At 41.1% G+C, this 114,041-nt stretch overlaps 2 protein-coding genes and 1 pseudogene across 2 annotated transcripts; 2 read left to right on the top strand and 1 right to left on the bottom strand.

The window, feature by feature from the left end:
- The first annotated feature begins 3,950 nt into the window (after positions 1-3,950).
- Positions 3,951-6,617, top strand: LOC131483785 (eukaryotic initiation factor 4A-I-like; annotated as a pseudogene).
- Positions 6,618-19,552: 12,935 nt separating this feature from the next.
- NOPCHAP1 (NOP protein chaperone 1) lies at positions 19,553-28,058 on the top strand. The gene is made up of 4 exons (XM_058741548.1): positions 19,553-19,725; positions 21,568-21,654; positions 23,849-23,985; positions 25,949-28,058. The coding sequence occupies exons 1-4, from the start codon at positions 19,614-19,616 to the stop codon at positions 26,165-26,167; spliced, it is 555 nt and encodes a 184-aa protein (XP_058597531.1). The 5' UTR covers positions 19,553-19,613; the 3' UTR covers positions 26,168-28,058.
- Positions 28,059-34,574: 6,516 nt separating this feature from the next.
- ALDH1L2 (aldehyde dehydrogenase 1 family member L2) lies at positions 34,575-101,921 on the bottom strand. Its single transcript, XM_058741547.1, has 23 exons — positions 101,762-101,921; positions 88,830-88,974; positions 83,767-84,001; positions 80,535-80,700; positions 78,708-78,809; positions 78,408-78,497; positions 76,413-76,547; positions 75,154-75,279; positions 74,503-74,594; positions 73,078-73,225; positions 61,587-61,706; positions 60,862-60,989; positions 59,023-59,173; positions 56,401-56,471; positions 56,210-56,315; positions 48,705-48,792; positions 48,131-48,224; positions 46,191-46,290; positions 45,236-45,334; positions 42,093-42,258; positions 40,311-40,416; positions 37,419-37,618; positions 34,575-35,304 (listed from the first exon to the last, which is right to left on the bottom strand). Exons 1-23 carry the CDS (start codon positions 101,807-101,809, stop codon positions 35,249-35,251), a joined length of 2,772 nt encoding a protein of 923 aa, XP_058597530.1. The 5' UTR covers positions 101,810-101,921; the 3' UTR covers positions 34,575-35,248.
- Between the last annotated feature and the right edge of the window lie 12,120 nt (positions 101,922-114,041).

Genomic DNA, 114,041 nt, shown 5'->3' with positions numbered 1-114,041 from the left:
TGGTGGCACTCATTTTCTCAGAGCAAAGTTTCCAACTGTCAGTCACGCCCGTGATTTAGTAGCAGCTTTTCAGGTGCTAAGGGACAGCAGAGCATACGTTTATCCAGTTTTGTTTTGTTTTTTTCTGTTTTTCTCCGTTACAATCAAACTGAGTTTTGACCTTCACATTCAGGGTGAAGTATGCCTCCGTGTCAGGCTTGATCCTGTGCATTAATGCTTTTTATAAGGGTGTATGCAGGGTTCTTCACGCCCTGAACACCATTAGGGGTATGAAAGGATGATTGCTAAAGCATATGGGAAAACACAATGCTTTGTCTGTATTTCCAAGTGGCTTTTGTTCTTACTGTTCTCAATTACATATCACTAGGAGATAAATAGCTGCTCTTAAAAGTTTGCCAGAAGTCAAATTCCAACCAGATAAGTGTTCCTCCCCTGGGTCAAGTAGTCCTTCAGGACTTCTGCGCAAAGTTGGTGTCAGAGAAGCCACCCTCTCCCAGTTTTGAAAATTTTACCACCATTTTCTTCTGATTGATTCTGAGCTCATGGTTTCAACTGCCCTAAATTTCACTCGTTGGCCGTGGTGGGCAATCTTCTACTTAGGCAGTGCTCCACATTCTGTATGCCACAATGTAGTGTGTATTTTTTTAATGTTTTATGTATTTGTTCCAGAGAGAGAGAGAGAGAGCGGAGGAGGGGCAGAGTGAGAGAATCCTAAGCAGGCTTCACGCTGTCAGCACAGAGCCTGACTGGGGGCATGAACTCACAAACCTGAGAACATGACCTGAGTCGAAATCAAGAGTGGGATGCTTAACCAACTAAGCCACCCAAGTATCCCTATAGAGTGTTTGTTTTGTTTTGTTTTAGATATTTTAAGCTTTAAGTTGGCATCCAAATTGGTTACTTTCTTAAGTTTCTTATTTATTTTGAGAAAGAGAGAGTGGGGGAAGGGCAGAGAGAAACGGAGAGAGAGAGAGAGAGAGAGAGAGAGAGAGAGAAAGAGAGAGAATCACAAGCAGGCTCTGCACTGAGAGCACAGAGCTCCACTCGGGGCCCCATCTTAGGAACCATGAGATCATGACCTGAGCCAAAATCAAGAGTCAGATGTTTAACCGACTGAGCCACCCAGGTGCCCCTGAAATCCAAATTTAAATTAAATTTCAACTCTGAAAATAGCGCACGGTGAATTGGGTCCAGAGACACCCCCTTTTAAGAAATTGGGTCCTAATGTGTGTTGGCAACAGTGATGGTAATGCCATCTTCTTCTGCCTGACAGCTGGCAACTTAAAATGTGAAGCAAGTGGCTTAGAATTGAGGATCGGTATTAATCACGGTTGTGATGATTGCTAGAGGAAGGCCTGGGACTTACGAGACTGTGTAACCAAGGGACCTGTCTGCTCTAGCGGTAAAAAAGATCTCTTTGAGGAAGTGACATTTAAGCTGAGCCTTCAAGAATAAGGAAGAGTTAAGTCGGGCAACAAAGGGAAGGGGGTGGGGTGGGGAGTGCACTTGTTGCTATGGAAACTACAGGTTTGAAGGCTCTTGGGTAGGAACAGGCTTCACCTGTGGCTACAGGGAGGTGCCTGTGCTGAAGGAGAGGTGGGTAGAAGGTTTGGGGGCCACTCTGAAAACTTTAGACTTAATCCTAAAGACAAAAGGAAGCCACTAAAGAGTTGGAGAGGATCCATCGGGACACGACCCGGTTTGTATTTGTAAACGACCTTTCTGGCTGCAGTGTGGAGAATGAGTAAGAAGGGAGCTGCAGAGGGTGTGTGAAGACCAGTGTGCAGGCAATGGAGAGTAGAAGATGGGGGACCGAGAAAAGGTGAGAGAGAGGAAAGGACTCCTAGATGTCTGGTGTGAGCTTATTCCATTGCTGGAGAAGGGGGACTTGGAGGAGGAGGCCTCGAGCAGACAAGTTTGAGTTGCTTTAGATATGTTGGGTTCGACATCTCAGTGAGACATCCAAGTGATGATGCTGAGTACGTATTTGCAAAATAAATCTGGAACTCAAAGTAGAGATCCGGACTAAAGATGAAATCAAACCTAAAATTTAAAAAAAAATTTTTTTTTTATGTTTATTTATTATTGAGAGACAGAGAGAGACAAGAGCATGAGCATGGGAGGCGCAGAGAGAGGAGGAGACACAGAATTCAAATGAGGCTCCAGGCTCCGAGCTGTCAGCACAGAGCCGGACGCCCAGCTCAAACTCACAAACCCTGAGATTGTGACCTGAGCTGAAGTTAGACGCTTAACCGACTGAGCCACCCAGGTGCCCCCAAACCTAAAATTTTAGAGAGCAAGGAATATGATTTGTTTGTAAGAATTTTACCTCTAAACTTTAAAGAAAATGAGCAGAAGCATTAGTACCTAATACTGTGTGTAAGACACCCCACAGAGAATATTTTATGTAATCCTTACCACCCTAGTGGATGGTATTATAATCCTATTCTTCATATAAGGAAACTAAAGGTTAAATTCTTGCTCAAACCTACTTAAATTCCCAATTAAATAAGACCGATTGAATAAGAATCCCTGTGGGTAATTCTGATGATAACTGAGGTTTAGAAACTTCAAAGTGCAGACTACTTAAAAGTGGACATACAAACCGTATAAAACCCTCATTTTATTTATTTTTTTAAAATGTTTTTTATTTATTTTTGAGAGAGAGAGAGAGAGAGAGCAAGCAAGGGGCAGAGCAAGAGGGAGACACAGAATCTGAAGCAGGCTCCAGGCTCTGAGCTGTCAGCACAGAGCCCAGCATGAGGCTTGAACTCATGAACTGTGAGGTCACGACCTGAGCAGAAGTCCGATGCTTAACTGACTGAGCCACCCAGGCACCTCTGAAACACTCATTTTTAAAAAGCATTAGAAGAAACCGTGATTCCAAGAACATGCAGCCCATGCAGCAAATGTTTGTGCATACACGTCCCCGTTTCTTTCACCTGAGCCCCCCATTAGCAATGCTCTTCTGGGGAAACTATGGAATATTCATTTGTTTTTTTATGCAGTAAGTAGTTATGGTGGACCTACTACTGTGTACCAAATAACAATAGTCATTCATTTATTTACAAATATTTATTGAGCAGTTATGGCATTTATGCCATGTTGTTTCATGCTCTGGGAGTGTAATAGTGAACAAAATAAACAGATACCTGCCTTACAGAGTTTACATTCAAGTGGGGAAAGACAATAAACAAACATATATATATATATACATATATATATATATATATACACACACAGCTTTCTGTATACATGTATAAAGATACATAGATAGATATCCCACATAGTAATAACTACTAGGAATATAAATAAAATAGGTTAAAGAGTTGGAGAGTCTGGAGTGGAGGAGTATAGAGAGGAGGGAGATGGTTTTATATAAGGTGGTCCACGGAGTTCTTACTGGTTTGAGCAGAAAGGAGTGAGGGAACTCTCTGGAGGAAGTACAATAAGCACAAAGGTCCTGAGGCAGAAGTGTGTATGTTCTGTTCAAGAAACAGCAAGGAGTCCCGTGTGGCAGGAATGAGACTTAGCTGGAGGCCAGTCATGAGACTTGTGGGCCATCATCAGGTCTTGGGCTTTGACTCTGAGTGAGACAGGAGCCACCGAAAGGGTCTGGGCAGAGAAATAGCCCACTCTGACTTGTGGTTCAATGGGATGATTGTGGAGAGCTGAGTGAGGGGCAACGGTGGAAGCGGGAGGAGGACCAGTAAGGATGCTGTTTCAGTAATCCAGGTGAGAGGGATGATGGCTCAGACCAGGGTAGTCGTAGAGGAAGTGGTGAGAAAGTGCTGCATCATTTGAGCAGTAGATCATTTGGGAGTAGAGCTGACAGGCAGGATTTGCTAATGGATTGAATGAGGGGTAAGAGAGAAAGAGAAAGGTGGTTAAGGATGCGTCCAAAGCTTTTGGCTCAAGCAGTCGGAATACTGGAATTGCCATTTGCCAAAATGGCAGAGGATGGGAAGATCCAGGAGCTGGTATGAGATCATCTGTGAGGGTCTACTGTTCTAAGCGCCTGGTCTGTATGAACTCATTCAGTGCTCACCACAATGCTCTAAGGTAGGGCCTGTTGTGCCTGTTTTATAGATGAGGAGTCAAGGTATCGCTCTACAACGTACTTCAGATTCCACAGCTTAAATGGTGATAAAAATACTCCCGAGGGTACCACTTCATTGTCTTTCAGGGAAGACAGATGACTAAATAACCAGTGACAACAAAAGCTAGAGCTAATGGTAAGGCAAATCTGAGAAGGCTGTAGTTGTACAAAGCAGAAGCATCTTCCAAAGTTTGGGGATGAGGGAGACACGAGGGAGTGGGGAAGACTTGTAAGAGGAAATGATATTAAACTGAAATGTAAAGGACCAATAGCCATGCTAATAGAAGTTTTAGGAGGGGGGATAGGAAAAGAAGGAGAAAGTATTCCAGGTAAAGGTTATTCCCAGGAACTTTTACCAAAAAAAAAAAAAAAAAAAAAAAAAAAAAAAAAAAAAAAGCAGGGGGGTGGGGAGGAGAAGGGGATTTTGAGGAATTAAAAGAATTTCGGTATGATGTTTATATCTCTTTTGGAAATATAGTCATTGGTTGGTCCCTACTGAGAGTTTCTGCATAAACATGGTAATGTTTCAAGGGTTCCCTATTCCTGGTGTCTTTATAATGTACCTCTGAAGGAGCAGAGGTTTGCTGTCCTTGAATACTCATCAGGTTCCTGTGGTTCCTCAACTGTGCCCACGAGTTCCTGCCTCTGGGCTTTGGACTTCCTGTTCTCATTAACAAGGACACTCCAGTTTCCTGTACCCCTTCCTGGGTCCACACCCACTAGGTGGACTATAGGGTCTCTCTCCTTCCATGACACCCAATGAAAAGCATGATCAGAGAACGTAGAAGATAAGTTATGGACAGATACTATTTACTTATCTGACCATGTCCCTACTAAGGTTGTCAGCAGAGTCTTTATAAGTCAGGGTGACACAATGTTGTCAATCCTGAGTGGATACTCAATTCTTTTCCTCCTGAAATGCATGGATACATACATTTTAATTTACCATCCTTTACTTTTAGTGGTGCTGCTACTGGCTTTTTGATTTTCTGTTCTGGTTCCACTCCCAGCAGAATTATTAATTTACTTAAAAACTTTAATGATAGACTGCATTGTTCTAGCGTCTTTAAGCTGACTTTGTTGGGTTTTTGCTGGCAGACAGGCTTTGTGCAACACTGGGATGCTGATGGCTCAGCTATTTTTCAGGGACATCTGCTCATTGACTACTCTTCTGGGGATGATGATGTGGCTTGCTGATAATGTCTGGCTTAAGAACCAGGCAAAAGCCAAAATGTGTAACAATTCTCTTGAATGGATGCTCGTATATCCAAAGGAAGAGCATAGAAAACTGTTCATAGCCTAGTTTCTAAGGATCAAGTCTGTGAGTCAGGAATCCCAATCCAGAGACAATGACTGCGACGGGACGGAGCCTAAGGCATCTTCGAGAGTAACTAGAATGAAAATGTTGGCAGCTTTGATGACACGAGCCTCTCTGAGTCCCTTCTCTGTGACATCTACACCTCTGGTTTTGAGAGGCCTTTGGCCATCCAGCAGCAAGACATTCTTCCTTGTATCAAGGGTTATTACGTGATCGCTCCAGCCCAATCTGGGACTGGGAAAACAGTCGCTTTTGCCATGTGGATCCTGCAACAGATTGAATTGGATCTAAAGGCTCCAAAGGACTTGGTCCTGACACCCACTAGAGAATTGACTCAGCAGATACAGAAGGTAGTCATGGCATTTGGAGATTATGTGGGTACCTCCTGCCACACTTGCATTGGTGGGACCCATGTGACCCATGTGCATGCTGAGGTACAAAAGCTACATATGGAAGCTCCCCATATCATTGTGGGTACCCCTAATCATGGGTTTGATATGCTTAACTAGAGATCCCGTCTCCCAAATACATCAAGATGTGTGTACTGGACAAAGCTGATGAAATGTTAAGCTGTGGATTCAAGCGCCAGATCTATGACGTATTTCAAAAGCCCGATAACAACACCCAGAGGGGTTTGCTGTCAGCTGCAGTGCCTTCCGATGTGCTTGAGGTGACCAAGAAATTGATGAGGGACCCCATTCAGATTCTGGTCAAAAAGGAAAAGTTGACCCTGGAGGGTATCCACCAGTTCTACATCAATGTGGAATGAGAAGCGTGGATGCTAGACATTCTGTGTGACTTTGTATGAGACCCTGACCGTCACACAGGCAGTCATAATCAACGCCGGAAGGTTGGTTGGCCCGCTGAGAAGATGCATGCCCAACACTTCGCGGAGTCTGCCACGCATGGAGATGTGGACCAAAGGGAGTGAGATGTGATCATGACGGGGGTCCACTCTGGCTGTAGCAGAGTATTGATTACCACTGACCTGCTGGCCAGAGGCACTGATGTGCAGCAGGTCTCCTTAGTCATCGACCATGACCTTCCCACCAACAGGGAAAATTATATCTGCAGAATCAGCCCTGGTAGATGATTTGACCATAAGGATGTGGCTTTTAACATGGTGACAGAAGAAAACAAGAGGACTCTCTGAGACGTCGAGACCTTCTACAACACCTCCATTGAGGAGATGCCCCTCAGTGTTGCTGACCTCATCTGAGAGGGGTTGTCCTGCTATATCCCCCTAGCCGGGGTCCAGTCCTTGGGGGACTAAAGAGAAACAGGATGGGGGAGGGAAGGGAGCTAAGGGATGGATATCTGGTCTTTTCTTTTCTTTTCCTTCGAATGAATGTCACATTTTGAGGCCCCCCCCCAAAAAAACAAGAAACCTGTTCATAGTAGCTTTATCATAGTAGTCTAATAACTGGAAATAATCAAAAGTTCATCACTATGAGAATGGCAAAACTAACTTTGGTGTTTCATATAATAGAATACTACTGTGCAATAAAAAGAAACAAATCATGGACTCAGCAAAAGGGATGAATCTCACTGACTGAGAGAAAATGCCCTGACAGAAGAAACACACACTGTGCCTATTCATTCTCCATTGCTTTTATAACAAATTACCATCAACTTAGTGGTTAAACAAAACATTTGTTACCTTACAGTTCTGTACATTAGAAGTCCAATACGCGTTGAACTAAGCTTAAGGTGTCAACATTCCTTCTGGGGGCCCTAGAGGAGAATGCTTTTTGAGCTTCTAGAAGCCAACCACACTCCTTGGCTTGTGGTCCCCTTCCTCTGTCTCCAAAGACAGCAAAGTAGCATCTTTGACCCCCCCCCCCCTTCCATCCTCATAGCTCTTTGACTCTCTTCTCTGCCTCCATCTTCCACTTTTTTTTTTATTTAAAAAAAATTTTTTTTTACGTTTTATTTATTTTTGAGACAGGGAGAGACAGAGCATGAACGGGGGAGGGTCAGAGAGAGAGGGAGACACAGAATCTGAAACAGGATCCAGGTTCTGAGCAGTCAGCACAGAGCCCGATGCGGGGCTTGAACTCACAGACAGTGAGATCGTGACCTGAGCCCATGACAGATCCTTAACCAACTGAGCCACACAGGCGCCCCTCCCTCTTCCACTTTTAGGGACTCTTGTGAGCACCTTGTGCCCACTCAGATGATCCAGAATAATCTCCCTATTTTAAAGTCAGTAGATCAGTAACCTGAATTCCCTTTTGCCATGTAACCTAAGTATTCTGAATAACTCTGGGTATATTGAGGGTAACGGAAGTCAGATTTCCAGTGGCTCATGCGAAACTGACTTGGGGTGAGGTGGGGTAAACACTTGATCTGTAGCATTTGCCAATTGTTATATTATAAATGCTCGGATGGCTGCTTTCAACCTACAACCAGCTCACAGAATTGCAATTATTTAGTAAGCCGGTTCAAGCTGGTTCCAGCACACTGCTGCAAGTTTCTCATTCTTACTTTTTAAAAAAAGTTTATTTATTTTTGAGAGAGAGAGAGAGGAAGAGAGAGCATCTCAAGTGAGCTCCCCACTGTCAGTGCAGAGCCGGACTCAGAGCTCCATCTCAGGAACTGTGAGATCATGACCTGAGCTGAATTCAAGAATTGGATGCTTAACTGACTGAGGCACCCAGGCACCCCAAGTTTCTCATTCTTGAAGTTTTAAATACAGACAGATAAGGAAACAAACATTAATATATGAGGATATGAATGTGAATGTGTGTGTTTCCTTGCCCTCTACAATGAGAGAGCCTAAAGGTTAGGGCACATCAATAGCAATGAGTACACCTGCCATCCAGATCTCGCTCTCTAAATACCACTCCCAACAACAACAACAACATAAATAAATGAATAAGTAAATAGATACCATTCTCAACATAGTGTTCCTTGGAGAAAAGGCTAATACCAGGGCTGGGTCAGGAAAAATACAAAATGAGCCCAAAATAGCTGTACCAGAAATTAAGGAAGTGCTCAAAGAATGAAGGCAACGTATAAAAAGGAGAGGTTTGCAGATTGAAAGGGCTCCCTCTGGGACAACTTTAATATCAAAATAAATTATAAAGTAATGAATTAAAAACCCATTAAACAGAATAAAAATCCATGAGTCAAAACTGACATAAATAAATAAATGAATAGGAGAAGAGAAAGCTCTTTCTCAAGGTACAATACCAACTAAGACATAGAATATGAATGAAAGAGGGGCGCCTGAGCGGCTCAGTCGGTTAAGCGTCCGACTTCGGCTCAGATCATGATCTCATGGTTCCTGAGTTTGAGCCTAGCATCGGGCTCTGTGCTGACAGAGCTCCAAGCCTGGAGGCTGCTTCACATTCTGTGTCTCCCTCTCTCTGCCTCTCCCCCGCTCATGCTCTGTCTCTCCCTCTCAAAAGTAAATAAACATTAAAAAATTTTAAAAAAAGAATGTGAATGAAAGAATTAGAAAATCATCAATAGATGTAAAAATTAAGGAGTGAAAGTTTAATGAGACAGTTATGTTTTCATATCTCCCCACAAATACTAGTTAACTGAAAAGACATAACTAATAATTTTATAAAGTTAACATTGCCAGTAACATTACCAGTTAACATTACCAGATCAAAGTTAACATTACCAGTAATAAGACAAATCTACAATTACGTGCCTCCAGATATGATTCACTGAGAAAAGAACAAATATCACTTCTGTGGTGTATTTGCAAAAAACATACGATCTGAATGTAATCACGAAGAAACAGAAGGAACTGTCGCAGATTGGGTTGAGAAGACTGAATACAGTCCATGATCCTGTGTTAGGTCCTGGGCTGGAAGGAAAAATTGTAAAGGACATTATGGAGACGATTAAAATTTGAATACAAACAGTGGATTACATAATAGTCCTATATTCACGTCAAATTTTCTGATTTTGTTCATTACACTCTGGTTCCGTAAAAAAAAAAAAAAAAAAAAAAATGTTGTACTTAGGATTCATACACTGAAGTATGTAGGGATAAACAAAGTCTACAATTTGCTTTCTTTCGGATTATTTAGAAAAAGATTGTGTGGGTATGTGGTGTGGGGAGAGAGGAAAAAAAATACAATGAAGCAAAATGCAAAGGGAGCAAAATGTATCCATTTTTGAATCTGGGTTATCCTACTGGTGCAATTTGTCCATAAATCCAAAAGTATATCAAAAGAAAAAGTGACAGGGGAGCCTGGCTGGCTCAGTCAGTAGAGCATGCGACTCTTGATCTTGGGGTTGTGAGTTCGAGCCACACGTTGGGTGTAGAGATTTCCTAAAAATAAAATTGTTTTTTAAAAAAGTGACAGGGGCGCCTGGGTGGCTTGGTCGGTTAAGTGTCCAACTTCAGCTTAGGTCACGATCTCGAGGCTCGTTGGTTTGAGCGGTTTGAGCCCTGTGTTGGGCTCTGTGCTGACAGCTCGGAGCCTGCTTCGGATTCTGTGTATCCCTTTCTCTCTGCCCCTCTCCTCTGCTCACACTCTCTCTCTCTCAAAAATAAATAAACATTAAAAAAAAAAAAAAAAGAATACCCATTCAGCATTATTAGTCATTAGGGAAATGCAAATTAAAGCCATTAAGTGGGTGCGAAGTACCCACTTAGGTGACCAACTATCACTGATTACCAGGGATTGAGGGGTTTTGTGAGGCATGGGACTTGTAGTGCTAACACCTGAAAAGTCCCAGAAATCCTGGGGTGAGTTGTGTCTCCCTCTCTCTCTCTGCCCCTCCCCTGCTCACGCTCTCTCTCTCTCTCTCTCTCTCTCTCTCTCTCTCTCTCTCTCTCTCTCAAAAATAAACATTAAACAAAATTTTTAATAAATAAATAGTGACAAAAAATGGAGCTGGGCGAGTAGGGACATAGGAAGCTGCTTTAGCAGCATCCCGTCCATGCAGAGGAAAAAGCCATACAAAAATATGCTGGTTCTGCTTCACTTCTCTGTAGCCACCTCTCTTCCGATCCCTTCTGTATTCCCTGCTAAATAAATCAGGAACTTATAGCCAGTGTGTAGGTGGTCCATTTGGCAGCTTCAAAGTATTATGAACTTGAAAGCATTCATTTAAAAATAATAGAGACTTCTCTGTTCTGAATAGCAGTGTGGGGCCCTGTAACAGTTTGTAATCAGAATGTGTAAATGTGCAAAATGTTCTTAACATGATATAGGTAAAAGGGGTAGTGTAGGATGAGAAAAGGGGAACAGTACAAACTATGCACAATTTACCCATGTAAAAACAAAAGGTTTTCCTTCAAGTCCTCTCCCATGACTTCACTCTTGTTTGTATGTGTTCCCTCTTCTGATTATATCTATCAGGTTGCATGCCTATCGTTGTGTGAAATAGTATTATTAGAATGCTTCATTATTGACCTCATTATGTATAGATCTTTTAAATGCTTTTTTTAAATGTTTCTTTATTTTTGAGAGAGTGAAAGCTGGGGAGGGGGAGGAGGAGAGAGAGAGAGAGAGAGAGAGAGAGAGAGAGAGAGAGAGAGGGAGGGAGACAGAGGATCTGAAGCAGGCTCCGCACTGACAGCAGAGAGCCCGACAGGAAGCTCGAACCCACGAACCATGAAATCATGACCCGAGCCAAAGTCGGATGCTTAACTGAGAGCCACCCAGGAGCCCCTTAAGTACTTTTGAGGAGATGCCAGCAACCTAGTCCTAGACGCTCTGTTTTGCTGTAGCAAGATCCAGCTCTTCTTAGAACAAGATCCATGTTTCCAAGATACTAGAAACATGACCCAGGAGAAGAATTAAAAGAATCAAAGACTTAAAAGCATTTAGTTATGGGAATAATTAAAATTGACTAAAATGAAAAAATACCTTTCATCAAAAGCCAATGAATTCTATAAGATTAAATGGCTCCCTGCTCCACCTGTATGCACATTTTCACCCTTTGTTAAAATAATATGATATTACTTCTGATTCGTTGATATTTAGCAGAATTTAGCACAGGTCTTATTTATGCCATGCTGTGGATGGAGCTTTGAAGGAGAAACGATGCCTTGCACTGTATACAAAACTTGAACCCTTAAAAAAATAATTTAAAAATTCCAGGGGTGGCTCAGTTGGTTGAGCATCCAACTCTTGATTTTGGCTGAGGTCATGAACCCAGGGTCCTGGGATAGAGCCCTGCATCGAGCTCCGTGTCAAGAGTGGAACCTGCTTAAGATTTTCTCTCCCGCTGCCCCTCTTTCCCACTTGCATACTCTCTTTCTCTCTAAAATAAAATAAAAATAAAATTTTCAGCAGATGAGGCAGAGAATCAAGTTAACTCCAGTTTAAGGTGGCCACTCTTCAGAATACTAGTCTACTGGAAATAAATTTCTGCTCCCCTCTTACCCCCAACCCCCAAGGAAAAATTTTACCCTGCTAGAAAATAAAGCATTTCTTTTACACATTTAACTGTATCCATAGGATTAAAATAGATTAAGAAACTGAAATAAATTATGTGCAGTATAATTACACCATAATTTTCAGCATTAAGTGTTTATGTCTCTAGAGATAAAGTAGTTTTGATTCACCAAATTGGGTAATTAAGTTGACCAGATAATTGTTCTGAAGGGCCTGGGAGCCAGGTAATAGCAATTTGAAAAGTTACCAGAATAAATGATCAGTTTGATTAGTCTGCTAAAGATAAAATGTAAGCCTGAAAGGATAAAAATTACCTTTTAGAAAAACCTCAAGGGGCGCCTGGGTGGCTCGGTCGGTTGAGCTTCCAACCTTTGATTTCTGCTCAGGTCATGATCTCACAGTTCATGAGTTCGAGCCCCAGGTCAGGCTCTGGTACTGAGAGCACAGAGCCTACTTAGAATTCTCTGTCTCCCCCTCTCTCTGCTCCCTTCCCTGCTCTCTCTCTCTCCCTCTCTCAAAATAAATAAACATTAAAAAAAGAAAAAGAAAGAAGAACCTCAAGATAACATACCCCAACTGTTATTGACTGCAGTAGACATTGTGGGTGAACCCCTAATTTCCTCGGCCTCCTTTCCCTACCACAGAAGCTCTGTCATCTGGATGATATTCATACACCCACCCCAGCTAGAGGAGTGGCCCTGCTTGGCCTAAGCCAGTCAGGATAGTCCCATTCCCCTTGTTTCAGCCAGTCCGAAAGTGGGCCCATGACCCAAGTTGGTTAGTTTTATTTATTAACTTTTGGATGACAATCTTATTTCCAAATTTCTCGGGAAAGTTACATGGTAACACCCAATCAGCAATATGGTGCTTCTTGGAAGCTATCATCATCGGAGCTTGCTCAGTATAACAACTGCAACATATATGGAGGTCAACCACAGTTTCTTATATTTATATGCCTTCTAAGTATCTTAAAATTTAAAACAGTTTGGGGTGCCTGGGTGGCTCAGTTGGTTGAGTGTCTGACTCTTGATTTAGGCTCAGGCCGTGATCTCACAATCGGTGGATTGAGTCCCACGTTGGGCTCTGTGCTGACAGTGCAGAGCCTGCTTGGGATTCTCTCTCTCCCTCTCTCTGAGTCCCTCCCCTGCTCATGCTCACTCTGTCTCTTTTTCTCTCTAGATAGATAGATAGATAGATAGACAGATAGATAAAAAAAAAATTAAAAAATTAAAATAAATAAATAAATAAATAAATAAAACAGTTCACCTTCTTTTCATAACATTTCCCTGTTAAATAAAACAGACATTTATGCTGTAAGATTTCCCACACTCTAGATTCGGCTGATTGCTTCCTTGAGTTGTTTCACTTATCCTTCTATTTCCTGTACTTCCTGGAAAGAGATAGTTAGAACCAGGGGCTTGATACAGGAAAAGGTTTGTTTCTTTTTCTTTTCTCTTTTTTTCTTCCTTTCTCCACCTGCCCCCGCCCCCTTGTTTTGTTTGCAAGAAAACTTATTAGGTGGCACTGTGCACTTCTAATGCATTGAATCAAAGGAGCACAAAATCCAGTTGGCCGTGCTTTTAGAGATGTCAGAGTGGCTGGTAGAGCCATGTTTTGTCAGCTTTACCCAGTGGGCATCTCAGAGTTAGTTCCAGATTCCTTTCGATATGGTCCCAGTGGTCTTTGAAAGCTTCCTTGCTTTCTGGCACCACTGATGTCCCAGGTTTATACTCCCTGACCCAGATTTGACATCATTTGTACAAGAAGCTCTTTTCCTTTCAGTGAGGAAAGGATTTTAGCAGGCACACACTCGGGGTTGCTTGCTATGGTGCCTTGTCCTTGTGTCCAGACTTTCCAGGGAACCAAGCTCAGGAATGAGTGGTTTTTCAGAAAGAGTGAAAGAAATCATGAATTTATACAGATATTACCAGTTCAAATTTGAAATTACGGGAGGATTTTTTTAAAGTTTTTTTTTCAAGATTTTTTGTTTGTTTTTGAGAGAGAGAGGGACAGAGAGAGAGCACAAGCGAGAGAGAGGCTGAGAGAAAGGGAGACAGAGAATCCCAAGCACGCTCTGGGCTGCCAACGCAGAGCCTGAAGTGGGGCTCCAACCCATGAGTTGTGAGACCATGACTTGAGCTGAAACCAAGAGTCAGACGCTTAACCAACTGTGCCACCCAGGCACCTATGGAGGATTTTACTTTTATTTCTTTTCTCTTGAACAAAAAGTCTGAGCTGCAAATGATATTAATATAATTACTTATTTGCTTTATCCAAGAACATTCCTAGAGCAGTTTCATAATAACCATACTAACAGTGCTACTAGAAATTAAGATGATTGGATACATTTTAAAATTTCTATGTGGGTGTGTATTGTCACTGCCCTTAAGCTGTATCTTACTAATGATGCACTGTCCCAACACTGTGTTTTAAAGTCTCCTAAAATAGTTTCTTTCTGTATTGTTATGCCAGAAATTTGACATATAGTTAAATTCAGTTATTTCAGTTTGTTTTCGGTTGGGAGGGGGATTTTCTTTCCTTTTGTATTTATTTTTATTTTTAAGTAAGCAAGGTATTTACATGATTCCAAAGTCAAAACCATAAATTGTGTATGATCACAGAAGGCCATCTATATCATTTCTTATGTTGGGAATGCTTGAAATTTTCTTTGCAGACTATGATATGTCAATGTTGTGAAACTTCCATGTGACTTAGAAAAAGGTTGAGTGTTAGGAGGATTCGGTCCTCTCTTATTTTGATATTGGCTTTCTACTATGAACAATATTGTAATTAGCTAGTCATCTCCCCTTTCTCTTTCCTCCTTTATCCCAAATATCAGTCTAAAGTATTATCTTTTTTTTAAGTTTATTTATTTATTTTGAGAGAGACAGAGCACGTGTGCATGTGTGCATGCATACAAGTTGAGGAGGGACAGAGAGAGAGGGAGAGAGAGAATCCCAAGCAGGCTCCGTGCTGTCAGCACAGAGCCCAACATGGGCCTTGATCCCACAGTGAGATCATGACCTGAGCCAGAATCAAAAGTTGGACATTTTACCAACTGAACCATCCAGGCACACACCCCTAAAGTATTACCTTTTCATTCCCAGTTTGTAAAAAACAAGCTTTTCTCTTCATTTATTATCTCTGCTTTCTCCCCATTTTTGATATTTGTTTTATATCCATATTTTCAAGCCTATAAAAATACATAATATTCTTTTAACCTTATTATCATCGGTCGAGCTTGGATTATCCCCAATTCTACTGTAAAATGCTCACCACCAAAACTGAGGCTGAATTCCTCCTATCATTTTCTGAAGCTTATTCTCTAGGAGATTCCTCAAGAAGGCTCTGGGAGCAATATTTCCTGTTCTTATCATGTTCATAAGTGTCTGTGTCTTTAAAACTTTTATATTTGAAAGGCAGTTAAACTACATCCTTAGCTTAAATTTTCCTTCTTTGAGTATCTTAAATAAGTTATTCAATTGCATTCTGGCAAAAATCTTTCTGTCAAAATATCCAGTGCCAGTCTTATTTTCTTTCCTCATGACTTACTGGGTCTTTTTGCCAAAATACTCTGACAGTGTTTTTCTCATATTTAAAGTCCAAGAGTTTTACCAGAGTATGTTTTGGTAGGGACTATTCTGGGCTGATTTTTCTGGAAAAATGATACGGTCCTTTGATACGTATACTCAAATTTCTACACATTTTAGGACAATTTTCTTGAATTACTTTTAAAGTAAATTCTTTATTTCACAATAATTTTAATTTTATGGAAAATTCTGGAAGATAGCACAGAGAGTTTCATATGTCTATTACCGAGTTTCCATCTTTTGTTATTATTGTACATACCATGGTACATTTGTCAAAAACAAGAACCAGTATTGTGATAGTTGGTGTTTTTCATGGAATCTGTCCATTTCATCTAAATTAGAAAATTTATTGGCATAATTGTTTAAGATGTTTCCTTTATCCATTTGATGTCTGTAGAATCTGTGGTAATACCCCTTTTTCATTTCTGAGATTAATATTACTTGTCTTCTCCATTTATTTTCTGATTAGCTTGGATAGAGGGTTATTAACTTTATTGACTTTTGTAAATAATCAGCTTTTGGTTTTATTGGTTTTTTATATTGTGCTTATTTTTTTATTTTATTGATTTCCACACTTTATAATTTTCTTTATTCTGCTTGCTTTGGGTTTAATTTGTTCCTTTTTTTCTAGTTAATGTGGAAGCTTAGATAAATGAGACTTTATATCTTTTCAAACATCAGCACTTAATGCTATAAATTTCCCCCCTTGTACTGGTCCAGCTACACTGCATACGTTTTTTTTGAATGTTTATTTATTTTTGAGAGAGAGAGAGACTGAGCATGAGTGGGGAGGGCAGAGAAAGAGGGAGACACAGAGTCTGGAGCAGGCGCCAGGACGTGGGCTGGAACTCATGAACTGGATGGAGATCATGACCTGAACTGAAGTCGGATGCTTAACCGACTGAGCCACTCAGGTGTCCCTACACTGCATACATTTTGATATTTTCTGTGTTTATTTTAATTCAGCTCAAAATATTTTATAATTTCTTTTCTGTTTTTTATTTGACTCATGGGTTATTTAAAACTGAATTGTTTAATTTGCAAATATTTGGAGATTTTCCAGATATGTTTTGTTATTGTGATCTAGTTTGCTTTTGATAATCAAGATAAGATTTTTAGTTTTGTTGACATCAGAGAACAAACTTTGTATGATTTCAATCTTTATTTTTAAAATTTTTTAAAACATTTTATTTATTTTTTGTGAGACAGAGAGACAGAGCATGGCAGGGGAGTGGCAGAGAGAGAAGGAGATACAGAATCTGAAGCAGGCTCCAGGCTCCCAGCTGTCAGCACAGAGCCTGACGCAGGGCTTGAACCCATGAACTGGGAGATCATGACCTGAGCCGAATTAGGATGCTTAACTGACTGAGCCACCCAGGCACCCCTGTATGACTTCAATCTTTTAAATGTTTTGTGACTTGTTTTATGGTCTTGCATATGATCAATCTTATTGATTATTCTGTTGCCATTGAAACAATGTGTATTCTGCTGTTGCAAGGTCCAGTGTTCTGCATGTCAGTTAGGTTAAGCTGGATGATAGTTTTGCTCAAGACGTCTTTATACTTACTGGTTTTGTGTATACTTTATTCTACCAACTATTGAGAGAGGAAGGTCAAAATCTCCAACAATAATAATAATATTGTCTATTTCTCCTTTTAGTTCTATTAGATTTTCCTTCTTATACTTCAAAGCTCGGTTATAAGATGCATTCCCAATTATTGTGAATCATGATGAATTTATCCCCTCATCATTATGAAATGTCCCTCTTTATCCTTCGTGCATTAGTCTGCTCAGGTTGCTATGACAAAATACCACAATTAAACAAGAGAAATTACTTTTCTCACAGTTCTGAAGGCCGGAAAATCCAAGATCAAGGTTCTACCAGGGTTGGTAGCTGATGAGAGCTCTTCCCTTGGGTTGCATAAGGCTGCCTTCTTACCATGCGTTCACAATGTGTGTGTACATGTGGAGAGAGAAAGAGTAGTACTCTGGTGTTTCTTATAAGGGCACTAATCCTATTGGATCAGGGCCCCACACTTACAACCTCATCTAATCATGATTACTTCCTCACAGTCCCCATTTCCAAATATAGCTACACTGGGGGGTTAGGGCTTCAACCTAAGATTTGGGGAGGACACAAACATTCAGTCGACAGCACTTTGTCTTGAAATCCACTTTGTCTGATAGTAATGTGGCTACTCTGACTTGATTTTTGTTTCATATTTGCATGGTTTATCTTTTCCATCACTTGACCTTTAACCTATGTGTCTTTAGTTAAAGGGAATTTCTTGCTGACAGCATGCAGTAGGGTCTTGTTTAATCCAGTCCAACAATGTTTGCCTTTTAAATCTTAGACTAATTTACATCTAATCTAATTACTGAAATGGGTATAACTTAAGTTTATCATCTTCTTATTGGTTTTCTATTTGTCTCATCTGTTCTTTGCTCCTCTTTTCTTTTATCCTGTTTTGTTTTTTTGTTTTTTTGTTTTGGACTAATTGATTATATCTTACAGCTCAGTTTTTATCTCCACTATTGGCTGATTAGCTATTCTACTTTTCACTTTTTTTAGGAGTTGCTCTAGTCTTTACAATATAAATCTTTAACTTATCACTATCGATCTTTAAATTCTATTAAAGTACTTCACATAAAGTATAAGATCCTTAATTTTAATGTTTACTATTTATTTATTTATCATTATTATTATTATTTTTTTAAGTAAACTCTACCCCCAAGGTGGCTCTTGAACTCATGACTCTATGATCAAGAGTCACATGTTCTACCGACTGAGCCAGCCAGGTGCCCCTGAAATATGAGATCCTTACAACAGATTCACTACCTGCACTTTCTGTGCCATTCTTGTCATATGTATTTTAGTTCTACATTTGTTATAAACCCTATAATATTTTTTAAAAATCTAAACAATGATCTTTTAGAGCTATTAAAGGTGAAAAAAAATGTTTTACATTTATTGTCATATTTTACAAAATGGCTTTTCTGGTTAACAACATCATTTCTAGGAGGGAGACTAAATTCTGCCAGTGCATCTTCTACTCTATCTTGGCTAAATATGAATGTCTTCCATTTCTTTTTTTTTTTTTTTAATTTTTTTAATGTTTATTTATTCTTGAGAGAGAGAGAGACAGAGTGTGAGCTGGGGAAGAGACAGAGAAAGGGAGACACAGAATTCAAAGCAAGCTCCAGGCTCTGAGCTGCCAGCACAGAGCCCGACGCGGGGCTCGAACTCACAAGCAGTGAGATCACGACCTGAGTCAAAGTCTGATGCTTAACGGACTGAGCCACCCAGGCGCCCCTGAATGTCTTTATTTCTAAGCTATTGTTACAAAGAGCTCCATTAGTTTTATACAGCATTGTACCTATGGGCTGCTTCTGATCTCAGTCAACAATTCACAACAGAGATTTGAAGACATTTCTAAGGGCTAGAATACGGTTTTACGGAGGTGAACCATCAATCAATGAAACAATTCACAATTATTCATTTGTTTAACTTCTCTCCGTTCATTCACTAAACATGGATTAATCATTAACTATGTGCCTGACTCCAAGTGAGGCACTGGAAATATAAAGAAAGAAAAGTGCTGTCCTTCCCTGAATGATCTCCAGAGTAGATTTTAAATAGAAAGAGAGTGAAGTCAGCTTTTAAACTACATCAATCAGTGTTTTCAGTGCCTGCTGTCATTTCTCCCATAACTTTTTGTGCCCTACATTTTAGAATTTGGTTGTAATATAATGTTAAGTTGTTATTATGATAACAATAAGGGGGAGTTGCTCAACGAACAGTTTCAGCTTTGCAAGATGAAAAATTCTAGAGACCTTGTGCATAAACATGTAAATACAGGTAACACTTCTGAACTGTCCACTTAAAAATGGTTAAGATGCTAAATTTTATGTTGCCTATGTTTTTTTTTTAACCACAATATAAAAATAAAAGAACGAGAAGGACAGCCCCATGGTGCGCTGTTGTCCGGATCGTTTGACTAAAATCAACTTTTGCCAGCTGTTTTTCCAGTGATGGGACCTCAGAAGCCCCAACATTCCTTTTCCCACCACAGAAGTGGCCTCAGGGATCCGCCAGGTGTCGCCCTGGCCGCCGGCTGCCATAACCCCGCCCACTTCCTAGTTTCGTCCAATCGCGGCCTTGGCCCCGCCCCCTGCCCGAGCTTCTTTCCTGCATCCGGGTCTGGGTGGGCTGGCTCTCAAGTCTAGCGAGGGGCATGGAGGTACGCGAGGAGTCCCAGTCTGGAGCTTCTCCCTCTTCACCCCGGGACTGCTCGGGGATCTCGGTGTCTAAGGAACTGCTGACGGCGGGAAGCGGCGGCCGCGCAGGTGACGGGCGGGTGGCGTTGGCATGCAGTGCTCACGTGCGGCGGGGGGCGTGTGAGCCGGGGGGACAGGCTGACGGCCCCCTGCCCGAGCCCGGCACCCCCGAAGGGACGCCCAGGGGTGGCCACAGGGCTTCCGCGTGACCGCCACGGCACGGCTGGGGTTCGGAGGCCTCGGGGCGGCCACGCGGCCATGGGCCCAGAGAGGGTCTTAGGTTCTGCGGAGTAGTGGGCCCCCACCCTGCGGAGCGGCGCAGCAGGACACGTCCCCTAAGGGGGAGTGCTTGAGGAGGGCCTTAGGTTGGCTGTCCCGGGTCCCAGCAGCTGGCTGGTGGGGGGAGCAGGTGACTATTATGGATTAACCCCCGCACCCCCACCCCTCTGTGTTCTCAGAACCACCCCTTAGTGCCTTGCCTCTGTCTCGTAGAGGGACACTTGGTTCCAGGAAAGCTACATAGGATTGCAGACACCGTAGTGGAGTTTAAAAGCATGGATTCGAATCCCAACTCCACGCGTGATTAGCTGTGGAACTATAGGAAAGTTTACGTTCTGAACGCCCCAGTTTTCACATTTGGGAAATGGAGGTATTCTCAGTGGATATTAGCTTGAAGACATTCGGTGAGAACCCAGAGCATCCCAAAGTTATGATAAGAGCCAACGTTTAGGTAGTGCTTACTGTGACCCAGGAATTAATTAACTTGTTTAATCCTCACAAAAGCCTTGTGCAGAAGGTTCTGTTATCTCTATTTTATAAAGGTGAGAAACTGAGTCGCCGTGTATCATACAGATAAGTAACTTGCTGGAGATCTCTTGGCTGGAAAGTGGCAAAATTAGGATTTGAATGCAGTCAGTCTAGCTCCAGACTGATGGGATTCTTTATGCTAATCCCATTGTTAGACCTAAAGTAGTAATCAAAGAATATTTGTTAAGCTCTGCTTTGGGGGTGAACAGGAGTTTTGTACTTAAGTGAAGAGGTTTTCCAGTTGCTGGAAACAGGGGGATCAAAGCCTTGAGTTTTGAAAAACTCAGGCCCTGTCCTCTGACCTCTGATGGGCTGAAGAGTTGTTTGATTTGGCAAGTAGTCGTGAGGGGGCCGAAAAAGTGTATGGGGGTGGTGGGGGGACAACAAAAGGTTTTCAAAGGGCTCATTTGTCTAGGTTGGATATTTTTTTTTTTAATTTTCTTTTAATGTTTATTTACTTTTGAGAGAGAGAGAGACAGCGCGTGAGTTGGGGAGGGCCAGAGAGAGAGAGACAGAATCCGAAGGAGGCTCCAGGCTGTGAGCTGTCAGCCCAGAGCCCAACTCAGGGCTCAAACGCACGAACCAACCGAACCAACCGTGAGGTCATGACCTGAGCTGAAGTCAGATGTTTAACCGATTGAACCACTCAGGCGCCCCTAGGTTGGACATGTTTAATGAAGGTCCACTAACAAAGGCAGGTGTGCTTTATAAATAAAGGAATGCTCCAAGAGGTTAAATAATTTGCCCAATATAACCACTTCTGGCTCCACTTAACTATTATTGTGTCTGTACTGCTTCCTCTGTCCCTTTGTTGCAGAAACTCATTTGTCACTGATGGATTTCTGATCCACACAGGTGCAGGTTAGTTTGCACTTAATGCTTAGCATCGGTGACACATACAGATGTATGAGACAGGCCTAAGGAAGGGCAGCTGGGTGTTTGTAAAGAGGTAAAATGTTGCAATGGAACTTGGAGGGCCTCTTTTTCTAAAAATGTCTTGGAGAATGTGGAATGTTCAAGACTTGAGAGAGTGGTCATGACAAGTTCGCTGACGGGCTTCTATTTCCTTATGCTCTAGTAAATTCAGTGTTGGTGTGCTTTCAGGTATATGGGACAGGTTACTCATCAACCCCAAGCCTAATTGCAGAAAAACTTCCACTCTTCAAACAGTTCGGATAGAGAGGAGTCCCTGTAAGTATCTTTCCCTCTCTTTCTTTTACCCCTTTCTCTCTCCACAACTCTCTGTGATGTTAAATTTTGCCCATGTAAGCAGTAGAGGTCCACAGGGAACCCCAGCTATTGGACCCAAGCTCTTTGTCGTCGCCCTGGGACTGCTCAGGGGGTTTGGTGTCTAAACGAGTTGCTCACGGTGTATTCATTCCATCTGTAGAGTTCCATTTGAGTCTTTTTTATGTTTCTCATTTCTTTCCTTGTGATTAATTGTGGGGCTTTGTATGTATATGGCCTGATTTCACCCTCTGGCAGCCCTATTTTACAATTAAAGGCCATTTCTTTTTCCCCCTTTCTAAAAAAACAATTTTTTAAATGTTTATTTATTTTTGAGAGACACAGGGAGAGAGAGCATGAGCGGGGGAGGAGTAGAGAGAGAGAGAGGGAGACGCAGAATCCAAATCAGGCTCCAGGCTCTGAGCTGTCAGCACAGAGCCCACTGTGGGCTGTGAGATCATGACCTGAGCTGAAGGCGGACACTCAACCGACTGAGCCAGCCAGGCACTTCAATTCAAGGCCATTTCTTGACCTTTACCACCTTTTTCTTTTCATCTTCTGTACTCCAGACGTTTCAGTCATGTATTGTGTAGCTGTATCAGTGACTTAACAGGTTTTGAGAACTCATTATATGCACAGTTCTGTGCTGGGCTTCTTTTGAGAGCTAACGACATTAGACATACCTTGCTTATTGATTCCCCTGTACTTAGGATAATACAGTTATTACCCCTGTTTTACAGATGAGTAAATTGAGGTTTTGTTTATTTATTTATTTTGAGAGAGAGAGAATGCTCGCGTGCATGCGTGGGGAAGGGGCAAAGAGAGAGAGAGAGAGACAGAATATCCTAAGCAGGCTCCACGCAGTCGGCACAGAGGCTGTGAGATCATGACCTGAAATGAAATCAAGAGTTGAACATTTAACCAGTTGAGCCACCCAGGCACTCCTAAATTGAGGTATTGAATGGTTAAATTTAAATTTTTTGGGACACTTGTGGCTGCAGATGACTAAACTCCAACTCCTGATTGCCTTAAGCCAAAAAATCAGTTACGTTGACCAATTTGATTGTGGGACAGGGAGCAGTGATTTCAGGTACCTCTGCACCCAGGTGCTCGCTGTCATCCGGGGTCTCCTGCTCTAACTCTTAGCTCTGCTTCCCTAGGTGTTGGCTCACTCTAGAACAGGCCCTTCCTCACCATGGGGCAAGTTGCCCAGTTCATCAGCAGCTCAACCACTCATTTACTGACTCAGAAAGAAGGGCTCTCTTTCTCCACGGTTCAGGCTGAAGTTCCAGGGTGATCTCTTATGGGCCTGGCTAGATCACAGTGTCACCGTCTATGGTATTGCACCAAAGCATGGTGACCAATGTTGTGGAACATCTAGGCATGTATAGGGTAAGGCACAAGAGTGGCAAGGAATGACAGAGCTTAAAAGGAAGGTCAGGATTATGTTATCAGAAATAAGGGGAACATGTTGGGTAGGTGGAGACAACCACTACTTAGTTAACGTGCCGAAGGGAGTTCAGGTAGAAGGCGGAACTGGGACGCTGTGAATAACCTCATCAGCCTGAATGCAAAGCCTCAGAGCCTGGCTCGTTTAACTATTAAGTCATACTTTCTCCTTATGTAGTGACTATTGGTTGAATGCCAGCATTCTAGAAATGTGCAGTTCTGGGGATATATGAAAATGCTAATAAACATTGAGAAATATTCACTAACTTGTGTAGTCCTACTGCTTTAAGGATTCAGAAAAAGGTTAGAGGTTTTTAAAATGGAAGAAATTTGAGTTTTTTTTAAGTTATAACTGTTGTCGCTGTGATTACTTTAAAAATAGATTTTTTTTAAACATTTTATTTTTGAGAGACAGAGTGAGACAGAGCATGAGCAGGGGAGGGGCAGAGAGAGGGGGGAATCCCAGAATCCAATGCAGGCTCCAGGCTCCGAGCTGTCACCACAGAGCCTGATGCGGGGCTCGAACCCACAGACCGGGAGATCATAACTTGAGCTGAAGTCGGATGCCCAGCAGAGCCAACTGAGCCACCCAGGTGCCCCTGATTACTTTTCAAGTCAGAAGTGTTTTATAGGAAATTCTGGATTTTAAAATTTGAAGTGTGGCCAAAGACTAACATAAATATTGATACACTCTATTTTCTCTCCTTAGTGTTGGACCAAGTACAGACCTTTCTCCCACAGATGGCTCAGGCAAATGAAAAGCTAAGAAAAGAAATGGCAGCCGCACCCCCTGGGCATTTCAATATTGAAGATATTGATGGGAGTCTTGGAAAAGTTATACAAATGGTAGCTATGCTTTGTTTTCATTTCATCAAGTATGAAATTTACCGGTATGCCCCATCATCTACAAAAGAGAGGACTTTTCCATTTTAACTCCAAGTGTTATTTTCCTTCTTGCAAAGTCAGCTCATGCTTCCAGCACTGTGTGGGAACTCGGTCATTTTATGATTAGGGATCTTACAGACCAGTAAGCTTCCTTGGGTGGAGCTTAGAAATTTAGTAATAGAGAATCATAGGAGGGCTTTTAAGGTCAAATATTACATTTGTTATCTTGAAGCATTAATTTACTAAGTGTCCTAGTGGATTTTTTTTCCCATCCAAGGCCTGAAAGAAGTAATCACAGCCTGACTGATAGAAAATGCAAAAATGAATGTGTTTAATGCAATAACTGATTACCTAAGCCACATGCAAAATCCTCTCCATTTAGATTCACATCTTATTTCTGCCCCGGAGTTCCCTTTATAACACTTGTGTCTGGACAGAGCCGACACCGTTGTTGATGATAATATCCCATTCGGCAGCAGCTCTGCTCAGTGCTGCTTCCAGAATATTTCCCAGAGCCAGCCACTCTGTGTGACGGCTGCTGCTGCCACCCTCGGTCCACGGAATCGTGGTCTCCACCCTGGACTATTGCAGTGACTTCTCCACAGGCTCCCCTGCTTCTGCCCTTTCTTCCCTAGAATCTGTTCTTCACACTGTCTGTGGCTCACTTTCCCATCACATTTCTGATGAATTCAGAGTCCTTCCAGGGCCCGTGTGAGCGGCCTCCAGCTCTCCATCTGACTTCCCTCCCTCCTGGCCCCCTCTTGCCTGCGCTCCCGTTCATGCTCCTTGCTCCAGGCCTGTTCCCTCTGTGTAGAAGGCTCTTGCCCACACATCTGCAGCTTAACTCCCTCTACCTGTCATCAATTGTCCCCTCAACAAGAGGCTTTTCCCGATGGCCCATGAGTACCTTATCCTATCCTACTTTACTTTTGTTCACTTTCACTGCTCCACACTGTGCTTTACATGTAGGTGTTCATTGTCTTTCTTTCCCAACTAGACCAGAGGTCAGCAAATATTTTGTGTAAAGGACCAGCTAGTAAATACTTTTGCTTTGTGGACCGTACTGTCTCTTTGTGACTGCTCATTTCTGCCGCTTTAGCATGAAAGCAGCTGTAGACGATTATGTCACGAATAGGCAAATTTTATCAATGTTACTTACGGACACTGAAACTTGAATATCATATAATTTTTATGTTTTATGAAATATTATTTTTTAATTTTTTTTCCCTACCACTGGGGAAAAAAAAAACATTCTTAGCCCATGAGCTAAACAAAAACAGTTAGTGGGCTGGGTTTGGCCAACAGGCTATAACTTGCCAATCCCTGCTCAAAAACGTTAAGTTGCACAAAGGCAAGGATTTTGTTGCTGCTCTTGTGGAGTCTCTAGGACCTAGTGTGGTGCCTGGCTCATGTTAGTATTTGTTAATATTTGTGTTTTTTTTGTTTTGTTGGGGGTTTATGTTGTTGTTTTCTAGAGGGCACTCATGCGTGTGTGCATGAGCTGGGGAAGGTCAGAAGGAGAGAGAGAGACTCTCAAGTAGGCTCCATGCCCAGTGCAGAGCCCAAGACGGGACTCGAGCCTATGACTGTGAGGTCATGACCCGAGCCAAAATCAAGAGTGAGGCAGGCACTTAACTGACTGAGCCACCCAGGCACCTCGATTAATATTTGTTGAACGCCTATTGTTGAGTGTGTTCAGGGTATATAGAATCGGGTTGTGGGAGGATTTTTTAGACTTGTAGTAAATGTAAATCATTATGGTGGACTGTGGCAACTGAAAGAAAAAAAGTGCCATATTGCACTAAAAATATTTCTTGTCCTTTGTGCTTCAGTATTTGGGCCAAAAGTTGGTTCTTCCCAGGGTTGTTATCACAACTTTAGGCAACTGCCCTGGAATAAATTTCTCACGTGGTGCTTTTGGCAGGATGTGGCCTTGTTTGAGATGAATCAGTCCGATTCAAAAGAAGAGGACAGTTCGGAAGAGAGTTCGCAAGACAGCTCAGAGGACAGCTCAGACTCTGAGGAAGACGACACCGCCTCTTCAGAAGTCACCACAGACAACTTTAAACTTCCTCATTCAGAAGACGGAAAAGGCAAGATCGAGGTTTTGGACAGCCCTGCCAGTAAAAAAAGGAAAGAGTAAAATAAATGACCTTGGGAACAGGTGACATATGCCTGCTAATTCTGTGGAAAAAGAATGTGACTTGCTGGTTATTTTGCATTTCAGGTATCTGTGGTGCTTGTATGTGATATTAGATATTTTTTGTTTCTCAGAGAAACAGAAACTATCTTTTAAAGGCTGGAATAGTAGCATTTGGGGAATCTTCTAAGAGCAGACTGTATTTGATCTCATGCTAAAGAGATTCCCTTTAGAAAGCTTAGCTTGTCACTTGTATGGTGACAAGTGAATTTGCTGGCATTTCTTTCTTCTGCATAGACTTCGGAAATATCAAACTTATTTTAAAGTAAAAATACAAATCCTTTGTTTTTGTTTGAAATTCATTCTCTTGAATAACCCAATATAGGTTTTTTGGGATATTATAAAATCAGATTTATTTGTTACCATCACAGTGTGGGTTCAATAGGGGAGAATTTTTTTTTTTTTTAAGAGAAAGAAATTTTTTATAAAGATAAGAATTATTTATATGCAGCTGCCCTCAGGCATATCTACTTTCATTGAAAAAAAAAAAAAAAAAAAAAAAAACCACAAAAGTCCTTTGCAGTTTGAGCTGGGAATCTGGTGCTGTGTGGTTTCATCATTGTTGGTGACTCTGCAGCCTGAACTCAGTGCAGGTAGAATTTACTGGTTGGAAAAAATCATGATTTTTTGTTTTTTGGGTTTTTTTGTTTTTCCTTTTTTTCCATAGGCAAATTTTTTTGTTTGAGCTATTAAAACTATTCTACACAGTTGCCCACAGTTTAAAACCTGTCAGGTGTAGAAAATAGGGGCATCACAGAAAAAACAGGGTATGGGTCACAAAGAGCTATAAGCTATATATACAACTAGTTTTCCCCCTTTCAAAGGTCAAAATGATCCTATGGTGGCATCGCCTTTCTGCCTCATCCTTGACCTTATTCAATCTCAGATCTCATGGGACTGGCTTTGCTCAGGATATAGGCCTGAGAATTTAAAGGACTGTCTCCAAGTGGGCTAAGCTGATGGCATTTGTGCCCTAGAGTTTTAGGTCTCTCTTTTAACTTTTAACTATTTGTTCCTACTCCTCACATCATTGTCTTGTAAATACTCTGAAGATGATTCTCAAGGTTCTTCCTGGTATTTCCCATTGGAAATTGGAACCAGCTCTTCTGGGCTGTGTCTCACTAAATGTACGAAGAGACGAATGGATCTGGAAATGAGACTCCTCAGCTAGAAAGGTTATTGTGCTATATTCTGTAGCACCAAACACAACACTGACGGATTACTGGTGTAAATATTCAAAGATTGTCTCCTGCTGGCTAATATATTATGCTACATCGTGGAAAGAATTGCATTTATCTGGTTCACTACTTAGCATGGTGCATGGTACAGAATAGGCATGAATAATGTTACCAAATCAATGGATGGATGAGGGCATATGGGAAATTACAAGCCATGGAAGGCTGCTCCTGGCAGGGGGATATGAAGGTGTAACTTCACAGGAAATACAGCTTCACAACAGAAATATGCCGAGTGATCAGTGAGAGACCAGTCAGTCTAGAAATACATGCTAGTGTGTAGAATGTGAATATTCCCTCCTGCCATGGCTGTCTCGTGTATTACAGCGAGCCTCCCTATACAGTGAGGGAAGTCAACTAAACTCAGGTCCTCTGGACATGCTCATGACATAGTAGAAAAAAGAAAACCATGAAAATTTAATTTATGATAAAGATGTCATTTTAAGTGAGTGTAAACTGGGTGAATTATTTAGTGTACAATGTCAGAACCGGCTGTTTCAAAAAAGGTTAGATCTTAGCCTCACACTGTGTGCTAAGATAAATTATATGTGGATTAAAGATTTGAATAGAAATAAAATTATAAGGGTTCCATACTAAAATATGGGTGAATATTTAATAGTGAAATAGTTTTTATTTCTTTTTTCAGGAAGCAGGAGTCAAAACCTTTTTGTTTCTGTTTTTGTTTTTTCTTAAGCAGAACGTCAAAGTCTGAAATCACAAAGGAAAAGAGCAGAAAACTCATCCACATAAATACTAAAAACCAGGAGGTAGTACAGACATTTTAAAGGCAAGGGGCAAATTGGGGAAAATATTTGCAATATAAGAAAGAGTGAGCATCAATCTATAAAGGGCTCTTACAAAATAGAAAAAGGACTAATACCTTAATAACAAAAAGGCCAAAGTACATAAAGAATTCACAGAAAAAAAGAATGTTTCAAGCCACATATCAAAAAACACAGAGAAACCAAGATTGTATTCTTCACTTTCCAAATCAGCAGATGGGACAATAATAGGTAATAATACTTCCTGAGCCCTTTCTGTGTCACCCACTAGCGTGTTTCATACTCCAGTCACCACCACTCGAGTATATACAAAAACGTATTTGAGTTGCACGTTTAACATCCGTGCACTTTGCCGTATGCATGTTATCCCTTAATTAAAAAGCCGTTTTGTTTGTCAGCAGTTTGCCTTTCAGTCTGTTGGAAAGTAAATCACTGTTGGGCTTTGGTTGGTCCGACCTGTGCTCTGTCTGCCAGACGCTAGTGTGAGATGTGGCAGCCGTTCGGGCAGTGTTTCTATTGCTGCTAAGGCTGGTGAGATGGTCTCCCTGTTCTTGGAATACCATCCCTCTGTGGCTCTGGACAGTTACAAATGTGAAAATCAGCTGTGATGGCCTTTGAAGCAGAAATTTCATTCTGAACGGATCTCCCACCTACTCTCACAGTATTTTAATTGTCCATGAAATATGGTACTTCTAAGGAATGCCTGCCTTACAAAGTAGCTCGTGGATTTATGGTTTCCGTATCCACTACTCTGGTAGGGAAAGACCGGAGAAGTTGGGTCTTATTTTCACTTGTATTTCCCTCAGTGCCTAGCATAGGGCCTTTCACTTGATGGAAATGTACAGTAAATGTTCATTAAACTACGCTTTTTCTCTTTCTGTAAGTAAAGTAATTCATCTATGCTTAAGATGAATAGCATCGTGGTTCTCGATCCAGAAGAAACAAGACAGGGTAAACAGGACTGGTGGATTTTCCAAAGAGTTTAACGCTGGAATTTTTGTGGTTGGCTCCCCACTGCCTGGTCGTGGGAAACCGTTGCCCGCGACTGGTTTGGAAATGAGCACGTGACACGGACCTGCCCAATGAGCAAAGCCGTGTTAGTAAACTTTTGGAACAGAAAGTATTTTTCCTCCCGAAAAAGGAGGCACATAAAGACGTGAGAGGATTGGGTATTTTACGACTGGATAGGATTCCTGAGAGTCCTGTCTGGTGTCCACAAACTCTTGAGCCTGTACATCAAGCACTGCAAGAGAAACAAAGGACGTCACGGACTCACTGCATTAAATAACTGCAGATGGAACTTCGCTAGGTTTTGTTTTGTGACACAGTTTCCTAATTGTGGAAAAAAAAAAAAAAAAAACACACCACCACCTTAGGAGCTCATTCTGCTTACGTCCACTTCACAGATGAGGAAAGTGACCCGGAGCTGCGACGTATCTTTCCTAAGGCCTCGTAGTAGGTAACTGTTAGAGCAGGTTTAGTTCAGCCTGTCGCACCTGGCCGCTGTGGGCCCCGTAGTCCTCTGCCACAAGCACAGACTCCAAAGCTATCCGGACCAGACCTCAGCCCGGCCACTTCCCTCACTTTCCCCATCTGCAACATGGGGGTAACGGTCCCCTTTTTTTGCTAAGAAATGAATGCGTTGATACACAGCACGTGTTTAGAACAGTGCTCAGAAAATGTGAGGTATTATGATGCTATAGGAATAATGCACAGTGGTGGCAAGAATGTGGGGGAAACTGTTAGGAACTTATCCTAACCAACAGATTTGTTCATAAATTTCTGCATGAGATTTATTGCAAATTTTAAAATAGCAAAAACCAACCATGTCCAACATGTGTCTAAATGTCCACCAATGGAGAACAAATGAATTAAAGCCACTCAACATGTGAAGAAGCATGTTTATTGACACAGAAAGATGAAAAAAAAAAAAAGCAGGTAACAAAGTTATGTGCCATATTATACTAATTCTGTAAAATATATTTTCATGGAAAAAGTCTGACACAGTCTCAATTATCCGTGGTTATTTCTGTGTGGGAAGTTTATGGTTGAATCTTCCCTTCCCGTTTGATGTAATTTTACATAGTTAGGTATTATTTAATCATTTTAAAAATCCACTTGGGTATCATTTGCATTAACAGTGATGATAATCACCCCCCATCCACCACGTCTCATTTAGTCTCCTAATGGTCTCCTTTAGTCCAGGTCGCCCTCGACAGCTTTCACTTCCCTGGAGGGCAGGCATAGGGGATCCAGTCTGGTTTTGCAGCCTGTTTCTAGCCACTTCCACAACAGCTCTTGCGGATGGCGACCAATGTTTGGTGTTTGCTGCCGTGCCCTACGCAGGCCCTGATTCCGGCTTTGGCATGAAGAGCCATCCAGCTTGGTTAAGACCAGCAACTTCACTGCTTCGAGTACCTGTTCTACCAGTGAATAGCTGTGTGATTTGGGCAGGTTACTTAACCTCTTTCACTTGAAGGCAAATATTTACTGAGCTCCTTCCTTCTATGTATTCGGCATTGCAGATGCAGCATGGAACAAAAGAAGCACCTGTTTGTGAAGCTCACATTCTAAGGGGGAGAGATTGATGGTAAATAAATGCATGCCAGGCTGTGACAAGCGCTATGAAAAGGCAGGGTAAGAAGACTAGTGACAGGGCAGATGAGGTATGAGTGTGAGGACGGACACACGTGCTAGAAGATCCATCTCTAGTGAGATGGGATTGGAGGTGAGACACGAAGTGAGGCAGTCAGCCAGGAGGTTGTACGTCGGCAAAGAGAGTTGCAGGAAAAGGCAGTCGTGTGCCGGCACTGGCTTCCGCCTGCTCTGACTGCACGCATCTCTGTAGCTTGAAATCAGCTTTGATGAGAGCATTTATACCCAGAAGTTAGCCAATGCTCCGAGAATTTCCCCGGAGGACCATTGGGTAAATATGTGCCAGCACACCACCGGGAAGAGGAACGGTAAGTGCAAGGGCCCTGGGGCAAGAGCTTGATTCGCTTCAGGAACGAACGTCAAGGCAGCTGGGGTGACTAGACAGAACAGGAGGGAACTTCATAGGAGATGAAGTCAGAGGTGACAAGGAGCAAGATGGATAGGACTTCGCAGGCCCCAGTGAGTACACTGGACTTGATTCTATTCGAATCGCAAGGTTTGGGCGGAGGAGTGACAGCATCTGATTTAGACTTAGAGCAGTTACACAAGGAGGCATGAGGAAGACCAGCTGCGGGACCTGAGCAGTCACCAGCATCCGTGATGAGGACGGCTCCGTAGCCGTGGAGCCAGTAAGAAGAGAACCTCGACGGACTCATTTTTCTCAGACGCGAAGATTAAATCAGATAGCATTTACAAAGTGCTTAGCGCCGCGTGTGGCCCACAGGAGGCCCTCCATAAATGACAGCTGCAGTTTCCGTGGCCAAAAGTAAAGGCCAATCCTGGGGGTGGGGAAGGGGTGCTCATACCTAGCTAGGGTGGCAGATGGTTTCAGCACCAAGGGTAAGCACTGTGTTCCTCACAAGGGAGAGCACAGCGGAGAGACCCTTAAACCGAGCTGGGGGTAGGAAGGCGCAGAGGGTGCGTGAGCAAAGGGGGACTGCTTTAGCAAAGGCGTGTGGAAGAGGATTAGAAGGGCCTAGAGTGTCCACACCTCCCCACGCAGGTGACAGATCACAGCTTTATCCTTCAGTTTAGCCAAATAAACCACGATCTGAAAGAATAGTGATAATCTTCTTAAAAAGTTTTTTTTGGGGGGCGCCTGGGTGGCTCAGTCGGTTGAGCGTCCGACTTCGGCCCAGGTCATGATCTCGCGGTCTGTGACTTCAAGTCCTGCGTCAGGCTCTGTGCTGACAGCTCAGAGCCTGGAGCCTGCTTCGGATTCTGTGTCTCCCTCTCTGCCCCTCCCCCACTCATGCTGTCTCTCTCTCTCTCTCTCTCTCTGTCAAAAATAAATCAACGTTAAAAAAATTTTTTAAATTTTTTTTTAAGTAATCTCTATGCCCAACATAGGGCTCGAACTCACAAGACCCTGAGATCAAGAGACCTCTGCCTACAGAGCCAGCCAGGGGTCCAGAAGAGTGAAAATCTAATTATTCCCTGTGTTAATTAAATCGCCTGGTAGGCTGTGGGTCATTCTGTTCCAGTTCGAATTCACTGGAATTCCATGCAGGCTTTGATTCTGATCAGCAGTCAGATATCAAAACAAGCCGGTAGGAACTTTAGCACTCGCTGTGGCAGAAGGCTTTGCGCATCTCTCCAAGCACGGGCTGGAGGAGATCTGCGCATCCCTTGAAGATATTTGCAGGGGTGCGCGTGGGAATTTGGGCAGTAGAAGTAGGACAGAGGGGCTCCACAGCTTTTATCAGATTCTCAAAGAGGTGTGTGGCCCAAAGAAGATCAAAAACACTGCTACTGAGATTAATAGGGAGAAACATCAGTCCAGAAGAAACAGTCCAAAAGTCCAGGATTTTGTTTGCCATTTTTTCTGTTATTAAAATATTTGATAAAGTGATATTTTAGTTCACGTGAAGTCAGTTAAAACACTGTATTTAAAGGTAGTTCCTCTGTGGGCACCTGCGTGGCTCAGCCGGTTAAGTGTCTGACTTCGGCTCAGGTCATGACCTCACAGTTCATGGGTTTGAGTCCCACGGTGGGCTCTGGGCTGACAGCTCAGAGCCTGGAGCCTGCTTCGGATTCTATACCTCCCTGTCTCTTTCTGCCCCTCCCCAACTCACACTCTCTCTCTCTCTCTCTCTCTTAAAAATAAACCTTAAAATATTTTTTTAAGTGGTTCCTTTCTAATAGGGTATTATGTTAAGTGAAATAAGTCAGTCAGAGAAAGACAAATATCATATGATTTCACTCATATGTGGAATTTAAAAAACACAACAGATGAACATAAGGGAAGGAAAAATAAGATAAAAACAGAGAGGGAGGCAAACCATGAGAGACTCTTAAATACAGAGAAGAATCTGAGGGCTCCTGGAGGGGACGTGGGTGGGTGGGGGGCTAAATGGGTGATGGGCATTAAGGAGGGCACTTTTGGGATGAGCACTGGGTGTCATATGTAAGAGATGAATCACCGGGTTCTACTCCTGAAACCAAGACTATACTGTATGTTAACTGACTTGAATTTAAATAACACTTTTTAAAAAAGTGATTCCTTTCTAATAAGGCTTTTGTCATTTTATTCAAATATGAACTGTCAGTTTAGACTCAGAATATTCCTACCAATTTAGAGTTTCACCTGTGTCAAGCTCTGATGGTAAATGAGCTATTGTATAATAAAACACGCTTATAGGCAAAATATGCTCTATTGATCATGGCAGGATCACTCCTGGTATTCTTCCCTTTGGATGTTTTCTGTCTCGGATTTGGTTTGTTGATTGGTTCCTTACATTCCCTTTATGTTAAGCTGCTGACTCTCCAAAGTACCAAGTATTAACTAAGGGCTCCTTCGAATCCAGAGACAGGAATGTTCACTGAAATTTTATAAAAGGAGGAGTAACAGAAGTTAATTTCTCCGACCATCTTCCAGCGACACTGTGATTCAGGAACTCACCTTCCAGTCACATGTGGATGGTGATAATTTGCTCACCGAATATTTTTGTCTGACAACGGTCAATCTAGTGAGTCCTGCATGGATTATAAGAATTCCCATTTCTCAGGCACCGACTATGGTCCAAACACCTTGTCGGGTGCGTTCTGCATCATACCATTCTATTGGCTCCTTCCAGCACCTAATGAGATAGAGACCTTGTCCCCATTTTATAGACACCAAGGCTCTGAGATATTAGGTTACGAACTTGCCCGAGATCACACAGTCAGCGATCACACAGAAGATCCGGTAGGTAGAGAAGCGGAAAACGAGATGTCCTAGGAAGAACGAATGAGCTGCAGAAAGAAAGACAGTCCTTTTCCTCGGACCATTGCCGGTTTTCATTACAGGGCGTTTTTCCGGTGCTGCTACGTCAAGCACTGGGTCAGAACAGTGGCGTACAGGAATCAGTGACTCCTGAAAGGGGTGGTAGGAAAATTAATTCATCTGGTTAGTTTACCTCAATATATTTTTAAAATAGTGATGGGGGGACAAAGTTAACTTCTCTTGAGAACCATGAACAAAGCACAGTGCAAGGTACTTATATTATTGCGTTGACTCCTCAAAATAAGGCTCCTGAGGAAGGCATTACTAGCATTACTATCTATCCCCGTTTGACAGATCAGGAAACTGAGGCTCAGAGAAGTTGTGTAGGTTTCCTCAAGTCACATGGCAGGATGGTATTACATGGGCCAAGATCAGTCTCCAAAGGCTACTATATTCTATGTCATGCTGTAAAATTCACTTTTTAAAAGCTATTTATTAGCATTTAAGCTATTTGGAGCCAGAGATAATGTCATTCAATTCTGTCTACTGCTCACAACATTACATAGTACCCCATTCCTAGAAGAACTGTTTGTGGGTTCGTTACCCATCACAGTGGGTTGAAAAATAGAACATCAAAAGGCACAAAGATGTATCTTATTTCCAAATATGAAAAAAAAATTCATTTCACATTCCTTATAGGATATACTGTTCCATGAGAGCAAAATTATAGAAAACCCTTTTAACAGCCCCATAGGTATAGTTTGGAGGTTAAAATCTGCACATTATTATGCAAAGTTTCCCCCAAAATGCGCCTCGTGTAGTACAACCGGCTGATACTGGCATTTTTCAAGATGAACAACGGCTAGATTAGTTGGGGAGAAAAAGCAGCTTGGCGGTCTATAAATACATGTGAGATACAACATAGTCAAAACCCAACAACTGCAAATCATTTGAAAGTATAAAAGGTGCAGTAGAAAACACTCAGGCACGGGTGTAAATGCTTAGACGTGTGGTCTGACCCCCTTGGCGGTCCACCTGTGGATTTTTCAACTCGCGGCTCCTCCTTCAGCACATCCAGGCTCCTCAAGTGTGTCGAGAGAGTTGAGGAGTGAGGCTGTCTGCAGGGGGTTCCCGACGACAGCTCTCTCTAGTATTCCAGCGTCACAGTCTTGGTTTTGAGGTATTCGTTTAGAGCTTCCTCACCTAGGGAAGAGACAAGCAGTTCCTGAGCATTGTTCGTAAGTGGATGTGATGTCACCAGAATTTTGGACACAGGTGTAGGTGCATCGATCACCGAGCAGCTAGAATGTGGCCGGAGCCAGGTCTTATCAAACTGTAAAGTGCATGTGAGTCACCTGGAGACCTTGTGAAACGGCAGTGCAAGCCCTGAGATTATGCATTCCTAACCATCACCTGATGGTGCAGATGCTCGCGTCCACGGACCACACCTTGAGGAGGAGGGGCTTAGCCCACCTATCAGGTCTACTGAGGAACAGTGTTGGCTTGGTCCATCTCCACCACAGACCTTTCTCCCTTATTTTCCTGCCTGATGATGAACTCTTCATCTCCATCCTTTGCCCATTTAGGCTGAACAGAAGCGGCCAACATACGTCCTTTGGATTATACTAAATGAAGCAGAACTGAGCGGAAGAAAGGAAGTTTGAGACCCTTTGGTGTAATCTTATTTTAAAAATAAGGATGATGCAGTTTTCCTGGTTTACACTGTACAGAGAAGAGCATATCCAGGCAAAAAAACAAACAGACAAATAGGTTTGCTTTCTGTTTCCATCCCATTTCGAGCTAGTACAGTTGTCGATTTCTACGGCAGTGAAAGGGCATGAATACCGCAGTGCAACTAATGGGTTTATGATCCTGGAAGTTGAGCTAAAACAAGGCTTCTTAACCTTACTGTAGAATTACCTTGGCGAGGTTTTAAAACTCCTGATCACAGGTCCCATCCCAGACCAATTAAATCAGCATCTTCGTATTTTTTAAAGCTCCCAGGTGACTCTAATCCAATGTACAGCTAGGGCTGGGAACCCCTGGGCTTAGGGAATTTAAAACTGGGAGAGAAAGAAACTATTTAGGCAAATTCTATTGTTTTATAATAAACACTCTTTATCTCCAACTCAATGGGATTCAGAAGGAGAGACCCCTTTTTTGCTGCAAATACATTATCAAAAGTCGCCAGGAAAGAGAAGATGTAAAAATACCCCCCAAATTAACCAAATTTATGTTAGGGGACTATAATTTCAGTAAGCCATGAACATTTCAGCTTTTGAAACGACATGCCAGACTGGCTGCGGGGAGTAAGAACATGGGCTCCGCAGCCAGACTGCCTGGCTTGGAATTCTCTTTCCAGCAGTGGCTGGCTACATAACTCTGGGCAAGTTCCCCAACCTCTCTGAGCCCCAGTTTCTCCACTTATAGAATAAAGATAATAATAGCACTTACCTCCCAGGGCTATTGTGAGGCTCGATTGTGCTACTACAGGCACATCTAGTTAGCACGAGATCTGGTCCATACGTAGGTAGTGTTCAAAGTAAGCTATTACTTGAAATGTGATAGTGTCATTGCCCACAAAAAATGATCTTTCGGACTTTTTGCAACTCTAAACATAACTTCCCAGACTCCCAGAAAACCCTGCCAATTGCAGTATTGATTCTGAAAGACCGCCAAGCAGCTTACAGACAAGATTTATTCTTGGAGCTAGCTGATTACTGCCCTCCACTCATTTCTCTGTCTTGATTCCACTTCGTCCCACAAAAGCTAAACCAAGTTCATGATGAATGTCAGGTCAAAAGCCAAACATATTTTAGCTGAAAGATAGTTTCTTTTCAACATTACTCTTCTTTTAAAAACACTTTTCGGGGCGCCTGGGTGGCGCAGTCGGTTAAGCGTCCGACTTCAGCCGGGTCACGATCTCGCGGTCCGGTCCGTGAGTTCCAGCCCCGCGTCAGGCTCTGGGCCGATGGCTCGGAGCCTGGAGCCTGTTTCCGATTCTGTGTCTCCCTCTCTCTCTGCCCCTCCCCCGTTCATGCTCTGTCTGTCTCTCTCTGTCCCAAAAATAAATAAAAAACGTTGAAAAAAAAAATTAAAAAAAAAAAAAAAACACTTTTCACGCATCCAGTTTGTGTGCTTTTGTGTAGGTATGTTAAATAAAAACGTTTCGCGTTAAAAAACAAGTAGTGCCCATAAAAACCCAGGGACGGCTGCCATATAGGAAATGTCCTTCAAAGCAATACACAAGGGTTGCACGAAACATAAAGCAGACTTCTCTGCGACAGTAGAACATGCAGTAGAAAAGCAGAGCATACCTAAGTCTTTCCCAAAGCCAGATTGTTTAACCCCACCGAAAGGGGCGGCCACGTCCGTCTTGTTGTAGGTGTTAACAAAAACAGTTCCCGCTTCTAGTTTCTCGCTCACGTACATGGCTTTGTTTACGTCTCTTGTAAAAACCCCTGAGGCCAAACCGTACTCTGTGTTATTTGCTCGCTGCAACACTCCATCGATGTCCCTGCACGATGTTTGCAGGAAGACAACATATCACTGAATGCAAAGCAAAACACTCTCATGTCATGTTCTACTCCTCCCCCCGCCATGCTAGAAACGGAAAAACGTTACTGCCAACTGGCTTGAATTTTTATAAATGAAATAGTTCAGGCTTACACCAAAAGAAACTCCCAACAAGGTATTAGAATTCTAGCGTTATATATTCCATGTATATATCATGCAACACCTTTTAAAATCTAATCTGAAGTCATCTTTTCCATTTTCTTCTTGGTTCTCCTTCACGACCTCTCACTTCCTCCCCTGTCCCTGGAGTCCTACTTCTGGATACATTCTCAGAGCACCCCTGCTGTTTCCCTCCATCTCTCCAGATTTCGCATACAGCTCAAGGCTCATTCTGTGCCTCGCCCTGAAGCCTTCCCAGCTCCCACCAGTGCCACTGTGGAGGCAGTGGGGTGTAGTGGCTCAGCGAGTGGCCTCTTGACCTTGGGCAAATGACTTCATCTCTGCATGCCTTTGTTAATTGCAAAACACTGCAAGAATAATAAAAGGACATTTCTTGTTGTCTCAAGGACTAAATGAGCTAATAGTGCCTGGAACATAGTACATGCTCAATAAAAGCCAGCCATAATCAGGGAACATGTATTCCTCCAAACTCAATATTTTGATTTAACTCTTTCTGTATCTCTGGTTCACCTCCCGGCTACACTTGGCAGCTCCCTGAGGGCAGGAATGACATTTTATTCTTCTTTATACCATGGTGTTAGATCATCAAATGAGAGTGAATTCAATGAATAAAATTCCATTAAAGGAGAGCAAAATTACTCCTTAAATCATGATTCCCCTGCCTTTGGACTCAGTGTGTGTGCACTCCCAAGAGAGTGGAGCCTGACCCTGCTCATCTCTCAGTTGGGTCCAGTTCCAACGTGTCTGTCACAGTATGAGTGTCCCATCCTAATGTTTAAAACTGCATGATTTTCTACAGCACGGCCAGTAAGTGCAACCCAAGGATTTCATCTGGCGCTCTGGCAAAGAAAGAGGATCTGTCCCCAGACTGGAGGAAAAATTAATCGTGCTCAAGATTAAGAGACAGCACGTGCTTCAGTGTGGTGGCTTCTGAAGAGATTTTCAAAGGTAATCTCGGCTACATACAATTTTAAACTCGCACAAGAAATTTGGAGCTGAACTTAGAGTGAACTGAGGCTCTGCTAAAACTCTCAGACTTCTTGATGCATTGCACGTGGTAGGGAGCCAAATATTTATTGACCAGCCTAAGGCAGAAAGATGGCTTTATGCCATTATTTGTTGAGGACTATCGAGATGACACGGCTTCATAAGACACCTTGGCCTATTTCTAGGATACTAACAAGCATACCAGTGGCAACAGCACAATAGCAAACGTATCTTATTTAATTTTTAGAATGACACAAAAGGATAGATGCTATTAATAACATCACAAAGAAACCAAGGCTCAGAGTGAGTAAGTAACTGGCCCAAGCCCATAGACGAGGTCAGGTGCAGAGGCAGGCTGCAGACTCCACCCACTGTGGCTGCCTTTGGCCCTCTGTGGTTGATTGCCCACGTCCCTGTCTGTCTCCCTCATCAGCTGGTAAGCATCTCAAGGAACTGTGACCTATCCGGTTTATACCCTGCAAATCTGGCCTCTAAAATCTGCATGTTTAACACAAAGACTATGCTATGGGAGGAACTTATGAGGAAAGGAAGGTTAATAGGGCATTCTTGGCTCCCTGTGTCAAAAGGTTGCTCACTATAGCTTAGCGTCCCCAAATATGTCTTACAATATGTCTATCGAAGATCAAGAGCGGTGGCTGGGTGGCTCCGTCAGTTAAGAGCCTGGCTCTTGATTCTGGCTCAGGTCATGACCTCAGGGTGGTGGGGCTGAGCCCTGCAATCGGGCTCTGCCCTGAGTGAAGAGACTGCTTAAGATTCTCTCTCTTTCCTCCTCTCTCTGCCCCTCCCCCGCTCGCTCTCTCTAATAATAATAATAATAATAATAATAATAAATAAAATAAATAAAAGAGCAAGGAGTCCTTTGAACTTGGTGTTCTGGGTTTTTTTTCCCCCTACTTTCTCATTGGTTGAAGGAAAATTCAAGCCAGAATTCTGAAGAATTTTGCACAGCATACCATGAGAACCTACTGTATTAAATATTCTTGTATGCGCTCAGTTGCCATATGACCCTCTTTGATATGCTAAACACTTTGGAAAGCTTCCTGTACTGTAACAAACCAGTATATCATTTATAGTTGATTACATGGGGATTGTGGACATTGCTATAAAAAGTTGAGTGTCTGCTTTCAGGGGCATCACTCTTATGAAGGCAGCGCCCTTTCCTTGGGAAAATCACGGGCTGCCTTCCCTAGGAATGTGAATGTGAAAACTAGTTTTGCTATTCTCAGTTATTCGTCTTGTTCCAGAGACGTTGCGAATATTGGTTGTACACAAACTAAAATTCAGTCAGCTAAAGTTCCATACCGTCAGCCATTAATTTAAGCTAGGAAGCAAAAATATATAACGACCTACATCGGTTACCCTTCTCTTCTAATTAGTTAAGTCAGTTATTGTCACATAATTGAGAATTACATGTTCACTGATTTTATGGCCTGTATGCAGCACAATGGCGGATTAAAAAACACTTATCTACTCAAAACCTGTTAGATCGTGCCTGAAAAACATACCCATTTTGGAACTTAGAAATGACCATTATGGGCCCGAATGATTCCTCTTTGGCAAGATACATGTGGTCTTCCACATCTGTGAACACAGTTGGTTCCATAAAAAATCCTATTTGAAAAACAGAAAAGATCATCAATTACACGGTAATTAATTTTTAATTAACAGTTTGCCCATTTAATTACATTATAATTTTTTTCTTCCCTTCGGGGTCAATAAAACCAAGACAACTTTCATTTTCCTACCTGGCATTAGCCTTCCTAGGTTCTTATTTTTTAATCTGTTTCTTAACAAAAATTTCAAACATATGTCAAAGTAGAGAAAGTAGTATTGTGAATTGTAAAATAAATATTTTCTCCTATTTTGCTATCTTTGATTCATTTTGTTTCCTGGCTGAAATAATTGAAAGCAAATTCCAGAGATCACAACTTTCATCTCCAAGAATTTCAGTACAAATCTGTAAAAAAATAAGGATTAAAAAAATTTTTTTTAACCTTTTATTTATTTTTGAGAGAGAGAGAGCGAGGGAGAGAGAGAGAGTGCGAGCAGGGGAAGGGCAGAGAGAGAGACACAGAATCTGAAGCAGGCTCCAGGCTCTGAGCTGACAGCACAGAGCCCAACGCGGGGCTCAAACTCACAAACCGTGAGATCATGACCTGAGCCAAAGTGAATGCTTAACCAACTGAGCCACCCAGACGCCCCGAAAAAATTAAGTATTTTTTTTAACTTCCCACAATACATTATCACATCTAACAAAATTAGTGCTAATTCCTTCTTCATGGTTTCTATTTCAAAGGACCTATTGGTTCTTTTTCATGGTTTCATGGTTCTATTTCATCTAGAACCTTTCACCCCTTATTTTTCATGCCATTGACTTATTAAACAGATGGAGTCAGTTGTCCTGCAGGATATGTTGCATTTAGATTTGCCTTTGTTTCCTTGGGATGATATTTAATTTGTTCCTTGATCCAGGCGCTTGGGTGGCTCAGTCAGTTAAGTGGCCGACTTTGGCTCAGGTCATGATCTCATGGTGTGTAGGTTGGAGCCCTGCGTTGGGCTCTGTGCTGACAGCTCAGAGCCTGGAGCCTGCTTCGGATTCTGTGTCTCTCTCTCTGCCCCTCCCCTACTCATGCTCCGTCTCTGTCTCTCAAAAATAAGTAGATGCTAAAAAAAAATTTAAAAGCAATTAATTGTTCCTCGATCCCCTTTATTTCTCGGAAATGGAAAGTTTGACCTAAATTCACAATTAGATTCAGGTTAAACATTTTCGGCAAGAACACTGCAGAGGTGATGCTGTGTGGTACCTGTTGTATCCCATAGGAGACACATCAGACCTGGATGTTCTGCTTTCACTGTTGCTAAGAATGACCAGGGGCTCCCAGCCGGTGACAGCTTGACCTCTCCATCATAAAACTGTCTTTTTTTCCTTGAGACTGGCAAGCCATCCTGGGTGAGAAACTGAGACCTTGTATGTACTCAGCTCCCCCCATCAACCTCTCTCCTGACAACTTTAGCCTCCCTTGGTGATAACTGCCTCATCAATCATTTCACTCAATTAGGGGTACAAAGTGGTGATTTTTCTATCATTTTTTTTCTACATTAATTAGCAGGCACTCTTCTGTTAAAAAAAAAAAAAAAGTCTCCCTTATCAGCTACTCAGTGTACCGAGACCTTTGGTTCATACAGGAAACATAGACAAATGTTACCTTTTCCCCTGCTAATGATCAATTTGCAGAGTAAGGTGTTGGAGCACAATCCCAGTATGCCTCCTGCGGAGGTGGTCTTACCTGGTCTTTGAACTTGTCTTCCCCCGTACACCAAGGTGGCCCCCTCTTTCACTCCAGCTTCACAGTATTGCAGAAGCTTTTCCAGATGGGCCTTATGATTTTGGGGCCCGTGATCGGTAGATCTGTCAAGTGGATCACCAATTTTCATCTTTTTAATTTCTTCCACCTGTTTGTCACCCAGTTCACAAAACACAATTGACTGTTAATAATAATAATGGATACCCTCAGCTCAGCTTCTACTGTGTGGTGGCTGTTGTACTAAGCTGTCAAAAGATGTGTGGTCTTTTAGTCTTCACGGAAGCACTGGAGGTGGGTATTCATTATTTCCATCTTACAGATGAAGAAACTGAGGCTTAGACAGGGTAAGTGATTTAAGACACACAACCACTGGGGCGCCTGGGTGGTGCAGTCGGTTAAGCGTCCGACTTCAGCCAGGTCACGATCTCGCGGTCCGTGAGTTCGAGCCCCGCGTCAGGCTCTGGGCCGACGGCTCGGAGCCTGGAGCCTGTTTCCGATTCTGTGTCTCCCTCTCTCTCTGCCCCTCCCCCGTTCATGCTCTGTCTCTCTCTGTCCCAAAAATAAATAAAAAACGTTGAAAAAAAAATTAAAAAAAAAAAAAAAAAAGACACACAACCACTAAATATAGTAGAGTTTTCCTGACTTGAAAGCCCAAGCTGTTAACCACTAAGTTCTAACAGACTATAAGCTATGTATGTATGTTATATTCAAATTATCCTGAGTGTTAATCCATTAGAATAGCAGACCTGATGTTCTGGAATTTTTGTTAACACAGCACACTTTTACTCTTCAGGACGTATTTCAGGACATTGCTATTTCTGTCCATAGCAATGGCCACGTTGCTATCTTTTCTTCTCCCCACCAAATGTGGCAGACTGCCCTTGAGACATTTTCATGGTATAGCCATGCCAGAGGAATTGCTAGAATGTTCTGATAAAAAGCTATCTTTGTTGTGCAATGTTCATCAGAGGCATGTCTTTGTAATCGTTTCCCATGCACCTCACTTACCTTAACCTACTTTTGCATTTTCTTATTTATTTATTTTTAATGTTTATTTACTTTTAAGAGAGAGAGAGTGGGGGAGGGGCAGAGAAAGAAGGGGGCAGAGGATTCAAAGCAGGCTCCATGCTGACAGCAGAGAGCCCCATGTGGGGCTCGAACTCATGAACTCTGAGATCATAACCTGAGCCGAAGTCAGATGCTTTACCAACTGAGCCACCCAGGGGCCCTTGCATTTTCTAATGTTAAGTCCATTTCCAGTAAAAAGAAAGAATGAGAGTTACCATGACCCAATAGGGCCCTGAATTTGAATTTAGGTCTGGCAAGAATCCCTCAGTAAGTGCTCAAGAAATAGTTGCTTGAGGGGCGCCTGGGTGGCGCAGTCGGTTAAGCGTCCGACTTCAGCCAGGTCACGATCTCGCGGTCCGTGAGTTCGAGCCCCGCGTCGGGCTCTGGGCCGATGGCTCGGAGCCTGGAGCCTGCTTCCGATTCTGTGTCTCCCTCTCTCTCTGCCCCTCCCCCGTTCATGCTCTGTCTCTCTCTGTCCCAAAAATAAATAAAAAACGTTGAAAAAAAAAAAAAAAAAAGAAATAGTTGCTTGAATGAGTGAATGAATACAGATGACATGTGTACAAAACATGTTTATTGATGGGCTGATAAGGTAGACTCTTGAAATTTCTGGTCTCAGCATTTGGAATGTCAACAAACTAATTGCAAAAGTTCTGTAACCTTTATTTTACCGTGGCGCAAAACTGAATTACAGGGGTGCTCAGGAGGGTAGCCACTGCCCTCCATAGGTCTACTTGTTTTCTTTTCTTCTTTTTTTTTTTTTCAACTATTTTTATGTTTATTTATTAATTTTGTGAGTGAGAGAAACAAAGAGCACAAGCAGGGGAGGGACAGAGAGAGGGAGAGAGTGAGAGAGAACCCCAAGCAGGCACAATGATGTCAGCGCAGAGCCTGACATGGGGCTCGATTCCATGACCCTCGGATCATGACCTGAGCCGAAATCAAGAGTCAGATGCTGGACTGACTGAACCACTCAGGCACTCCTGGTCTTCTTGTTTTCCATTCTCATGAAGAAAGAATGTCTTTTCTTCTTGGGAATGGGGAGAGGGAATTGACCCTAAAAAAAAGAAGCTGGGTGCTGGTTTTTCAAATACAAACAAATTCATGATTACTGTTACCATAATAATGGCATACTGTATTATAGTTTATTTTAGCCACACAATTCGTGTTAATAGTTCTACAAATGGCTTCTTTTGGTCTTATGTTTAGAAAATCATGACCAATCTATAAGAGGTGTGTATGTATATATGTATGTATGCATGTATGTATTTATCTGTACATTTCAGTGGAGGAAATGATTGGCTGTCTGATTAACAGTGCATTGACGATTTGCAAGGATCCAGCAGTATATCTCTCTTAGTCAACTTAGGAATTTATAAAAATCTAGGAGTGTATTTCCCATTAGTCTCAAGGATATAATTTACTATAAATGTAGAGCAAGGTATAGATAATAAAAACTTTTAAGGTTTTTTTTTTTTTTTTTATAGAGACCTATACCTTTTTACTATGAGAAACTGCAAATATATAAAAAAGTAGACAATAACATGACACCCCATTTACCCATCATCCAGCTTCAACAATTACCAACTCTTGGCCAATTTGTTCCCTTACTCCCCTCCTCCCCTCCTGGGTTTTGTTTTTTTTTTTAATTCTTTTTTAATGTTTATTTCTTTTTGAGAGAGAGAGTGGGAGTGGGAGAGGGGCAGAGAGAGAGGGAGACACAGAATCCAAAGCAGGCTTCAGCCTCCAGCTGTCAGCACAGAGCCCGACATGGGGCTCAAACCCATGAACCACAAGATCATGACCCGAGCCAAAGTCAGACGCTTAACAGACTGAGCCAGCCAGGTGCCCCTATCCTCCTGGGTTACTTTGAAGCAAAGTCTACACATCATACAATTTCCTCTGTAAATATGTCAGAAAGTAGCTCTAAAAGGTAAGGACTCTGTCATTTAAAATATGGCACAGTACTAGTATCCCACCTAAAAATTCATCGATATCGCCGGAAGTACTTTTCAGGTAAAAGCAGTTTCTATAAAGCAAATTGGAAGATGTCTTACCACTCTTGTCACAAATTCATCGTGGATGGCTTCTTCCACAAACAAGCGCCCGGCTGCAATACAGTTCTCTCCTTTGTTGAAAAATACTGCCCCCATGCCCTTCAGCAACAGAAGAGAAAATATTAACAGTACTTCAGATTGTCCTAAGATCACACACACTGAGAATTAGACGTTGTTGGAAGACAGCAGAAAAACAAAAGTCAGAGCCAATGCCTTGGCCTAGCTAATGATGGGAATTGTCTAGAGATACTCAGTTTTTTTTTTTTTTTTTAATTTTTTTTTTTCAACGTTTTTTATTTATTTTTGGGACAGAAAGACATAGCATGAACAGGGGAGGGGCAGAGAGAGAGGGAGACACAGAATCGGAAACAGGCTCCAGGCTCTGAGCCATCAGCCCAGAGCCCGACGCGGGGCTCGAACCCACGGACCGCGAGATCGTGACCTGGCTGAAGTCGGACGCTTAACCGACTGCGCCACCCAGGCGCCCCTAGAGATACTCAGTTTTGATCTAGCACGATTTTAGGGATTTTGTTTCTCCTTTCCCCCTTTTGGTCCAGGAGCGCTTAAAAAAAAAAAGTGTGTGTAACAGTAAGGATACACCACTAAGAACAAATTTTGTGGTGTAAGAAAATCTATATTATTTGATACATTTAAATGTACTACTGACATACCAGATTTTGCTTTTAAAATCTTGACATCAGTTTGTATAAATCATGAATGCTTAGAAAAGACTCTCTTATCCCCCAAGTTTTAAATACAGCTTAATGATACAAGTGTAAAGGTACTATTTTTTTTAATTAAGTGATTTAAATAGTCCTAAATCTAAGCATTAAGAGAGTGGCCTCTACTGATGACCAGACAAAACCCAATCTCATTTTGAGATTTCTGATAAAAAAGGAGATGAGACATGTTTTAGAAATAGGCACCTATTTAGGGAGATTTGTCCCCCTCTTACCATTCTCACGGCCTTGTCAAGTTCACAGTCATTGAATATTATAAGTGGGGATTTGCCACCAAGTTCAAGGGAAACTTTCTTCAGGTTGCTCACAGCACAGCTAGAGGAAAATAAATGGGAAATGAGCATTCTCTCGCGTGGGCCTTTTTAACTCTAAGTTACCACTTAGCATGGAAAATATAAAGGAGCCTCGGAAATATTAAGAAACTTATTCAAAGACAAAACACAAATGGTTGAAGGGTAGTAGCCGTTGAAGCCCAGTGATGAGCACATGGGAGTTCATTCCATGATTCTGTGTGCTTTGTAAATATTAGAAAGTTTCCATAATAAAAAGCTTTTATAATTCTGTGATTCAATAACTAGAGATCCTCATGGATAAATTTAGATTCTTAAGAAATTTGGTTACATAAAGCCCTGGCAAGGAATTTAACCTCTAGCCAGATTCCTGAAGCATTACAGAAACAAAATATCAATTTTTAGAAGTACATTATTTATTTCCCCCATCTGCAAAAATATTGTTATTTAAAACATTTAAAATGCCCCCAAAAACTCAGAAAGAAGAAAAAAAATCACAAAATTCCATTCCATGGCTTCATATCCATGTTTTCACCATTTTGACATACTTATTTTTGGTCTGTGTCCAACCACAGCCTTTGCCTTATTTAAAATGGTTGTGATCAGGGCACCTGGGTGGCTCAGTCGGTTAAGCAGCCGACTTCAGCTCAGGTCATGAGCTCGCGGCCCGTGAGTTCAAGCCCCACGTCGGGCTCTGTGCTGACAGCTCAGAGCCTGGAGCCTGTTTCAGATTCTGTGTCTCCCTCTCTCTGACCCTCCCCCGTTCATGCTCTGTCTCTCTCTGTCTCAAAAATGAATGTTAAAAAAAAATTTTTTTAATGGTTGTGATCACCCCATATGTACAATTTTATACCTTAGTTTTCTATTTTCTTTCTATTTACCTTTTAACAATATTTTTCAATATTATTAAAAATTCTCCATGAACATGATTGCGTGGACCTCCATTACACTGACATCCTTTTTTTTTTTTTTTTTTTTTTTGAGAAAGAGAGAGCGAGAGGGAGAGCGCACAAGTGGAGGAGAGGGGGGCAGAGGGGGAGAGAAAGAATCCCAAGCAGGCTCCACCTTCAGCTTAGAGCCCAACACGGAGCTTGATAACACAACTCAGGGATCATGACCTGAGCTGAAGTCAAGAGTCCATGCTTAACCGACTGAACCACCCAGGCATCCCTACACTGACATACCTTAACCATGCCTTATTTTGGACATTTAGATTGTCTGCAATTTTTTTAAAAAACAAATGTTACTGCATTTTAGGAATTCATTTTATAAATAATCCATATTTGCCATTTATATGTCTCTTCAGTTTCTTACTTATGCTCTAAGACCAATTTGGGCCACAGCTTTAGTATGCAAAAATTTTTTGTTCTGGATTGTCTACACCCTACCAGTAGGGTGTAGAATTCCAATATGGCTCTAGTTTTATGGACTATGGGCTTTATGCTTTGGAGAGTATTTTATTATATGAAAATATCTCAATACCCTGCAGTGATAAGTAGATTTCTCTTCTAAATCTGATGTGGGTTTTCTCCTTGCAAACACATTCTTTTTTTTTTTTTTTAAGCTTATTTATTTACTTTTGAGAGAAAAAGAGAGAGAGAGAGAGCACACAAGTGGGAGGGGGGCAGAGAGAAGGAGAAACGGAGTCCCAAGCAGGCTCCGCACCATCAGCGCAGAGCCCTATGTGGGGCTTGAACGCACAAACCGTGAGATCATGACCTGAGCTGAGATCGAGTCAGATGCTTAACCAACTGTGCCACCCAGGTTACCCCCTCCAAACACATTCTATATGAAAAAGCAAAAAAGCATAAACAAAAACCTGGTTTACTAGGATCTGCAGTAAATCAACACGCTAAAACCAATACCTCTTCATGATCTGCTTGCCAATAGCAGTGGACCCAGTGAAACCAAGTTTACGGATATCAGGATGTTCAGAAAGGCGTTGCCCAGCTATGCCACCTGTAGAATCAGGGAGGAAAACACGAATTAAAACATTATTCAAGTTCTTACGGAGAGAGTGACTTTGAATTCATTGAAGTAGATTTCTAAGCTTTCTTAGTTTCACATTTTCTATATTAATTACAAATTGAAAAAGTCTAAATAATGTCCTCCATGCAATTATCAGCCCCCAGAAGACGGGTAAGCCTTGGTTTTTCATCTTCCAAGGTAATTTTTAAAAACTGAAACAGGCCACCTTATGGTAGTTTTACAACATTGTTCAATTTCTGCTCCTCCCACCCTACTCACCCACCATTATATTTCTACTCTAAGATTTTTAGCACATGGTAAATATATTTATCCTTAAGTTAATTATTTGGTAAATCGTATTTAGCTTTAATATATGGTAGTTACAAGACAAGACTCTAGAGGGATAATAGTCGCTCAGCTACTCCTGTACCATTCATTACTTACAGCCAAGTGAGTCCTTTGATGGTTTACCTGAGCCTGGGATGATATTGATTACCCCCTTGGGAAAGCCTGCTTTCACGGAGAGCTCAGCAAACTTCAAAGCAGTCAAGGGTGTGACCTGAGCAGAAGCAGACCACAATTACCTTCTTCAGACCCTGTCTTGTCCTTTAGACTAGTATCCTGCTTTTCCTTTCTGCTCGTTTTATTTTTTCTTTTATTTTGACATAACTTCAGACTTACAGCAAAGTTGCAAAAACAGTACAAAGAATTCCTATATATCCATCACCCAGATTTCTCAAATGTTAACATTTTACTACATTTGCTTTATCCTCTTTTTCTCTTTATTTTTCTCTGAACTGTGTAAGAGTAAGACATAGACGTGCCCCCTCACCTGTAAATACTTTTGTGTGCATTTCCTAAAAACAAAGAGTTCTTTTACATAACCACAGTACAATGATCAAAATCAGAAAATTAACAACTCATTAGAAAACCTTATTTACAGACCTTATTCTGTTTTCACCAATTGTCCCAGTAATGCGCATTGTAGAAAAAGGAAATCCAAGATCATACGTGGCCTTTCCATGTCTGTAGTCTCCTTTAATCCGGGAGAGTTTCTGAGTTTTCTTTTATATTTCATTTCACTAAGATTTTTGATAAGCACAGGCTAGTTATTTTTGGACAACACCCCTTCATCTGGATTTGTCTGCTGTTTCCTCATGATTCGATTCAGGTTGTGCACTTGTTCAAGTGCAAGAACTTTGGCAAGAACACCACAGGACTGATGCTGAGTCCTCAGAGCACCATCTCAGGAGACACATGCTATCAAATAGCCCCAATATTGGAAATGTTAACTTTGATGATTTGGGAAAGGGAGTCTGCTATGTTTCACCATTGTAAGTTACTCATTTATATTTTGTAATTACTAAATATATTGTAGGAAGAGATTTCAAGACTATTTAAAGCCATGATTAAACAATTGGAACTTTCACCCTGACGTTGGGAAGGTAAGTGGGGTTGGATGTTGAGTTCAATCACCAAGACAGCTTCTGGGTTGGCAAATGCATCTATGTGATGGGAGGGTGGTGCATCTGAGCTCCACAACCTGAGCTCCTGTGCTCATGATCCTTCCAGACCTCAACTTATGTACCTTTTCATCTGACTGTTGGTTTTGATCCTTTATAATAGAGTCATAGTAAATAAAGTGTTTTCCTGAATTCTGTCAGCTATTGTAGCAAATCACACCTGAGGAGGGGGTCATGGAAACCTCTGAATTATAGCCAGTTGGTCGGAAGTACAGGAGGCCCAGGGCTCACATTGGCATCTGAAATGGAGGCAGTCTTGTGAGACTGACGAGCCCTTCACCTCTGGGTTCTGTGCTAAAGCTCAAGGTAATTAGTGTCAGAATTGGCTTAAATTGTAGAGCACCTAGCTGGTGTTTAGGGAGTTAAAGAATAGGTTGGTATGGGGGGGAAGAAAAACCCCCACACATTTGGTGTCAAAAGGGCTGTGAGTAAAAAAAATTCAGAATTTTAGAAACCAAGATCTGGACACTGTTGTTGCTTCTAGGCCTTCTCAGGAGACAGAGCTGGGGGATAGCTATATGTTTGCCCACACACACATAAGTCTATCTATCTGTGTGTCTGTATCTATCTTCCTATCTATCATCTATCCCCACATACACCAGATCCATTTCTTCATCACGCTGTCTAAATATATTAAAACATATGAATTTGTGAATACCTCCATCCGATATCTCAGGGTTCATTCAATCTTTTTCCCTTTTTGCGTGTGTAAACTCTCTTCTCCAACACTGAGAAACATGGCTTCCAATAGTTACAAAACATTTACTGATTTGCTCAATCCTTAAATGTATAGAGGACAATTTGAGAATTATTAAGCTATGTCCCTATGAAAAAGAAGCTTACTAACTAGAGTTCAATACTTACTTACAGTGATTTTGCTTTTAGACTCAGGGCACATAGTCCCAATGTCTCTCAAAAGTTACTTGGATTAATGTTTCCTCACTTCCCTCAACGGGATCATGTTACTCTTCTGAAATGTGGCTTAGTGCATTTGTTTTTATTTGTATTCAATTTTAGGGGTTTTGCCCCATCGGGGTTGATCATATTTCTTTTCTTCCGTGGTTTGTTTGTTGTCATTGTTGAGTATGGGAAATATGCTTCCAAAAGTGAGGAATATACAAAAGGTACAGTCAGAGAAATGTTATTCCCTGCTCCCCTTCCCTCTACCCCTTCCATCCGGTCTCCTCATAGCCTGTAGCTAATCAACCTCATTTGTCTACCGTGTATCCTTCCTATGTTTCTTTTGTTCAAGTGAACAGATACGTATCTTCTTATTTTCCCTCCTTTTTTACACAAAGATGGCATAATAGAATCTCATTTTTAACATCGATTACAGCAGTGCATAACTCAGAAGCAAAATGAAAGTCATTTCCACACTTAAAAACCAATGCTGATTATGTCTTTGTTAGTGTAGTCCCAATGAATGGAATGTGCAAGAAGATCCAGGGAGGTGTGAAAAGAGAATAGTAGAGCTTCTATTCAATGGACAAAGATATGCAGTAAGTCATACATAACTAACAGTTATTATATGGCGGGATCATGATACTCTCGCTCAGTCTGAATGACGGCCAGAAGGCCATGGGTCACAAAGGTATGTCCTAGGAAAGAACAGGAGTTCACAAGGGCAAGGGAATGACAGTGGTTTCCCCACTTGCTCATTTGCTTTCAGAATATTGCCACATGTTGAAGTTTATTGGCCTGGTTACATGGATTCACAGACTATGTATTGTTATATATTATTACTTTAACTAACCCAACCTTCATAAAACGGACAAGTGGCTGAAAAAGAAACTGCATAATAAATAATAATACTACCAAGGCAACAAGCAAACAAGCAAAAGGCAGGGCTAACACTTTCCTTCTAGTAACACATCCACTGCAGTAACCTGGTGAGGTTTAAAAAATGGCCATCTAGTTAAACTCAATGAGAAATTGGTCTCAAACATTTGAAATCATCAAGAAGATATCTGAAACAGTAGATTTACATCTACTCCAGTTAAAGATGGTCCTAGCCCAAAGGGTATATTATTATGACTTTGTATGAAACCACAACTAGAAAGACATTTAAAAACTAAGTACCCTGGATTAATGGTAGTTCTTTTTAAGTAAGAACAAAAAGATTTTATATCATTAATAAATAAAATAAAACAAATGGTTTAATCTTTATCTCTTTCCTTTTCATTTCTATTGGCTTTCTTCCATTTGGCTGCTCAGTTCTCCCAGCAGGACTATCGGTTTAAATGATGTATAGGAAAGCATCTAGCAGTGTTCTGGGCAAGAGTAGGTCATTGCTAATGCTCTTATTACATTAATAAAGTGGTTGGAATCTGTCAGACCTGTGGCCAGTCCAGGCCACAGGAATCTGTACCTTCCTCTCAGGTTAAAGGGAAAGGGAGACCTCTGATTCAGTCCTCCTGACATTCACACAGGGGCCTTAATACTGGAAATGGTTTCATACTATCATTATGTAATATTATACAATAAAATAAAAAGATATCAGGGCACTTGGGTGGCTCAGTCAGTTAAGTGTCTGACTCTGGCTTCAGCTTGGGTGGTGATCTTGTAGTTCATGAATTCGAGCCCCACACCAGGCTCTGAGCTGATAGTGTAGAACCTGCTTGGGATTCTCCCTCTCTCTCTCTCTCTCTCTCTCTCTCTCTCTGCCCCTCCCTGTCTCTCTCTCTCTTTCTCTCAGAATTAATAAATACCCTTAAAAAATAAAAATAAAAAGATATCTATAACAGAACAACAACTTTGGGTCTTTCATTTACAAGATTAAAATTATCATCAATCACTAAACTGTCAGGGTTTTTTTTTAAGTTTTTTTAAAAAAATGTATTTATTTTTGAGAGAGAGAGAGGCAGAGAGAGAGGGGGAGAGAGGATCCCAAGCAGCCTCTGCACTGAGAGCACGGAGCCCAGCGCGGGGCTCAATCCCACAAACCGTGAGATCATGACCTGAGCAGAAATCAGAGGAGTTGGACGCTTAACCGACTGAGCCACTCAGGCACCCGTAAACTCAGTCACAAGTTTTAAGTTGCGTTGGAGTCAGACTGTAATCTCCATGGGAACAGAAACTTTGTGCGTCTTTGTCTTATAGATGCCTGGCAATTAGTATACCCTCAATGAATGTTCATAATTTTTGAACATTATATATAATCATTGGAATTCTTCACTATTTAGCACTCTCATAGGATACCATTTAGTGATTCTCAACCCTGACTGCATCTTAGAAACAAATGTGAAGCTTTCAAGCAATACTAGTTCCTCAGCTCCAAACTAGACCAATTAAATCAGCAACTCTGCCAAGGCGGCCCAGATATCAGTATTTTAAAATGAGAACTCCAGGTGATTCTATGTGCAGCCAGGATTAAGCGCCCCCAGGCTAGGTCATCTGTCCCTCTTCACTCTACTAGCTTCCTGCTCCTTAATGAGTAGTGCTACCCGGGGAAACGGCACTCCTATAGCACGCTGGGGAATTGGTCCCGTTTCCATGGAAGCATTTGTCATATCTACCACACAAATACATGTATCTGTGAGTGATTCGGCTCTCAGAAACATATCCTTTAAATATGCTTCCACGCGTGTATAACGCTGTATTTACAAGGGTAATAACTGTAGCACATTTTATAATACCAAAAGAGCAGGGGCGCCTCGGTGGCTCAGTCCGTTAAGGATCTGACTCTTGATTTCGGCTCAGGTCATGATCTCACTCCCGGTTTGTGAGATCAAGCCTCGCTTTGGGCTCCACACTGATGGCTCAGAACCTGCTTGGGATTCTCTCTCTCCCTCTCTCTCGGCCCCTCCCCTGCTCATGCTGTCTCTTTCTCAAAATAAATAAATAAAACTTAAAAAAATACCAAAAGGGCAGAACAATCTAAATATCCATTAACTTGGGATTGGTTAAATAAAATATAGTTTAACTATACAATGGAATATTATGGGAGATGATTTATTTATACATTGGAAATTGTACCAAAAAAAGGAAGATTTTTTCTTTTGCTAAATATGTATAGAATGCTACCATTGTATTGCATTGTGGTCAGAACACTTAATACAACATCTACCCTCTTAACAATTAAAAAAAAATTTTTTTTAATGTTTATTTACCTTTGAGACAGAGCGAGCAGGGGAGGGGCAGAGAGAGAGGGAGACACAGAATTGGAAGCAGGCTCCAGGCTCAGAGCTGTCAGCACAGAGCCTGACACAGGGCTTGAACTCACAAGCTGCGAGACCATGACCTGAGCCAAAGTCAGCCGCCCAACCGACTGAGCCACTCAGGTGCCCCTACACTCTTAACAAATTTTAAGTGTATCGTGCACTATTGTTCACTGTAGACAAAATGATACACAGCAGATCTCTAGGACTTAGTCATCTTGCATAACTGACACTTTGTGCCTGTTGATTAGCAATTTCCCATATTCCCTTCCTAAGGGAATACCTAAGAAACTAATGGAATACCTAAGAAACTAATAAATAACAATTAATGACATTGGTTGCCCGTAAGGAGGTAAATTGGCGGGGGGATTAAGAATAGGAGGGAGACTTTTCATTACCTACCTCTGTATGTTTCTAGTTTGAAATTTTTTTAAATGTATACCTATTTTTTAAAATGAAATTGGGGTGCCTGGGTGGCTCAGACAGTTAAGCATCTGACTCTTGATTCTGGCTCAGGTCATGATCTCACAAGATTGTGAGTTAGAGCCCTGCCATAGACACTGCAGTAATAGTCTGCTTGGGATTCTCTCCTCTCTCTGTCCCTTGCTCTCTCTCTCTTCCAAAAATAAATAAATAGGGGTGCCTGAGTGGCTCAGCCAGTTCAGCATCTAACTTTGGCTTGGGTCATAATCTCACAGTTTGTGAGTTCAAGCCCCATACTGGGCTCTCTGCTGTTGGCACAGAGCCTGCTTTGGATCTCAAAAATAAACAAACATTAAAAAATAAACATTTTAAAATATTTTTAATTAAAAAGATTTTTAATGTTTTATTATCCATTTTTGAGAGAGAGAGAGAGAGAGAAAGACAGAGTGTGAGCAGGAGAGGGGCAGAGAGAGAGGGAGACACAGAATCTGAAGCAGATTGACAGAGCCCAACGCAGGGCTCGAACCCACAAACCACCAGATCATGATGTGAGCCGGAGGCTTAATGGACTGAGCCACCCAGGAGCCTCAATAAATAAACATTTTTTAAAAACGAAATTAGGAGCACCTGGGTGGCTCAGTTGGTTGAGCATCTGACTTCGGCTCAGGTCATGACCTCACGGTTTGTGGGTTCGAGCCCCGCATCGGGCTCTGTGCTGACAGCTCAGAGCCTGGAGCCTGCTTCAGATTCTGTGTCTCCCTCTCTGCCCCTCCCCTGCTTGTGCTCTGTCTCTCTCTCTCTCAAAAATAAATAAACATTAAAAAAAATTTTTTTAAATAAAAATGAAATGAAATTGTTTCTAACAAGCAAAACCAGGATGACTGTGGTCACTACGACTAAGTAGTAATGCCAAATGAAACCGTAATTTCTTAAGTCCTAAAAGAAGAAATAAAAGGAGAGGTAATAGGTAATGAACTGTAAATCCTTCTAGAATAGTGACCAAGTTTTCTCTGTGACTTGTGTCCCTCAGAACGTCTCCTACTGGTCACTTTTACACAGGCCATGCTCAGCCGGGTATTAAGTTGGCTACCATATTCTTTTCCCTGAAAAGCTACTCTAGCATTAAAAGATTTTTTCTGAGACCTTCTATCATTTGAATTATTATTTTTTATTATTTGTTATTCAATGTACATATACTTACAGTTGCCACAATTAGGTACATTCTTTTGCCTCCTTTTCCTTCATCTTCCATATCTTTATAATATTTTTAGTAATTTAAATTCAAATGCCTATGTAATACTTTTCTTTGGATGTCTTATAGTTACTCTAAATAATTCCCTAATCATTAGGCATTTGGCATTTGGCAAGAATTGGAGTGGCTGGTAGAAATTCAGTGGATTGCACAGAGTAACCCTATGCCTGCTTCCCTTGCCATGGAAATTTTAAATTGTGGGATATCCATGCGTTACATTAGGCAGCCACTAAAAATGAAGATTTGGGGCGTGTGGGAGGCTCAGTCGGTTAAGTGTCCGACTCTTGGTATTGGGTCAGGTCGTGATCTCACGGTTTTGTGGGTTCGAGCCCTGCATCCGGCTCTGCACTGAGAGTGCAGAGCCTGCTTGGGATTCTCTCTCTCTCCCTCCCTGTCCCTCCGCCACTCGCGCTGTCTCTGTCTCTCTCAAAGTAAATAAATAAACTTCAAACAAAAATGCAGATTTAACTAATAGGAAAAGATGCCCAGCCATGATGCCTTTGAAGATGTCATAACACACAATCTCATTTTTGTCTAAAGACATAATGTTTATAAATGGGTGTCTCTGTTTTCAAGTAAGTAGGAGAGTAGGAGGTTGTGCCCTGGCTCCTTGCATCTTACCTGCGCTGGCTTGAGCACTAGCGTGTTACCCGCCGCCAGACACGCGGCGCTTTTCCACGCCAGCATCATCAGTGGGTAATTCCAGGGGATGATAATGGCGCAGACCCTGCAGAGGTAGAAGGACGGCATCCTTAGTTGTCTCCAACCCACACAACTCACCCAAGTCACCCTCGGCGCTCTCCTTGTCTCACCCAAGCGGCTCCTTCTTGGTGAAGGTCAGATTGCGATTTGGACGGGCCTGGTTGATTGGAATAGTAGAACCCTACAGAGTAAAAAAAAAAAAAAAAAAAAAAAAAAAGGTGATCCTCATTGCATTAATTGAAATGAGTAAGTCTAATCTCAAGGAATCCATTTTCTTAGCTGGTATGAAAAGGCAGTGTTCAATTTGAAAGAATATATGATATATAAGAAATACATTCACACCAAAAAAAAGAAACTGCTATTTCTTTCTGGAAAGAAGTAAGACACAGGAGAATAAACATAATTCTATCTGTCTATCTATCTATCTATAAAACATAGTTCTAATTTAGTTACCTCCATTCCCAACTTCTTGGCATGGCAGAGAATATTAATTGTGTAACCAATAGCCATTCTTCCCTCTGTCCTTATATTAATAATGGTGATATGGTTCGTGAGTTCAAGCCTGCATTGGGCTCCACACTGACAATGCAGAGCCTGCTTGGGATTCCCTCTCTCTCTCTCTCTCTTTCTTCTCCTACCCCAGTTGTGCCCTCTCTTTCTTTCTCAAAAATAAATAAACTTTATTTAAAAAAAATAATGGTGAGGGGCACCTAGGTGGCTCGGTTAAGGGTCTAACTTCGGCTCAGGTCATGGGTCTGTGCTGACAGCTCAGAGCCTGGAGCCTGCTTTGGATGTGTCTCCCCTGCCCACCCCCACCCCCCCGCCCCCCCACCCCCCCGCCCCTACCCTGCTCACACACTGTCTCTCTCTTTTTCTCAAAAATAAATAAACATTTTAAAAAGTTTTTAAAAAATAAAATAAAATAATGGCGATAGTCACGTGCCCAGATAAAATACTGTTTCCCAGTTTCCAGGGCAGACAGGGATGGTCAATGGAAGACGTAAGCACAAGGCATTGGAAGGGGAATGTTCTTTACAGTAGGCTGACTCAGCTCCAACACAGGGTCCTTTACCCTACCCCCCACTCATTTCTTCTCCCTGCTCAGAGTGTCACTGAAATGGCTGATACCTCAATGGTTATTGTGAGACCATGAGACCGTCTTGAGGGTGCAGGTCACATGGTACCTTAGTAGCTCTGGTAGAGAGAGAGAAGGAGCCCACATGTCATGTACTAGCCCTGACTACTTGCCTGGGTGTTCCTTGAAAATGAGGCAAAAGTGAAGTTCATACTTGAGTATCTGTTACATGCAGCCAGACTTAATCCCATCTAATTCACAGCAGTTGTTTTCAACTGAAGCTATTCATTTGTCTGCCACACGCAATTTTATTGCTATTACTAATTACACGTGTCCATCTCTTATCTGAAATCCTTGGGGCCGGTGTGTTTTGGGATTCAGAATTATTTGAACTATAGAGATATAACATAATGCACATACCTTATGTTATATTATCTATGACTCCCAGTAGGGTCTGAAGTAGCCCCCCATAATCAAATAAATACATGAGTATTGAAATATTTATTTAGTGAAACATGAATCTTTCCTCTAAGTGATAGAAATACAAATTATAAATAGACTCATGTTGGTTCAGGTCAGCTTTTGGCAACAAATGAGTTCGAACCACTGAAACCAATTGATTTTCAGGTTTTGAAGCTCTCTGGTTTTCATAATCGAGGCTAAAGTGTGGGCGTGAACCACCACTACTAAATACTTACATCTGTATGACTTTGCGACTAAAACTAGCCTCACTACATAACTTGCAGGGTATGTATTATCGTGACCATATTACAGATGAGGAAAGGAAGGCTTAGAGAGAGAAAAGAACTTTAACAACATCAGCTGGTAAGTGCCAAATCTGACTCCTGGACCGGTCTCTCTGACTCTATGTTAATAATGGTCACAGCAACTTGCCCAAATAAAATACTGTTTCCCAGTCTTCTCAGCCGATAGAGAAGGCCAGTGGGAGATATAAGCCCAAGGGAGGTGGGGAATGCTTTTGAAAGCTCTCTTATATTTCTCTCCCTTGCCCACTTCCTCCTTCTTGCTGCCTGGCCAGTGCTGCAGTGGTTATCGTGAGCCTATGAGCAGTATGCACGCTGCTCTTTGTTATGAGCCTTACCTTTACCTTTCATACCCCGGGTGCTGAGGTCAAGAGCAATAGCCTGCTTCTCCTCACACATGTGCTATTTACTTCCTTATAGTAAAAAAGGAAATGAAATATTTATTGTGCCCATGTCTTAGAAAATTATTTTTCTTATACCCAGCTTACTTAGACAATGTATGTTAGCTCTCTGGCTTCTGTAGGCATTTGAGTTCTCGATCTCTCCATGACACCCTAGATGTCCAGAAGACTACCAGGTGCCCTTAGGAGATATAGTAAAGTACAAAAAACATCATGAGACTTTAGTTTAGAAAATCTTGAGTTCAAATCCTAGCTCTGTGGTTTACTTACTAACGATGTGAGTGTATGCAAGTCATCTGTTGTCCTCAGGCCTCTGTTTCCTTGCCTGCAACAAGGGATAATAGCTATCGACCCACCACAGATGACTATTACAAGGATAACAGAAGAAAATCTAAGAGGTGCCCATAAAACATTGTCTTTACAAACTACTAAATGCTCGGCCCTTTTCCTTTTGGAATGATCTCCGTGGAGTCAAATGACATTTGTGCTCACCTGAATTTTGTCACACCAGCCAGCAAAATATCTGAATGTTTGCACAGACATTCCGATGTGAGTCTTCAGAGCCAGGGTGTAGACAGCCCCTGAATCAAGGGCTTCAATGGTTGCCAGCTCCTCCTGGTTCTCTTCCAGTAGGTCTGCAAGTCTGTATGGTCAGTGAAAGGAATTCGCTCAACAAATATGGATTGAGCTCCTATTATGTATAAGGCACCATCCTAAGGGCTCAGAGGTGAACACACATGGACCCGGTCTTTGTCCTGATGGAGAATACGGTCCAGCAGGGAAGACATTAAACAAATCATTTCATACATAATTTGTTTCAGGAGTTACAAAAAAAAGAAGCAGAGGGTGTGGGAAGCCTGTACCATTTGCCTCATCAGTGTATAAAAAACAGAAGAGTGACTGAGCCACAATAATCAGGAGATCAATGACAGAAGACAGTGGGAATGTGGCTAGTTCATGAATATGCAAGGAGATGTTAGAGAGCACAACCCATGAGAATCCATGAACGTGAGGATCTCTTGTTGGTATAGAAATGCTTCCAACACTAACTGAATAGACAAGATAGAAATACTGGGGTGAATTACAGATACTACAACAGGTTTCTCGTAGGGGCCTAGTTTCTATGGGAAGATAAGTACAGGATTGTCTCATGAGTATAAAATAGTCAAAATTCATCCTGTGTTCCCCTCCACCATTTTCCTCCACCCTTCAGTGGTTTTTGCGTTGTTCCTTTTGGACCATTCTAAAGTTGGGCTTGAAATCCCCTTCCCCTCAATGTTTCTTCCAGATCCTGCTGTAAGAGATATTTTGACCAAAGTCAGCTGTTTGGCCTTAGGGAAGTAGAAAAATGAATTTATGCTTAAATCTAATTACATACTTGAATCTACATACTCGGTTACCAATTTATAATTCTTTCTAGGCCTTACTATTTTTCCTCCTCATTCCTAGTCCCTATGGGTCAAGCAGATTTAAAATCTGTCATTGAAAACAACAAAGTGCTGCATAGTCCCCATTTGCTGTTCTATATCCCTTCTCCACACTGCTCTGTGACCTGGGACGATGACCTTTATTTATAGACCACATCACTTGGCTCCCCTGCTCTGGTACTGGGCTTGACTAATGAGAGACCAATGAAGAGCACCCCCAGGAGAGAAAGCAATCGGGCATTGCACTCCCCAGCTCCCCCACAGATGGTTCAGCAGCTGCTGTGTCCCTCCCCGACAAACCACTGTAGTGTGGTCTTCTACGGCCACAGATCTTGCCACATTCCAGCAATAGCCCCTTCCTCTGTCCTAGATCTTGGAGTAGTCACAACTTTCCCTGTTGCTGTCCCTACCTGGGAACTTCATTATCCCTTGACCTTGCCTACATCTTTGTAAATCGTTTTTTATTAAACTTTTTTTCCTCTGGAAACCTGACTGCTCCAAGCACTAATACAAAAATCAGGAACTCACATCTATGTAACTTTACAGGATGTAAATAACAGAAGACATATTACATAATGGGTGCATGCTAGACTATCTTGGGGAAATTTTTAAAAACTTGGCAATGTTAACCAATACCCAGAGACAGCAGATCTGTGTTTTTAAAAAAACACACCTGTTGGGGCGCCTGGCTGGCTCAGTCGGTTGAGCGTCTGACTTCGGCTCAGGTCACGATCTCACAGTCCGTGAGTTCGAGCCCCGCCTCAGGTTCTGTGCTGACAGCCCGGAGCCTGGAGCCTGCTTCGATTCTGTGTTTCCCTCTCTCTCTGCCCCTCCCCCGTTCATGCTCTGTCTCTCTCTGTCTCAAAACTAAATAAATATTAAAAAAAAATTAAAAAGCCCACACCTGTACATCAACCTTCCTCTTTCTCTTGCATTCATTCTTCCCCATTCACCGTTTTCAAAGGCATCTTTTGCTGCTGCTACTGCTTTATCAACATCCACCAAAGAAGCATAGGATACTTTGCATATTATCTATTTCAAGATAAGGAAAACTAGGTTATAGGTTATTTATACAGAGATGTATAAATATGCTTCTCTTGAAATTAATATTATATTAATAGGAAAAATAGAGTATTATTTATAAAACCCAGAGAATTTATGATGGAAAATCAATACGTTGAGTAATAAAGTAAAGAAAAATTTAAACATGGAAATTGGAAGCCTGAAATTTGGGACTTCTCACATCACATGACACGATTGAAAGACACATTTAGGAAGAATATATCTGCTTCTTCTAGTGCCTTGGGGAAGATGAATTTCTTGCCATGAGCTTGCCGAGTTTGAAAGTTCTTTTCTGCATAGAGCATTATGTGAAGCTGTGCCTCTCATATGGATAGGTATAGCTATCTGTCTAAAATGATTATAAATATTCATTCCACAAAATAGATTACTATAGTCAGCAGCCAGTATCAGAACTGAATAGTTGAAAGAAATACATGGAGAACATTTATTTCTAGTAAGTGCTCAGAGGCAAAGTGATAGAATAAAGTAGCTTCTTAAGACTCCCAGGTTTACAACTATTAAAATTTCATGACCAGTGGTCACTGCACACACTAAGCAATTACTCACAGATCCGTCTGTTGGGTTGATAGTATCATAGGTCTTTCCATCATCAGCATCTGTGAACTGTCCATTTATGAAACACTGATATGGCATTTTCACTGTCATTTCATTGACCTCCTTTGAAACCTAAGATAGAAAATTATGTTAATAGAATCAGTGGATTTCTCTGCTTATCCATTTGATACCAAACAGCAATAAAGGAGTTTATTCACTAATGCAGCAGAGAGAAGTTAGGTCAATAGAATTCCAGTTCCTAGTCTCCAGAAGAGAGAAGCATATGTTAGATTTGGGTCTCACGATACTCAGATTGGCCACTCAGCCAGGAGGTTAGCATCTCTGATGACCAAAGTACTCCTGGCTGGGCCTTATAAATATCTCAGATTTTCTTCTTCATACAAATGAAAAAGAAGCAAAAGACTTGCAGATCGTGGAAACATTACCATCTAGTGGCAACATCTATGGAGCACAGTCATTGCTTTCCTTTGAGTTCCTGAAATTGCCTTTTACATGGGTGCCATTTTAAGTTTTCTTTCCTTAAGTTCCTCCTCATTTTTACTTTCTTTCTTACAAATGTATTACCTAAATTGTTCTCTACCATTACCTAGAGAGTGAATTTAGGTTAGTCCATTAACTACTATGAATGTGTTCTTTCAATAATAAAAAGGGAACAAGTCTCCCTGCTTTATACAGTTATTATGAGGAAAAACTGAGAAAACATATGGGAAAGAACATTATTAGAATAAAATTTTATATCAATGCAAGGCTTAAAAAGTAAATATAATAATTTTAAAAATAATTTCATATAGAGAAATTGATAATGCTTTAAAAAAACCAAAAAAGTATCAAGAGGGTATCTTGTCTTATCCCACAGATAAGAAATTTTTCTATAAAATATTTCCATTGTGTTTATGTAGGATATAATGAAGGAATCTTCATCTGAATTGATGTGTCTCTGCACATAGTTCACTTTCCTAAACTCATCATTCTGAAAATATGCTAATTATGTATAAATATGTATATGTATAAATACACTAATTATGTATAAATATGTATTATCTAACTTGATTCCCCCAACTATCCTATAATGTACATATTACTATTTCCCCACTTAACATATGAGGAAACTGAGACTTAGAGAAGTTAAGCAACGTGCCAAAGCTCACACAGCTGGTAAGCAATGCTACGTGGGTTCAACTTTAGGTGGGTCTAACACCAAGATTCATGTTCTTAACTAGATGATAACTAAATTGCTTTCAAATTTCCCTGAAGTTAATTAAAAACAAATGGAATGAGAAGCATGTCTGGGATCCCATCTCTCCCTTAAGAGCTCTCCAGTAACTTGAAATCCCACATCCTTAGAACCATAGTGGCTGTGAAAACCAGCAATCTATTAGCCACCAGAAGGGGAAATGACTCCCCAGAAGCTCCCCAGAGGCCTCATCCCCACAGAACTCCCCAATTGGCTCTATTCTTTGTGTTTGTCTTTATTTGGCCTGAGAGCTTGCTCTGCCCAAACTGCCCTCAGCCTTCCATAAAGGCTGAGAGACCTTATTCGTTCAAGAAATGTAAGGAAATCTACATCCGCTCATTAGCTGATGACTAAGCTAGCCAAGTAGAGACTTCAGTGGTGGCAAACGACAAAGAATATAGGTTTTATGGGATTAGTCCAAGAAAGTCACCAAACAAAGAAAAGCAACAATAACTCTCCCTATGAAGGGTGGGGGTCTTATTTCCAGAGTTGCCACATTCTGTTATTTAAAATGGCTAGTTTTCAACAAAAGATTACAAGATACATGAAGAAGCATGAAAGCATAGAGTGGCCAACACATTGGAAAATAACCAGTCAACAGAAACCTTCCTTGAAGAAACCTAGACATTAGACAAAGATTTTTTTCTAAGATTATTGATTTATTTTGAGAGAGACAGAGAGTGTGTCCACACTCACAGGGTAGGGGCAGAGAGAGAGAGAGAGAGAGAGAGAGAGAGAGAGAGAGATCCCAAGCAGGCTCTTCACTATCAGCACAGAGCCTGATGCAGGACTTGATCTCATGAACTGGGAGATCATGACCTGAGCTGAGATCAAAAGTTGGACGCTTAACTTACTGAGCCACCCAGGCACCCCATAGACAAAGATTTTAAATAAGCTTTTAAAAATGTATCCAAATAGAGGTTCTTGGGTGGCTCAGTTAAGCATCCACCTTTGGCTCAAGACATGATCTCATGGTTTGTGAGGTCAAGGTCCATGTCAGGCTCTGTGCCGACAGCTCAAAGCCTGGAGCCTGCTTCAGATTCTGTCTCCCTCACTCTCTGCCCCTCCCCCACTCACACTCTGTCTCTCTTTTTCTCTCTCTCTCTCAAAAAAATATTTAAAAAATTTTTAATAAAAAAATATTTCCAAATAAGGAAGGAAAGGAAGCTATGTCTAAAAAAATTAAAGAAAAGTAAATGAACAATGTCTCACCAAATAGAGAATATTAAGAAAGAGAGAAGAATTATAAAAAAAGAACCAGTGGCGCCTGGGTGGCTCAGTCAGTTAAGCGGCCAACTCTTGATTTTGGCTCAGGTCATGATCTCACAGTTTCATGAGTTCAAGCCCCACATGGGCCCTGCGCTGACAGTATGGAGCCTGCTTGATATTTTCCCTCTTTCTCTGTCCCTCCCCTGCTCACCCTCTCTGTGTGTCTCTCAAAATAAATAAATAAACTTAAAAAAAAAAGTATTATAAAAAAGGAACTAAATACAAATTCTGGAGTTGAAAAGTGCAATAACTGAAATTTTAAAAAGTTATCATAGGGGCTCAACAGCAGATTCAAGAAAGCATAACAAAGAATGAACAAACTAGACAATATGTCAATAGAGATTACCCAGTCTGAAAACAGGAAGGAAAAAGAAGGCCTGTGGGATACCATCAGATGTATCAAAGCATGCATAATGAGAGTCCCAGAAGGAGAAGAGAGGGGAAAAGAGGCAGAAAGAATATGTGAAGAAATAATGAATGAAAGTGTCCCAAATTTGATGAAAAACATTAAACCACCCATCCAAAAAGCTCAACAAACTCCAGGTAAGATAAACTGAAACAGATCCATTTTAGATACATCATAATACGATGGTTAAAAGCCAAAGGTAATGAGGGAATCTTGAAAGCAGCAAGAGAGAAGAATCCCATCACGTCAAATGGATCCTCGAGAAAATTAACAGATGACTCATCCTCAGAAACCATGGAGGCCAGATGGCAATAGGATGACATATTTAAAGTGCTGAAAGAAAAAGACTATCAACCAAAAATTCCATATACAGCAAAACACCCTTTAAAAACAAAGGAGAAACTAAGTCATTCCCAAATGAATAAACACTGAGAGAGTTCATTGCTAGCACACTGCCCTTTAAAAAGTTTACTAAAAGATACCTTTCAGGCTGCAATGAAGGGACACTTGACAGTAAGTAACTTGAATCTACATGAAGAAATAAGCAAGCTAGATGAACATATTGGTTTCCCAATGCATATAAAAGCTATGTTTATGCTATACTGAAGTTTATTAAGTGTGCAACTACATTATGTCTAAAAAATCAATGTGTATATTTCATTAAAGATACTTTATCAATATCCTTCAATTAAAAAAGAAATACTTGGGGCGCCTGGGTGGCGCAGTCGGTTAAGCGTCCGACTTCAGCCAGGTCACGATCTTGCGGTCCGTGAGTTCGAGCCCCGCATCAGGCTCTGGGCTGATGGCTCAGAGCCTGGAGCCTGTTTCCGATTCTGTGTCTCCCTCTCTCTCTGCCCCTCCCCCGTTCATGCTCTGTCTCTCTCTGTCCCAAAAATAAAAAATAAAAAATGTTGAAAAAAAGAAATACTTTATGTTCCAACATTCTGTCTTAAACCTGAGTTGATGTATGGTGGGAACAACTGGATGCTTAAGATATTTTTGTGATTCTTTGTTTTAAACTCCACCCCCCCCTTTTGTATATGTGATATGAAGCAAATGAGGAAACATCGTTCTAATGGTTTAACAAGGAAGGAGAAAGAAAGACCTTAATTTCTGAGTGGAGATGTCTCCTTCTATGTGGATAAGTCAATTAAGACCGTTATCAAAAGTTTGTCTGTGTTACTACACCTGACTTTAGGATCCAAAAAGTTGGGGGTTTGTTTTTGTTTTTTGTTTTTTGTGGGTTTTTTTTTTTTTTTTGCCACATTGTGCCTTTCCTCCTGGAATTGTAAGCTGAACACAATAATAGCACCTGTTTACACTGTGAAGTGGGTATTATTACAGAAAACACACTGGAGGCTTTCTCACTGGTAAGCAAATAATGCCTTGTGAATGTATGATCTACAGAGAAACCCCTGTAGTTTAACGTGCTGATGCTATCGTTTTAGCAAATAAATTTTGGATGTTTTTTTCTTTCCCTCAAACACACAAATAAATAAATACTTTATTGCAAAACATTGGTAACCACCACCTGAGCTCTCAGTGGGTCATAATCACTGATCACAGATTAACAATGATCACAGATCATAACAAATGAAAAAGTTTGAAATATTGTGAGAATTACCAGAATGTGACACCGAGACATGAAATGAGAAGATGCTGTTGGAAAGATGGTAACAATAGACTTGCTTGATGCAGAGTTGCCACAAACCTTTAATTTGTGAAAAACATAATACCTGTGAAGCACACAGTAAAGCAAAGAAGGCAATAAAATGAGGTATGCCTGCAGAAGCAAAATGGAAAAAGAATAGATAAATTAAACTTAATCAAATTAAAAACTTTTGCATGTCAAAGGACACTGTCAAAAAAGTGAAAAGAAAGCCCACAGAATAGGAGAAAATATTTACAAATCATGTATCTAATTAAGGTCTAGTGCCCAAAATATACAAAAGCTCCTTACAACTCAACATTAAAAAGACATATATCCCAGTTAAAAAATGGGTAAAGAATCTGAATGGACATTTTTCCCAAAGAAGAGATACAAATGACTAATAAAGACATGAAAAGAGACTCATCATTAGTCATCAGGGAAATGTAAACCAAAGCCACAATGAGATAGTATTTCTTACCCACAGCTAAAATAGAAAAGACAGGCAAAGCAAATGTTGGTGAGGATATGGAGAAATCAGAACCTTTCTACATTGCGAGTGGGACTGTGAGATAGTATAGCCACTTTGGAAAACAGCTTAGATGTTCCTCAAAAAATTAAACATAGAGTTACTGCATGACTCATCAATTGCACTCCTAGATATATACCCCAGAGAACTGAAAACATACATTCACACAAAAACCTACACATGAATTTTCATTGCAGCACTATTTATAATACTAAAAAGTTAAAACAAGTGTGCATTACCTGAGGAATAGATAAACAAAATGCAGTGTATCTATACAACAATATTATCTAGCCACAAAAAGGAATGAAGTGGGTAACACCTACTACAACATAGATGGACCTTGAACACATGGTGTTCAGTGAAAGAAGCCGGATGCTTAACAGGCCACAAATTGTGTGATTCCACTTATAGGAAATACCTAAAGTAGGCAAATCCATGGAGACATAAAGGAGATTAATGGTATCTGGGAGCCAGGGGTGGGGGGAAGAAAGGAGAGAATCATTGTCAATGGATATAGTGGTTTTTGGGGGGTGATAAAATTGTTCCATAATCAGAGGAGGGGGCTCAAGATGATAGAGCAGCATGGAAGCTCTCAGCTTGTCTTGTCCCTGAAACACAGCCAGATCAGCACCAAACCGTTTTGCATACCTAGGAAACTGATCTGAGGATTAACACAACAATATGCATGACTTGAGCCACAGAACTCAGCAGAAAGAGGAAAATTGATTTTTATTTTCTTTTTATTTAATTAAAAATGTTTTAAAATTATTTTTAGTATTTAACAAATTTTTAAATTATTTTAGAATGTTTTTTTATTTCATTGTAAATTTTTTATTCTATTTCACTTTCCTTATTTCATTTATTCTATTTTATTATATACATTAAACATTTTTTTTCTTACCTTTTTTTTTTTTTCTTTCTTTCCCCTTTTTCTCTGGTATATCAAGCTTCTTTCAATAAGCAGACCAAAACACAACTAGGATCTAGCTTCCTTTATTTGATTTTTTGTTTTGTTTTTAATTTTTTAGTTTTTAATTTTTATTATTTTTTTCTTCCTCTAACAAGACAAAATGAAGGAAAATTTTAATGCAGAAAATTTTAAGGGGGACTCTGAGTGGAGAAAAGATGAAACAAAACAAAAAAGACCAAAAGCAACAAAGACGAGAAAGGACCAGAGAACATCACCAGAAACACCAACTCTACAGGCAACACAATAGCACTAAATTATCTTTCAGTACTGACTCTTTTAGTCAATGGACTAAAAGCTCCAATCAAAAGACATAGGGTATCAGAATGGATAAGAAAACAAGACCCATCTATAGGCTGCTTACAAGAGACCCATTTGAGACCTAAGACACCTACAGATTGAAAGGGGATGGAGAACCATCTATCATGCTAATGGTCACCAAAAGAAAGCTGAAGTAGCCATATGTATATCAGACAAACTAGATTTTAAAATAAAAACTGTAACAAGACATGAAGAAGGGTAATATATCATAATTAAGGGGTCTATCCACCAAGAAGACCTAACAATTGTAAACATTCATGCTCCCAACATGAAACACCCAAATATATAAATCAATCACAAACATAAAGAAACTCGTTGATAATAGTACCACAATAGTAGGGGATTTCAACACCCCACTTACAGCAATGGACAGATCATGTAAGCAGAAAATCACCAAGGAAACAATGATTTGAATGACACACTGGTCTGGATGGACAAAACATATATTCAGCACATTTCATCCTAAAGCAGCAGAATACACGTTCTTCTCAAGAGCACATGGACTATTCTCCAGAACAGATCACATACTGGGACACAAATCAGCCCTTAACAAGCACAAAAATATAGAGATCATACCTTGCACATTATCAGACCACAACACTATGAAACATGAAATCAACTACAAGAAAAAAATTGGAAAGACCATGAATACTTGGAGATTAAAGAACATCTTCCTAAAGAATGAATGGGTTAGCCAAGAAATTAAAGAGGAAATTAGAAAGTACATGAAAGCCAATGATAATGAAAACACAATAGCCCAAAACCTCTGGGATGCAGCAAAGGTGGTTATAAGAAGGAAATATATAGCAATCCAGGCCTTCCTATAGAAGGAAGAAAGGTCTCAAATACACAACCTAACCCTACACCTAACAGAGCTGGAAAAAGAATAGCAAATAAAGTCCGACACCAGCAGAAGATAGGAAATAAGATTAGAGCAGAAATCAATGGTATCAAGATTAAAAAAAACACAAAAAACAATAGAATGAAACTAGAAGCTGGTAGTTTGAAAGAATTAACAAAATCGATAACCTCCTAGCCAGATTGATCAAAAAGAAAAAGGAAAGGACCCAAATAAATAAAAACATGAGTGAAAGAGGAGAGATCACAACTAACACCGCAGAAATACAAATAATAATAAAAGAATATGAGCAATTATATGCCAACAAATTGGGCAATCTGGAAGAAATGGATAAATTTCTAGAAATATACAAACTACTAAACTGAAACAGGAAGAAATAGAAAATTTGAACAGACCCATAACCGTTAAAGAAATTGAATCAGTAATCAAAAATCTCCCAACAAACAAGAGTCCAGGGTGATGGCTTTCCAGGGGAATTCTACCAAACATTTAAAGAAGAGTTAACACCTGTTATTTTGAAGTTTTTCCAAAAAATAGAAATGGAAGGAAAACTGCCAAACTCATTCTACAAGGCCAGCATTACCTTGATTCCAAAACCAGACAGAGACCCCACTAAAAAGGAGAACTATAGACCAATTTCCCTGATGAACTTGGATGCAAAAATTCTCAAGAAGATACTAGCAAACCAGATCCAACAATACATTAAAAGAATTATTCACCACGATCAAGTGGGATTTATTCCTGGGATGCAGGGCTAGTTCAATATCCACAAATGAATCAATATGATACATCACATTAATAAAAGAAAGGATAAGAACCACATGATTTTCTCAATAGATGCAGAGAAAGCATTTGACAAAATGCAGCATCCTTTCTTGATAAAAACCCTCAAGAAATTAGGAATAGAAGGATCATACCTCAAGATCATAAGAGCCGTATTCAAAAGACCTACCGGTAAGATCATCCTCAATGGGGAAAAACTGAGAGCTTTCCCCTATGGTCAGGAACACGACAAGGATGCCTACTCTTGCCACTGTTATTCAACACAGTGTTGGAAGTCCTAGCCTTAGCGATCAGACAACACAAAGAAATAAAAGGCATCCAAATCTGCAAGGAGGCAGCCAAACTTTCACTCTTTGCAGACAACATGATATTCTATGTGGAAAACCCAAAATATTCCACCAAAAAATGGCTACAACTGATTCATGAATTCAACAAAGTCACAGGATATAAAATCAGTGTACAGAAATCAGTTGCATTTCTATATAATAATGAAACAGCAGAAAGAGAAATCAAGGAATCGATCCCATTTACAATTGCACCAAAAACTATAAAATACCTAGGAATAAATCTAACCAAAGAGGTGGAAAATCTATACACTGAAAACTATAGAAAGTTTATGAAAGAAACTGAAGACACACACAAAAAAATGGAAAAACATTCGTGCTTATGGATTGGAAGAACAAATATTGTTAAAATGTCGATACTACCCAAAGCAGTCTACGTATTCAGTGCAATCTCTATCAAAATAACACCAGCATTCTTCATAGATCTAGAACAAACAATCCTAATATGGAACCAGAAAAGACCCTGAATAGCCAAAGCAATCCTGAAAAAGAAAACCAAAGCTGGAGGTACCACAATCCCGGACTTCAAGCTGTATTACAAAGCTGTAATCATCAAGACAGTATGGTACTGGCATGAAAACAAACACATAGATCAATGGAACAGAATAGAGAACCCAGAAATGGACCCACAAACGTATGGCCAACTAATCTTTGACAAAACAGGAAATCATATCCAATGGAAAAAAGACAGTCTCTTCAGCAAGTGGTGCTGGGAAAACTGGACAGCGACATGCAGAAGAATGAACCTGGACCGATTCCTTACACCATACACAAAAATAAATTCAAAGTAGATGAAAGCCCTAAACATAAGTCAGGAAGCCATCAAAATCCTAGAGGAGAAAACAGGCAACAACCTCTTTGACCTCGACTGCAGCCAACTTCTTGACATGTCTCTGGAAGCATGGGAAACAAAAGCAAAAATGAACTATTGGGACCTCATCAAAATAAAAAACTTCTGCACAGCGAAGGAAACAATCAGCAAAACTAAAAGGCAACTGATGGAACGGGAGAAGATATTTGCAAATGACATATCAGGTAAAGGGTTAGTATCCAAAATCTATAAAGAACTTATCAAACTCAACACCCAAAAAACAACTAATCCAGTGAAGAAATGGGCAAAAGACATGAATAGACACTTCTCCAAAGAAGACATCCAGATGACTAACAGACACATGAAAAAATGCTCAACATCACTCATCATCAGGGAAATACAAGTCAAAACCACAATGAGATACCACCTCACACCTGTCAGAATGGCTAAAATTAAATTAACAACTCGGACAACCACAGATGTTGGTGAGGATGTGGAGAAAAAGGAATCCTTTTGCACTGCTGGTGGCAATGCAAACTGGTGCAGCCACTCTGGAAAACAGCATGGTGGTTTCTCAAAAAATTAAAAATTGAGCTACCCTACAACGCAGCAATTGCACTATTAGGTATTTATCCAAGGGACACAGGTGTGCTGTTTAGAAAGGGCACATGCACCTCAATGTTTATAGCAGTGGTGCTGACAATAGCCAAAGTATGGAAAAAGCCCAGCTGTCCATCAATGGATGAATGGATAAAGAAGATGTGGCATATATATACAATGGAATATTACTTGGTGGTCAAAAAGAATAAACTCTTGCCGTTTGCAACAACATGGATGGAACTAGGGTGTATCATGCTAAGTGAAATCAGTCAGTCAGAGAAAGACAAATATCATATGACATCACTCATATGTGGACTTTAAGAAACAAAACAGATGAACATAGGGGAAGGGAAGCAAAAATGAGATAAAATGTAAGAGACAAACCGTAAGAGACTCTTAAATAAAGAGAACAAACTGAGGGTTGCTGGAGGAGTGTTGGATGGGGGGGATGGGCTAAATGGGTGTGGGGCATGAAGGAGGACACTTGTTGGGATGAGCACTGGGTGTTATACGTAAGTGATGAATCACTAATTTCTATTCCTAAAATCATTATCACACTATATGTTAACTAACTTGGATTTAAATTAAAAAAAAAAAAGACTCAGAAGAGAGAACTGGTAGAGAATAGGGGCACTACAGCCATTTCAGTTAACACATGGTTTTCTCCAAAGGCCTAGCCTTACATAGATGAAAACTCTTTGGAACTAAGATATGTAATGTGTTTTCATTCAGTGCATATTGACATTTTGTAGCATGCTAAAATAAACAAATAAATAAACTTGGGCATAATTAAAAAAAAAAAAGTTCCACAATCAGATAGTGGTGATGGTTGCACAACTCTGTGAATATACTTAAAACCACTGAATTGGGGGCGTCTGGGTGGCTCAGTGGGTTGAGCAGCGGGGTCTTGATTTTGGCTCAAGTCATGATCCCAGAGTTATGGGATTGAGCCTCATATTGGGGAGAGAAGATTCTTTCTCTCTCCCTCTGCCCCTCTCCCCTGCACATGCACCCTCTCTCTCTCTCTCTAAAAAGCAAAACAACTACTGAACTGTACATTTTAATTTCTTTAAATGTTTATTTATTTTAAGAGAGAAGGAGGGCACGCAAGTGGGGGAGGGGCAGAGGCAGAGAGAGAGAGAATCCCACGCAGCCTCCATGTGCAATCTGGAGCCCGACTCAGGGCTTGATATGGGGCTCCATCCCATGACCACGAGATCATCATGGGAGATCACGATCAAGAGTCAGACACTTAACTGAGTAAGCCACCCAGGTGTCCCTTAACTCTATATTTTAAAAGGGTGAATGTAATGGTGTCTGAATTACAAGTCACTAAAATACCTGTTTTAAAAGGTATTTAAAATGTGGGGCACCTGGGTGGCTCAGTCGGTTAAGTGTCTGACTTCAGCTCAGGTCATGATCTCACAGTTTGTGAGTTCAAGTCCCGCATCAGGCTCTGTGCTGACAGCTCAGAGCCTGAAGCCTGCTTCAGATTCTGTGTCCCCCCCCTGTCTCTCTCTCTCTGCCGCTCCCCTACTCACACTCTGTCTGTCTCTCTCTCAAAAAATAAATAAATAAACATTAAAAATAAATAAATAAATGAACGAATAAATGGTCATAAATGTAAAAACAAATGGACAAAAGGAACCACATTCCTTTATAGTGTATGGGTCCTAATGATTTAGATTTCGTGAAGCACAGAAAAGCTTACATAATCCACCACCAGCTCCTCTTCCGATTCTTCTCCTCTCAGTTTGCTCACAACTTTCTGAATGAAGTCTTCAAACTTGGTGGCCAGATAGACATCTTCATTCTGTAGTTGAAGCCCACCGCACTTCTGTCTGATCTCTTCAACCAGCCTTCAGGTGAGAACCAGTTCATGTTATTTACGTTTTTAAAAGAGTTTAGGGGCACTGTGTCATTACATTTGTCAAGTTGCTTTGAGATAAGACATGTCACATGCCTATTTACCACCTATGAGATCTTCTATGATAATTGAAAAAATTGATAAGACCGGGAGAACAAAATCAAAAAGCTGCATTCTAAAAAATTTTTTACTGTTTATTTATTTTGAGAGAGACAGAAAATGCACGTGCACATGTGTGTGCATGAGCGGGGGAGTGGCAGAGAGGGAGCGAGAGAGAGAGAGAGAGAGAGAGAGAATCTCAAGCAGACTCCATGTTATCAGCACAGAGCCCAATGCAGGGTTCAATCTCACAAGCCACGAGATCATGACCTGAGCTGAAACCTAGAGTTGGAGGCTTAACCAACTGAGCCACCCAGGTGCCCCTAAAAAGGTGTCTGGAAGGACAGTGGATATTCTTTTGTCTTTAACTTTGTGCATGGCTATGATAAAAGAAACCAAGGCAAAAACATTTTACTTACTTGCAAGCAAGATAATTAAGGGGCACATAAAATCAGTTCCTATCCTTTCAAAGGTACTCAAGGAATAAGGAATAAAGAAAAGTCCCTAATGTAAATAAAGATTATGAAACAAAAGACATTGTATAATATTTTCTGTAGATCATATATAAGAATGGAGCAAACATTTGTTTTATTATGTGGTTAGTGTTAGTACTAAGCAGAATCAAAATTATTTTTGAGGGGCACCTGGGTGGCTCAGTCGGTTAAGCGTCCGACTTTAGCTCAGGTCATGATCTTATGGTTCATGGGTTCAAGCCCCGCATTGGGCTCTGTGCTGACAGCTCAGAACCTGGATCCTCTGTGTCTTCCTCTTCTTCTGCTCCTCCCCTGCTTGCACTACGTTTCTCCTCTCTCAAAAATAAATAAACATCAAAAAAAAAAAATTCTCATTTAGAGCTTCCCAACTCCAGTGTCATATTGGAGGAAAATTAGCTAACAAATGTGAGGACGAATTTTAAAAAGAAACAAACAATTAGAAGCACTGATTTTCTAGGTATACAGGAGATATGAAAACAACTCCTGGCTAGTGACAGAGAAAGGAACACAGATATGTGTTTGGCCTTGGAAACAAACAATCCAAAAAAGATGAAGAAAAGAGAAATAGAATAATGGTAGAGTGATAGCATCCAGAACAAAGGATTGGATTGGATCTTCAAAGTCAAAGTCAAAATCCCCAGTGGAGGGGTGTGAGTCAACAGGGTGATAGTTTTACCTGACAACATCCATTGAGCTTGCTCCAGATTTAAAGAAGTCTGTCGAGTCTTCAATAACAGGGACGTTGCTTAAAATTCCAGCCCAGATGTCCTATACGGCAAGGATAATTTTTATGAAGGGCGTGCCATGAAAAACACAGTGGCAGAGACTGGCCAGTGCCTCACCAAACCTACTTTTTTTTTTTCATCTTGGATACATGGTCTGACTACATTTTTTAGCAACTCTTCAAGTTAGATGTAGCCGTATGACTGACTTCTAGCCAATGAGTATGAGCGGAGGTGAACTTGACACCCAGTCTTGACCCATGAAGAACCCCCTTCCCATGATTCTCTGTGCGCTTTTGCCCTTTTTGGCTGCCTGGACTGTAGGTGACTTTGAACATAGCATAGCCTGGGTCCCTGAATGACTCCACCCCTAATCCTCACATTCCAGCTTCACCTCTAATCCCCCTGCCAACCTAGAACTGCCTGGCATTATTTTGTGAGAAATAACTTTGCATATACATTTTGGAGTTGATTCCTACTATGGCTAATACAAAAAAGAGGAGAAATAAAGTTCCATCCTCACTACTCTGAAGACTGATGGTACAGTTGCAAAAATGCTTCAGTTTTGCAAGGTAAGGGTAACATTAAGGACATCACATGTTCACCTTGATGGTCCCTGCCACCTTCACCTCTTCGGCTGTAAGTTCTAGCACTGAGGTCTCACCCGCTGAAAAGTACTGAGAGGCTGGAATCATTCTTCCATCTTCAAACTGCAAATTCCTCACCATCAGCTACAGTGCAGCAACAAGACAAACAGAAGGATTGAAGATTAGGACAATTCAAAAGTGAGGTTGGTAGGGGAAGACGTGTCGTAGATTACACAAATACAAGGGGCAGCTTATTTGGCAAATACAAAAATATGGATAGAAAGCACTCACCATTATTTGTAAAAGGACTGAAATGGTATTTTAATAAAGGCAGCAGAAAGGAGAAAGTTAAGTCTAGGGGTAGATACATCTCAAAATGGGTAATAAGCTCCCAAAAGATTGGCATTTGGATATATGTAGACTAAAACCTACTGTAACTCCTCTTTCTCCTCCTCCCCCTCCCCCTCCTCCTCCCATCATCTGAACACTTACTCTGTAGCAGGCACAGTGCTATGTATTCATGTATGGATGCACGTATCTCATTTTAGTCTCATAAATCCCGATGGAAGCAGGTGCCATTATTATCCCCATTTTACTGATGAGGAAATGGAGACTCAGTGAGGGTAAGTGATTTGCCCAATGCCGCACAGCTGGGGTTACAACCGAGAAGCAGCTGGACCCTGAAGCCTACAATCTTAATAACTGATATACCCTGCCAGCTACCAGAATATATCTGTAAGCTGCAAATTCCCCTTTGCTTTCTTCAAAGAGCCCACTGGGGCCAAGGGCCCATGCTTCCAAGCACAGCAGTGAGGGTGGCTGCCTGCGTGGAAGGCAAAGGCAAGGAGCATCTGAAGAGGGCCACATCCATTGCATTTAGCCTCCTGGGCTCCAGCAGTGGGAAGGCAGACAGATGGGACTACTGTCTGTTTTATAGATGAGGAAACAGAGACTCAGAGGAGAGAAGCGTCCTCCACAAGACCAGTAAGTGGCAGAGCAAGGGATTCACATCCTGTTTCCTGAGTAAATTCCAAACTCTTTCTACTGTGCCACCAAGGTGACTGCACAGGTCCTTGAGGCTCATCCTAGGGAGACTTGTTCTCAACTAGGCACACAGAGCCAGCTCATCCCCCGACAGAAATAGGGCATGGGTATCTCGAGCCTCCCATGTCGCACTGCAAAGCTGGATTACCTTGTAAAAGATATTTCCTTAGTAGCTTGGGTTATAGAAGGAAACCAAAAATGTTACTTTATAGGTGACCATATTGAACACTCACTGCTTTTCCATCATTACCAAAAAGAACAAGTCCATTTTTGGTAACAAGACCAGGCTTCGTGGCACCTTTGATTTCCAGTGGTTCTCCAGAAGGCACGGAGCTTTTCAGCAATGACGAGCCATAAAACGTGACCATCTAATAAAGAGATCAAACCCATGTGAAATGAGGGAGTTACACCTACAAACAGGGGTGTGTGCAAACAGCACTCCCTGCAAAAAAGCTCCAGTTGGAATCATCATCTCTGATAAAATCGGAACACCCCAATGTGGGAGACTGTATCAAGCATCTGTGGAAATGATACCGAGCAAGAGATAGTTTATGAATGTACGACTGAAGAGTTTCAAGAATGCCTCACAACCAGATGACATTTATCATTTCTTCACATGGATACGAAGGTAAATGAGACAAAAAGGCCTTGCAGACTTCGCAGCTTGAAGGTAGGATTTTCAAAGGGGAGGGGAGGTGGTGATGGTAGAGAGTCAGTGAGGGCAGGTGCAGGTAGCAACCAGATGATTACAGTCCAGTGCAATTACTGATGGGAAGTACAGGGTGCTTTGTGGGTCAGTTCATGGAAACAGGACTGGATCCAGACCGTAACTAAGAAAATGTGATGGTAATTGATTTGTGATTATAATTCTATGACTATTAGCTATCACCTATTGAAGATAATAGTTAACATTTATTGAATACACATGCCCAGGACTCAGTATGTAAATGAATTAACATGTATTAACTCACTTAATTTTCACAATGACCTGTAGCCAATAAAAGAGACACTATTATTATTTTTTAAGTGTATTTATTTTGAGAGAGTGTGTGTGTGTGTGTGTGTATGCGCAGGAGAGGGGCGGCGGGGGGCGGGGGGGGGGCGGGAGAGAACCCCAAGCAGATTCTATGCTGTTAATGGAGCCCGATGCAGGGCTTGATCCCTGAACCGTGAGATCATGACCCAAGCCAAAATCAAGAGTCAGATGCTTAACCAACTGAGGCACCCAGGTGCTATTATTAGTCCCATTTGCAATAAGGAACCCAAAGCCCCACTGGTTAAGTAACCTGCCTGAGATTACTCAGCAAACAGTGGCAGAGCCAGATTTTAACAGAAACATTCTGGCTTCAGTTCCCACTCACTTAACTACTGCACTAAACTCCCTCTCTTGGTCCTTCCTGATCCCACATATTTTTGTTGGCACCTAATACATACTAAGAATCCTACTTAAGTGAGGATATTATCAAGACAATAACATGAAGTCCTTGCCCCATGGAGTACAAAGCCTAGTAGGGGTGGGGGGATTGATAAATAAAGAGACCCTGACAATATATATAATACGCTGTGTCAGAGGCAGGCAGGGGGTTGTTGGACCAGGAGGAGGGACCCCCAACCTGGCCAGCAAGGGCCTGTGAAGTCAGGGAACTCCCAAGGAGAGCTGAAACCTGAGAGCCAAATTGGGTTGAGATTTCCTAGGGATTATAAGGCCCTTCCTGCTCCTCCCCTGCCTCTCCACCCCGCCCCCCCTCCCCCATGGCCACCTCTCCCACCTGCTCCTCACACCTGAGGCTCTTTGGGACTCCTAGACTGGGTAACACTCTCCTATCTCTGGGTCTTTGCTTCTTTGTTTCCTTCTCTACCTGCTGACCTCTTGAAGGGCAAACAAATGGACCAGCTTTTCTAGGAAGCCTTTCCTACTGCACCTGAGTCTGGGCCTCAAGGATAGCATTTGTCTTATTGCCTTGTGAGTGCTTATTCACTTCTCTGCTTTCTCCATAAAACTGCAGGCTCCTTGAGAGCAGAGGCTGTGCCTAGCATCTGCTTCACGGCAAATGCTCAGTACGAGTAAAGATGGGGGTGTTTTCATCCAGCTGGGCACATATACCTAGAATCACAGACCCTCTTCATGACCAAGGAAAGAACCAGAGGACTTGTGTGTAATAACTTTTACAAAGGTAACACACACACACACACACACACACACATAAAAATTGGTCCCTGGCACATACCTGTCCATTTATCTCTGTCCAAGCTCCAGGGACTTTATCATGACCTCGGATCCAGTTATGCAAAACTTCGGCAGACTGATCCCAAGAAATCTAGGAAAGCACAAAGCTGAATCTCCTAATGCTATGAGTGTCAAAGGCAATAGAAACATCTCTCTCCATCAGTGGTGGAAGTGGGGTTAGGTAAGCATAGAATAGGCTGGATTGGAGATCTACCCTTTGGCCAGGAAATTGTACGTTGGGAACTACTTAAAGGTAAATGGCCAAGAACTTTGGGGTGTATTATTGAGTGGATATAAATACCTCAGCAGTTTCCTTTCTCTGGATGCCTTCATATGTTGCTCCTTCTTCTGGTTGGGGAATGCGAGGAGCTTTTCCATCGGCTATGAGTTGAACAGCTTCCACCTAAAGCCAAAAACATTATCTGGGTTATAGCCTAATGGTCAGCAATGGCATCATCTGTTTAATTGAAGCTCTGCAAAACAGAATTGCTACATAGAAATCTGTCCAGAGAGTCAGACTATAATAATAGACAACTACCATTTCTTCAGGTCCATCTATGTGCCAGGCAATGTGATAGCTACTTCATAGAAAATATCCTTTGCAGACATCACACCAATCCTGCCAGGTAGATATTATTATTCTGGTTTTACAGATGAGAAAAACGAGGCCTAGAAAAGTGAAGCAACTAGCTCAAGAGCAGAGGTAGCCAATAGGCATCAGAAGCAAGATCTCCATCCAAGTCTACCTATTGCCAATATCAAGCCTGTACTCTTAAAAATGACTCCCTTGTTTCAACAAATTTCAACATCCCTTGATGACCCAGTGGGAATTTCAGTAATATAACTGTAAAATAAGTCACTGTGAGTGATTTCTATTTATCATGATGATTCTAGAAAGTGGTACGTTGTTATATTTAAGAAATTCAACTTACTTTCTAGTGTAGGACACCCGAAATTTAAAAATAATTAAAATCTACCCATGAGTTTGATTGCCTTTGGGATGTGTCCTGAATTCTCTTCCGTGCCAGATTCTCGTTTGCCTTGAGAGTCTCTCTCCTTCATGGGGAGGCCTACCTGAGCTTCAGTTCCCAGACCTCGCTCTCAGCATACACAGCTGCTGACCAACACCCACCCCCCAAAAGTATGCGGATGGAGAGACCTGAGAACAGGGCCAGTTCATAGCTCATTCACTTGCCCACTTGTAGCTATAATATCATTGGATACATGATCTGGGCTTGAGCAAATGCCACTGAACACACCCAACACTATTTTGATTGTAATGATCATTTTTTAGCACCTACTGTGTGCCAGGCACGTTACACAAATGCAACCTAATTTTCATAGCATGCCTGTAAGTCAGGCAGTTATCTACACTTTACAGATAAGGAAACCAAGGCTGGCGAAGCTAAGCGACTTGCCTACTGTCACAACAGGTAAGCAGTAGAATGAGAACTTTGGTGTCTTTCTGACACCAGTGCCCTACTCTCTTAATCATTAAATGATACAAACAAATCACTGCTGTCTTTCCTCCTAAATCCATAGCTGCTGCTTTTTCCTAATGTCCATCTCTATGTGGCTGCTTCTACTATATATATCGAACTCGGAAAAAATTAAATGACACTGAAATTATCTTTCAGTATTTCTACAAGCTAATATATTTTTATGTTGTGGTGCACGTGCTTTGAGCTTTTTACCCAGAGCACATCTGAAAAAATTAAGCAATGCCAAATTTCACCCTGTTACATAGACTGATTTCAAATACTTTTGAAGGAAGTCCAACTTCCATAGCAAAATTTCTTAAGAGTCTATACACTTCTTTACAATTAGTCATTATAAACAGGGTTGGAGATTCAAGTATTTGGCAAAATAAATGAAGCCATTTCATTGCTACTTCACCCATTTTATCAGTGCTCTCAGAGGAACAAGATAGCTTCACAAACTAAGAAATTTTAACATTCAGATTTCAACCCGAAATATACCATCCTACTGGCAAATATAAAATCTAATTTTGTTTTTCAGCTTTATACTGTGTATAACAATTAATATAGGAAAATTCTCAATAAAAGAAAAATATTTCTAAAATCTTAAAGGTTTACTAAATTCTTCTCGATGGCATAAATATACTAACCATGGCTTTGATTCCTTCAGGAAAGAGAAACCGATTATAAAGTGCATCCACTGTATCATTGGGTTCAACATCACATGACTTCTGAAGAAGGATGGGTCCTGTGTCTAAACCATCATCAGCCCAGAAAACAGAAAACCCAGCTTTCTTATCTCCCATAATTAGAGTCCTGTGAAAAGAAGAGCTTCAACTTAAAATGTTGGTATAATGTATGACAAAGTGATGAGTTAGTGATATTAAAGTACAAGATAGTTATAATGGAAAGTAGACAGTGAGGGAAGCTACCATGAGAAATTAACAGCAAAGCCAGGAGATGTCAGCATTCATAAAATCACTACTTAATGGTACCACTATTTTGTACATTCCCATATCTATAGTCTTTCTTGTTAATACACACTAATGACTGCTAGTCTATTCAAAAGGGCACTGGAGCCCATCATTACTACCACTCATTAACTGCCAGTTGCCAGCTTTCTACTGTGGCATCAAGCAATTTTGCCCACCTGGGTCCAATTCCTACATCATAGTTGACCCTGTATTAGGCAGAATAAGATAAAGGAAGATAAAGCAGAAGATACTCAGTAAAGGAGAACTGATTATTAATTTAAATGATATAATTTGGATATAAGTGTCAGAGCTAGAATTAGCTCTAGATTGTCCATGTAAATTATAGTGAAAGATGGTTGGTTAATCCAAATCTTTGTATTTTATGCTCTAGGAAGCTTAGCCTAAGAGAAAATGTTGGCCCTGGGGGCTCCTGGGTGGCTCACTTGGTTGGGCATCTGACTCTTGATTTTGGCTCAGGTCATGATCTCACAGCTCATGGGACTGAGCACCATGTGGGGCTCTGCACTGGTAGCACAGAGCCTACTTGGGATTCTCTCTACCTCTCTCTCTGCCCCTCCCCCACTCATGTACGCACTCATGCACACACTCTCTTTCTCCCAAAATAAATAAATAAACTTAAAAAACAAAAAAAGAAAAAGAAAATGTTGGCCCTTAAGAGCATATAATACAACCAATAAGCTAAATATGTGAACAAATACATATAAAAGTATATCAGAGAGCAGGCTAATATTGACATCATCCATGTTTATGACCTAAATTTTTTTTTGTGGTATAATTTCTTTTTTTTTTTTATTTAACTTTATTTTTTATTTTTTAAAAATTTATATCCGGGGCGCCTGGGTGGCGCAGTCGGTTAAGCGTCCGACTTCAGCCAGGTCACGCTCTCGCGGTCCGTGAGTTCGAGCCCCGCGTCAGGCTCTGGGCTGATGGCTCGGAGCCTGGAGCCTGTTTCCGATTCTGTGTCTCCCTCTCTCTCTGCCCCTCCCCCGTTCATGCTCTGTCTCTCTCTGTCCCAAAAAAAAAAAAAAAAAAAAAGTTGAAAAAAAAAATTAAAAAAAAAAAATTTATATCCAAATTAGTTAGTATATAGTGAAGCAATGATTTCAGTAGATTCCTTAATGTCCCTTACCCATTTAGCCCATCCTCCCTCCCACAACCCCTCCAGCAACCCTCAGTTTGTTCTCCATATTTATGAGTCTCCTCTGTTTTGTCCCCCTCCCTGTTTTCATATTATTTTTGTTTCCCTTCCCTTATGTTCATCTGTTTTGTCTCTTAAAGTCCTCATATGAGTGAAGTCATATGATTTTTGTCTTTCTCTGGCTGACTAATTTCACTTAGCATAATACCCTCCAGTTCCATCCACACGGTTGCAAATGGCAAGATTTCATTCTTTTTGATTGCTGAGTAATACTCCATTGTATATACATACCACATCTTCTTTATCTATTCATCCATTGATGGACATTTGGGCTCTTTCCATACTTTGGCTATTGTTCATAGTGCTGCTATAAACATGGGGGTGCATGTGTCCCTTCGAAACAGCACACCTGTGTCCCTTGGATAAATACCTAGTAGTGCAAATGCTGGGTCATAGGGTAGTTCTATTTTTAGTTTTTTGAGGAACCTCCATACTGTTTTCCAGAGTGGCTGCACCAGCTTGCATTCCCACCAGCAGTGCAAAAGAGATCCTCTTTCTCCACATCCTCACCAACATCTGTTGTTGCCTGAGTTGTTAATGTTAGCCATTCTGACAGGTGTAAGGTGGTATCTCATTGTGGTTTTGATTTGTATTTCCCTGATGATGAGTGATGTTGAGCATTTTTTCATGTGTCAGTTGGCCATCTGGATGTCTTCTTTGGAGAAGTGTCTATTCATGTCTTTTGCCCATTTCTTCACTGGATTATTCATTTTGGGGGTGTTGAGTTTGTTAAGTTCTTTGTAGACTGTGGATACTAACCCTTTATCTGATATGTCATTTGCAATATGACCTAAATAATTTTAAATCTCAGAGCTACTAATCGAGCAAGACCTAAGTCAATGAATCAATCACTCTTTTCAGAAATATTGAGGAATTAATTGGCATTATGTTATCAAGAGACTTGAAAACATTCATATACTTTGACCCAGTGATTCTGCATGTAGAAGAAATGTGAAATGAGAAAAAATACAAGTTTAAATGCAAAGATAACCACACAGTACCATTTAAAAGAGCAAAAAAAAAAATCAATTCATGCAAATACAATGAAGTGTTATTCACCACATTGAAACTAAGTGTAGTTTTCTGCCTAATTAATAACTTGACACTGAGAGATATCAAGGAGATGCACAGGTAAAGGAGAGAAGGCAGAAAAGTGTACCTACAGCAATAAAAATGTTAGATCATAGCCGCTTCCCTCAAGGAGCTTAAAGTTGAACAGAAGACAGATAACAAAGAAGATAATTTCAGGTATTCAGCATTTCCTGACATGTACTTGAGATTCTCTGTGCAAAAACAGTTCTATGGTCGAATAAGTTTGGGAACATTGTATACTCAGATTCCCTCCTAGAGATTGTAATGCTCTCACTCGACACACATAATAGGTTCTAAGAAGTCCTGTGATCAAGAAATCTATCATAAACCAAACTTGTCTGACTATAGAACCTTTGTTTGCTCAGTTACTTAGTTAAACCTAATGAAGCCAGTACTCCATAGACTATTCTTGGGAAATGCTATCTAGCCCATGCTGTACCTCTATGTCTCAGGGGAGTTCATGCAATAGTAGCAATCAATCAGGGCCTCACACCTCCTCAAGCACACCTAGTTCCTTGATCCCCTAGGTAAAAAAAATAGAAGATTATAGGCAATGGAAATAGGCCCATCTTCTCTGTAATTTAAAAAAATGCTCACCAGTTGATAGCAGAGGCTCCTCTATGCCTGGGAAGGATGGAGGGGTGATATATGATGGAGCCGTGCTTTGGGCTGTCAATTACATCCATGGGGATAAACTGTGTGCAGAAGGGAAGTACGTTTAGCTCAGCACCCACAGATTTGTAGGCCTCTGCCACCTCCTTTATGGTCTTGCCCTTGACTCTCCATCTGGGGAACTTGAACACGGGGGTCCCATCTTTCTCTGCAGCTAAAGCTGAGCAGGAAAGAGAAAATGATTTTCATTAAAAAAAAATTTGGCCATAAGTTTATATGTGCAATGTGTGGATTCACACATTGCAGTTTTCCAGCTTCATGAAACAGTGACAAATAAAACACGTTAAAGAACAATTTAGATGGTCACCAGAATTTGACCTGTTACAATTTTATCATGATCCATCCATTTTTCTAATGTGATTTTTTACCTATATATTTGAGGCATAATATACTTAATCAAAAGTTTGTGACTAGGGGTGCCTGGGTGGTTTAGTCGGTTAAGCATCAGACCCTTGATTTCAGCTTAGGTCATGATCTCATGGTTCATGGGATCAAGTCCCACGTCAGGCTCTGAGCTGATAATATGGGGTCTGCTTGGGACTCTCTCTCTCTTTCTCTCTCTCTGCCCCCGCTTCCCAAAAATAAATAAATAAAACTTAAAAAAAAGTTTGTGGCTACATAACATTTAAAAAATTTTTAAGTTTATTTATTTATTTTGAGAGAGAGAGAACAGGTGCATGCAAGAGGTGGGAGGGACACAAAAGAGAATCCCAACCAAGCTCCACACTTATTGTCGGATGCAGGGCTTGAACTCACAAAACTGTGAGATCATGACCTGAGCCGAAATCAAGAGTCAGATGCTTAACGAACTGAGCCACTCAGGTGCCCCAACATTTTAAAATTTTAACTAAAGCTTTTCTCTTTTACAGATAAAAAATTATACTTTTATTACTGATATAGCCACTTAAAGAATATTTGTTTGTTTGTTTTCTAGATTTGGAGCCAAGTGATGCTACATCACCACTCAGATTAGACGTACTCAGCCTCTGGCACAGATGGAAAACCATGAATCCCATCCCATGCCTGTTTCCTGGAGGGAAGTCATTTTTATTACAGAGCAAACTATAATGAGAACACATTTTCTCCACCAAACAGGCAGATCCCAAAAGACGAAGAGAGGACGTTTTTGATCTGAGCTGGGCTTGTCTATTAGTTAGTTCCTTCTCCCAAATTCACCAGTCAGATAAATTAGTGGAAGAGAGAGGCCAAGAAGGGAGAATGCATGCTCCTCGTGAGGGTTCTGCCATACTGGAGAAGATTTGGGGCTCATTCCTGTGGAAAATGTTCTCTCTTCCCAAAAGAACAGCTCCATCTACCTCTGTGTGGAAAAGGAGTGGCCCTCCAAAGTGCCATTAGCACAGCTCATTTTTTTCCATAATAAAATATCATTTTTACTAACAACATACCTTACATATATTAAGTATATATATTTATTTTCCACCAACAATACAAAGCAACTACATTTTAGGCAATTTTTTAAAGCTTTAAGAAAGGCTTTTTATCTGTATTTTTGGGCTCCTTTTCCTTTCTCCCCCATTTAATCAACCTTCATTGACTTTGGAGGGGATAATGCCTCCACCAGAAAGCATAGTTACCAATCTCAAGTGAGTCCTGAAGAAATCTGGCCATCAAGCCGATGCCTTGATCAATACACTTGGAAGGATGTGAGAGACCAGTATAATAATGTTCATAAAATGGTCAAAAAACGGTAAAGAAATCATTTTCAGATAATAAGAAAATGAATAAATGGTGGTAAAAATGTGAAATTGGGAGGAAACTGTGCAACGTTAAACTGGGAAAGAAAAATCAAATGAAAAACTTAGAAGTCTTCATTTTTTTTTTAAGTTTATTTAGTTTGAGATACAGAGAGAGAGAGAGAGAGAGAGAGAGAGAGAGAGAGAGAGTGTGTGCACAAGCACAAGTGGGGGAGGGACAGAGAAAGAAAGAATCCCAAGCAGGCTCCATGCCGTCAGCACAGAGCCCAATGCAAGGCTCAATCCCATGACTATAGGATGATGACCTGAGCTGAAATTAAGAGTTGGATGTTTAACTAACTGAGCCACCCAGGCACACCTAGAAGTCTTCAATTTAAAAATCTACTACACTGAGATAGGCTATGATCCTTCCATAGTGATTTGTGGCTGCCCCAGGGCTATTTTCCACTGCTCTAGTTGGCTATTCTGATAACAAGAATAGTTTGCCACTGTCATTTTGATCCCTTTTCATGAACCAGGCACAGGGATGAGCACATTATATACATTATGTCATCTAACCCATGTAAGATGGGTGCTGTTGAACTAAGCTTAGTGGGTTTTAACAACTTGCCCAACCTCATGCGGCTAGTAAGTGGCAGAGTCAGATTAACTGCATGACTCCAGTTTTCTTTTCTATGTTTTGCTAGCAGCCCAGATGGCCACGACGAATGGAAAGGAGGTCCCGGCCCCGGGACCAGACACTAGGGAAAGTTAGTTTCCCAGGCCATACTTTTAAAGGAGTTTTAAGAGTCACATGCTTGTAATTCTTCTGAAGTTCATGTACATGGCAGAGACTGCTAGCTGTCCCCCTTCAATCTCTAGCAAAGATTCTTCTACTTTAGCTGAGCACATAGCCACCCTGAATAAAATCTATGTTTCTCTGTCTATCCTACAAATAGATATGGGCTGTGACTATGTTTTAGCGAGTGGGATACAAATGGGAATAATATGTGCAACTTCGGGATAAAGGCTTGCCTTCTGCTTCCCATCTTTCCCTTCCTGCTTGCTAGAATGCAGACTGGACAGTTGGGGCTAAAGCAGCTATCTTGGGGGAGCCTGGGTGGTTCAGTCAGTTAAGCGTCTGACTTCGGCTCAGGTCATGATCTCATAGCTTGTGAATTCAAGCCCTGCATCGGGCTCTGTGCTGACAGCTCGGAGCCCGGAGCCTGCTTCAGATTCTGTGTCTCCCTCTCTCTCTCTGCCCCTCCCCGGCTCACACTCTGTCTCTCTCTCTCAAAAAATAAATAAACATTAAACAATTTTTTTTTTAAATGCGGCTATCTTGGACCATGAGATGGAAGCCCAGTGTTGACAATAAGAAAACAACAAACAGCAAGAGTCTGCATCGTGATAAATATAGAGCTGCCACAACAGCTCCAATGGCCAACTCAGACTTGAGAAATGGACTTCCATGTTACTTAAGCTAATATTATTTGGGGCTTCCCTGATTCAACAGCCAATCTGATATCCCAAATATGAGTCCTCCCAAATATCCCCCCCGCCACAAAGCTGCTGCAAAGAGCTAATAATAGGACAGATAGTCCCAGTAATAGGCATCCGTCCCTTTCTGCCTTTGGAACCAGGTCCAAATTCATGAGGCAGATTCCCTCAGAATTCCCCAGGTTGGGATAGCTTTTTTCTGAAACAAGGATAATTTCTTTCTTTCTTTCTTTCTTTCTTTCTTTCTTTCTTTCTTTCTTTCTTTCTTTCTTTCTTTCCTTTTGGGGAAAGAGAGAGAGAGCGTGCGCATGCACAGGGGTGGGGGAGAGGGGCAAAGGGAGAGAATCTTAAGCAGGCTCCACACTCAGCATAGAGCCCATGGAATAGGGCTCTATTCCATGACCCTGGGATCATGACCTGAGCTGAAACCAAGGGTCAGATGGACACTCAACTGAATGAGCCACCCAGGTGCCCCCTCAAGGATAATTTCTAAATCAAGTGATTAAATTCATATATGCATATGTGCTCTTTGACCCAACTTTTTTTTAGCATGACTCTTGAAAAAAAAATGTTAAAATATAATATTTTTAAAAGTAGAACAAGATAGGATAAGCCCCAGAACTATTTCTTCCAAGAAAAAAGGCTACAATTTTAGGGTTATCACTGATCAGTGTTTATCAGCCAATATGTCGCATTGTTCCAGTGATTTCTGAAGATCTGATTTATAAGCCAGGATAGCTAGTTGCTCATTCTTATGCCCTATCTGTACAATTTGTAGACCATTTCTATCTCCGTGTCTTGCACCCGTCCTCAACTATATAACTATATAACTATATAACTATATAACTATATAACTATATAACTATATAACTATATAATTATATAACTATAGTTGACTCTTGAACAATTGGGTTTGAACCGTGTGGGTCCACTTATATGTGAATTTTTTAAATAAATATAGTACTGTCAATGTATTTTCTCTTCCTTATGATTTTTTAAATAACATTTTCTTTTCTCTAGCTTACTTTATCATAAGACTACAGTATACGATACATATAACATACAAAATATGTGGTAATAAACTGCTTATGTTAACAGTTAAGACTTCCTTCTAGTCAACAGTAGGCTATTTTTTGTTAAGTTTTGGGGGAGTCAAAAGTAATATGTGAAGTGTTGACTAGGTAGGGGGTCAGCACCTCAAACCCCTGTGTTGGTCAGGGTCAACTGCATACTTGTAAATCAGAATCTCATTGTATGTTTGCTTTGAGAATGGCTATCTTCTTTACCTTACCTTAAGAGCCAAGCAGCCAACCTATAATTGTTCTGACATAAATATATTCTTTATGACCCCACATCAATTTCTATTATTGGATGCGGTCCTCTCTTCAATTCCATTGGCACCTCTGAATCAGACATTATTCTAGATGCTTCATAACACCTTTGGAAAGTCACAAGTGTAGTTCAGAAAAAACATAAACCTGAAAATTCCTCTGAGGGACCTTGGAGGTAAGTGGAGAAATTCTTAACACAGTGGGGGCCTGCATCTTTGTCTTGGGGCCCACAGACAAGGGAGCATTTTTGAGTCTGCAAACAGACTTAGCTTGAGAAGGCTTTCAAGAGGCAGAGTGCGTGTAGCAGAATCCAGGGGGGAGGCAGGTAGTCTGGGTCTTTGGGAGCTGTGGCAAAGAAATAGAAGTTTAGAAATGCCAACAAGGCCTAAGGGGTCTGAGCTGGGGCCTGAGCCGGCTGGGTCAGTGCAGAGTCCTTGATTCAGCTGTTCCAAGATACACTCACCCAGCGGGTCAGCTTTGCCGTCCTTGTCTGGAACCGTGAACACGCCCACAACTCGGTGGCCCTCTTTGCGGAGGTGACTGTACACTTCCTGTCCGAAAAGGCTCTGACCAATAAGTGCCAGCTTCAGCTTGTTTTTGAAATAGGCCTGTGAAACAATTCAATGATGACAGACGTCGGCATGGTTAGAAGACATATGGGTAACAAACACTCTTTTTCCAATCATGCAAAATGACTTGAGGAAACAACACAGAGATCTACAAAATAAAATTTTTATTGACACACGCTGAACCTAGGCTACATTACACATAAACAGTAGTGAAAATAATGTCACGCCGACGTATTCCCTTTTTCCCCTTTGCTCTAATCCCCCTGATTATTCATCATAATCATTGGGATTGCATATATTTTACAAGCCATTCCAACTCCTCGGTGAAATGAAGCCGGATGTTAACAAGTAAGGGTAAGTTTCATAGTTAAAAGGAGTTTAATTCTGAGCAAGATCTGCTTCAATATGACAATGGCTTTTGTGGCCCTGCAATATAGAAAGAAGAGCCGGACTCATCTCTTAACTTCCAGAAGAGGCCAAGAGCTAACACGCGGTATGACACAGGGGTCACAGGCAGACCCCAGTGCTAGACTACCCGAAATCAAAATCAAGTGCCACTCCTGTTTAGTCGTGTGTCCCTAAGCAAGCGACGAACTTCTGTTGTCTTTTTTCCTCACCTGTAAAATGGGAATAATAACACCAACCTCACACAAGTTTGATTGAAGCAGATGACTTAATATTAACATGTAAGAGGCTCAATGCAGTATCTGACGCAAAGGATTGTTGCGGTAAAAGCTTCAATCATGTCTTAGAGGTTTTGCTACATCCTAGATACAGTTCCATGTTTCTTTTTAAAAATTTTTTTTTTTGACATTTATTTATTTTTGAGACAGAGAGAGACAGAGCATGAATGGGGGAGGGTCAGAGAGAGGGAGACACAGAATCTAAAACAGGCTCTGGGCTCTGAGCTTTCAGCACAGAGCCTGACGCGGGGCTCAAACCCATGGACTGTGAGATCATGACCTGAGCCGAAGTTGGCCGCTTAACCGACTGAGCCACCCAGGCGCCCCCCATGTTTCTTTATATAGTCCAAAATTCCAAAATCTTTGGCAAGTGGCCCAAATTCCTTAGGCCTCAAAACCTGGATCGCTCCAATGGAACATTCTTTTTAGTCCTTACAGCTTTCTTGTAAGTTTGTGCACATTCATTTGGTTTCAAACTTGACCTGGGGTGACATACTGCTATTTATAATCTTAATTATAGTATTCGTAAGGACTGTATGAACATTTATATGTTTTGCTGCAGAAAAATCAATGTGTTTGGTCACAGATACTGTCCCAGACCCTGCTGTGAATTATATGTAATGTACTATCTATGTACCACATTGACTTTCTAGAATGTAATTCTGAATCCCTAAATATATTTTGTTCCTCGGGTTTAAAAAAAGTTTTTTGATGTTAATTTATTTATCTTGAGAGACAGAAAGAGAATGTGAGAGGAGGAGGGACAGAGAGAGACACAGAATCTGAAGCAGGCTCCAGGTACTGAGTTGTCAGCACAATGCCCAACACAGGGCTTGAACCCATGAACCAGTGAATCATGACCTGAGCCAAAGTAGGACGCTCAACCAACTGAGCCACCCAGGTGCCCGTGTCCTTCAGGTTTCAGGTAAAGAATTAAGACCTGCACATCATTTCATTTCATTTGATCATTGCAACCATCGTTTGATTATCTCCCATTTTACACTATTTTATGAATGAAGAAACCACAGCTCAGAAATGTCAATTATATCCTCAAGGTCATATTGGCAAAAAGGAGGAGAGGTGAGACTTGAATCCAGGTCTGTCTCATTTCAAAGCCTACATATGCACTTAAAAATAAAATAATAAAAATGAGCTCCCACCACTCATCTCTTTTCCTTTTAGAAGATTAACACTGATGTACAAAAGTACATTGATTATCAAGAAATACAGACACCATTTAAACAAGAATAGTGCTAAGGGGTTGTAGTTTTAAAGAATTCTCTTTAAGCAATTATACCTCCTGTAAATTCTCTCCAAATGGAATCTTTTGCAAAGCTAAGGTAACAATGGGGCACCTGGGTGTCTCAGTCGGTTAAGCGTCCGACTTCAGCTCAGGTCACGATCTCACGGTCCCTGAGTTCAAGCCCCGCATCAGGCTCTGTGCTGACAGTTCAGAGCCTGGAGCCTGCTTCAGATTCTGTGTCTCCCTCTCTCTCTGCCCTTTCCCCACTCACACTCTGTCTCTGTCTCCCTCAAAAATAAATAAACGTTAAAAAAAAAAAAAAAAGAACACAGCTCCACAGGACTTGGATTTAGATATTTTTCCCTTTCACTCTAAATGGGATTCTTTAATGTACTAGAAAGTCATTCTAAATTAGTCAAGCCTCACTGTGAAAATTTGATTATGAGGAAACAATTTTCCCTTATTTCCCAATTTACTGAGGGCATAGACAGCATCCCTTTTTAGGCATGAACTTAAAACCATATGGGTTCACATGTTCCCTGTAATTGAGCTGATAATGAAAACAATGAAGGTTTTACTTGAAAAAATCTTTTCCAGGGCCAGCCAAAGATTCTATCCCCAAAGAGCCTACAGCTTCAACATCTAACAAATATTTTCAAGCAAACAGATTAACTCTGCAACAACAGCATAGTTTGCCTACAGATAATACGTGATTATTTCATTTACTCTTATCAAAAAAATCAAAATGTTCTGTAAGCATTCCATCTCCAAATCCTATCATTTATGCTGTGGCTTGAACTAGAACAGACATGATGGCATATCTTAAAAATCCGGCTTTGCCTCACACCGCTACCAACACCAAATAGTTTAAGCCTTCTAAAATGCTACCCTTGGCACACAAAAGAGCTAAGAGGCTGAGATGGTTCAAATGTAACGCTGTGCTCAGCTGTCACCTGGGTATTTGGAGTTCAATTCCAGATTCCACGCTCCCCTAGAAAGACAGCATTTAAAGAAAGTCAGTATCTCTAGAAATGCTACATTCACTGAAACAGTTTCTGAGCTTCATGCTAAAGCTGAAGCTACAAAAGTGAGTTTCCAACACTGAGACATGTCCGGATTTTAGGATGGTAAGTGCGTTTATGATGAGTTGGCATAATTCCCAAACACCAGACTGGGGTATTCTTATTTCTCCAAGTGTGATCTGAGGACTGACGTACGCTGTGATGGCTGTGTTAGAATCAGTGGGGAGGATGTGCTAAAAGCGTGGGTTCCTGGGCCCCACTCCAGATCTCCTGAGTCAGACGCGGGGCACTAGGAAGCTGCATTTTAACAAGCTCCCCATCGACTGAGAGGCACACTAAAATCAGAGAATCTGTGCTGTATGGAGAGCGTGTGCCTACCTGCTTCGCAAAAAGGTTCTACCCTGGGAAGCTTGGATCAGGAAGAAGGGGTGGCAATAATAGCAAACTTTTTTTTTTTAAACATTTATTCATTTTTGAGAGAAAGACAGAGACAGAACGTGAGCAGGGGAGGAGCAGAGGGCGGGGTGAGACACAGAATCCGAAGCAGGCTCCAGGCTCTGAGCTGTCTGCACAGAGCCCCATGTGGGGCTGAAACTCACGAATCTGTGAGATCATGACCTGATTGAACCACCCAGGTGCCCCTTAGTCAACATTTTAATGAGACCCTTGTAAGTGCCAGGTATTTCACATATATTACCTCATTTTGATGGCTCGATGACTCCTGGAGACAGGCATCCCTAAGCCACTTTATAGAGGAAGATATTAAAACACCTGGAAGTTAAGATATAGCCTGGAGTCAAACAGCTACTAAGTGGCAGCTCCCAGCTTCTAACTCTGGTTATTAGTTTCCTTTGTTTTTCCATAACACAGGCCATAGGATTTTGAGCTGGGTCTCATCAATTAAAATCTGAATAATAATAGTATCTAGTGGCACCTGGGTGGCCCAGTCAGTTAAGCATCGACCCTTGATCTCAGCTCAGGTCATGATCCAGATTTTGTCTTCAGATCTTGTCTCCCTCTCTCTGCCCCTCCCCCACTCATGCCCGCGCGCGCGCGCGCGCGCGCGCGCGCGCGCGCTCTCTCTCTGTCAAAAATAAGTAAACATTAAAAAAAATTTAAAAAACTCTTTAAAAATAAAAAAATAATAGTACCTATTTCATAAGGTTGTTAAAAGGATTTATCATCTAATGCATTAGTTTATCATCTAATTTATCACCTAATGCATTAGTGCAGTGTGTGGCAATAGTGGATGCTCAACAAATGTTAATTATTATTATTATTATTATGCCACAAGTAATACTTAGGTAAATAAAAAATGTTGATGATGGAACTTTCCTACTGGAAATGTACCATGAGCCCAACACCACGCTGAGCCCTGTTAATCAATTTAAAACATTTTATCAACTACTTACGCCTTTAGACCTCACAGTAACCCATGTTACAAATGAGAACACACAGGGCTTAGGGAAGTCAAGTAAACTGCCTGCAGACGGGGCTAACCACGGGCAGAAGCAAAACTCAGATCTATCACACTTCAGCAGATAAGCTTCTATTGTTTTCCTATACTGAAGGTCTGCCCCCCATTTTAAAATATTTTATATTATTTTATTTTTTATTTGAGAGAGAGCCTGAGAGCAGGGATGAAGGGCAGAGGGGGAGAGAGAGAGGGAGAGAGAGAGGGAGAGAGAGAGGGAGAGGGAGAGGGAGAGAGAGAGAGAGAGAGAGAGAGAGAGAGAGAGAGAGAATCCTAAGCAGTATTCACACTCAGCACAGAGCCCGACTGGGGTTTTGATCCCATGATCCTGGGATCACGGCCTGAGCTGAAATCAAGAGTCAGATGCTCAACCAACTGAGCCACCCAGGCACTCCTGTCCTCCCTCCCCAACCCCCCCTTTTTTAAAAGAAAAATATGGTAACAGTTTGACAGGTTAATTGTGGGAAATAGTTCCATAAGACTTTCTAAGGAAGTACCATGGTGGTCCTGACAGGGGAGAAAGCACCATTCATTTGTAGGCTGGATCTGGTGACCAGAGAACATTCTTTGAGGCACTGTAAGTGCCTGTTATATTGGTGAGAAAGACAGGGAGGCATAAAACCACCCACAGCATTTATAAATCTTGGCGGTAAGTGCCACTATCTTGGGTTTCTCTAATGATGGCATTCTGCCTAGAAGAGCCTTTGGCAAGGAACAGAACTTTTGCCTTCTTTTTTTTTTTAAGATTTTATTTTTAAGTAATCTCTACACCCAACATGGGGCTTGAACTCAAAACCCTGAGATCAAGAGTCACATGCTCTACTGACAGAGCCAGCCAGGCACCCCCAGAGCTTCTGCTATTTAAACTATTCAATGTTCCATTCCCAGGCTATCCACATCCTGGTGGACTCCTTCAGGAAGCAAATTAATGAGAATTCTGATTATGCTCCAAGGATTAAAACCAAAAACCAAAACACAATCCTCTATAGAAAGCCTAATGGCGCAGCACTACGAGTCAGTGCTGACTGATCCGAAACGCTTTTGCGAAGCAGACGATACCGTTACAGAACCATTTGAGTGGGGTGTAAAACAAGGCCAAAGCTCTCCACGTCAGGAATTGTGAGAACTGACAGATTTACCGAAGAATAAGACCAAGTCAATTTTTCAGAGACATCCAGATGCCTAGCACCTTGTGGAACATGTGGCACATGGTGCCCCAAATCATGCCTGACAGTGTGCAAGACGTGCTCAATGAACATGTTCTGAGCATTTACCATGCTCCGTGCCCAGGGCCTGGTAGGCACTGCAAATCAGTTGTCCCACAAGAGTATTTTATTCGGCCCACAGAGCATTTGTAAAAGAATTGTGATAAGATTTTTAGGAGCTTTCACATTAGCAGGCTGAATTTCTGACTTCTTTTTAGAACTCAGGTTTGTCAACCATGGTCTACACTTCGACGTAGCAACAGTCAGCTAGAGGTGAGCAGCGGCTGCTCCCGTTACTCTGGTTGGATATGGCCTTTCGCTGCTCCCTCAGGCTCAAATCCTTCATTTGCTCTCCTGTTTAGCCTCCATGGGCGTTTTTGGGGGGGGGGGGATCCCTACAGTAAAAGCACAAAGAAGACTGGTCTCTGCCCTCAGGAGTTTGCCAGTTAGCAGGGAAGCAGTAAAGACATATCGGCATCATAGAGCTGGACAGGAAAGCACAGTGTGGGTGTGGAAAGGGGAAGACTTTCCAAGAATTCCTTGACTGAATCTTAGAGCGCTCATCCTAAGAGTTGGCCAAGAGAAGGGCGGGGATTACCGGAGGTCCTTGGGAAGTTTCAGGCAGAGGGGGTGGCATTTACAAAGAAGTGAAGGAGTGGGCAAAGTGGGTCCAATACTGGAAGTTGGGGAGTGATGACAAGTGACTCTCTAGGGAGAGTCAGAAGACCTGTTAGGGAGAGCCTTGTCTACAGCAAATAATTTGGACGTTATTGTGAAGAGTGCGATCCACCGAGTGAATGATTTTAAGCCCAAGAGTGATGCTATATTATTTCTCTATTAACACACACTCAGGCGAGGCATGAATTAACTTCGGGTGGGCACCCCTCTTGCGTTTGAGAGTTGAGCAGATACACAGTGAAAATAAAAGCTGACTTAATAAGCCACCTTCAATACATTCACAGGAGGTAGCTTGGAATAGCATAAAAGCCCATGGTACTGATTGTAACAAACCCTCATACTAATCATCAGAAGCAACAAGTTCCACATTGCATAGATGTAAATCTGTGTAAGATTCAAACAAGATTCAAGACACCACCATAAATGACAAACTTGTGCAACTTGATTTTTTCCCCATTGTGTAATCATATAAAGTACATATTAATGAGGACTTTCTTGGATATCTGGCCATTTTTTTTTCTAATTTTTTTAAACATTTTATTCACTTTTGAGAGACAGAGACAGAGCATGAGGGGGGGAGGGGCAGAGAGAGAGGGAGACACAGAATCCGAAGCAGGCTCCAGGCTTCAAGCTGTCAGCACAGAGCCCGACGTGGGGCTCGAACTCACTAACTGTCAGATCATGACCTGAGCAGAAGTCAGATGCTTAACCAACTAAGCCACCTAGGCACCCCTTGGCCAACATTTTTTTATCATAAAAAGGATAAAAGAGTTTTATTTTTAAATGTTTATTTATTTATTTTGAGAGAGAAAGTTCCATAACTTTGTTAGTTGCACACAAAAAGAGCGTGTGTATAAGCAAGGGAGGGGCAGAAAGAGAATCCCAAGCAGGCTCCACGCTGTCAGCATAGAGCCTGGCTCGGGGCTCAAACTGACAAACCATGAGATCATGACTTGAGCTGAAATCAAGAGTTGGACGCTCAACTGAGTGAGGCACCCAGGTACCCTGGTAAGAGGTTTTTAAAACAGAGATGTCAACACAGGGTCTATTAGCATGTGAGGCCAGCTGGGAATGCCTTGCACCTAAAGATTGGGTGCAGCTGGTGACCAAAGAACATGTCAAAGATTGGGTAACAGTAGGGAAAGAGTCCAAAGGACTAGATCCAGGGATGGACTCCAGTCCCTGCTAGAAGGGGAGGACTTCAGTGCATTGCATTTATCTATAATCTCATTGCATAGAATTTTTAAAATTAATTTTTAATTACATATATAACATATACACACAATCTCCTTGTTAAAAATGTAACAATCACAGGGGCGCCTGGGTGGCTCAGACGGTTAAGCGTTCAACTTCGGCTCAGGTCAAGATCTCACAGTTCTTGAGTTCGAGCCCTGCATTGGGCTCCCTGCTGCCAGCACATATCCCACTTCAGATTTTCTGTCCCCCTCCCTCTCTCTCTCTGCTCCTCCCCTACTCGCATGTGCTTGCTCTCTCTCAAAAATAAATACACATTAAAAAATTTGGGGGGGCACCTGGGTGGCTCAGTCGGTTAAGCATCCAACTTCAGCTCAGGTCACTATCTCACGGTTCATGAGTTCAAGCCCACGTCGGGCCCTGTGCTGACAGCTCGGAGCCTGGAGAAGGCTTTGGATTCTGTGTCTCCCTCTCTGTGCCCCTCCCCTGCTTGTGCTTTGTCTCTCACTCTGTCTCTCAAAAATAAATGTAAAAAAATTTTTTTCTTTAAATGAAACAGTCACAGATAAGACTGGAGTCTCCCAATCCCAGTTCCCTCTCCCCCTCCACCCCAGAAAAAAACATTTCATGGTTGGCTGTGCATCCTACAGATCTTTTCTGGACATTTACATATATCGAAGTGTATACATAAAATATTATTTTGTGTTTTAAAAATAACACAAATTGAGTCATATTATGTGTAATGTCCCATCACTTTGTCAGTACATATAATTGATTCTTTAAAATTGGTGCACAACAGGGGCGCCTGGGTGGCGCAGTCGGTTAAGCGTCCGACTTCAGCCAGGTCACGATCTCGCGGTCCGTGAGTTCGAGCCCCGCGTCGGGCTCTGGGCCGATGGCTCGGAGCCTGGAGCCTGTTTCCGATTCTGTGTCTCCCTCTCTCTCTGCCCCTCCCCCGTTCATGCTCTGTCTCTCTCTGTCCCAAAAATAAATAAAAAACGTTGAAAAAAAAATTAAAAATAAAATAAAATAAAATAAAATTGGTGCACAACATTTCAGAGCATAGCTATGTCTCAGTTTATTTGTTCATTTCCCTATTGAGGAACAGCTTGGCTTTCAGTCTGTCATTATTACAAATACCATGGCAATGGGTATCCTGGTACATGCTTCCTGTGCCCATGCAGGAGTGCTTCTCTCAGATATCTACAAATGAAATTGTAGGATCATTTTTAAAACTTAAATGTTAATGGCTACCATCAAATTGGCTTCTAGAATATTTGAGGAACTATTTTCTCACCCCTGCCAACACACAATATTGTCAACTTCTATGATTTTTGCCAATGTGATAAGTGAAATCTTATATCTTGTTCTAATTTGCATCCCCTTGATTACTGGTTTGGTTGAGTGCCTTTTAATATTGCACTATCCATTTGTATTTCCTTTTTGGTATATTGTCTATTATTATTCTTTAACCACAAGTTTAATCATTTGTTCCACTAATCTATGGACTCTTTGAAAGCAGGGATAGTTTATTTCTTGTTTATTATTTTATCCTTTTTGGCTGTGAGACTCTAAAAAAGTTATTTAACTTCTCCGAGTTTTAGTTTCTTTATCTGTAAAATGGGTAATAATAGTACCTACCTCACTGAGATAGTAAGCAAATTAAGCGTGCATAAATGTAAAGCATTTATAACAGTGTCTGGTGCATACTAAGTGCTATGTCAATGCTACCTATTATTATTATTATTATTATATGATTATTATTATTTATTAAATAATTATATCCTCAGGATTTAGAACAAGTGCTCAGTACACAACCAAATATGGTTTGAAGTTGAATTTGAAGGTCCTCAAAACAAACTTGACATGAAAGCAGGGGGTCAGGTAATTCAGAAACAAGGACCAGGTTGCTAGAATTAGGGTATAAACCAGTACTTGGTTCCAAGAAGTAGGGAGGGGTCCAACCTCTTAAATTGGATCATAGAGTAATCTCAAGTTCCAGAACCAGGCTACGAACCCAGAACCACCAGCCAGACTTATCCCAGACACTGGCAGAGGAAGCTAAATTACAAAGTGCCAAATAATATGAAGGCTAAATAATCCCCCCCCATGGGGAGAAATTAAGGAGCAGTGAACCAGGCAAGATAATGGAAGTGCACGACACTAACTATAGACAAAGGGTTTATTGCTATGGATAGTGGCCGTAGTTAAAAAGATCCAGCCACATCATTAAGCCAAAATCATTAAATATTTGAGTCCACTTCTTTAAGACGGAGAATGGAAAAAATCGACTCTAGCAGGAAGTGTTATAAACTAGTTTTCCCATTGGATTTTGCTAGGTTCTAAGAAATTTGTCATTCTTTTTTTTTTTTCATTCTGCTTTAACACCAAACAACAAAAAAAAAAAACCGTGTGATTTTTTTCACTTTTAAAGATGAAGGTATACTTTACCTGCAGTAAAATACACCTTTTTCAGTGGATAGTTCTGGGAGTTTTGACAGACACACAGTCACCTAATCACTGCTATAATCAAGATAAAGAATAGTTCCGTCCGCCTGGGTGGCTCAGGACATGATCTCACAGTCTGTGGGTTCAAGCCCCGTATTGGGCTCTGTGCTGACAGCTCAGAGCCTGGAGCCTGCTTCGGATTCTGTGTCTCCCTCTCTCTCTGCTCATTCCCCGCTCATACTCTGTCTCTGTCTCTCTCTCTGTCAAAAATAAACATTAAAAAAAAAAAATTTAAAACCACAGTGTTGGCCAAAACATCTTCAGGCTCTGGACACCTCAGCTCTCTTTCCTTAAAAATTAACTAGTGTCGGGGCGCCTGGGTGGCTCTGTCGGTTGAGCGTCCGACTTCAGCTCAGGTCATGATCTCACGGTCCGTGAGTTTGAGCCCCATGTTGGGCTCTGTGCTGACAGCTCAGAGCCTGGAGCCTGCTTCGGCTTCTGTGTCACCCTCTCTCTCTCTGCACCTCCCCCGCTTGCACTCTGTCTCTCTCTCTCTCAAAAATAAACATTAAAAAAAAAATTAGTGTCTGGGGCGCCTGGGTGGCTCAGTCGGCTAAGCGTCCGACTTCAGCTCAGGTCACGATCTCACAGTTCGTGGGTTCAAGCCCCGTATTGGGCTCTGTGCTGACAGCTCAGAGCCTGGAGCCTGCTTCCGATTCTGTGTCTCCCTCTCTCTCTGCCCCTCCCCTGCTCATGCTCTGTCTCTCTCTGTTGCAAAAATAAATTAAAAAAAATAAAAATAAAAAAAAGAATAGTTCCATCACCCCCCACCCCCCACCAAAATATTCCTTCCTGTCCTTTAAGAGACAGTCTCTTATAGTCCATGCTTCCCCCATGTCCAGCCCCTAATAACCACTGATCTTTTTTCTATCACTGTATAGTTCTACTCTTTCCAGAATGTCACATAAGCAGAATCATATAATACATAGCCCTTTAAGTCCGTCTTCTGACACTCAGCACCCACATCTGAGTTTCATCCATGCTTTTGTACACACCAGGAGTTCCTTCCTCTTTCTTTTTCTGAGTAGGATTCCCATGTTGGGATGGATGTTTATCCTGTCACCAGATGAAGGACATTTAAGTTGTTTCCAGTTTTGGGTGATAATGAATAAAGCCTCTGTAAACATTCATAAATAGGTACTTGTGTGAACATGAGTTTTCACTTCTCTTGGGTAAATACCTAGGAGTGCAATTGCTGGGCCATATTATAGGTGTATGTTTAACTTTATAAAAAATCGCCAGTTTTCCAAAGTGGCTGCACCTTTTTACGCTCCCACTAGCCATGCTTGATTTTGAACAATTCTTACTAGAATACCGTCCAAAGGATGGATCCCCATTTTCTATGGAGTAAAATATCCCAAACACTTCACTTGTTCCATGTCTTCCTTTTGGCCATGGAAGAACCCGTCTTCTTCCCAAACGAATGTCGCTGCTCTTTCACATGTATGGTCAGACCCCAGACCCCTGACCGTGCCTGGTGCTTCCCCACATGCATGTTTCTGTTCATGTCATTTGCCACCTGGGATGTTCAACTTTTATTACTGAAATCTTATGTAAACCCCACTATTGCAATCTTTTCGTTCTTTGAGACTCCCTTCTGCACTCCAAAAAAGGCAATTCAATGAAAGGTGTTGACAGAGGAGGCCAATAAAATAGGCAGGCACAAGCCCTTGCTCTGGGTGCCATCCAATCCACATCCCCAGGTGCCACGTGGCGGGAGAAAGCTAAGGAGGAGTTCAGAGCAAGCAAAGGCTCTCCAAGGGCAGGTTTCTCTTTTCTTATTCTTTAAAAGGGCGAATACTCCCCAATAACTAGGACTGGATGGGGTAAAGTGACGAATCCTCATTATTTGGGGTCGTCTGGGAGACAAAAGATTTTTCCATGTATGCATCGTTCTGGTTCTTGGTGCTATTCAAGACTCTCTCCGCCTTCAAGTTTCTTACGTCTGGATTTGTATACATGCACATATGGCTTTGGCAAAGAAGAGGAATTGAAAAGCAAATTCTTTCACAGACCAGGAAGCATGCACTTCCTATAGAAGAGATGATGTACATGACATGCTTTTTTTTTTTTTTTTTTCCTTCCCTAAACAGTTTAGAGTCTGCCTAAATGCAGGGAGGCATCTCTCCCAGGGGTCACATGCAACGTGTCTGCTCTCTTTCCATTTCTGGAGGAGATGATGCAATTACAAGGCGCGGGGCTGGGCCACGGCTCGTTTCTTAACGCTACAGTTTAATAATGTTCCAGAGTGCTGCTTCTGCAGCGTCTGGTAATCATAGCAATCTTGCCGCCTGCAACTCGCGAAAAATGAACCTGCAGCCACCAGCTCCGAGGGCCCAAATCTGAATGGATCCTCAATGCCAGGGCTCCCAACTCCCAGGCCGCCCAGGACCACGCGGCTGACTTGAATACTACTGTCCTCCAGAAACGGTTTCAGTCCTGTACTTCAGCTCCATCTCATAACCAGGGATGTCATCATTGAAATGAAAAAAGGAAAGGAAGCTGACCCTGTCCCCCTTGCCAAGTGACTGTCCCCACCCTGTCAATCCCAGCCATACCGTAGATGTTCAAAAGCCGCATCCTCAGCCCCTTCCCCGGACAAGACAATGGCTCGCCTGGCAAGCCATACTCAAGACCCTCTCCGGATCCTTCTCGGCAGTCTCCTAGTTTTAAAAACGCTGTCTTGGCTTTTAGCAAAGCCTGAACATCGCTGCCCACCCCCAGCCCCGCCGCCCGACCCTCCCGCCCCGCCCGCCCGGGGGTCTGGAAAGCAGCCTCGGTGAGAGAGAGCCAGGACGCTCGCCCGGGACCAGACTCACCCGGCCGGTGGAGAAGCGCCGGAGCGCCTGGCTGCCCCGCCACAGCATGATGGAAGGGAGCGCACCGGCGGCGGCGCGACGGCTGGGGCTCAGCCTGGCCGCGCGGCCTGCAGCCTCCGAGAGCCGGGGGGCCTCAATAGCTGCTCCCCGGGTCCGCCAGTCCTGGGACCAGCCCACGGCCCGCCCCCTCGGGTGGCACGGCCTCGCCTCCTCAGCTGGCCGGGCTCGGGTGGCCAATCGCCTGCGACTGGGCGGGGCCTGCGCCGGCCGCTGGGAGGCGCGGGGCCGCAATCCCGGTGCCACGCTGGTACCCAGAGGGAGGGATGGCTTCCAGTTGTGGCCCAGGTACTTACCAGCTGGGAGATCGCCTTCCAGTTACTCAAACCCTGCCAGGTACACAGGGATTTGCCTTATTAATGGTCAACCGGACACCCCAAGTCAGGCCCACAACAGTCCTGAGAAGGCAAAGATAGGAAAAGATAAGGTGTGGGGACACCTAGCTGTATAGGATTCTGATACCTATCTTGTAAGCTGATGAGAGGATTTAATGAGAGACTGTATATAAAGCACTTGGCAAAGGGCCTGACACACAGCTGGTCCCCAACAGGTGATAGACAGACATAGATACACACCCTTTTCCCTCATCTCTCTAGAAGGAATGCTCATTTAGCTAAGCATTTGTCTCAAACGGAACACCTTAGCCTCGCATTCAAGGCCATCTGCAATTTGGCATTTTTATTTCTTGCTGCTCCTTTGCATATATAATTTAGCCTAACTCTGGTGCTTGCTGGTTCTTTTTTTCCTGGACAATGCTTCCCAGAAAAGCTTGTCACCTGTCGCTTGTCACCATCTCAGCACGACCAAATTCCTTCTTTTCTTAAAGGCACAGCTCAAATTCTGCCTCTGGGAGGCATTTTTCCTGATTCTTTCCTCCCTTAACCCTCTTATTCCCCTGAAGTAATCTTTAACTCCTCTGAACTGGGGAAGATTTTTGTCTGTGCATCTCTTCTGACATCTCAGTCTGTCACTGCTATTTGTGTGCCTGTCATCTTCTCTACTGGAAGCTCCTTGCAAGCTGAGTCCACGTCTGATTTATCAAGATTTACAATATCTAGCACTAAGCAGAGTTCAAAAAGTACTTGTTAAAAGAGAGGATGAATGAATGTGTTTAAGAAGGAGAGAGAGAGAGAAAAAAAAACATCTTTAAAGCTTGGAGAACGGCAGCAAACATCTAGAGTTTTGCTCTGGGAATTACCCATTTCCAATTCAACACACTTCCCTGACTGCACATTGTGACTTCTTGCTTCTTTTCTTTTTTAAATATATTTATTTTCAAATTGGTTTCCATACAACACCCAATGCTCATCCCAACAAGTGCCCTCCTCCCTGCCCATCACCCACTTTCCCCTCTCCCCTATCCCCCCAACTATCCTTAGTTTGTTCTCAGTCCTTAAGAGTCTCTTATGGTTTGCTTCCCCCCCTCTCCATAACTTCCCCCCCTTTCCCCTCCCCCATGGTCTTCTGTTAAGTTTCTCAAGATGCACATATGAGTGAAAACATATGGTATCTGTCTTTCTCTGCCTGGCTTATTTCACTCAGCATAATACCCTCCAGTTCCATCCACATTGCTTCAAATGGCAGGATTTCATTCTTTCTCGTTGCCAAGGAGTATTCCATTGTATATATAAACCATATCTTCTTTTTTTTTTAATTTTTATTTTTTATTTTTTAAAATTTACATCCAAATTAGCATATAGTGCAACAGTGATTTCAGGAGTAGATTCCTTAGTGCCCCTTACCCATTAAGCCCATACCCCCTTCCCCACCCACTCCAGTAACCCTCAGTTTGGTATCTATATTTATGAGTCTCCTCTGTTTTGTCCCCCTCCCTGTTTTCATATTATTTTTGTTTCCCTTCCTTTATGTTCATCTGTTTTGTCTCTTAAAGTCCTCATATAAGTGAAGTCATATGATTTTTGTCTTTCTCTGGCTGACTAATTTCACTTAGCATAATGCCCTCCAGTTTCATCCACGTAGTTGCAAATGGCAAGATTTCATTCTTTTCGATTGCCAAGTAATACTCCATTGTATATATATACCACATCTTCTTTATCCATTAATCCATTGGTGGACATTTGGGCTCTTTCCATACTTTGGCTATTGTTGATAGTGCTGCTATAAACATGGGGGTGCATGTGTCCCTTCAAAACAGCACACCTGTATCCCATGGATATATGCCTAATAGTGCAATTGCTGGGTTGTAGGGTAGTTCTATTTTTAACTTTTTGAGGAACCTCCATACTATTTTCTAGAGTGGCTGCACCAGCTTGCATTCCCACACAACTTCTTTATCCATTCATCAGTTGATGGACATTTAGGCTCTTTCCATAGTTTGGCTATTGTTGAAAGTGCTGCTATAAACATTGGGATAGAAGGATCCCTATGCATCAGCACTCCTATATCCTTTGGGTAGATTCCTAGGTCATAGGGTAGTTCTATTTTTAATTTTTTGAGGAACCTCCACACTGTTTTCCAGAGCGGCTGCACCAGTTTGCATTCCCACCAACAGTGCAAGAGGGTTCCCGTTTCTCCACATCCTTGCCAGCACCTATAGTCTCCTGAATTGTTCATTTTAGCCACTCTGAGTGACCTGAGGTGGTATCTCAGTGTGGTTTTGATTTGTATTTCCCTGATGAGGAGTGACGTTGGGCATCTTTTCATGTGTCTGTTGGCCATCTGGAGATGTCTTCTTTGGAAAAGCGTCTATTCGTGTCTTTTGCCCATTTCTTCACTGGATTATTTGTTTTTCAGGTGTGGAGTTAGGTGAGTTCTTTATAGATTTTAGATACTAGCCCTTTATCTGATATGTCATTTGCAAGTATCTTTTCCCATTCTGTTGGTTGCCTTTTAGTTTTGTTGATTGTTTCCTTTGCAGTGCAGAAGCTTTTTATCTTGATGAGGTCCCAGTGGTTCATTTTTGCTTTTAATTCCCTTGCCTTTGGAGATTTGTAGAGTAAGAAATTGCTGCGGCTGAGGTCAAAGAGGTTTTTTCCTGCTTTCTCCTCTAGGGTTTTGATGGTTTCCTGTCTCATATTCATGTCCTTCATCCATTTTGAGTTTATTTTTGTGTATGGTGTAAGAAAAGTCTAGTTTCATTCTTTTGCATGTTGCTGTCCAGTTCTCCCAGCATCTTTCATTAAAGAGACTGCAGAGATCAAGGAGCTACAGAATAGTCATGATGAATTAAAAAATGTTATAAGTGAGGTGTAAAATAAAATGGAGGCAGCCACAGTGTGGATTGAAGAGGCAGAGGGGAGAATAGGTGAATTAGAAGATAAAATTATGGAAAAAGAGGAAGCTGAGAAAAAGAGAGATAAAAAAATCCAGGATCAAGAAGGGAGAATTAGAGAACTAAGTGATGCAATCAAATGGCACAATATCTGTATCATAGGAATTCTGGAAGAAGAAGAGAGAGAAAGGGGCTGAAGGTATACTTGAACAAATCATAGCTGAGAACTTCCCCAATCTGGGGAAGGAAACAGACATTGAAATCCAAGAGGCACAGAGAACTCCCTTCAGACGTCACTTGAATCAATCTTCTGCACAACATATCATAGTGAAACTGGCAAAATATATGGATAAAGAGAGAAATCTGAAAGCAGCTAGTGATAAACGGGCCTTAGCATACAAAGGTAGAAGCATAAGGGTAGTAGCAGACCTATCTACTGAAACTTGGCAGGCCAGAAAGGAATGAGGAAATCTTCAATGTGACGAACAGGAAACATATGCAGTCAAGAGTCCTTTATGCAGCAAGCCTGTCATTCAGAATAGAAGGAGAGATAAAGGTTTTCCCAAACAAACAAAAACTGAAAGAATTCATCACCACTAAACGAACCCTACAAGAGATCCTAAGGGGGACTCTGTGAGTGAAATGTTGCAAGGACCACATCACTACAAGCATGAAACCTACAGATATCACAATGACTCTAAACCCATATCTTTCAATAATAACATTGAATGTAAGTGGACTAAATGCTCCAATCAGAAGACTTCTTGCTTCTTTAAACTTCCAAATACTGATAATTATTTTATTTGTTCTGATCTATGTGTACTGAGAAGGGTGGGCAAGGAGTGTGTCTTTTTCTGAGCAGGGGTTCCATAGTTGTATTCTCTAATTCCCAACTTTAGGAAGTGTAGAGTTTATGTCTACACACATATAATGAAATATTAATGATGTCTAATATTTTCTTCTGTAAGAATAAAAGATAAAGTTCCCTGGATAACTCATGGTTACATCGGAGGTAATTAGAGTTTGACAAACAGAAAAGCCCTACTAATCTAGACTTTTATTCACAGCAAAAATGAAGATGAAATAAACTCATTTTTATGTCTCTCAAACAAAAACTTGAGAGAATTTGAGGAAGGAAACCTTCCAAATTCGTTCTATGAGGCCAGCATTACCCCAATACCAAAACCAGACAAAGACACTACAAAAAAAGAAAACTACAGGCCAATATCTCTGATGACCATAGATGCTAAAATCCTCAACAAAAGGCTGGCAAAACAAATCCAACAACACATTTGAGAAATCATTCATTATGATCAAGTAGGATTTATTTGAGGGATGCAAGAGTGGTTCAATATTTGGAAGTCAATCAATGTGATGTATCACATTAACAAGAGGAAGGATAAAAACCATATAATCATCTCAATAGATGCAGGAAAAGCATCTGACAAAATACACCATCCATTCATGATAAACTTTCAATAAAGTGAGTTTAGAGGGAATATACCTCAATACAATAAAGGTCATTATGAAAAACCCACAGCTAACATTATAGTCAATGGTGAAAAACTCCAAGCTTTTCCTCTAAGATCAGGGATAAGACAAGGATGTCTGCTTTCACCACTTTCATCCACTTTCATTCAACATACTATTGGGAGTCCTAGGTGTAGTAATCAGACAAGAAAAAGAAATAAAAGTCATCCAAATTGGTAAGGAAGAAGTAAAACTGTCACCATTTGCAGATGACATGATACTATATATAGAAAACACTAATGACTCCATCAAAAAACTATTAGAACTGAGAAATGAATTCAGTAAAGTTTCAGCATGCAAAATTAATATACAGAAATCTGTTGCATTTCAATGCACTAATAACAAAGTTGCAGAAAGATAAATTATGAAAACAATCCCACTTATAATTGCACCAAAAAGAATAAAATAACTAGGGATAAATTTCACCAAGGAGGTGAAAGCTCTATACTCTAAAAACTGTAAGATATTGATGAAAGGAATTGAAAACAACACAAACAAATGGAAAGATATATAATATTAATGGATTGGAAGAATTAATATTGTTAAAATGTCCACACTACCTAAAGCAATCTACAGATTTAATGCAATCCCTATCAAAATACCAGTAGTACTTTTCACAGAATAAGAACAAATAATCCTAAAATTTGTATGGAATGACAGAAGACCCAAATAACCAAAGCAATCTTGAGAAAGAAGAACAAAATTGGAGGTGTCACAATCCCAGATTTCAAGATATACTACAAAGCTATAGTAATCAAAACAGTATGGTACTGGCACAAAAACAGACACACAGATTAACGAAATAGGATTAAAAGCCCAGAAATAAACCCACACCAGTATGGTCAATTAATCTACAATGAAAAAGCCATTGTAGAAAAAAGACTGCCTTTTTTTTTTTTTTTTAAATTTACTTCCAAGTTAGTTAGCACATAGTGCAACAATGATTTCAGGGTAGATTGCTTAATGCCCCTTACCCATTTAGCCCTTCCCCCCTCCAACAACTCCTCCAGTAACCCTCTGTTTGTTCTCCATATTTAAGAGTCTCTTACGTTTTGTCCCCTTCCCTGTTTTTATATTATTTTTGCTTCCCTTCCCTTGTGTTCATCTGTTCTGTGTCTTAAAGTCCTCATATGAGTGAAGTCCTATGATATTTGTCTTTCTCTGACTAATTTCGGTTAGCATAAGACCCTCTAGTTCCGTCACATAGTTGCAAATGGCAAGATTTCATTCTTTTTGATTGCTGAGTAGTACTCCAGTGTGTATGTATGTGTGTGTGTGTGTGTGTGTGTGTGTGTATATATATATGTATATGTATATCTCACATGTAACACACACACATACACACACACACGCATATATATGTATACACTACATCTTCTTTATCCATTCACCCATCAGTGGACGTTTGGGCTCTTTCCATACTTTGGCTCTTGTTGATAATGCTGCTATGAACATTGGGGTGCATGTGTCCCTTCGAAACAGCATACCTGTATCCCTTGGTTAAACATCTAATAGTGCAATTGCTGGGTCGTAGGGTAGTTCTATTTTTGATTTTTTGAGGAACCTCCATACTGTTTTCCAGAGTGTCTGCACCAGCTTGCATTGCCACCAACAATGCAAAAGAGATCCTCTTTCTCCACATCCTTGCCAACATCTCTTGTTGCCTGAGTTGTTAATGTTAGTCATTCTGACAGGTGTGAGGTTGTATCTCATTGTTGTTTTGATTTGTATTTCCCTGATGATGAGTGATGTTGAGCATTTTTTCATGTATCAGTTGGCCATCTGAATGAAAAACCTGCCTTTTTATTAACTGGTGCAAAAGAATGAAACTGGATGACTTTCGTATACCATATACAAAAATAAACTCAAAGTAGATTAAAGACCTTAATATGAGACTTTTAACCATAAAAATCCTAGAAGAGAGCACAGCAATAATGTCTCTGATATCAACTGCAGCAACATGTTTCTAGATATGTCTTCTGAGGCAAGGGAAACGAACAAAAATAAACTATTTGAAATACATCAAAATAAAGAGCTTCTGCACAGCAAAGGAAACAATCAACAAAACAAAGAGACAACCTACTGAATGGGAGAAGATATTTGCAAATGACATATCTGATAAAGGGTTAGTATCCAAAGTATATAAAGAGCTTATACAACTCAACACCAAAAGAAACCCCAAATAATCCAATTATAAAATGGGCAGAGTACATGAACAGACATTTCTCCAAAGATGACATATGGATGGCCAACAGACACATGAAAAGATGCTCAACACCATTCATCAGCAGGGGAGTGCAAATCAAAACCACAATGAGACATCACCTCACATGTGTCAGAATGGCTGGTATCGAAAAGACAAGAAATAGCAAGTGGAGGAAAGGAAACCCTTGTGCACTGTTGGTGGGAATATAAATTGGTGCGACTACTGTGGAAAACAATATGGAGATTCCTCAAGAAATTAAAGATACAAATATCATATGATCTAGTAATTATACCACTGGGTATTTGCCCAAAGAAAACAAAAACACCATTCAAAAAGATGTATGCACTCTTATGCAGCGTTATTTATAAGAGGTAAGACATGGGAACAATTCAAGTATCTATTAATAGATTAATGGATAAAGAAGTGGTATACACACACATACAGAGGAGTATTACTTGGCCATAAAAAAGAATAAGATCTTGCTACTTGTGACGACAACATGGATGGACCTGGAGGGTATTATGCTATGTGAACTAAGTCAGACAGAGAAAGACAAATACCAGATGATTTCGCTTATATATGGAATCTGAAAAACAAAACAAACAAACAAGCAAAACAGGCTACCGTACAGAACCTAAAGACGGTAGCAAACATTGTGGAAGAGACAGAAAAGAAATAGTGAGAATCTAAGACCTGACATCATTTGAATCCTGAAGCCTAATGCACATGATGGCTAATTCCACCAGTACATGTTTTAAAATAAACATACAGTAAAATTGATTTCACTTTTGCTGTACAGTTCTATGAGTTTTAACCTATGTGAAGATTCATGTAAGTAACATTGCAATCAGAATACAGAAGAGTTCCATTCCTCACCCTAAAACTGCCCTGTTTCTTTGTAGTCTTGGCTACCAACCACCCCTTAACACTGATAATCTCTGCTCCGTTCTCAATCACTGTAGTTTTATCTTTTCAAGGCTGTCAAATAAATGGAATCACATACTGTACAACTTTGTAGATTTTCTTCATTCAGCACAATGCCCTAGAGATTTGTGCTCATTGGGGATTTTCCAGATACGTTGAGATTTTTTTTTGTTATTGATTTCTAATATAATTCCATTGCAGTCAGAGAATATCACCATAAAATTTCAGTCCATTGAATTGCATTGAGACTTGTTTTATGGCCTAGCATATGGCCTACCTTGCTGAGTATTCCTTCAATGAGAAGAAGAAGATATTTGTAACGATTAGGGGAAAAAAGAGTAAAGCAGGGATCAGGAGTGGTAGTAAAGAGCATCGCACCACTTAGTTTGCATTTACAATGTGCCAAGAAGCATTTTGAGTCCTTTATGTATACTGTAAGTAGCAGGACCTGTTTGAAAAACTGCACATGGTTTGGCATCTCAGCAGAGCAGAGTGGGTGTAAATTAGGGAGCAGTTGAGGCAGAAAATTTAGAAAATAATCAAAGGGCAGATTTGAAGTCTTGTGTTCCATACTATGAAGTGATAATTCCGAACCGAGGGCCATGGGAATCTACTGAAGAATTTAAAGTGGCACATCACCTGATCAGGTAGGTTTTGAGAAACTTCACTTGGAGAACAGTATGGACGATGGAAAGAGAAGATCTGTCACAGGTCTACAATAATTGTCCAGGTGAATGATTCTTTTGGGAAGAAATATATGAATTAACACACTAGGAATCTTTTTGACAGGTACACATAGGTCTCTGTGACGCAGTATTATGTGAAATGTCTCTAGTGAATCATTACCATCGACTTTCTGTTGTTGGAAACATGCTTTAAATGTATGCTAGGAAACAAGCTCACCAAGACCATAGCTCTATAATATGTAAAAAGTGTTTTGGTATGGAATAAACTGGTACTTAAGTTGTGGGTATAAGTGTTCAAGGCAGGAACTCCTGCAAGCACCTTCTGTGGGCAGCTGTTCTAAAGTTCTTTGAAGCTCTTCAAATAGTACCATGCTGTCTCTATAAAAAAATGTTCCCTTCTGTTTCCAAGCTTGCCTTTCAGGCAGTACTGTTAAGAACAAAGAAAAGTAGAAACAAGGACATTTAATTCCTCAAGATGATTATTTGCCTTCTGTAGACGAGGCCTGAAAAATATAAGACATCTGCTGTAATAAATAACTTTCAACAGTACATTTCAGTTTATAGGGAATGTGCTTTATATTTCATATCTAACTAATACAATTCTAGGCCCTGGAATTTTATTTAAATGTATGTCAGATCAAGAGAGGCAGTAAGATTTCTTTAAAAAATAAGGTTATAATGATTCAAAATAGCAAACACTTTTACTGTATGCAGTTGGCATTGTTCTATGTTTCTTTCATGTATAAACTAAATTAGTCCTCATAACAATCCTAAGAGGTATTTACTATTATCATTCCCATTTTATTTTTTTAATTTTTTAAAATTTTATTTAAAAAATAAAAGAGAGACCCTCCTCACTCCCTCTCTCTCTTAAAATAAATGAGAGAACTTTTTTTTTTTTTTGTAAAAAGGAAAAATCCAAGTTAGTTAAATCCTATTTAACATATAGTGTAATAATAGTTTCAGGAGTAGAATTTAGCGGTTCCTCACTTACATATAACATCCAATGCTCATCTCAACAAGTGCCCTCCTTAATGCCCATCACCCATTTAGCCCACCTGCCCTGCCCCACACCCTTCCAACAACCCTCAGTTTGTTCTCTGTATTTAAGAGTCTCTTATGGTTTGCCTTTGTTTTTATCTATTTTTGCTTTCCTTCCCCTATGTTCAGCTGTTTGGTTTCTTAAATTCTACATATGAGTGAAATCATATGATATTTCTTTCTCTTATTTCACTTAGCAAAAATACATTCTAGTTCTATCCACATTGTTGCAAATGGCAAGAATTCATTCTGTTTGATTACTGAGTAATATTCCATTGTAGATACATAGCACATCTTTATTCATTCATCAGCCAATGGATATATGGACTCTTTCCATAATTTGGCTATTGTCAATAGCACTGCTATAAACATTGGGGTACACGTGCCCCTTCAAAGCAGCATTTTTTTGTATCCTTTGGATAAATACCTAGTAGTGCCATTGCTGGGTCATAGGGTAGCTGTATTTAATTTTGGGGGGTTTTAGTTTATATGTCGTTGATGATGAGTGATGTTGAGCATCTTTTCATGTGTCTGTTAGCCATCTGGATGTCCTCTTTGGAAAAGTGTCTGTTCATATCATTCCCATTTTAAAAATGAGGACATTGAGGCAGAGGTTAAATTACTTGACCCCAAATCACATGACTAGTAAGTGACAGAGATTTGGACCTACACAATTTGGCTGTAGAAACTGTGTTCATTATAGCATGACACTGCCTCTTGCCTCTGATTTATTAACTTTAATAGATTAGTGAATTTGCATATTCAAATTGCTCTGACCTGTAATTTCAATGTATCACAATCAGCTATGGGGAGATTAATTACAGTGATTAATACAAATGTGAAGAGTATAGCAAGTTGAAGTCATGATCATGCAGAAAGTAAAAGGAAAAAGGATGGGGGCATCTGGGTGGTTCAGTCAGCTGAGTTTCCGGTGAGTTCAACCCCGGGGTTAGCAGCGCAGAGCCTTCATAGAATTCTCACTCTCCATCTCTCTCTGCCCCTACCCGCTGTCTCACTCTCTCTTTCTCTCTCTCAAAATAAATAAGTAAACATTTTTTATTTTTTTTATTTTTATTTTTATTATTATTATTTTTTTAACGTTTATTTATTTTTGAGACAGAGAGAGACAGAGCATGAACGGGGGAGGGTCACAGAGAGAAGGAGACACAGAATCCGAAACAGGCTCCAGGCTCTGAGCTGTCGGCACAGAGCCCGAGGCGGGGCTCGAACCCACTGACCGCGAGATCATGACCTGAGCCGAAGTGGGCCGCTTAACCGACTGAGCCACCCAGGCGCCCCAGTAAACATTTTTTAAAGGAAAAAAAAAATTGCCAGCCAATAGGCACTGATGTTACTGTTATTTTCAAGTTTGTTTCTTTTCTTTTCTAAAATGCCCACTAAGACTACAAGCATCATCTGGGTGGGTTCCACCTTTCTTGTCTTTTTTTTTTTTTTTTCCATAATAATCTCTGTATATAGCATGGTGCCTGGTACTGAGTGGACATTCAAATACTTGACCTACTGCAGATCTACCGGTCTCAGGGAATGCTCTTCCAGATACCTTTTACCTGCTTTGATTAATTTAGTTATTTTTGGTCCTTTTTAAGATTACAGAAGACTTTAATAAGCTTTCATTGTTAAAAATTAAAAAAAAATACATAGATAATAACAAAGCTTGAAAATCCACTTTTCTAAATTTTTTTTTTAACGTTTATTTATTTTTGAGACAGACAGAGACAGAGCATGAATGGGGGAGGGGCAGAGAGAGAGGGAGACACAGAATCGGAAACAGGCTCCAGGCTCTGAGCCATCTGCCCAGAGCCTGACGCGGGGCTCGAACTCACGGACCGGGAGATCGTGACCTGAGCCGAAGTCGGACGCTTAACTGACTGAGCCACCCAGGTGCCCCAAAAATCCACTTTTCAAATCACCAACACATACTCTTTTCCAGTTGGCCTCTGTCTTGTTTAACGTAATTTGAGTTCTCTTTCTATGCATTTACATGCACACATGCACAAACGTGTTTACATAAAAGTATAAAGGTAACCACAAGTCGACATTATTCGGCAACTGCCTTCTGTCAGTTTCTCATCTCTCCATAAATGTATTTCAGTTTTGGGGCGCCTGGGTGACTTGGTCGTTAAGCATCTGACTTTGGCTCAGGTCATGATCTCACGTCATGATCTCACTGTCCTGAGTTCGAACCCCCGTCGCTGACTTCTCAGAGCTTGGAGCCTGTTTCAGATTCTGTGTCTCCCTCTCTCTCTGCCCCTCCCCTGTTCATGCTCTGTCTCTCTCTGTCTCAAAAATAAATAAACGTTAAAAAAAATGTATTTCAGTTTTAAAAACAGCTATCTAGTATTTCGTAATATGTATATATTAAACTTTATGTAATCATCCTCTATTGATGGGCATTAAGATCATTTCCTGTTAATATGTATTAAAAACCATGCAGCAATGAACACTGCTGTGTAAATATCTGTATACCTGTAGAATTACAGGGTAACACAGATCTCTATTTGCGGAAAAGCCCAGTTAGTCAGCATTTTGGAACACATTTAAATAGTGCTTCTTCTCCGACCCCCCCCCCCCCCCCCCCCGCAT

The sequence above is a fragment of the Neofelis nebulosa genome, chromosome 8 (genome assembly GCF_028018385.1).
Source record: "Neofelis nebulosa isolate mNeoNeb1 chromosome 8, mNeoNeb1.pri, whole genome shotgun sequence".
NCBI classification, from domain to species: Eukaryota; Metazoa; Chordata; class Mammalia; order Carnivora; family Felidae; genus Neofelis; species Neofelis nebulosa.
Note: the sequence above shows the minus strand (reverse complement) of the source record. Positions and strands in the feature narration are given on the sequence as shown.

Coding starts and splice junctions, on each gene's coding strand:
- NOPCHAP1 (XM_058741548.1), top strand. CDS start 19,614: ATGGAGGTACGCGAGGAGTCCCAGTCTGGAGCTTCTCCCTCTTCACCC. Junction 19,726..21,567: donor GGGAAGCGGCGGCCGCGCAG/GTGACGGGCGGG, acceptor GTGTGCTTTCAG/GTATATGGGACAGGTTACTC. Junction 23,986..25,948: donor TTGGAAAAGTTATACAAATG/GTAGCTATGCTT, acceptor TGCTTTTGGCAG/GATGTGGCCTTGTTTGAGAT.
- ALDH1L2 (XM_058741547.1), bottom strand. CDS start 101,809: ATGCTGTGGCGGGGCAGCCAGGCGCTCCGGCGCTTCTCCACCGGCCGG. Junction 75,280..76,412: donor TTGGTAATGATGGAAAAGCA/GTGAGTGTTCAA, acceptor GCTGCACTGTAG/CTGATGGTGAGGAATTTGCA. Junction 48,225..48,704: donor CAATATCATCCCAGGCTCAG/GTAAACCATCAA, acceptor CTGATTCTACAG/GTGGCATAGCTGGGCAACGC.